The 144179-nt window shown below is 39.8% G+C and overlaps 2 protein-coding genes, 1 long non-coding RNA gene and 1 pseudogene across 5 annotated transcripts; 3 read left to right on the top strand and 1 right to left on the bottom strand.

Moving 5' to 3' along the window:
• The first annotated feature begins 12490 nt into the window (after positions 1–12490).
• Positions 12491–17839, top strand: LOC128629543 (uncharacterized). The gene is made up of 3 exons (XR_008393890.1): positions 12491–13081; positions 14274–14459; positions 15473–17839. It is a non-coding gene; the product is annotated as an uncharacterized LOC128629543 (long non-coding RNA).
• A 29253-nt stretch (positions 17840–47092) lies between these two features.
• znf710a (zinc finger protein 710a) lies at positions 47093–56169 on the top strand. Of its 3 annotated transcripts, none has more exons than XM_047154999.2 (5): positions 47093–47172; positions 48922–50442; positions 52679–52870; positions 53042–53216; positions 53434–56169. In XM_047154999.2, exons 1-5 carry the CDS (start codon positions 47128–47130, stop codon positions 53595–53597), a joined length of 2097 nt encoding a protein of 698 aa, XP_047010955.1. In that variant the 5' UTR covers positions 47093–47127; the 3' UTR covers positions 53598–56169. The 3 variants fall into 3 exon arrangements, with proteins under 3 accessions (XP_047010955.1, XP_047010952.1, XP_047010956.1); XM_047154996.2 differs by having other exon boundaries at positions 48922–50472; XM_047155000.2 differs by lacking the exon at positions 52679–52870 and having other exon boundaries at positions 48922–50472.
• Positions 56170–56192: 23 nt separating this feature from the next.
• Positions 56193–120785, bottom strand: idh2 (isocitrate dehydrogenase (NADP(+)) 2). The gene is made up of 11 exons (XM_017465598.2): positions 120585–120785; positions 81005–81096; positions 80122–80287; positions 79859–80019; positions 79620–79763; positions 78419–78555; positions 69976–70127; positions 67641–67753; positions 65228–65325; positions 59323–59415; positions 56193–56581 (listed from the first exon to the last, which is right to left on the bottom strand). The coding sequence occupies exons 1-11, from the start codon at positions 120694–120696 to the stop codon at positions 56497–56499; spliced, it is 1353 nt and encodes a 450-aa protein (XP_017321087.1). The 5' UTR covers positions 120697–120785; the 3' UTR covers positions 56193–56496.
• Positions 120786–128480: 7695 nt separating this feature from the next.
• LOC108264068 (serine/threonine-protein kinase A-Raf-like) lies at positions 128481–135830 on the top strand (annotated as a pseudogene).
• Positions 135831–144179: the final 8349 nt, after the last annotated feature.

Genomic DNA, 144179 nt, shown 5'->3' with positions numbered 1-144179 from the left:
ATAAAGGTTTGTTGTAATCTGTTGCGTTCCCACACACACACACAGAAGATACCCCTGACCAATCAGAACAAAAGAAATTAAAATGCTACATCCAGTAGGTGGCAGTATATACACCATAAGTTTATAGAAGAAGAAGAAGAAGACCACACCCACCCTCTTGATTTAATATACTTTGTACTTACAACACAACGTGTATGAGATTTCTGCATGGCTTGCCCTAATGCACCGAAAAAAGTTCACTCTTTTTTGGGAAGATTGGAAAAAAATTTAGAGCATGGAAAGATTCAATATTGGGTAATGTCAAACGGTTGTACAGCCAGATTTTTTTTCGATGCAGAAAAATGAGACGTCATGCTTTTCAAGTTCTCGGTCCGGGTCACATCCACTGGAGCCGTGCTACAGCGATCGTAACTTTTGGTGAGGGTGACTGGAAAAAGTTCAGAAAATGGTGTAAAGATTTTGACTACATTGTTAGAATGGATTTCTTTTCCCCGTATGCGTACAGACGTAAATTGAGCAGTACATTTCTGCAATGCAAATACCACATCAGAGCAACAAATTTCTCCAAGAACCAGGTTTCACTGCACTGTGTTGCTGTATTATCAGGTGACGACGCACCTGATAACAAAGAGAACTGTGAAGTGAGGTATGAACAAACCAGCTGGCACGATCTACAATGCCACGTACAACAAATCGATGAACTATTCCAAAAATTTGGAAGAAACAAAGGACCAGTGAAAATAAAAGTAAGGCTAGAAGATCTCTTCTGAGATCGTCAATATACTACTCTTGAGCTGAAACTCCACCTTCCCCAAGACTCCTCCTGCATGATATATAAAAATCAGTCTGACTACATATCAAGTCTAAGCCTTCTGAGCATCAACAAGCAACATGGCTCGTGAACTCATCCCCGTTTTCTACAATTCTGTTTCTACCCAGGATGATGATGATGTGAGCAGTTTGGGTTTTGAAGACGGCAAAAACCTAGGAAAAAGAAATCTGACCTTTCTGACAACGAACGATGAAACCAATGGGTGTATAACCAAGACCGTGCTAGCCATCATACGTGCGGTTACGGGAGAACTGCTGGACAGAATTATCCTACAAGGTCTGAAGGACAACTGCCACAGCTGCGCGATCAATCATCTGAGTCAACTCCAACACTCGTGTTTGTTCAATCCTGACGAGTACTATCTGCACCTAAACACCTACAGATTGCTGAAAAAACTTTTTAAACCGTGGTTCAAATACACGTTGGCAAGAGGTCTGAAACTGTGTGGTATCAATCACACTCCATCCCTGGAAAAAATTCAAGGTATCGCCGAAGCCGTCGTGTGTGAATGGCGAGATGAGCCTCACATCAAAACCGTGCTGAACGAGGTCAAAGAGAAAACCAAAGACATTTTCAGTGAGCAGGTGTACGAAGACCTTGTGTGACTACTGGACCTTTCACTCATCTCTGGAACTCGCTGATCCCCCACATACATGGGAAACTTCAAAACACGCCACGTCTATTCTGACTGCGAGAAAAGCCTGAAGCCAAACAAAAACAAAATGCTGAAGACATTCGTAAATAACGTCTCCATTACACACTTGTGTGTATCAAGTTTTACATGTTTTGCTCAAACGTTTGAATATAACTTGAGTATAACTTATCGTATGTCTAAACCTGTGTGTGATGTAAAATTGTTTAGAAAGGAAAACGTTGCTTTGATTGAATTTGTATTACCATGCTCACGTGTTCTGAGATAAAATGCTTAATCTACACTTGTGTTTGATCATTCATGTCTTAACACTCGAAAATGACTGAACGATTAATGAAGAATATATATTATACGCCGTCAGAACCTGGTTTGTACGGTGGCGTTGAGAGTTTGCAAAGAGCTATTGTTGAGAAAATAGGTAAAAGAGCTAATGATACTGCAATAAAAAACTGGTTAGCAGAGCAGGATGCGTACAGTCTACATAAACCAGTATCTACAAAGTTTAAAAGAAAAAAGGTTTTTGTAAAGAACATCGATGAACAATGGTAAGCTGATTTAGTCGATATGAGCAACCCGTCAGAGAGTAATGACAACGTGAAATTTATGAACACGTGCATAGATATTTTATCCAAACTTGCCTGGGTACGTGTGTTACGAAACAAGACCGGTCTCGAGGTAACTAAAGCCTTTGATTCCATTCTGAAGGAAGGTAGAGTCCCCAAAAAACTACAAACTGACCAAAGGAAGGAGTTTTTTAACAAAAATTTTCAAACATTAATGAAAAAACATGACATTGTTCACTTTGCTACAGGTATGGGGCTAAAAGCATCGGTGTGTGAAAGGTTCAACAGAACGCTAAAGACCAGGATGTGGAGATATTTTACCACTTTTAACACGAGAAAATACACCGACATAGTCCAGGATTTGGTTTAAGCGTACAATCACAATTACCATTCCAGCATCAAAATGAAACCCGCCGAGGTCAACGAAGCCAATTCCTTCAGAGTATTTAAAACCCTCTACGGACTGTTCTCACCTACATTAAAGAAACTAAAATTTAAGTTTAAAGTCGGTGATATCGTTAGAATTTCCCGTGTAAAAAGAAAGCAAAACTTTACGGATGAATATTTTACAATCTCCGAGCAGATACCGAGAGATCCCCCGGTATATAAATTACAGGACTATGATGGTGAAAAAATCGAGGGAATATTTTATGTACCCGAGTTACAAAAGATCCTTATTGGGAAGGACAAGGCATTTAAAATTGAGAAAATCTTGTCCGTAAAGACCCGAAACCGGAAAAAGTTTGCCTGGTGAAATGGGTGGGGTGGCCCGATAAATTTAATTTCGAAGACGTAATTCGTAATTTAATTACGAAGACGTAGTTAACATAACAAAAGGATCGTCGTGAACAAAACTGAAATCTATATTCATTAAACCATGGAAGACTGTGGATTCTTTGTGACCCTTCCAAGCAACGCGTCGTTGGATATTTACCCTAATAATAAGATCGCGCACTACACTACTAAATTCACCAAACCAATTGATTTGAACGGAATATAGGAAGTCTTGTTTGCGGAGGTTCAATATATCCAGAGTTGGTACTCGTTAACAGAGGAAGACTGTCTATGTCATATTATCCAGAAGGATGGAAAGAAAACACAAATCAGTAACTTTAATATCATTCAAGGATATTATAAAAGTATCGAAGAACTGATTAGTGAAATCAACAAAAACATGAAGAAATTGGATCTTGGAATAGAGATAACCTATAACCTATAACTATAATATGCATCGTGTCCCAAAAACATTTTGTGTTCAAAGCTAATGGAAAATTAGCATATATGCTCGGTATGAACCCCGGTGTTCCGATAACGGCTCGAGAACCAGATATACCTAATCCCGCTGATATTCACGCAGGGTTTTACACGATGTATGTATATACAAACGTTATCGAGTATCAACGAGTCGGTGACAGTTTTGTCCCGTTACTGCGACGCGTACATATATCGGGTGAAAACAGCAAAGTCGTCACAATTAGTTAGTGACACATTAGTAAGCTGCATTACGTACCTCTCACCCAGAACCACATTACCGATATAGTAATCGAAGTCAAATCGGATCAGAACAAGCCTATACCTTTTAGTTACGGGAAATTTATAGCTAAACTACACTTTAGACCTTTACACTAAACATTCATTCCATATGTTAAATGATGGACAGGGGCTACGTTCATCCGCAGTCCTATGTGGATTATTATGTCCATCAGGCTGGAAATGGTCTTCCGGGTTTTCAAAGCGCCCCCACCATGTATGGGTCGGGTTTGGAAGGGCTGTTCAAGGGTCTTTTTGGAATGGTGGTTCCGTTCCTCAAAAGGGGGTTTGCTATTGCAAAACCTCATTTAAAAACAGCGGCTAAAGGTTTAGTATGCAACGTAGTGAGCAACATTATGAGCAAGACACAAACTCAGAATCAAGACGGATCGGGGATTGCGTTGATTACGCGTAAAAAATCTAAAAGGCTCCCAGGGCGTCGACACGTGATTCCGAATAGAAGGCTTAAGGTTACTAAAATCAAGACCAGTGTGAAAAAGACCAGGCAGAGAGGCAACAGGCATCCTTCCATCTCTTACAAGAGAAAGCGACTGAAGATTTTCTAACATCATGGCTTTCTTACACAGTCTATCCTCAGAGTGTACCAAGACAGAATTGTACATTTTCACATTACCTTATACCCAAACGAGTATTGAAAAGTACACTTATGTCGAAATACTTCCACTTTCTGCTCTTACGGACAACGGGCCCCTAGAGTTCTACGCGGCTGGAAACGGGGAGGATTACCTCGACATGAACAACACTTTTTTACAACTGATCTGTAAAATCGTGAACCCCGACGGTTCCAATATAGGTAACAATGCAAAGGTTGGGTCGTTAACTATCCCGCAGATTCACTTTTTTCACAAGTGGATGTCATGCTCGGGGATCGTCTTATTTCTCAATCTAGCAGTACATACCCATACCAAAGCTGAATTCTGTTTGATGAAGGAAAGAAATACAACTTCTTTCTGAAAATACTCAACGCTTCTCTTTTTGTGAAGAAACTAACCGTCTCACCGTCTGTAAAAATCGGTCACGGGCAAGCACTTGTCAGTGCCACAGCCAAGTACCCGATCGAAAGCGTCTGTTTGACCTTCAGTCTAGCTGCAGGGAGCCGCATTTTTTCACAACAGCCCTTTACCTAAAACCATTATCTTTGGGATGGTAGACAACGAAGCCTTTAGCGGGTCTTACAATAAAAACCCTTTTAATTTTAAACATTACGTTACAGAGTGTATCGCTCTCTATGTAGACGGTCCTCAATATCCTGCAAAACCATTTCAGCCTGTTTTTCAGTCCGATAACGTGGTCTGGGAATTCCATTCTTTAATTTTAGCATCAGGAAAGCAGCTGAAAGATCAGGCTTTGTCAATAAACAGAGAAGAGTACCTGAACGGATATACTTTATTCGCATTCAACCTGAATCCTGATGACGATTCAGGTTGACAACATTTGTCATTAATAAAGTCGGGAAATATGAGATTGGAACTCAGATTTCGACAACCGCTTCCGAGCATGGTGAATCTAATCGTGTACGCCAGTTTTGACAGTATTTTAGAAAAAAACAATTGAAGAAACGTGTTCATCGATTACCAGTAATGCATGGATACCAGAGAATAAACGGAGGTTATGAGAAGTTGTCCTGAAATAAATAAAATATTTCACGGCGTGATGGCCTGTGACGAGCTACCTACGAGTACACTAAGAAAGTTTCTTGCTTTGTTCATCGTAAACACATGCCGGGTGAGCACTGACTAGCTTTATGCCTTAATGACGAAACCACCGGAGAATTTTTTGACTCGTACAGAAACCCTTCAGACAACGAACTCTTTCCTCGATCGATTCATTTTTTTTTGACAAGAACTGTTGCAAAATAAAATATAACCCTGTACAAGTTCAAAACTTTACTTCAGTTTGCTGCGGGCAAACTCTAGATATGTTTCATTTGCATGTGTAGCGGAATGTTAAATAACGACGCTTCACAAGAAAATTGTTAAACAAAAGTTCATTTATTGAAATAAAGGGTAACACGTTATAACATTTGTTGTCCCTCGTCATTTCAAAACCCAAACCAGTCAGAACTGTTAAAAACGGGGGATTTGAAAACTGGCTCAGAATCATAGTCTTTGCTTTTAGGTGGGGAAACAAGGTGAGTGGTATCTTTAGATCTTTTTATGAGATATTTTGCATCAAACACCTCCATTAGGTACTGATGAAAAGGGTATATTTAGGTTGACTACTGTCTGTAAGAACTCTTTCCGGCCTAAAGGCCTCCGTCCGTTAGGTACTCGTCGAGGAGCCGTGAGATTTTTAAGCAAATCCACCATGTGTGATCCTTTGATAGTGTTTCCTTTAAAAATAAATTCACCATTATCGTTCCATGAAGCACCGGCTTTTAAAAGTTTTCCCATAATGTTCGAAGCGTTTCTTTTGTTTCTCGCAGAAATGTTAGCGAGCACCTCTTGTACGATCTCATCTTTGGCCGGTTCGGTCACCGCTGCTTCCGTTTTGCTTTCTGGTATTTTAGGTAGGGTCAGGTCCAGTTGAGCGGTTTCCTGCTCTCCTAGTTTAAGCAAGTTTAAAATTTTTTGCAGTGCTGACGTGTAGAGTGTCACCTTATCATAATCGTTCAGATAACTCCTTGACAAAATACCTCGTATTGCATCGTCCAAGTTGTTTTCGACACGCTTTCCTTCTCTGCGGTGATGTTTCTAAGTTTATCGAGCTGATGTTGAGGTACTAAATACATTTTCTCCGTGGTCTCCATGTTAATTGTGGGATGCAATTATGCTGCTTATAAAAGGAATGGCTACACTGAGCAAAGGCAGAAAAAATCCTCCAGATTGATTAATAACTTTCCCTTTTCAAGAAATAAATACCCGTAAGGTCTAGAAAACATTCTAAAAAATACTTGCTGTTACCCGGATACATTTGACGAGCCAGTATGCTGATCTGTAATTTGTCCCTAGGGTTTTTAAAAAGAACCTTGTAGCTGGTGTTCAGGTTGATTGTTCTGCTAGTCTTGAGTTGAAAAAACAAGTTTTGAACGAGGTACATGACACTCAGATTTCTGTGATGTGTGTATTTTGTAAAAGCCTTTTCTACTTCATCGTTTTTACTGGCGGATTAAATCAAGTCATCAATTACCAACAAGTTTTATTTATTGGGAGGAAATAGTTCATCATTGCACAAAGAATCAGGGATTCCTTGAAGAAATTTTATATTTATTCTGGTCATCATTTCATCGTACAGAGGTTGCCAACACGTATAACACCAGACAATGCTTTCGGGAACTACCGACATTGCCTCTTTACAGTTTTCCATTAACATTTTGATAAAATTAGATTTTCTGCTATTACTCGGTCCACATACGATACATGAAAAGGGAAGTTGCCTCCTAGCGTCAAAAACAGTCACGTTCATATTTTCCATTACAAAACACATCAACAGAAACTATATACACATATATGCATGAACAGTCTTAATAGCCGTAAGGGAGAGTTGTAAAATCGGGTAATAACACATGCTTATCGTACACAACCCTGAACCTTTTCAACTGTGTTTTGTTTGTCAAATGAAACCCCTTTTTATCTCTCACGATTTGGTTATGCGTGGTTACGAGTTGACCGGTTTGATCCGGATTTTTTACTTGCTTGTCCAGCAGATCTGTCAGTGACTTCAAATTGACAATTTCAGAATTGATACAATTTAAAGTAATGCCTTTAGCTTTCATGGTTGTTTTTCCTTTTCCGATTTTGTAACCGTAGGTTTTAGGACCCGCGCTAACAAATTCTACGATTTGATCATCATCATCTAGTTCGCTGGTAAGACCACCCAAGTAATCGCTTAAGGGCGGCATCCAGTCACCTTCCTTACTTTTAAAAATGACACTGTCGGTGTCTGAATACAAACAACGCTGATCCAATCGATCCATCAAATTACAGCTCAAGTCTAGCGTACGCTGTAGAGAAAATGCCGATGAATACATCGGCATTCAGCGGTTTAATCAGTCTCTTGTCTGCGTACCAATCAGTCTCTTGTCTGGTTCTTGTCTGAACCATCGCAACCTCCTCATTCAAAAAAGAGAACTGGCTCACATTATAAATATCAGAGAACATGAACTGTAAAAACTCGGCAGTATCGCAAATTAAGGTCGTGTTTGATCTGTCTGGTCTTTGACACATCTTACCCCACAACGAATTTAGCGCTAGTTTAGCCACGGATCTTTTGGGAGGATTAACGGTGATACATTTCGGATCAAACGTGATCCCTTCGTTCTGCTTATATTTGCAAATGTACTCACGTTTAGAGGATTCATCAATGACCCAGGATGGATAACCTGAACTTTCCTGTTTGGTCTTGAGGAACATTTTAATATATCTCGTAAAAAGTTTATCAGACCTTTTAGGAAAGTGCCACACTTCAAACACTTTTAGAATTTTGTAACCTTTATCAACAGCTTTCTCAATTTCGACAGAAGCCCATGTTGCTGTAAGAGTGCTCTCCTGATCCGTATGATCAGATTGTTTTAGCTGATGCTCAGCGCACATTCTACATAAAGGAAAGAGGAGTTAGCTTTTTACACGAAACAGGAGAACAGGTGCCCACAGACCCCTAGGCGGTAATACATTTGCTCTGACGATACCAAAGTAATATTTCAGTGGTTTGAAGTCGCGAAAAATTATGATAGGGAGATCGATCGGGTACGTGTTTGTCTTATTTACAAATGGGTAAAGAGAGGTAAAATCGAAATAATCGATTCTCTCACCGGACTGAGCTACATAATGCAAATGTAACGCATTTGTTCAACCGCCGTAAAAAGCATCTCGCGGGTTTAAACGCTCAGGAAAGTCAAAGTCTTTTAGAAAGTTTAGCATGCGGTTGTCGTTTTTCTTCATTTCATTCCACTCGTGTTCCCACAACAGAGTAACTTGCAAATTGAGAGAGTCTTGCAAATTCTTAATTTTCTCCATCAATTTTTGATGGACATCTCCGAAGGTAGCATTGGATGAACTAAGAGGATGCGGGGTCATTGAGGGAAAACACTTTTCACAGCCATGATAAAAACATCCAAGAAACCCAAAAACCTTACGTTTTCTCCCATCTTCACAGTAACCATCTACGTAATAGTTACCAAACCTCACTTCACCTTTGTTCAACACGTGCCGAATGGGTAGGTTTTGCGTTTTAGAGACGTATTTGAGCCATTGTATGGAAGGTGTTGAAAAAGATTTCTGTCCGGTGATGTAATCATCAAGTGGCAGAATAGCTAAAGTGTCTTTATATAGGAACTTGGTTCTAAAGATTTTCATGCACACAGAAGCGATCCTTGTGCATTTAAAAGGATCGACCTTGGTACTTTTCAGAATTTCTTCTCAGAAAGCTAAACAGCCCTTTCTCAAAATGTCTACGTCGTTCGCACAGTATCCGGCCATCTCTTTCTTGAAAGCAAAGACTTTGTCAGAAACCATTCTGTATCACTTAAAGAATTCTTCTCTATCCTTAGGCATCATGCCATCTACACCGTAAAACTTAGGGTCAGGATATGGTCCTACGTAATCCTGATGTTCTACGGTGTTCCAGAAATGGGGAAAATAGCCTTTCTTGCTTTCCGAAAACCCCATGGCTTTCGGGATGCTGCAAAACTTCATGGGTAAGAACGATAGACTATCAATGTAGGACTGGAGAAACGCTGTATCGATGAAACACGAAATTTTACCGCCTTGCGCTATGATTTCGGGCATGATTCTTTCCTTCACTAAATGGTTTAACAAAAGGTATGAATCGAACCCTCTAGCGTTATGCGAGATAAACATATAACCGTTGTAGGTATTACAACGAAACTTCTTAAAGAAGGCATTGACGCAATCATCCCCTTTAGCCACCCACTCCCTTAAAATTAATACAGCATATGAAATTAGCTACATGAGTTCCTGTTTCCTGTCTAGTCTCGAAATCGGAAAACACATAATCCTTATTTCACATTCTTTCCTAGCCCGCTGTATAAAACATCTATGCTCGATATCCTCGTCGAATTTTTGGCCACAGAGTATGCATTTCGAGTGCGCACACTCATGTTTCTCACGATTAGAAGGTTTATCCCGTATCACACGATTACATTTACCGCAGTAGAATCCTGTTTCACACATAGAATATCCGCCTTTGCTCGACTGAATCGTTGCTTTATGCCTGTTGAAACAGTATTGCGATCTATGTAGTCTATGACACTCTGGGCATTTAGTTACATTCTTAGGGTGCTTGTGACAATCAGGATCGTGACAAACGTTGCAGCTATAATCTCATTTATGTTTTCATAAAACGTCAAACCCCGAGTGACAGAAATGACAAACATGAGTCCTTCCTAAAAGTCGGGTGATACTTTTAACCCCATAATAGTGGTTGTCATGCAAAAACAAGTAAATTGTTTTTTCATGGGGAGTGTTGCTACTTTGAAAGAAAGAGTAACCGGCTTTGCTGACAGAACAGTGTAGGATTACGGTTTTACAATTCAAATGTCTCTCAAATCTCGATATATCAGCGAAGCTGACCGCGGTGTTTACGGATAAACCCACATCATGTTATAATTTTCTAGCGATTTGTTCGGTTTCAAAATCGTATTTTTCATGATTCAAAAGTTAGGTAATGCACAATGTGAAACACATGTTGTCTCTGTTGTGAAAAACGTATAGATGCTTCATTTTTTTCTGCATGGTTTCTGAATTGAATATATGGCCTATTTTTCTTCTAATTCCACCACCCCGAGGTGGTAGGATGATCTGGACGACTATTTCAAGGGTATTATCAGTAAAAAATTTTGCATTTACTCTGAATTACAAGCATGGTCAGAAAATAATGTAAATCGATGACACCGTTGTCTAATTGAACGCGTGATGAAACATTGATCGTATCACATCTGATTTCAACGGTGGCAGCATCCTCAGCAGAAATTAAATTGTTAGCGATTTCAATCACACTGTTTAAAATGTCTAAAACATAACTATAAAAATCTGCAAAGCTGTCGACATTAGCGATCAAAGAAAAATTCAATCTTCTCCTAATCTCAGTGTTGTTGAATCTTTCACGATTAATTATTCTAATATTAGGATCTAATCCATCACCATCTTGATCATCTTGGATATTAAGATCTAATCCATCACCATCTTGCTCAACTTGGATATCGGGCGATTGATTGGTTTCCATTTGAGAATCTTGGATATCGGGCAATTGAATGTTTTCCATTTGAGAATCTTGGATATCGGGCGATTGAATGTTTTCCATCGGATGGTTGTACTAATGTGTTAATCAGACTATCATTTATCCTTATAAAACTTTGATTTAGCTCATATATCATATCATGAGAAGATAATGGTCTAGGTTCCTGAGCGTGGAGTTGAGACGATATTGTGTTCGGGAGATAATGCCATATTTTCATTGAGTTGATTCACCGCATCTATTAAACAAGGATTTATCTGCATAGATTGTCTTTGTTTGTTTAGGTTATTTTATAACTCTAACAGACATTGATTTAATTTGAAAAATATGTTGTGCGACCTCACCGGCGTGCTTGATACAGTTTGACCTGAATTTCGGCTGGGATTTTCATTTTGAGTATTGCTCTGGCCTCACGATCTTAAATGTTCATTTAACTGGTTGACTGCATCGATTAGATTAGGGTTTATTTGTACTGAATGACCGTGTTCATTTAGGTTATTTTGTAACTCTAGCAGACATTGATTTAATTCAGAAAATATATCGTATGGTGTCATCGGTGTGTTTATACATTGTAATTTGTACTCTGATTAGGTCTCTCACAAACAACCTGTTGTAACGGAATTAAAGTTTCATTCAAATGGTTGATCGTTTCAGTTAAACACAGGTTCAGGGTTGTATACGGATCATGATGTAACGGACCATTTGACGAACTCTGGTTTCCATCATAACAGAAATCATGGGGTAATGGAGAATTTTTGGTTCTCATTTTTTTAGTCACTGTATCCGAACTGCATTTCGGTCGTTTCTGCACCATATCTATCATACAATTTTCTAATCAACTTTATGTTCACTGTGAGGCAACTATTCAAATTTTCAAATGTGTTGTACAGTAAAGGGACAAATTCCGTACCTCGACAAGATTCAAATGTATTATCAAGCTGAACAAAGTTTTCCAATAAAGCAGTCTTTGCTTCAAAGAATTCACGACGCTGTACAGATCTCCTGTAATTCAAGGTCGGGTTGAATGTCGGCTTCCGAGTTAAATTCCTCTCGCTCTTCTATTGCATCAAAATTTCCGACAACACTCGTATCTATAAGTCACAGAACACATGAAAGAATTTTATTTATTTATTTTTGTGATGGACAAATAGAGGGTAAAATATATGTCGACTCACCTGAAATATCTCCGTCATAATCACTGATAGCCACGATGCCCTCAACTTCTGAATATGACATAAACTAAAATATAAATACGTATGAAAGACTTTACAGCATGAAACATTCATAATTTTAGGTTATGACTTACGAGCTCAGACTCGATCAGATGTCTCGAGATTCTCATCGTCAGAAATAATCACAACGCAGTTATCTTAAATCAGTAAAGCAAATAAAACATACTTTTAGTAACTTAACAGTTCCCTTTTCAGCTCACTACACAGATCTAAGAGACAATTTTTAATTACCTATTAGAATCGCATTCGTTTGATACGATATCCTATACCAGGCATGTCCAAAGTCCGGCCCCGGGGCCAAATGCGAAATGTTCAAATTTCCACCGGCCCGCAGCCTCTGTCATAAAATCAATAATTTGCAGCCCGCCAGCACTGTTGACCACAGTATAAAATACAAAAAAACTATTTAATATTTCACCAGAAGATGGCAGTAGCCCTTTGGCTGCACTCTCGCTGCGTGACCCATGTGTGACCCTTTCCAGCACATTACTAAAATGGCGACTGTAACTAAAAAAAGGGAAGTTGGCAGCGAGGGTTGGCGTTTTCATGACAAGTGGAAATTGGAGTATTTTTTCAGGTAAATACGAAACAACTGTGTCTGCCTAATTTGCCAATAGACTGTGGCTGTTTTCGGGATTTTGCAGCTATTGAAAAGGAGATCACGCTTTTTTCCTCTTCTTTCTCCGTGGACTCTGATGACGCTCCAGAACACCTGCAGCTGCAGCTGGAGCTCATTGAGCTGCAGTGTGACGCCGAGTGTCACAGTCGGCACCAACAGCTCCCTCTTGTCAACTTTTACGACCAGCTGGATAAAGGCAGGTTCCAAGAGATTCGAACCTTTTGCTAAGAAAATGCTGAGCTTATTTGGCTCAACATACTTGTGCGAGAAGACATCCTCGGTTATGAACACTAACAAGAACCGCGTGAGGACGAGACTAAGTGACTCTCACCTGCGTGACATCTTGCGCATCAAAACCACAGTTTTTGAGCCAGACCTGGCCATCTCAGTATCACCCTTCACATTAGTGCAGGGAAGTTATTTGTTTAGTCTTCTGAGGTGAATAAATTCTAAAATCTCAGTGTGTTGTGGTGTGTGTGTGTGTGTGTGTGTGTGTGTGTGTGTGTGTGTGTGTGTGTGTGTGTGTGTTTTGTTTTTTTTTGTGGGTGTGTGATGATCAAAACCACAGTTTTGAATATGCGCTGAGTCTTTTTAATCGGGTGTATCATTTGTTCTTTTGTTTTTGAGTTGAAAATCAAACTGGGTCTTGTAAACCTGACAAATTAAATATTAAAATCAAATTCTGTCCAGCAGCCCATTTTTCCATTTTGTATTTTCGATCCGAGTCTAAAATTTAAATAATGAGAACTTTTGTTTTTGATATCCGATTCAAAATCAAATAGCATATTTTTGTTTTTTGATGGTCAATTGAAAATGAAAGAACGAGTGATACAAGGAGTCATATAGCCCTCAATGTTTCTTATTTCTGAATAAGATAACTGTTGTTTATTTTCCTGTTCACATGTTTTGAATTTAGAAGTTTACAGTAAGCATTTAATAGTGAATATGTAATGTTTCAAATGAATATAAATGTTTAATCTTCCCAAAAGTTTTTTTTTTTTTCCTGACAGACATTTTCTTCATTTTATGTGGTCTTCAAATATGAAAGGCAGAGTGATTTTGTGTGAAGAAATGAAATGCATGCCATTTGCAATAAAAAAAAAAAATCATGAAATAATTAATTTGCATTTAATGTTAATGGTTCAAAGAATGTCAGGCTGAATGGTCATTTTCACCTCACCAAATCTGGCCCTCTTTGCAAAAAGTTTGGACACCCCTGTCCTAGACACTACAATCAGATGAACTTAGTTCAGTCTTGCTCTGAAATATGTGTATTGAACATTACATTTTAGATATAGTATGGTACCAGATTACATAATGGGTGGATAAGGATAATGATTGTTGTACTCAGAAAGGTTAGGGTTATATCAATATCAAATGGATAATTACATAAACATTCTATTTTATTTGTTTAACATACATCTTACACCTGCTGCCCTGGCCTCCAACTTCAACTTCTCCCATACCTCACACCCCAACAGGCGAGGGGGTGGTACAGGTTTGCTTCTCTCCAAAACATGGAAATTTACCTGCCTTTCTCCCTCTTGCTCATACACGTCCTTTGAATTTCATGCTGTTACAGTCACTGACCCTGCCAAAATGCACTTTCTTGTTGTTTACCGTCTTCCAGGTCAACTGGGGAAGTTCATCGATGAATTTGACACGCTACTGTCCACCATCCCAGATGATGGAACTCCTCTTCTGGTCCTTGGTGATTTCAACATTCATCTAGACAAGCCACATGCAGGTGACTTTCTTGCTCTCCTTCCCGCATTCGACCTCAAGCAGTTCATCACACCAGCAATCCACAAAGCCGGTAAACAGCTTGACATCATCCTCACACGTAATTGCACCACACATAATCTTCTCATTACTCCTCTCCACACCTCTGACCATTTCTTTATCCAGTTCTCTATTTCTCTCCCCTCACCACCATCAATGTCTCCTCCCTCTATCTCTTTTCGTCGCAATCTTCGCTCCCTTTCCCCCTCACATTTCTCCTCTGTTGTCACAACCTTACTTCCCTCCGAAAGCCACCTTTCCTCACTTGACCTAAACACCGCAACCGACATGCTATGTTCCACTCTAACATCTTCTCTTGACAGCATATGCCCCTAACCTCCAGACCTGCTCGCACATCACCCTCTAGTCCTTGGCTCTCAGAAGCTCTGCGTGACAACCGGGCCAAACTGAGAGCATCTGAAAGGAATCAACCCAATTGACCTAACCAATTACCAGACACTTCCCTCTTCTTTTTCAAATAGCATCTCCATTGCTAAAGCCACATTCTACCAAGACAAGATTCTTAGTTCTCCCAACACCCACACTCTTTTCAAAACCTTTTCCTCTCTACTCTGTCCCCCTCCTCCCCCTTCCCCTACTTCTCTCACTGCAGATGACTTTGCGACTTTCTTTACCAACAAGGTTACATCAATCAGAAACCTGTTCTCAGCCCCAGACATGCATAGACTGACTCCTCCTCTGGGTAACTCCCAACTGACTTCCTTCTCTCTCCTCTCAGAGACTGATGTCTCTAAACTCCTCCTCTCTAGCCATCCCACAACCTGTCCTCTTGACCCTATCCGTTCTCAGCTTCTTCAGTCCATCTCTCCCACACTATTACCTGCACTCACACACATCTTTAACACATCGCTCTCTACTGGCACATACCCTACCTCATTTAAGCAAGCCTGGGTTACCCCACTGCTTAAAAAACCATCACTCAACCCTGCTATAGTTGACAACTACAGACCTGTTTCCCTACTCCCTTTTCTTTCCAAAACTCTTGAAAGAGCCGTTTTTAATCAACTCTCAAATTTTCTCACACAGAACAACCTCCTGGACACCAAGCAGTCTGGCTTCAAGAGCAACCACTCCATGGAGACTGCTCTGCTTTCCGTCAATGAAGCCTTACGACTAGCAAGAGCAACCTCTAGATCATCTGTCCTCATCCTACTTGATCTTTCTGCTGCTTTCGACACTGTGAACCACCAGATCCTCCTGTCAACTCTCTCCAGCCTGGGCATCACTGGACCGGTTCTGCGCTGGGTGGAATCCCACTCTTTGACAGATCCTTCAAGGTATCATGGAGGGGAGGTATTTCTGAAACTCAGCAACTCACAACTGGCGTTCCACAGGGGTCAGTTCTGGGTCCACTCCTCTTTTCTATCTACACCACATCTCAAGGGCAGGTGATTGAGTCTCATGGCTTCTCATATCATTGCTATGCTGATGACACCCAGCTGATGCACGCATCTCTGCTTGCCTTTCGGACATCTCGGTCTGGATGAAGGAAAACCATCTTAAACTTAACCTGGCAAAATCTGAGCTTCTCGTCATCCCAGCCTGTCCCTCAATCAACCACAACCTCACTGTACAGCTCGGCTCACTCACACTCATGCCAACCAGGACGGCCAGGAACCTTGGGGTGATTCTTGATGACGGATTGACCTTTTACAGACCATATCTTAGCAACTGCAAGGTCCTGTAGGTTCATCCTTTACAACATCAAGAAAATCCGACCCTACATCACCAAACAGGCTACACAGATTCTAGTCCAGGCTCTTGTTATCTCTAAACTGGACTACTGCAACTCACTGCTTTCAGGCCTCCCAGCCAGGTCCATCAAACCCCTTGAGATGATTCAGAATGCTGCAGCACGCCTCGTCTTCAACCAGTCCAAGAGAACCTATGTCACACCCCTCTTCATCTCCCTCCACTGGCTTCCTGTAGCTGCCCGCATCAAGTTCAAGGCCTTGATGCTCACCTACAAGACCTTGTCAGGAACAGCACCCCCCCACCTCAACTCTCACCTGAAGGCCTACGTTCCCTCTCGCAATCTGCGATCGATTAGCGACCGACGTTTAGCAGTTCCAACTCAGCGTGGCGCAAGGTCCCTTTCCAAAACCTTCACACTAACTGTTCCTCAGTGGTGGAATGCACTTCCAATCTCAATCCGGACCGCAGAATCTCTCACCATCTTCAAAAAACAACTAAAGACCCACCTCTTCTATGAACACCTAACAAACTCTTTAAAAAAAAAAAAATAAAAAATAAAAAATGCATTTACACCTCTACTCTGCACTTTGCTTCTTCTGGAATTCAATTAATAGATCTTGTATGGTAGCACTTCTTGTATTGTTCTCTGCTTGATATCGCTTTGCTTGTATCCTTCTCATTTGTAAGTCGCTTTGGATAAAAGCGTCTGCTAAGTGAATAAATGTAAATGTAATGTACCTGCTGAGAAATCCATGGTGTCTGGAAGTTTTGAAGTGTAGAGTCTGGAACTTCTTTCGATGCTTTTCTGATTTTCCAAACTGAGTGTCTGACTTTTTTATAGACAAGGGCATATATGTTTATGTAAGGCTCAAAGTGCTGACCATATGTGTACATGTCTCAACATAATATGATTACCTGATCTAAGTGCAGTCCTTATGTATAGAACAATGTATGGATCTAAGTGCATATGTGTACATATCTCTACATAATATGATTACTTGATCTAAGTGCAGTCCACACGTATAGAATAATGTATGGATCTAAGTGCTGTTCATATGTGTACATATCTCTACATAATATGATTACTTGATCTAAGTGCAGTTATCTTTGGTGTACATATCTCAACATAATATGATTACTTGATATAACTGCAAAATGTATGTAACATTATCTTTGAAATACAACTCTAACATAATTAGGATTGAAGATGACCATTAATGACAGCTGTTAAGAACATCAGTTGGTGATGACCATTAACAGCAGCTAATTAGAAAATGACGGTTGGTGATGGCCATTAACGACAGCTAATTAGATAAGGTTGCTAATGACATTTGACCGGTCAACATAATTAGATTTGATGATGACCTAGTGGGTTACATAATAAAACAAACTATTCTCTCTCTCTTGCACTTATACACATTTTTAATTTCCAATTTTTACATATTTTTTGTTATGATATATGCATTGCTATTATTAGTTTTGATTGCTTAGTTTTGATATAATTATTTTTGATGTAGTTGTATTATTTTTTACATGTTAATTTAGTCATCTTTATAATATTTAGAAAATTTAACATTGTTTAGGTGGAGGCTTTAAATAAACCCTCATGGGTTTTCTGCCTCTCCCTGCACTGTTTATTTGTATTTTAGCTATTTCTTTGTAACAATAAAAGAAGAAAAAACATGTTAACAACATAAACTTGTCAGCATCTGCATTTAAACAAGACAACAGAGAACAAAAGAACAAACTATGGAACAGAACAAAAGAGAAAATTTGTGTGTGTAGACAGAGTGAGTGTGTTTTTCTTTTTGTTTTGTTTTGTTTGTTTGTGTGTGTGTGTGCGCCCTGCATCCTTCGACAGGTTTGCTTCTTCCCCGTCTCCAGGACTGAGCCACTAAAAAGTGAGCGGTTGTTGCGTTCGCATTCAGACCACTGCAGCATAACCTTATTATATGTGATATAAACAAATTATTAAAATTACATATATTTATTAACATTTAACAGTAACGAAGGAACAGCACAAAATGTAGCAAAGTAAAAGTACATTTCTGTGATTAAAAATTAACTTGTGTACGAGTATGGCCAGTAAAACCTAGTCTTACCATAAGGCCTAGAGACTCTGAGGGATGGTAGTACTCCTCCAGTCAACACCAATCTCATCCGGATCGGCCACACAGTGGCACTACAGTGATCAAAACCAAAAGAAAATTACAAAAATGGCCATAACTTTTGATCTGTTTGTCAGAGATTTATACAGACATGCCTTATATCATATAGTCCTTGGGTCAAGCCGAACAAAACTTATATCTATGATTTCATTTCTGCCATGAATTATTTTCTGCCATATTGTATTTTTATTTAAATTTTTCTGTAAAACGTACTTTTGCGAACTAGTCCTAGGCTGTACATTGAGCCAAAACAGTGCAGAAAGATTCTATGGAGTCCCATTCTCAATAATTATTGAAAAATGTTTAACTTTTGATTTAACCTCACAATGGCATGTCAAAATGTTCGAATTGGGCGTGGCCACTTTTATTTAAATACCTATAACTCTTGACCGGTATGAAATATTTTTACCAAAACTGACTCACATATATTGGCCCAATCTGAGGACACATAAAAAAAAATTACTGCGTGTGACCAGTTGGTGGCACAATAACAAGAAGAAAAAAAAAAATGAAATTGGCTCTAACTAAGGAACCATTGGTCCAAGTGACTTGAAAATTTGAATGCAGTGTCTTTGTCCCATATAATATATTTGAGGACATTCATATATCTTGCAAAACATGGCTGCCATCAGCCAATTAAATATCAGTAGCTATTAGACAAGGTTAGTAAAGACAGATCGGAACGAAACTTGGTGGATCTGTTTGATTCTTGTCCCAAGAAGTCAGTGTGAAATTTTAAATCAATCAGCCATTGGATGGTTTTATATACTGTAGTGTTTCACACAAAGACAAGTAATTCATAGGATATTATATAACTGCAGATTCTGAAATAGTATGCCTCAAGAACTACTGGTGTCACTCAAATTGTTTGTTAAATATTTGTGATTAATTTAATAACATTCTTTCACAAACTAGTCCTAGGTTTTTCGCTCAACCGAAATATAACCAGTGCAGTACAATTGTCTGGACTCCTTCGATCAATAATTATTAAAAAAGTTGAATATTTGATTCATCGCCATGACAGCAGGCAAAAACATATGGGCTCAATCAACTGCACTGCATATCCGAGCTTGGCCACGTGGTGGTGCTATAACAGGACAAAACATGAAATTGGCACTAAATATGGAACCTGGTCCAAATGACTTGAAATTTTGTGAGAAGTGTGTTTGACCAAGATCCCATCAGTGTCTATGAGGACAATATGGATCTGGGAAAACATGGCCACCATTGGCCAATCAATGTTCAGCAGCTATTAAACAAGTTTAACGAAGGCCGATATTCTTAAAATGATCTTGCCTTTTCTCTGATATAGGTGCTTATAGGTTTGCACAATATAAAGTAATATCTTTTCACACATGTTCTTAAAGGGCCTAAGGTGTTAAACCCCAATAATTGCTGCATGCAGCTATATTTAATATTAGAATCAGAATCCAAATCAGAATGAGCTTTATTTAAATAAATAAAATAAGACATGATAAACTTAAGGCAGAACAGACATGGTATAGATCCTATGTACAGTGATGCAAGGGATAAAGCAGTGTACAGAAGGTGGGGGTATACACTGCTGTGAAAAAGTATTTGCATCTTATACTAAATAGTTTTAGATCTTCAAACGAAATACAACATAAAACAAAGGCAACCTGAGAAACACAACACTTTTTATTTATTTATTTTATTGAAGCAAAAAGTTTTCCAATGTCTTTCAGCAATGTGAAAAACGAATTGCTCCCTTAAACTTAAAATCTGGTTGTTCCACCTTTAGCAGCAATAACTGCAACCAAATGCTTCCGATAAGTGGAGATCAGTCTTTCACTTACTGCTAGAACTAGGACTGCTGTGGATCATTGTCTTGCTGCATCATCCAGTTGTATTTGAGTTTTAACTTACAGACTGAACATTCTCCACAGAACATTCTACCAAAAGGTTTGAGGATCATCAAGGTGTGTTTTAGCAAAATTCAGACGAGCCTTAATGTTCTTCTAGGTTATAAGTGGTTTTCACCTCACCACACATAGATGACATGTTTTCCCCAGTGTCTTTCCGATAGTGACCTTTATTGATGCAACAGAGGCCTGTTGTCCTTGGCTCTTTTGTGACTTGCTGGATGAGTAGTTGCTGTGCTCTTGGAGGAATTTTGGAAGGCCTGCCACTTCTGGGAAGGTTCACTACTGTGCTGAAGTTTTTCCATTTGGAGATAAAGGATCTCACTGTGGTACTTTGGAGTCCCAGAGCCTTTCAAATAGCATTGTAACCCTTTCCAGACTAATGTATTTCAATCACCTTCTTCCTCATCATTTTTGGAATTTCTTTCAATTTTGGCATAGTGCGTTACTGAGTAAGACATTTTAACCAACTTCCTGCTGTTGAAAAGTTCTATTTAAGTGTTGATTTGTGTTACAAAACAGGACTCGAGACAGGAAGTAAGCGCAGGAGTGCAGTCTTTATTTGCCACTTAACTAAACACATGAGGAGGCGGGAAACCAGGTCTAAACATAAAACTCAAACTTAAGCAAAGAGCATGAAACCTAACAGGGTGTGGAAACTCTACCACATTTAACTGACTTAAACAGTTCTCCTTTAACTAGAAAGGAGGCAGGAAACACTCCTCTAATTATGGCCTGAACACATCTAACTGTGGCCTGAACGCTTCATTGAACTAGAGCAGGACATCGACACTCAACTCTGGCATGGCATAAACACTCTTAAAAAGGCATAGCACAAACACTCAACTATGGCGTGGCATAAACACATTCTTAACTATGACAGCATATAAACACTCTCAACTATGACAGGGCATAAACTAAGGAACAGGAAAACAGACAGAGCATGGCGACATCACAATCTGGCAGCATTATTCATTCTGTCTTCTCCGCTCCACTTTGCTTTAACCACTTTAACGCCGCATGATGTGCGCAGTAACGCGAGGGGTTTAAGTAACCAGTCTCCTAATTGCCAACAGCTGGCAACACCTGACACAGCTTCAGCGTCCATGCCCACTTCAAACACGTGCACGCTCTCAAGCCACTCGTGCACGTTGTCGCCACAGCGCCATCTGCCAGAGGGATCGCAACAATTTGATTGAACAGGGCTGGTAGTAATCAGGCCTAGATTCATATAGTCCAGCTGAACCTCATTATGAATGCAGTTTAATAGATTTGCTTCAACAAATACAGTGGGGGAAATAAGTATTGAACGCTTCAACATTTTTTCAGTAGGTAAATATATTTCCATTGAGGTTATTCAGATGAAGTTTTCACCAGACATAAGTATTAACTCAAGAAATCTGCAAATATAAAGAATTCACAACATTAAAGTCCATAAATAAAGTTATGTGTAATAAAGTAGAATGACAGGAAAAAAGTATTGAACATGCGAAGAAAAAGCAGTTTTCCAAGACAAGGTTAGGCATGGAACCAGCTGAAATCCCTAAGTAGCTAGAAAGTAATTGCACGTCCTATCTGTGCAAATTAATATCAGTTGGGTTAGTAAATTGATGGTCTATAAAAGGCTTTTAGTTACCAAGGTGTAACACAAGAAACATCTCATGAAGGGTAAAAGCAAAGAGCTCTCCCAAGACCATCACAACCTTATTGATGCAAAACATATTGATGTAATCAGATACAGACATATTTCAAAACTTCTGAATCTTCCAGTAAACACCATTGGGGCCATTATCCGCAAGTGGAAACAACATCACTCTGTCATCAACCAGCCACACACAGGAGCTCCTCGCAAGATTTCTGACCAGGGAGCCCAGAGAATAGTCAGGAGAGTAGCCCAAGAGCCAAGGACCACTCGGAAAGAGCTCCAGAGACACTTGGAGGCAACAGGTACCATCGTCACAGAGAAATCAATAGGCAAAGTATTCCACCGCCATGGCCTCTATGCATGCTCACCCTGCTACATTACTCCATTACTAAAGAAAAGGCATGTCGTAGCTCATTTAAAATTTGCTACAACTCAGTTAGACAAGTCTAGGAAATACTGGGAGAGTGTAGTCTGGTCAGATGAGAGCAAAATTTTACTTTTTGGCTGCCATACTACACGCCATATTTGGAGAAGAAATAGAACTGCACACCAACCTAAAAACACTATACCAACAGTGAAGTTTGGAGGTGGAAGCATCATGGTGTGGGGCTGTTTTTCATCGCATGGTACTGGCAGACTTCATATTATTGAAGGAACAATGAATGGAGCCCTTTACCGGGAGATTCTTGAGAAGAATCTGCTGCCATCCACCAGGAAGATGAAGATGAGAAGTGGATGGACCTTCCAGCAGGACAACGATCCAAAGCAAACAGCAAAGAAAAGTCTCAATAGGTTTCACAGAAAAAAAATCAAGGTGTTAGAATGGCCCAGTCAATCACCTGACTTGAATCCAACTGAACAAGATTTAAAGACAATATGCTTAGAAGAATGGGCCACAATCACACATGAATACTGCGGCCAGATCATTTCTTCATACGGTAAGCATCTTGAAGCTGTCATTACAAACAAAGGCTTCTCCATTAAGTATTAAATAAATTTCAATTAGCGTGTTCAATACTTTTTTAGTATCATTCCACTTTATTACACATAACTTAATTTATGGACTTTAATATTTGGATTTCTTTACATATGTGGATTTCCTGAGTTAATACCAAAACCTGGTCATAATTTCTTGTAGCCTCATTGGAAATATATTTACTGAAAAAAATGTTGACAAGTACAATACTTATTTCCCCCACTGAAGCATTATCATTTAACAGTTGTATTTTGGGTTTACTCAGGTTGCCTTTGTTTCTATCTGAGATTAATTTCTGAAACAATTTAGTATGAGATATACAGAAAAACAGAAGAAATCAGGCAAATACTTTTTCACAGGACTGTATACAGTTAGTAGAATAAATAGGAGTGAATTTAAAATTGCACATAAGAGTCTATTCACTGTGGGGAAAAAAGCAGTAGGAGGGTCCTTGGAGGTAGTTAAGTTCAGGAGGGAGCTGTCCTGTGGTTAAAAGCTGCTCTTGTGTCTGGATGTTCTGGTGATCAGTGCTCTTTAGTGCTGGCCAGAGGGCAGCCATTCAAAGAGGTTGTGGCCAGGGTGAGTTAGGTCTGAGATGATTTTTCCTGTCTGTTTCCTCATTCTGGAGGAGTGCAGTTCCTGGAGGGAGAGCAGAGGAGCACCAATAATCCTCTCAACAGTCTGGACTGTCCATTGTAGTCTTCTTATGTCTGATTTGGTAGCTGAACTAAACCAGATGGTTATTGAAGTGCACAGAACACACTCAAAGACAGGTGTCATCTGCAATATTCACGAGCTTCACAGAGGTGTCTGTGGAGTTGCAGTCATTTTTGTCGAGGGAGAAAAGCAGTGGGGAGAGCACACAACCTTGGGAGTGCTAGTGCTGATAGTGCAGGTGCTAGATATGAATTTTGCCAGCTTCACTACCTTCTGCCTGTCTGTCAGGAAGCTGGTGATCCACTGACAGATGGTGGTTGGCACACAAGCCTGCCTTAATTTACACAGGAGGAGATCTGGGATGATGGTTTTGAAAGTCAAACTGAACTCCACAAATAGGATCCTTGTATAAGTCCCTGGTCTGTCACGGTGTTGCAGGATATAATGCAGACCCATGTTGACTGTGTCATCTACTGACCTGTTTTCTCAATAAGCAAACTAAAGGGGGACCAGCAAGGGCCCAGTGATGCCCTTCAGGTGGGCCAACACCAGTCTCTCAAATGATTTCATGACCACAGACATCAAAGTAACAGGTCGGTAGTCATTCAATCCTGCAATCTTGGGTTTCTTTGGAAGGGGGATAATGGTGGAGCATTTGAAGCAGGAAGGGACTTTACACTGCTCCAGTGATCTGTTGAAGATCTGGGTGAACAGCTGTTCTGTGCAGACTTTCAAACAGCTGTGTGTGACATTGACTGGGCCTGGAGCTTTCCTGATCTTCTGTTTCTGGAAGAGCTGGCACACATCCGCTACTATATTTTTGGCCTGATTGTACAAGACTTTGTCCCCACTTCTGTAAACATCTTCTTTGGCCTGACAGAGCTGTCTGAGTTTTGGTGTAAACCATGGTTTGTCTTTAAATTAAATAAGTCCTGGTGGGAACACACAAGTCCTCGCAGAAACTGATATAGGATATTACAGTATCAGTGAGCTCATTCAGATCAGTGGCTGCAGCTTCAAAAACACTCCAATCAGTGCAGTCAAAACAGACTTTTAGTTCTAGTTCTGCTTCACTGGTACATCTCATTAAAGTCCTTAATACATACTTGGCAGATTTAAGTTTCTGCCTGTAGGTCTGGAGAAGATGAACCAGACAGTGATCAGAGTGCCAGGTTTCCACGAAGCACAAAACAGCTTCCTTACCTAAAAGAAAAGCAACAAAAATACAGTTTGCTTCCCTAAATCTCTAACACAAAAAACAGAGACCAAAAGGAACCAACTCTCAAAAGAAATGGCAGCCACACACCTACTGCCGGTGAACTAAGTGATACCATATATACAGTGATAAATATACACACTATCTCTTAACACATGCCCATGTGAAAACCATTTCCACCATCCTCCTCCTCTCTTCTCCTCTTCATCTTTAAATATGGTCGCCTATGATTGACATCATCGTGGGAGGCAGGAGCAAGGCAGGCTAGGATAGATCGGAAACTCTGGATGGGAGTTGGACCTGCACATAAAACATGACACAAACACACACAAAACAGGACTTCCAACAGCAAGATATCAAGGAAGATATCAAAGGCTGTAACAATTGTCTAATGTTTAGCAGTTCGTCCCTGGTAAATGTTACTTGAGAAAAGTGACTAAAGACAGCACAAACAAACAACAAACACACTGGGGAGCTCCAAAGCAAGGAAACCATCTGCAGCACCATCTTGGAAGGATCTTTTATTATTATTATTTTATTCACTAAAATGTGATGGGCAGCCCAAACCGTAAGTTATAATGTAAGACACACCATGGTGCAGAATTCCATGCCCTGCTCAGCAAAGATAAAGGACCAGCATTGGCCTGATGGTGGTGCTATAGTGCTAGCATTTACGGTTTTGTCATGTATCTCAAGTCCCAGACTCAGAATTAATTTTTCTCTCATTCCTTCAATTCTGACAAATTCAGCTAGACTCCACCAACTAATTTCCACTATGAAATTATTATTATTATTATTTTTGCTAATTTCCAAAACCTACTTTTGCGAGCTGGTCCTAGAAATTTTGATTGATTTTAACAAACCTGGTGTCAGTCTATTCAGCAGAGTACCTCAATAATTATTAAAAATAAAGTGACATTTGTATGACTGCCACATCAAGTAATTCTAATGAAGCAGATAATGAAGTAGAATGTCCTACAGACATTTTACATATTGGCTCATATCACCAATACCTTAAGTCTTACTGTAAAAAATATTTTTAATAATTAACAAATATATGTTGACATTTGTAAACAATATGGCCACCACATCAATCAATTCTGATGTGGCAGAGTGCAATTTACTTAAAAAGCTATAAGACAAGGTTATCATTGACATATTGTCACCAAATTTGTTAGTTTTGTTCAACACCACCTACTCAGCCAACTGAAATGTATGCACCTGAAGGGGGTGCTATAATAAATTAATTTACCTTTTGATGTATATCTTTTCAATTGCATGGACTACGGTAAAACGTTTTATATCAGCAGAATTCCTGAGTCCTCCTGCATCTGGTTGACTTATGTCTTAATTACTTTTGGCTGGTATACTTTCTGCCATCTTTAATTTTCTAAAACTTATCTATTTCAAACTGTCATCTGATCAACATACAATATAAAGTCTAGGAAGAAATGAAGTTATTTTTCTAATTAATATATTTGGAGCAGAAATTTAGCTTGCCAAAAACTGCGTACTCAGAAAAATTGCAGAGAAAATTTATCAGTAACTGAAATTGTGATCAGGCTGAAATTTGCTGCATTAATGTCCTAATCTATAACTGGATTTTTAATATTCCCACCATATTCCCACTAAATTGCTTCAAAAACATGGCCACCTTCAGTCAATAAGCTTTCAGCAGGTCACAAAACATCATGAAGTATGTTCATGTATGGCCTCTATATCATTCTTGTACATTGGCATCATATACACTGTCATGTGAAAAAATAAATATGGAAATTAATTAAGATTTTTAAAAGCATTTATTTAACAGATATATCAATAGATATGATTCTTCTCTGGAAAAGGTAAATACTGCCTTGGCCTCAGAATCTAGTATTGCCTCCTTTAGCAGAAATAACTTCTTGTAGGTGTTTTGTATAATTGTCCATCAGGCTTGCTAGAATTTTTTGACCACTCTTTCATGCAATATTCTTTCAGTTGCAAGATGTTTGAGGGTTTTCTTGCATGTACTGCTTCAAATCCGTCCACAAAATTTGTATCGGATTCAAATGCAGCCCTTGACTAGGCCATTCCATAACCCTCAGTTTCTTCTTTTTGAGCCATTCCTTTGTGCATTTGCTAGTGTGCTTAGGTTCAGTATCCTGTTGAAAGGTCCACTTTCAGTTCAACTTCAACTTTTGGACAGATGACCTCATTATCATTAAGCACTTTTTGATATGATTCAGAATTCATAGGTGAATCAATGAATGCAAGGTGTCCAGTCCTTGAGGTAGTGAAGCAACCCCACACCATAACATTTTCACCAACGTGCTTCACAGCTGGTATGAGATGCTTCTCCTGAAAAGCTGTCTTTGGTCTACGCCAAACATGTCTGCTGTTACTGTAGCCAAACAACTCTATCTTTGATTTTTCTGTCCAGAGTACATTATTCCAAAAGGCCTGGTCTTTGCCTATATGCTTATTGGCAAACTGTAGTCTTGCAAAAGCTTTTTCCAGGCACTCCTCCAATGCATGTCAAATTTGTGCAGTCTCTTTCCCTTTCTTTTCTTTATGCATTTCTTTTTTCATTAGATGGTCTGCTCTTGGGCTGAGTTTGCTGGGATGGCCAGTCCTGGACAGTCATTTGAAATCTGCACCATTTGTAGAATATTTTCCTTACAGTGAAATGATGCATTTCAAATAATTATAAATCTTTTTAAATCCCTTACCAGACTCATAGGCATCCACAACCTTTTTTTCTGAAAGCCTTATAGAACTCTTTAGCTCTTGGCATGATGACACCACACACCTCAATAACAAAGGGAACATCAGACACTAGATATGAGAGGGGTATAAATAAGACAGGTTCGACATACACTACTTAAGCAGGTTCTAATCACTGGCACCCAATCTTGAACACCTTATTCTAATTTTATGGATTTGAAGGTGTGATAAATGTAGGAGTGTACTTACTCTTTCCATGTAATTGATCTGTTTTTTCATGTCACTTTTGAGTGTCATTTGATAGAGTGTATCAACTTTATTAATAGGCACTGTTTGCTTGTCCAAATATTTTTTTAAAAAGTCAACAATTTCCACGGAGTGTACTTATTTTTTCATATGACTGTATATGTATCATATGTATATTATATATGTGTGGAAAGCATATTACCAAGTATATTGGCAAGGACTGGTCACTGGAGGTCACTGGACTGAAGATATGGTGAGGTAGGCTTCAGGGAATATTTTCAGCATTGTAACACCCAGGCTTTAGCGTTGGGGTGAGACACTGAAGTATGTCTGGATGGCAGGGTAATTCTCCTTAGGCAAAACAGGAATAAATGTGAATAAATATTTGCGAAGGATGTTCAAATTTGCCTATTCTCCCGAATATAGCATATGTTGAATGGTTTCAAATCTTTTGATCTCCAGTAGCCATCCACAATGAGCTCTTATAATCATTCATTAACCATACAATTTTAGCAGTTTACTAAACTGTTCCTTAATCTCCGTGAAGTGCAAACAGTTCATTAGCATTTACTTACGTTAATCCTCAGAAATTATTTTTCTTGCAATTATAACTTTGTCCAAAATTGGCTAACGTGTGTCATCTAATGGCAGAACACACAGGCTGCAAATCCAGTCTTTAGACAGTCTTCAGTTCTTCAGACTGTGCCCATGAGAGTTAAACATCCAGAATCTTAAAACAATGTACTTTTCCAATTCACATCTTCATTATCGGTTGCCTTTCACATTGACCTTACAACACTGACAAACTGCAAAGCCACAGCCATTCAATTCAGCCATTTGCAGAGTGCAATTAGAATCTCTCTCAGAGATGTTTTCTTCAAGCACCAAAGTTATGTGTCACTGGAAATAACAAACTTACAGACTAAAAATTAAAAAGCACACTAAAAAACTAAAAAGCACACTCAATTTCTATCCTCTAATTCAAGGATTTCAGCAGACAAAATCCAGCAAGATGACAACAATGCAGGTGGACATTACTTTTGAATACTGTGCTGTCTTTTTTATACCAGCACTTGCTCACATACCAGTTAAGGCACACCCATGACAAATTTGATAGGCTGTATGTTCATAAGTAGATCATGAGATGCAAAATTAATTTCAAAATACAACCCCAATTCCAAAAGGTTAGGATGCTGTGTAAAATGTAAATAAATGTAAATTAAAACAGAATTGCAGATTCGCAAGTCGCATAAACATATACAGTATCTCACAAAAGTGAGTACACCCCTCACATTTTTTGTAAATATTTGATTATATCTTTTCATGTGACAACACTGAAGAAATGACACTTTGCTACAATGTAAAGTAGTGAGTGTACAGCTTGTATAACAGTGTAAATGTGTTGTCCCCTCAAAATAACTCAACACACAGCCATTAATGTCTAAACCGCTGGCAACAAAAGTGAAAATGTCCAAATTGGGCCCAAAGTGTCAATATTTTGTGTTGCCACCATTATTTTCCAGCACTGCCTTAACCCTCTTGGGCATGGAGTTCACCAGAGCTTCACAGGTTGCCACTGGAGTCCTCTTCCACTCCTCCATGATGACATCACGGAGCTGGTGGATGGTAGAGACCTTGTGCTCCTCCACCTTCCTTTTGAGGATGCCCCACAGATGCTCAATATGGTTTAGGTCTGGAGACATGCTTGGCCAGTCTATCACCTTCACCCTCAAATTCTTTAGAAAGGCAGTGGTTGTCTTGGAGGTGTGTTTGGGGTCGTTATCATGCTGGAATACTGCATACTGATCATGCTCTGCTTCAGTATGTCACAGTACATGTTGGCATTCATGGTTCCCTCAATAAAATGTAGCTCACCAGTACCGGCAGCACTCATGCAGCCCCAGATCATGACACTCCCACCACCATGCTTGACTGTAGGCAAGACACACTTGTCTTTGTACTCCTCACCTGATTGCCGCCAAACACGCTTGACACCATCTGAACCAAATAAATTTATCTTGGTCTCATAATCCATGTCCTTAGTCTACTTGTCTTCAGCAAACTGTTTGCGGGCTTTCTTGTGCATCATCTTTAGAAGAGGCTTCCTTCTGGGACGACAGCCATGCAGAGCAATTTGATGCAGTGTGCAGCGTATGGTCTGAGCACTGACAGGCTGACCCCCAACCCCTTAAACCTCTGCAGCAATGCTGGCAGCACTAATGCGTCTATTCATTGAGGGAACCATGAATGCCAACATGTACTGTGACATACTGAAGCAGAGCATGATCAGTATGCAGTATTCCAGCATGATAACACCTCCAAGACGACCACGGCCTTGCCAAAGAAGTTGAGGGTGAAGGTGATGGACTGGCCAAGCATGTCTCCAGACCTAAACCCTATTGAGCATCTTTGGGGTATCCTCAAATGGAAGGTGCAGGAGCACAAGGTCTCTAACATGCACCAGCTCTGTGATGTTGTCATGGAGGAGTGGAAGAGGACTCCAGTGGCAACCTGTGAAGCTCTGGTGACCTCCATGCCCAAGAGGGTTAAGGCAGAGCTGGAAAATAATGGTGGCCTTTCACTTAGTGGGGTACTCACTTTTGTTGCCAGCGGTTTAGACATTAATGGCTGTGTGTTGAGTTATTTTGAGGGGACAACAAATTTACACTGTTATACAAGCTGTACACTCACTACTTTACATTGTAGCAAAGTGTCATTTCTTCAGTGTTGTCACATGAAAAGATATAATCAAATATTTACAAAAATGTGAGGGGTGTACTCACTTTTGTGAGATACTGTATGTTATTCACAATAGAACATAGAAAACATATCAAACGTTTAAAGTGAGTGAATATACCATTTTAAGAAAAAAAATAAGGTCAATTTGATTTTGATGACCTCAAAACGTCTCAAAAAATTTCGATGGGGCAACAAAAGGCTGGAAAAGTAAGTGTTGCTAAAAAGAAACAGCTGGAACAACATTTTGTAACTCATTAGGTTAATTGGCAACAGGTCAGTAACATGATTGGGTATAAAAAAAGAGTATCTTAGAGAGGCAGAGTCTCTCAGAAGTAAAGATGGGATGGAATCTGGATGGAAGCATATGTAGATATAAAACCTGTATATACCTTTCACCTTTGATGGTGCTTTTCCAGATGTGCAAGCTGCCAATTCCATAAGCACTAATGCACCCCCACACCATCAGAGATGCAGGCTTTTGAACTGAGAGCTGATAAAAACCGGATGGTCCCTCTCCTCTTTAATCCTCTTTAGTTTAGAGGAGGCTGCATCCATGGTTTTCAAAAATAATTTCAAATTTCGATTCGTCTACTTTCCACTTTGCCTCAGTCCATTTTAAATGAGCTTTGTCACAGAGAAGACTGTGGCTTTTCTGAATCATGTTCATGTATGGCTTCTTCTTTGCATGATAGAGCTTTAACCAGCATTTGTGGATGGAACAGCAAACTGGGTTCACAGAGAATAAGTTCTGGAGGTGTTACTGAGCCCATGCAGTGATTTCTATAACAGAATCATACCTGTTTTTAATGCAGTGCCGCTTGAGGACCTAAAGATCATGAGCATGCAATATTGATTTTCACCCTTGTCCCTTGCACACATAGATTTCTCCAGATTCTCTGAATCTTTTGATAATATTATGTATTGTAGATAATGAGATATTCATAGTCTTCGCAATTTTACGTTGAGGATCATTATTCTGAAATTGTTCCACAAATTGTAGATGCATTTTTACCCATCTTTAATTACATTACATTTATTCATTTAGCAGACGCTTTTTTGCAAAGTGACTTACATATGAAAAAATCCAAGAAAAGCAATACAAGCAAAGTTTGTATATCAAGCAGAGAACAATACAAGTAGTGCTACCATGCAAGATTTATACAAGTTTTCTATGTTTTCTATGTTCTACTGTGAATAACATATGGCTTTATGAGATTTGCAAATCATTGCATTCTGTTTTTCTTAAAAAAAAAAAAAAAAATGTAAAAACTTTTTTGGAATTGGGGTTGTAAACTCAGCATCATTGTTAAAATCATCCTGATTTTAAATTGTGTCTAGTCTTCAGCCTGTACTCTTGTTAATTACCAGACTGAGAGTTCAATTGGAATAAACCATGTTCATGTATGCACCTCATTTTGAGGTATTCCCAATGAAAGGCAATCCCAATGAAATTTATATCCGATCAAACAAGGTAACCTTTTCACTTCCTGGTTAAATAATAGCCAGTATCAGCCAGAATCCGTGGGTCCGTTTGGGTTATGATGTGATTCTTTAAAGTAGTCCAGTAAGGAATCATGGTTCATGATACAGATTTGAATCTATTTAACAGTATTATGAGATTGAATGTGCAAATGTGAAATTTCGAGTAACTCCATTTGGTCTTAAACTCTACTTTCTCTGTCAGTTTGATAATCACACTTTGCTGACTTTTTACTGATAAAGAAATTATTTAAAACTCATCAAGAACAAGCTCACATGCTCCATGTCGTAGGCCCTAAACTTGGCTCCTCAGATGCACATAACTTTGGATACGATTATATAATGTGCAAATAAATGGAGAATGTCCACAGACTGGTCAGTTAATAGGATTAATAGAATTATTAATGCATGTTTTGAGAGGTGGGAGAGTCACTAGATAGTAGCTTATAGCCCAAGTCAAGTGTGATAGCCTCTCCACCAACATCTATGGTCACAAGTCAGTGGTGCCTGCAGGGCTGAAGAACATTGTGTCACAACAGTAGGTTGACCACCACTATTATATATGGTTATTGTAAACTCATTAATATTAATGATTATAATACACTATGACCAATTGCACCCATTTGTGCTTGTTGAACATCCCATTATAGATTTAGTCCACCTTACAGTTATAATAACCTCCACTCTTCTGAGAAGGCTTTCCACTAGATTTTGGAATGTGGCTGTGAGAAATCCTGCCATTCAGCAAGAAGAACTTTAGTGAGGTCATGCACTGTCGTCAGACAAGTAGGCCTGGCACGCAGTCAGAGTTCCAAATCATCCCAAATGTGTTCAGTGGGGTTGAGGTCAGGGCTCTGTGCAGGCCATTTGAGCTTTTCCACACCAACCTTGGCAAACCATGTCTTTATGGACCTAGGTGCACTTGGGCATTGTCATACTGGAAAAGGTTTGGCCCCTTAGTCCTAGTAAAGGGGTATTCTTAATGCTACAGCATACAAAAAAGCATTTTAGGACATTGTGTGCTTCAAATTTTGTGGCAACAGTTTGGGGAATGCCAATATATGGGTGTGATAGTCAGTTGTCCAGGTACTTTTGCCTATATATTGTAGTATAAATCCAGGATTATTGCATTCAGTATGGTATCACATTATCTGCTTACAACTTTTCATTTCTAAAAAGAATAATATTAAAGGACATATAATATAGCTGTAAGGCAAGTAGTAAATTACGGGATTAGGGAACTCATATAATTGTTTTTAAAAAGTACTGCTATATCATTTTTAGCATGATTTTAGATATGATTTCCATATCATAGTACACCCTAATATCTGTACATTCTCACACTCTAAGGGGAAGCCATACCTTTTTGTCGGAAGAGATCTGATTAAAATTATTTAAATATTATTATTCAACGTTTGAGCAAAAAAAATGGCTTTAATTGTTTTTGTTTTTTTTTTTTAAAAAAAGGAAATGCTGTTTCTTATTCATTAAAAAAGTTGTTTCATTAGCTCCTAAAGCTATGGTCAACACCAAATTTGTCTACTAAGAAAGAGGAGCTCTTCCAGCTGAATTTAAGACAAAGATTCTGTCTACAAAAATGATACACCATCATCACCATTGGCAGAGAAAAATATCTTTTTAAATGGATAATCACATCCCTAAAATTTTGTCCCCCATCTTTTTCCCCTCTCTTTTTTGTACTTTGCTTTGCCTCTTTTTTCTGCATCTCCCCTCCCTCTCGCTGTCCTTCTTCCCTTCTCTTACTTTCTGTCTTTCCTGCTGCTTTTCATTCCTATTTTCCTTTTCATTGTATTTTCACCCACCCCTCTTCTCACTGGGACCTCAGTTTCTTCTCTTCCTCTATTCAGTTTTCTTTATTCTCTTTTCTCAATAGTTGCAGTACTTAAAAGGAAAGGGGAAGGAGAAGGGGAGAGAAAGAGAGGTTGGTTTCAGTCAGAGTACAAAACCTCTTCCTACTTGCAGCTAGACTCGTCTAAAGGGACTTTCTCCACTCTGTACAAGCTTGCCTACATCAACAAGTAACACATTTTAGGCACTCTAAGCACCCTTTGGGGAGAGGCTATGGATAGTGGCACCACCATTGCTTGTGTTAAACTGTCTAAGTCATGCACTGCGCACATTGTTTATGAAATTTAGCTGATTGTGACAGAAATGTGTTTTCTACAGAGTGCCTTGTTGCAGTTTTGGTATGACTCATAATTGTGTATTGCCAAAACATGTGTTATAACAGTGTTATAACTTACAGAATTTATGACTAACGGGAATGTCTAAATGTGTTTGTGTGTACACTGAGGGGAAAAAAAGACCTTTAAGGTGCAATAAGACAACTCAAGAATCCTAAAAGGTTAAAAAATTTCTAAGATTGTATGTTCCATTCCATGGCACTGGTCAGGGCCATTTATCAGATTAAGAGCAGCAAGAGCATTTTCAGCCAGACACTCAGCATAATAACTCCAATATTGGTATTGTTTTGTAGGTCCTATACTATAGGCTTGGAGATTCAAATACACTGACTTAGCATGTAAGCTTGAGAACCAACAGCCATGAAATCAGTGTGCAAGGCCACTCTGTTTATTGCACATATAGTGAGCAGTAAAAGTAGTAAAAAGTGGCCAAGACAGAAAATTATTAAAAATGCAGAATTGATAAAGCAACAGATGAAACTTCTCTCTCTCTCTCTCTCTCTCGCTCTCTCTCTCTCTCTCTCTCTCTCTCTCTCTCTCTCTCTCTCTCTCTCTCTCTCTCTCTCTCACTACTCCATAAGTAAGAAACAGAAAAAAGCCCAGCATGATGGAATGGCAGGCTTGAAGGGGAGAGAAAGGTGAAAGACAGATGAAAGTGAAAAGAGATAAAAGCCAGAGTGAGGAGGGTGCAGGATAAAGCAGGAGGAAGGGAGGCCGAGATGAAAGCAAAATGAGAAAAGATAAGAACAGAGTGAGGGAGACAGAAAGGGAAACGGACGGAGAGATAGTGTATGGTGCAGCAAAAGGGGTAACCATGGAAACAAGAAGGTATAAAAGGAGAGAGAGAGAGAGAGAGAGAGAGAGAGAGAGAGAGAGAGAGAGAGAGAGAGAGAGACAAAGGGATTTTGATTTAAAAGAATGAAACTCAGAAGAAAACGAAAAAGTAATTCTGGCTGAAATTTGTAAGCGTGAGGGATAAATACAAAGAACAGGAAAGTCACATGGAAGGGGACCGTGGCTCCCTGTAACCTATATGGAGACCTACAAATGACGATTTAAGCACATTCAGACATGATAGAGACACCTCGTGTTAACAGGCCTCGCAGCTTCAACAGAGGCCCTCAGCATGCAATTTGAACACCACTCATTCTACCAATGTAGACTTGTAGCCTCACACTGAAAATCTTACATGTTAAGTTCTGGACAAGTGAACCAATATTAGGAATCTAATATTATATGGCCATGATGAAAGCCAACCTTCACTCTGATACAGGACACTGCACAACACATTACCATTTATCAAACATTATTTGGAATAACGAAGCAGGAACAGTGTGCTTTGCTTTCTCATATGACAGCTAGGGGTGTGACCCCATGACACTGGTGGGGAAAATAAGTGGTTGTGCCTATTTCAATGAACTTGGGATTATGGTAGTGTGTGTATGGCTGTTTTATTCACACACAATGAATGTGGCTGAAAATGTGCCTTCATGTTTGCCTATCCATAGAGAAAGTAGGTTCTTATTCTATGGTTTTGAATCTCTGAAGGCTCTCTCGTCTTTATCTCTTTCTCCTGTCTCCCTCCCCCTTCTATTTTACGCCTGTGCTCTTTCCCTCTCTTTCCTTTTGCTTTATGTTCTCACCCTTCCTCTTGATCTCGCTTTTCTCACTCTCTCACTCCCTATTTCCACTCTCATCTACACCACCTTTCTTGTACACGTTGTTGTTCTTCTTCTCTTCCTTTTTGCTCCATCTACCTCTTTCTATAGCTCTGTCTTGTGCTGCCTAGCCTCTAACTCTTCTTTTTATATATTCCTTGGTGAATGCTCTTCTCCTTTCCTCCCTCGACTCCTTTTTATATTCTGTCTTTTTCCTTTGCTCTTTCCATTCGTCTACCCTTTCTCAGCACAATCTTATCTTTTCAACTGCATTTTCCGTTTCTCCATTTTGTTCCGCAATGCCAAATCTCTTATTTTTGCATGTGTGCAAATTTGCATATTTTGCACTGCAGTTTGTTGATTTCTGAGGGGTTGTGCTGAAAATATATAGGTATTGAAATGATCACACTTTCTGATTCCAATTCTGATTAAGACATCCAGAAAACCTCTTCAAATATCAGACATGAAGGCGTTCCAAGAGGGGAACAGCTCCTCCTCAGTTCACCCCAGTGAAGATGGGTAGGTCAGCCCATGTCCTTTATAGCTGTGTAAGTAAAGGTAGGTAAGTAGGTAAGTTCAGCACAAATGTACTTTCATCCAGAAGTGTTTGGGTTATGCAGTCTGGGCTTGCATTTCTTCCTCAGTGCTATATTTCTCTCTCAGTGATATTAGCAACATCTAGCCTGTCTGCCTACCTCCATTCCTCCATTACTGTAGCCTTCCTCTCAGCTGGAACCAGTCTGGCCATTCTCCTCAGACATCTCTCATCAACAAGCTGTTTCATTTGTAGAACTGCTGTTTACTGGATGTTTCTTGTTTTTCACACCATTCTGTGTAAACTCTAGAGACAATAGTGTATGAAAATACAAGGAGATTAGCAATTTCTAAAATACTTAAACCAGTGATGTTTGATATGAACATTAACTGAAACTCTTCACCTGTATCCACATGATTTTATGCAGACAATACTCTTTATTTGCTCCTAATAAAGTGGACAAATAATTTTAAACTAATTTGCAATTAAAAACATTCAATATCTAGACTTCTTGAATGTATATAGATATCTGTCCTACTTTTAATAAATGATATCACTTTTATGCTAGCCTAGCCTTGCGCACACAGTGTGTTGGTTAACAAACAAGTTTCAGAACATGTGCAATCTAATTTTATTGCTCCTGAAATAAGTACAAAATTTAAATTACTTTACAGGATTTATCACTGTGAACATGACCTAACAAATGGCATTATAATGATAATGAGTCTTTATTGGTCATATATATATATATATATATATATATATATATGCACAGTGAAATTATTTTCTTCGCATACCCCAGCATGTCAGGAAGCTTGGGTCAGAGCATGATACCCATGATTATCTGATGTAAGCAGTGTTTCTCTCACCCAAAATATACATACAAATAAATTTCTGTTACCTGAAAATAAACCAATATGAATTGTGCACAATTTCATATCTAACGATACAGAAAGTTCTATGTATTCTCCTGTTTTCCTGTGGAAATCATATAAACATAAAAAGATATGTGACTATAATGATTGTTAGAAAGATCAAAGCTCCAGCCTGAATCATATTGATGTCAATATATTTGTATATGCCACAATAGAAAAAAAACCTTGTTTAAAAATCTTTGTGAAACTAAAAATGTATCATTAAATAAGCATTTACCAATGGCCGATTAAAATATATCCCTATGATTTAATCATAAGTAAAACCTTATTTTCTCTGTGTTCAGAATTGTGTAGGTGTTTCTGATCACATACTAATTGACACCTGCCCTGGGCACTCTCTAATTGTGGATTGTATGCACTCTACTAGTTCCTCCTTCCAGCTAATTTAAAAAGGTGCACTGATCAGCAGGTCATGGCACTGCAACATGTAGAAGCAGCACACATCACATCTGGTTTAACAAAATGGATTAAAATTACAACCCCAATTCCGAAAAAGTTGGGACAGTATGGAAAATGCTAATAAAAACAAAGAGGGGTGATTTGTAAATGTAGTTTGACTTGTATTTAAACAAAAAATGTATAAAGACAAGGCATTTAATGTTTTAAATACTCAACTGCTTAATGTTTTGAAAATAAATGTTTATTTTGAAATTGATGCATGCAACACATTCCAAAAAAAGTTGGAACAGGGGCAAGATAGTACTAATAGCGATGTGGCAAGTTGAAATAAGAAGGTTCTGTGAAACAGGTGAGGTAATCATTTAATCATAGTATATAAGGAGCCTCCAAAAAAGGCCTAGTCCTTCAAGACCAAGGATGGGTCGAGGCTCGCTAATCTGCCAACAGATCCATCAGCAAATAATCCAACCCTTTTGAGAACAACATTCCCCAAAGACAATTTGGTAGGATTTTGGGCATTTCACAATCTACAGTGCACAATATAATTAAAAGATTCAAGGAATCCTGTCAAATCTTGATGCATACAGGGCAAGGCCGAAAACCACTTCTGAATGCTTGAGATCTCCAATCCCTCAAATGTCACGGTCTTAAAAACCGTCATGAGTCTGTTATGGATATCCTGAGATGGGTTCGGGAATACCTTGGCAAACCTTTGTCAGTCAACGCCATTCGCCACTGCATCCACAGATGCAAGTTAAGACTTTACTATGCAAGTCAGAAGCTTTACATCAACACTGTCCAGAAGCGCCACCGACTTCTCTTGGCTCAGTCTCATCCGAGATGGACAATACCACAGTGGAATTGTGTTTTGTGGTCTGACTAGTCAACATTTCAAATAGTTTTTGGACACAACAGCCGCCATGTTCTCCGGGCCAAAGAGGAAAAGGACCATCCAAGGTGTTATCAGCGTCAGGTCCAAAAGCCAGCATCTGTCATGGTATGGGGGTGTGTCAGTGTCCATGGCATGAGTAACTTGCACATCTGTGAGGGCACCATTAATGCAGAAAGGTATGTACACATTTTGGAGCAACATATGCTGCCATGCAGAGCAGGAAAACGCCAAACCACATTCTTCCCGGATTACAAGCACATGGTTGCGTAAGCAGAGGGTGTGGTTGCTAGCATGGCCTGCTTGCAGTCCTGACCTGTCTCTGATTGAGAATGTGTGGTGCATTATGAAGCACAAAATAATGTAACAAATGCCACGTACAGTTGCACAGGTGAAAAAGGCATAATGGATGAATGGGGGAAACTTCGGCTTGCTAAACTTATTCAACTGGTGTCTTCAGTACACAAACACTTAATAAGTGTTATGAAAAGAAAAGGTGATGTTACACACCAGTAAACAGTTGACTGTGCCAACTTTTTTGTCGTGTGTTGCAGTCAGAAGATTTGAAATGAGTGTATATTTTCAAAAATAAATTAAATTCATAATGTAAAACATAAAATAATGTGTTAATATGTCTTCAATATACAGTTGCAATCAGAATTATTCAACCCCCATTGCAAATCAGGTTTATTGTCAATTTACAGACTTTCAGCTGTTTGTAATGAACAAATCAAATTAAATAAATTGAAATAGTTCAACACAATGAATGTTTCAAGTGGTTTCCCCAAATTCAACTGAAAATGCAACTTATAATGATTTCTCCAGTTTCAAAATTATTCACCCCCGTCATGGCAAGCATCTTTAGTACTTAATAGAGCACCCTTTTGCTGTTATGACCTGCTGCAAACAAGATGCATAGCCAGACACCAGCTTCTGGCAATGTTCCTGAGGAATCTTAGCCCATTCCTCATGAGCAATGGCCTCCAGTTCAGTAATATTCTTGGGTTTGCGTGCTGCAACCGCCTTCTTCAAATTCCACCAGAGATTTTCTGTGGGGTCAGGTGACTGTGGTGGCCCTGTAGAATCTTCCAGGACTTCTTCTTCAACCAAGCCTTGGTGGAATTTGAGGTATGCTTGGGATCATTGTCCTGTTGGAAGGTCCAATGACACCCAAGTTTCAGCTTCCTCACAGACGGCATGACATTTTCTCCTAGTATTTCCTGATACTTTCCAGTGCCAGAGGACGAAAAGCAGTCCCAGAGCATCACCGAGCCACCATCATGCTTGACTGTAGACATAGTGTTCTTTCTTCAATTCTTCTTCCTCCAGACATACCCCTGATCCATCATGCCGAAAAGTTCCAGTTTTGTTCCATCGCTCCACAGAACAGAATCCCCAAACTTCTGTGGCTTATTTATATGATTTTGAGCTGACTTTTCTTGTGCTTTTGGGTCAGTAGTGGTGTAGGTCTTGCAGTTCTTGCATGGAAACCTTCTATGTTTAGTATATGCCTTACTACGCTCACTGAAACCTCAGTGCTTGTTGCCACCGAGTTTTGTTGCAGGTCTTTGGTAGTCATTCAAGGGTTTTTCACAACCTGCCTTCTCAGAAATCTGGTTGTAGCTGTTGATAGCTTCCTTTTGAAGCTGCTAAAGGGCTTCATTAGTTGCACCAGGTGTGCTTGAGCTGGAAAACATGAAATACCTGGATGGGGCAGAAAAAGGAAGCTATCAACAGCTACAACCAGATTTCTGAGAAGGCAGGTTGTGAAAAACCCTCGAGTGACTGCAAAAGGCCTGCAGCAAAACTTGGTGGCAACAAGCACTTAGGTTTCAGTGAGCATGGTTATTATTATTATTATTAGTTGCATTAGGTGTGCTTGAGACAACACCTGTTTTGCATATTTGTGCTGTTGTGAGGGATACTATTCAGGGGGTTGAATAATTTTGAAACTGGAGAAATCATTATAAGTTGCATGTTCAGTTGAATTTGGGAAAACCACTTGAAGCATTCATTGTGTTTAACTATTTCAATTGCTTTTGTTTACTTTGTTCATTGCAAACAGCTGAAAATCTGTAAATTCTGACAATAAACCTGATTTGCAATGGGGGTTAAATAATTTTGACTGCAACTGCAGTACAGGGTGAATTGAATTTTCAAATGACTCTTTTTTCCCATATTGTCCCAACTTTTTCAGAATTGGGGTTGAAGATTTAATGAACTTTTGTTTAACTTATGTTATGTGGTGGCAAGCAGCTTATTAAGCATTTTGAATCATGAGTCTTACTGGCTTAGATTAGGTCATTTTTCAGTTTATAATATAGTGAGATAATACAAAGACAAAAAAAAAAACAATCAGAAACTTGTAAAAAAGAATGGGCCAACGTTGATGTGAGACACAGATAAACTCCTACACGAAATGTTTACTTCAAGTTATGGTTGGTAAAGTTGGTTCTCCATGTTACTGAATTATAGGGTGCACATATTTTTCCCATCTGGTTTCTGAATGCTGGTTTACGTTTTGCAAAAATACAAAAATAAAAAATACTATATACTTTGTCACTTTTTTGTTTGTTTGTTTATAGAATTTGGTGACTACCACACAATTGTTATTTAGGCCCTGATAAATAAAAACATATAATTGAAGGAGAGTCTATTTCTTTTCCCATGACTGTATATCTAGGTGTGCCCTGTTAGATTGATTGTTTAAACAATTAATAGCTCTAAAAGTCCAGTCTTGGTTTGAGACCCAGGTTTCACTTGTGAAGACTGCATTTGTTGTTACAGAGGATAAACCAACATAAAGACCAGCGAGCTGTCTATGGCAAGCCATTCTGAAGCTGAGAAAAGAGGGGAAATCGATCAGAACACTGCACAAGCATTTCCATAGCCAATACAACAGTTTGGAATGTCCTGAAAAAGAAAGAAACTACATGTGTACTAACAACCAGATGTCAAACAGGTTGGCCAAGAAAAACAACAGCAATTGATAACAGAAACATTGTGAGAGCTGTGAAGAAAACCCCAAAAAACAACAGTTGGTGATATCACCAACAACCTCCAAACGGAAAGGTTAAAGGTATCACAATCCACCTTTTTAAGAAGACTTCAAGAGCAAAATATACAGGCCATTCCACAAGATGCAAAGCACTTACCAGTAAAAATTGGGAGGCCACGTTGGAATTTGCAAAAAAAAAAAAAAAAAAAAAAAAAACTTTAAAAAATACATAGATGAGCCACAAAAAGTTCTGGAACCAAAATTAACCTTTACCAAAATGATGGAAAGGCCAAAGTGTGGAGAAAGAAAGGAAACATACAAGCTTATCAATCAAGCATGGTGGAGTTAGTGCCTTGGCTTTGGCTTGCATAAATGCAGCAGAATTAATTCAGAAGTGTAGAAAAACATTCTGTCTGCCAATTTATAGAGAATACATCTAACCTAATTGGGAGGAACTTCAATATGTAGCAAGACAGTTACCAAAAATAGAGATTTTTTCCTTGTTTTGACTGCTCTATTTGGTGTCACCATAGTGGATCACCCATCTGCATATTTTGATTCTGATTGTTTGTTTTACACCTGATGCCCTTCCTGGTGCAAAGCTCCCACATTTCCCAGGATTGGAACCGGCACAGAGACTGCACTGGCTTGTGTAACCCTCCATTGGCTAGAGTTGATTCCCTGACCAGGAATCCAACTAAGGGTTTTGAAACCAGATATTAAGTTTTACTGACCAGTTCCAATACTTTTGGTCATCCTAAAAATTGGGTGGTGTGCCATGAAAGGTGCCATGTTCCAACATCAAGATATAAATAACAGGAAATGACAGCTGAAATTCTGATTTATTGTCTCATATTCATATTTTGATCTCAAATCCAAATGTCTTCAGTGTATAGCAAAATAAAAAAGATTTGAATTTGCTGTTCCAATACTTTCAGAGGGGACAGTATGTCCATGTAGGCACCCTCTTGTGCAACCTCACCCTACCTGTCCATAAGTACAGTGCCTTGAATGAGTATTCATTCCCTTGAACCTTTCCACATTTTGTAGTGACACTGAAGTGGACTTAATTGGGATTACAAAATACTGATGTGGAGGGGAAAAAAATAGTTTGCAATGTTTTTGTTACCAATTAAAATGTAAGTTATTGCATGAATATTCACTCCCTTGGTCTGAAACCCCTAAATTAGTGCTATTGCAACCACGGGCGTAACCTGAACTGGGCATTCGGGGCTGTAGCCCTGAAGATTTTTTTCTTTAGCCCCGAATAATTTTCCACTTGGAGTGGTTTGTCACTACGTAACTGAACGTCAATAAAAGAAGACAGCCTGTAATTTTATATCTTCAGTGAACAGAGAGGAGACCAATCAGACCGGGTTTACAGGAAAATACATGGAAATGTGTTTTACTGGCTGACAGCTCTCAATTCTGGCAAACGCTAGCTCACACAATCAGTGTGAGGATAAATGGATATACGGCGATTATTAAAAAAATTTAAACCAGTAAATGGGTTGAAACTGAAACACTAACATCCTCTCATGCTGAGCAGGAAGGTGTGTAAATGTCTAAATGATTTCGTGAATATGTATAAGTTATGTGAACATGATCTGAACAGAGCATAAGGACAGATAATGAACTCTGCATGGCACTGTATCAGTTAAAACGCATACAATGATGAATTAGTTGTGCCTCCCCTTGACTAGCAACAACAAACTTGCCATGTCTTATGTTAGATAGCCAAAAAGTTTTATATTTTATCAGTCTTGTAGTTCTGCAAACAGTGAGAACACCTGAGGCAAGTTTTATGATAAATCCAACTTTTTGTCCAATTTTAAATTTTTTAAGCAATTAGCCTTCACAAACAAGAAAAAAAATGCATGCAAATAGTCTATTTAGAAGTATGTTTTAAAAAGGTTGTTGTTTTTTTCGATGGAGAAGAATCTGGGCTCAGCCCCAGATGATTAACAGTTAAACTAATGCCCTTGGTTGCAAACAGTTGCCACCACATAGTCACGTAATTAGTTGAATGGAGTCTACCTGTTTGCAATTAAAGTGTCACATAATCTCAATAATAATTACACCTGTTCCTAGAAAACCCCAGAGTTTGTAAGATAACATATCCATACAAACACCAATGAGCTATCAAAACAAGTGAGGGACTTTTAGAGCTCATTGGTTGAAATAGTGTAAGTTTGGGATACAAAAATGTGTTCCATGTGGCTAATGCCACAAAAACATAAAAAATAAATATTTTGCTTACTTAGCAAGTATAAATACTTTGCTATACTTTGTATTTTAAGAGGTAAGAGTGTCAAAAAATAGAGACGATTTCAGTGTGTATGTGTTTGTCCCTGGTTTCATCCGCTTTGCATGTGTATGAATGTGGAAATCCCAGTGTTGATTCTCAGTAGCTCAACTTAGTCCAGTTAAAGGCCAACTTCCCTTTTTCCTGTCTCAATCCCTCCTGCTGTCTTTCCTTCTTCCTTTTTCCCCAGTACCCCTACACTGTTTCTCTGCTTCTTCTTTAAGAAGAAGAGTGGGGCTACAGAAAAATGACAAAAGAAGTCTTTCTCACTGCTGTAGAAATCAGGGTACATGTCTACCAGATAATGCAACATGTCTTGGCTTGGCAAATTACTCACAATCCTTTACCAGCGAACCGAGCCATACTTAAGTACCTGTGCTAAATTTGGTTACCCTTCTTGTCCAGGTACCAATATGGTGGTGCCAAAAATAGTATAGATGATTTATCAAACAGTTGCACCAATGTCATGTTTATCTCTGATTGAAATTGTTTCTTTACCATTTATATTTACATTTATAGCGTTTGGCTAACACCCTTATCCAAAGCGACTTACAGAAGTGCTTTTTACTGGTACAAAAATATTCAGAAGTTAGATAGTGTAGTGTCAAAGTTTCTCACTCTTTTCAAAAGTTCATTTTCTGGTGGATTTAAGCAGGATTCAAACAGCATTTTAAGGTTTCAGAATATTAACTAATTTTTATTTACCCATGGAAACGTAAGTTGATCTGCAGTTGGGTGCATGGCCAGCCATTAAATGAAAGTTTTCACTAAACTAGAAGTACTGGCATGAAAACAACTCGCTGTGTCTTGTGCTTTCTTTCACAGCAGCGTTGCACACATTTTAACAATCAAATGACATATGCCAGGTTTCATTTAAAAATAGTTATTTTAAATAGTCATTTAAAAATGACATTTTCAGTAGTATTTCACTGCTTGTGTCTATCAAGTCACAACCCAATAACCTGTAGAGAAACTACTAATTTCAATGGTAGACGTATGCAATGGAAAAGCAACACACACACTTGGCCGGGATATAGATAGTCCCGGGTTTGCATTTGTTGCCGAGCCATGGTAAGCCGCACACTTTGGTGGAGAAGTGCTAAAGTATGACTAAAGTAGAACTTGCAGTCTCCCTCACTTGAACTCTTTGTAGAGAACAGAGATTCAGAAACTGAATAAACACAGTATATAGAGTAATCTTTTGCCCAGGAAAATTTCCTCTGCAATAACCGGTAGAAACACACAGACAGACAGACAGATACACACACACACACACAAGTGAACAGAACACAAAAAGTCTACTTAGTGTGCACTATTCTTTGTGCATTATTCAGTGTGCAAGTGTGATTTTAGAGTTTTTCTGCAGACATCTGATACTTCTGGGCAAGTAGACTTGAGATGTAGGACTGGATTTGAGCCAGCATATTGCTTCTTTTCCTCAACTTTTACTGTTGATTCCATTCTCCCTTTTCCCCTATAGGCATGGCCATGTATTGTTTCATGTACACGTCCCCAGCCATTACTTCTTTCATAAGGTTTCTTTGCCTTTCTGTTATTTATCTTTTTGTTTTTTTTCCCCTTGCACTCTTTCTATTTTCTCATTCTGTCTCTCAACTTCTGGCTGTGTCCACCCTCCTCCCAGCCTCCCTCAATCTCTCTTTATCTCTGTCTCTCTACCCTCCCTTTCCCGATATCTTTCCCTCTATCCTCTTGCTCTCTTCATTTCGCTCGCTCACACACATTCATCTCATCTCTTTCACAGCCAAACATACACACACACAAACACACACACACACTCCTTTTCTCTTCCTTGCTCCCTCTCACACATTCTCTCAGTACTTTCCTACAATGTCATATTTTTTCTTTGTTTCTTTTTACTTTGTTTATTTAATGGATTACGTTTCCTGTTCAGCAATTTTAAAATTCTCCCCTCCCCTCATACAGTACATGTCATTAAAGCCACCCAGGTGTGTTCCATTTTAGAATACACAGATCGCACAAGGTGAGCGCTTTTGTGAGATGACAGGTTCGGGCCCCTGTGTTAACCAGCCTACAGGAAGTTTTATTCTAATACTCTGAATTTTTTCTATAATCGAGAAACAACTGAGGTTCAAATCACCTTTGGTACACACCCTGCAAACAGCCACCAGGTGCATTCACACACTAACCAAAACTAGAACTACAACAGTTAAAAATTATATATTTTTTGTTGTTCTTATCTTTCCATTTTTTCTTTCTTTTCTCTCTCTTATCCTGCTCCCTCCATCCCTCATCCTCCTCTCTATTCTGCATTTGCAGTATATCTTTTTCATGATTATTCTTTTATTTTCACCCTCCACCATTTCCCTTTTTGCCTGTTTCTCTTACCTTCACTGCATTCTCTTTCACCCTTCCGTTCCCTCTCTCCTGCAATCCCCACCCTCCCTAGTGCACCCCTCCCTACTCTCTCTTTCTGTCTTATTTCTTTGACCTCATCTTTTCTTATGTTCTCGCTATCCCTCCCCCAGTTTCTTTTCCTCCTTTTTTGCTGCATTCTCTTTCTCTCACCCTCCCCCACACCTCTCTTTCTATTTCTCTGTCATCCCCCATACCTCTCTCACCCCCTCCCTCTTCCTCTCATTCTCTCTCCCCTGTCTGTCTCCCTCCCTAGCTCTTTTTCCAAAATGCTTTTCTCTCTGCTTTTCTTAAGGCACTTTTTTCACACTAGCTTTCAGATATTGTATAACGTGCTGCAGCTTAATTGTTTGAAATTTGGAAATAAACAAGAGTAACTACCCACAGCTGCTCTAGGAAGTACATTACACATCACTTATTACAAATCTGTGTATGTGTATATTTTGATTGCTTGAAATGTGTTTTTAAAGAATATGTGGCTAAGGGGGAAACGGTGTGTGCATGTGTGTTTCTAAAGAATAAAAGCAAGAGCTTTTGTTTGTATAGGCTATTTAGAGGTATATGTTTGTTGAAGGGCCATAGGGCCATGTAGTGTGTGTTTGTGTGTGTGTCAGGGAGAAAGAGGAGTAATACAAAAGTGTGTGTGTGTGTGTGTGCGTGCGCGAGCACACTGGCATGTGTGAATGAGAGAGAAAAAAGAAAGAAGGGCAAAGAGGGAAAGAGAAAGAAAGAAAAAAGAATGTGTGTGTGTGTGTGTGTGTGTGTGTGTGTGTGTGTGTGTGTGTGTGTGTGTGTGTGTGTGTGTGTGTGCGTGAGAGAGAAAGAAAGAGAGGCCGGCACAGTCAGTTCTGATAACAGCAACAGTGGGAGGAGGAGGATGAGCAGAGGCACCACCCCTTTCTCTCCCTCAGCTATAAATAAGAGGTGGGTTTTTTTGCTCCACACTTCACTTGAAGGATGAGAGCTTTGAAACACCTTAAACATCACTCCCGGAGCAATGTGGTAAGTACAGTTTTAACACACAAGATTTAACACTATCGGTAATTGCATTACAGCTTCACTTTAAAGTTTGTTAATTGCTGTCCAAAAAGTTTCACTTTTTAAAATGTTTTTCTTTCCTGAAAATGGGAAACTTCAGAGTGACAGGAGTAAATCCTTTACTAATAAAGGATATACTCTATCTCTCCAACATACTCTTGTCAATTTTAACTATAGTATACCATCTCTCAGTCACACTCATACACATTTATATATGCACCATGGGTTAATATCATGGTTTTGTTTATATTAACATTCAGTTCAGCTCTGCTCTTAGTGACAGTGCACCTATCCAGCCTGACTGGCTCTCTTTCATTTGTCTTTCTGTCTTTCATTTTGCCAGTTATTTTCTCTGCTCTTTCTCTTTCCTACTCCCTCCCTTCCTGCTCTTGCTTTTTTTCTCACCCTCTATCTCTCTTTCTTTCTGTTTCAGTCTCTCACTCCCCACAACCCCTCCCACTCTGTCTCTCTCTTTATCTTTCCCTTGTACTCTCTGTTTCTGTCTCTCTTCCCCCGCCATCCCCTTGCTTTTTCCTCTCACTCTCTCTATTTGTGTCTCTCTTTATCTCTCTCCCCTTCATTCTCTCTCTCCCTCACTCTCACCCCTTCATTTTCCTCTTTCACATGTTTCCTCCATCAACCCTCACTTTCCTTCTGTTTCAATTTCATTCTCTCTACGGCAATCACCCAATCATCCCCCCACCCCACCCCCATCTGCTTTACATAAATAATTATAAATGACGTGGTTATCAGGCCATCCAGTTTTCCTTCTTGCTGTTTCTCTCACTTCTCTCTGTTCCCTTTTCCTCCATTTGTCATTCATCGGTCAGTATAACTGTCTTTCACTTATGTGTTCTTATGCAGACAAATTATTAGCATTTGCACATATCATATTTCATATTTATCTTTCATATTATACCGGTCAAGGTAACACATTGTTAAAAATCATAATCAGTCTGGTGTTAATGATATTTTACTCTGCACACAGAGGGTGAATATTATTCTACTGCTGTGTGTCCTGTTTACAGGTGTTTTTATGTTATATTCCAGTAACCTCAGAGCTAATATATTACATTACATCACCATTGACATTGCTCTGTAGGAGAACATTAGAGTGCCACATCATTAGTCTAGTTGCAAGAATGCCTTTATCCTTAGTCCTGGGACAGGCTGTATTGTAATTACTGATGTTTGCTGAAGTTGAACTTTATATCTAAGTTCTTTGTAACCAAAGTTGCACTAGCTTTAGTGTTAGCATGTCCTCCAACCCAACAATAGCACTGCTGGACTATAGGAAATGCTGTGGAGAGTCTACGGATGTTGGCTTCCGGGTTGGCCCTATGCTCCAGTGCCATGTGTTCTTTTAAAAGCCATTGAGGAAGGAACGATGGCATTTTGCATAAATCTTCACCTCCTATATTTAACATACTCTCAGGCCTTATTGAGCCGCGTTGCTTTTTTGTTGTGTAGCCATGGTAAATAACATGCAAGGATTTTTTTTTTAAGTGTATAGGGAAGGTTGGCATTGGTATTGGTTAAAGTAAAATATGTAAACTTAGCTTGTTCTCTCTCTCATTTTCCTTCATGTCACATTTATTCAGATGATGTGAATGCTACAATTCTACTGTAGTGACTGTTGCCATGACTGTAGTTCACAGCCATAGGATTTACTATTATATGTTTTCTGATGGTGTGTCATTCGCTGTCTTGAAGGAGGAGCATGCAGTTCCTCTGGTGTGCTGCTACAATGAAGTGATGGGGAATGTGGTGGATGCTGGCACACAAACTGATCCAGTGGTGGTCCTGTCCCTGGCTCAAGCCGCTGTGCTAGGTCTCATATCTCAGAATGAAATCTTTGGCACCACCATCGCCCCTAATGGCTTTTACACTGGAGAGGCTCGTGAATGCCCACCTCCACCTCCAGATGCAATGGAGTATGAGTATTCAGACCAGTTGATTGGCGCAAATGGAGACTACCTACCTGAGCCCAATGGAGAAAATAGGAGGCCACATGGACTTTTGGGGGTGGAAAAGAGGCGTTCAGGACCTCAGGGAAAGGCCAAGAGGCACCAACGTGAAAACAAAGAGGCAGTAGAACTGGCTAAGAAATCCATAAATGTACAGACTTGGGTGAAAGGAGAGCAGCCTGAGTATTCAATCCCCTGTTATTACTCAAATGTTCATTGCAATGACAGCGAGTCTGAAGTGTTGGACCTTGCCCCCCACAGACTGACATTAAAGGAGGAGCAAAATAAAGGCAGCCCTGAGGATGCAAAGGAGTCAAACACCCAGCAGAGCGATCCAGATTCAGACACAACTTCACAGGATGCTGATCACACACAGGAAATAGAAGCAGGCAGCCAGCCTGAAGGAGGACACACCAAAGAGGAGGGGCCAGACAAGCAAAGAGCACCGAATCTTAAGACTCCTGAGGAAGAAGTGAGCCCTGTGATAAGACGCTACTATGAATCTAGTATTTTGACCTATGAAGCTGCTGAGTCAGACCTGACACCAGCAGACTATGATGATGGTGTGCAGGTGGCGACATGGGCAGATGGTGAGAATCCTGCAGCCCGCCGTGTGCAGATTGACCGTCTGGACGTCAATGTGCAGATCGACGAGTCATACTGTGTGGATGTGGGTGAAGGCCTGAAGCGCTGGAAGTGCCGGATGTGTGAGAAGTCTTACACATCAAAGTACAATCTGGTTACACACATCCTGGGTCACAGTGGGGTCAAGCCACATGAGTGCCTGCACTGTGGAAAACTGTTCAAGCAACCAAGCCACCTGCAGACACATCTGCTTACGCACCAAGGCACAAGGCCACATAAGTGTACTGTGTGCAAGAAGGCCTTCACACAGACCAGCCACCTCAAGCGCCATATGCTGCAGCATAGTGACATCAAGCCATACAGCTGCCGCTTCTGTGGACGTGGGTTTGCCTACCCCAGCGAGTTGCGCACACACGAGGCCAAGCACGAGAATGGGCGGTGTCATATTTGCACACAGTGCACCATGGAATTCCCCACCTATGCCCACCTCAGGCGGCACCAGGTCAGTCACCAGGGGCCTGCCGCCTTTCAGTGTAGTGAGTGCCATAAGAGCTTTGCCTACCGGAGCCAGCTGCAGAACCACCTAATGAAGCACCAGAACATGCGGCCCCACATTTGTTCTGAGTGTGGCTTAGAGTTTGCACAGGTTCACCACCTCAAACAGCACCTGCTCACACACAAGGTACTAGCACAGCAGGCCCTCGAACACAAGGTACTTTTAAGCTCAGTTTCTTCCTGCAATTCTTTTGTAATCCTACTTGTCTGCAGGGTTTTTGGCCTATGCTCTTTATCCTTCATTTCTTTAGTAATACAGCTATAACAAAGCATGCAAAGTGAAATGTGTTCCTGGAAGAAAAAGTGAGATGATAGTGGGCGATAGTATGATAGGATTTATCACAAGATGTCTGTGAGACTCAGACTGCCACAGCTTTTTTCAGTTTAATCTGAGCCCTCTGAGTCAGTCCCTACCCTTTCATTTAGTCAGTCAAATTCACTTTTCTAGCTGTTGTAGAACCATCCTTCAATTTACTCATAGCACCAATAGGTAATTGACATTATTCCTGTATATACTTTGTGCTGTGAATATTTCTCATTGTAAGAGTAATTCCCCTTTTTAATACTTCACTTCACAGTAATTACTATATAACTTTATAACTACAGACACTGTAAATAAACTGGCTCAAATGCATATAAGCCAAAACACTCAACTTGCACTAGCTGTATAATTATTTAACTAGTCATTCCACTTATCTAAAATGTATAATGCCACAGTGTATATAGGTTATGTGACTGTCCTAAAATACTTACAGTTAGAGGATTATATCATTCACAACATGTTATTGGACATTAATTAAGCCTTCATACAAGCTCACAAGAAATACATTTGATTAAAACACATATTACAGTAGAATTTCCTGTAAGATTAGCCAGCCCACACCTAATTCAAGCAGAAAAAAACATTCCACATGTTACAAATATATTAGTAGCCCAAAAAGAAACCATCCCCTAGGACCAATTTAATACAGAGAGATCATTGAGCACTAATGCTATTAACATTTATAAAGACATTCAAATAAGTAGAGTGCAGATACATAATTCCTCTAAACATTTTCTTATAACATTATTGAGATGAGATTGTTGAACCACACCTTCCATTGCCTGGGTACCACAAGTTCTATAACATTTGATGGACGTTAGCAGCATCTAAGGAAACTGTATCCACTTCCACTAGAATGTCCTTTTCCCACCTCAGTTAACCTATACATTAAATAAGAGTTGATAGTAAGTGTAGGAAGTTAATTCTTCTAAACAGGAAACGAATCCAAATTGTTTTACTGACTTGGTTGTGCGGGGACACGGTGACTTAGTAGTTAGCATGTTTGCTTCACATCTCGAGGGTTGGGAGTTCAAATCCTGGCTCCGCCCTGCATGCATGGAGCTTGCATGTTCTCCCCATGCTTCATGGGCTTCCTTCGGGTACTCTGGTTTTCCTCCCCAAGTCCAAAGAGCTGTGTAGGCTGATTAGCATTTCCAAATTGTGTGATGTGTGTGCAATTGTGTCCTGCGATGGACTGGTCTCCCATCTAGTGTTTTCCCCGCCTCATGCCCCAAGTTCCCTGGGATAGGCTCCCATTCTACCCTGTCTAGGATAAGCAGTAGAGAAAATGGATGGATGGTAGGGTCTCTTTTAAAGGGGATGAAAAAATGTAACGTGTGTTCTTGTGAGTTTTGCATTATATACCAAAACACTCAACTTGCACTAGCTGTAAATTTATTTAACTAGTCAATTGGCTGATCTCAAATTTATAATGCGACAGTGTAATTAGGTTATGTGACTGTCCTATAATAATTACAGTTAGGGGATTATATCGTTCACATGTTAATGGACATTAATTAAGTCTTCTCAGAAGAAATCCATTTGATTAAAACATATAGTAGAATTTCCTGTAAAATTAGCCACATGATCCAAGATATTCCACCTAAACCACCTAATCCAAGCAGCAATAAATAAATAAATAAATACATAAATAAATTCCACGTTACAAATATATTAGTAGCCCAAAAGGAAATAATCCCCATGACCAATTTTATATAGAGATCATGAACAGCTATTAACATTTATAAAGTCATTCAAATACATAGAGAGCAGATTTCTAATAACTTTACTGAGATGAGAATGTTAAACCACACCTTCAGTTGAAGATAGAAGAATAGAAGATCTATAGCACTTGGTGGACATAAGCAACAACTATGGAAACTGTATCAATTTCCACTATGATTCCATTACTATGTCCCTTTCCCACCTCAGTTAATCTACACATTAAATAAGAGTTGATAGTAAGTGTAGGAAGCTAATTCTTCTAAACAAGAAACCAAACCAAATTGTTTTTACTTACTTGGTTGTGTCTCTTTTAAAGGGGATGAAAGAGTACAAATGTGACGTGTGTTCACGTGAGTTCACCCTGTCAGCCAATCTGAAGCGCCACATGCTGATCCACACCAGTATGCGACCTTTCCAGTGCCACATCTGCTTTAAGACCTTCGTCCAGAAACAGACCCTCAAAACCCACATGATTGTCCACCTTCCAGTCAAACCCTTCAAATGCAAGGTTAGATAGGAACAACTTTGCAGGGTCTGAGTGTATACAATTTTTTTTCCATTTTTTTTTAACTTTAGGCCTAAACTGGAATATAGACATGATATCTTCACTGAGACACAGCTGATTTGGGTGTCCTAAACTAGAATCATAAATGTGCTGTTCACCAATTTTGCTTTGTAGGTGTGTGGGAAATCATTTAATAGAATGTATAACCTACTTGGCCACATGCACCTTCATGCTGGTAGCAAGCCCTTCAAGTGCCCCTACTGCAGCAGCAAGTTCAACCTAAAGGGAAATCTTAGCAGGCATATGAAGGTGAAGCATGGAATTCTAGATGTCTTGCCTGATGGCCAAGGTAAGAATGTACTTGTTTATGGCTTGCTTTGACCTGCGATTTAGGGCTGCCTTTGAAATGTTATTCTGCTCTCTTGACTGATCATTACAAAAGGTTTAACATAACATTTTAATGTTAAACTTTAAATTTAGCACAAAATTGTCCATTGGACACTTAATACAGCTGATTGACTTGTGTAAATAGAATTGATGTCTCAATAATTGTTTTGTATATTCAGACAGCCACCCTGATATGGAAGGTCAGGAGGACTATGAAGAAGACAGCTTTGACTACAGTGAAAGAGAAAATCTGGCTAACAACAACACACAAGACTTGGCCAAACTGGCTGAGATGGGCTTTTACAACTATACAAAGGCTGCTGCATACTACACCACAGCATAATGCACTGTGAGACACTCAAACTCACCAATGGCCTGTTTTTTTAAACCTCAAAGTTTTAACATAGACTAATGATGAAATGGCTGCTGGTGGTCATGCACTGGTATGTTGATTACTCTGTAAGAGGAAATCATTTATATGCCTCCAGACCATTAGAGCTTCTTAGGTTCTATTTAAACGCAAATGTAATACTATATTTAGGTGTCACACAGTGGGTAATAATTTGAGGACATCAGCTGAAAATTCCTTGTCTATAATGATCTAATGCCATACTCCACTTCAGAAAGCTTTCAAAAATAACATTTTTGTGATAAATTCAAAATTGCCATGCAGCAGTCTATACAGGGGCACTTAACAGACAACCCTCAGCCCTTCGGAAAATATCCCTGATGTAATTGTAAACCATCAAAGCTTATACAAAAACATAATGTAGAATAATAAATTGTACTTAACATAAAAAAAGTGATGAACAAAATAGATTAGGAACATCATCATAAAAATGCTATGATCCGGTTAACTAGCTTATTCACTTCTAGTAAATCACCTTACATTTGTCACATGCAAACCCAAGTGGGATTTTAGTAGGAGCCTTGATTTGCATGGTCATATTCAGCTAATTATTTAACAATAGCCAAATCTGTCAACATAAACTAGATCCATCAATACTATTTTGTTCATTATTAGCATTAGCTAAATCAGCTAGCCATCTTAGCATGCAAGTTACGTGTCTTAAAGTTTCTAGGTACCAGTACCACATCATTCTTAAATTTTGGATGTGGGGAGTCCAAAGAAGTGGAGTGTATTTTGTGGCATTGATAACTGATTCGCATACACTCCCTGAATCAGATTTTTAAGGAATTTTGTGGTTTTATGTGTGATATTGAAAAAATTCTCAATTTATATAAACAGAATCAGGTGAAAGAGGAGTTAACTATTTAAAATGTTTTCAGGGTAGGGGTGTGCCATTTGACAAAAATATATCACATCACGATTATTTCTATGATGTATCACGATATAGGTTTTCTCTCAAACAAGCAATACAGTAGTGTTGCATTAACAAATGGTTAAATCAAAGCAAATTTATTATTAATAAAAAAATTGAATACATTTTTATTTTTACATTTATTTTATCAGTTTTTGTATTATTTCGTTTTTTTTGCTTTATTTTAAAAAATATTTAACACTGAAAGAGAAACCAATTTTTAAAAAATCTGTAGCGCTCCCAAGTGGCGCAAGCCAGAGACTGCGATTTTGAATCACAAAGATGCCACAGCCATCCTTTGCCAGGAGACAAATAGAGCAAAATTGGCCATGTTCAGAGATGTGGTCAGCTGGTTTCATGTGCCCTGTTGGAAGCACATGATAGCCTTTGTTTTTTTGTTTATGTTTTAATAAAACTTAATATTTTACAATTTTAAAGACCAAGTACAAAATTTGTACACATCAGCTTGTAATTATTTAAAAAATTATATCTTTTCTAAAATGTATAAAGAGATTCACAGAAAAGTGAATTGTAGCATAATATAATATCCATAATGTGATAAATTGTCATTTCATCCAGGGGACTTACTGCCATTGTAACTTATTTACACCACATGCACACAGATAATCTGGAATTGAGTAGAAACTTGTCTTTCATGTTAGCAGCTACTACAAAAGCAGACAATGTGCAAAATCTTGTTTGTTTGGCTTCTAACCATGTGGTACAACTTAATTTCTGATATCTTAAATTAAAAAAACAAAAGTTTTGACAAATTGCTTGAGGAACACTTAAGTGACTGCAAACTGCATCTACTGTCCAGGTCCCATTGCAGAAACAGTTCAGTGTCATACCTTTCTGGTATATTTGTGCCATTTTTATTTTGCACAATTTTATTTTCTTGGGATGCTCAAGGGTAACATACTTTTGATGTTTCATATCTGTAAAGCACTCTACAATTTTTAGTCTGGGATTATATATGGGGTTTAAAAAACAGTAACTAAAGCTTTAGAGATAAAGCTAAAGAAAGATTACATATTCTTACCACATTTGTTTACCTGACAATACAAGGAACACTTAAAATGCCCAGGAAAAACATCACACCATTACACCTAAGGCTATTTTTGGTCTCTAAGGCAGAATGTGAAGATCATGCCCCAAACAACTTTATTACAACTATATTAACTATCCATGTGTAACACTGTGTACCATCCATCTTTTCCATATGGTGCTCTAAAGTGATGAATTACAGTCTGCAAATGTGTGGCAGGACCATAGATGCAAGACAGAATGATTGTAAAGTTAAGTAGAAACAATAATTTTACAGAAAATTTCTCATTCACACCCTCTGAACAGCCACCTGGACAATGCTACATGTTAATAAAGCACATCCTAGTCAAGAATGGACATTTCTACTGTTTTAAATGCTGTCCTGAATTCTTCAGGTATCCTGCCATGCTAAGCAAGGCAAGTCTTGTTTTGTATAAGCTTTGATTTTGTTTGCACATCATTGTGAATATGCTGTTGATAAAGTTCTATGTTAATTGTGGTGCTCTGGACAACACTGTATATTAATAAATTTACCTTTAAAACTGGTATGTTATAAATAGTACAAAAAATAAGACGAAACAAGTTTATTAGAAGGTTTCCAAAATGGCCTTTCATGTTTCCAGGTTTAATACAGTATTACATACAGTACTTCATATTACAAAACTTAAACCTTGTAGTTATAAGGACAGTTAGGAAATGGAGTGGACTGATGACACCTACAGTTGAGCTAACACTAACCAACAACGCCGCTGCAGAGAAACAAGTTTCTTTTCAACTTTTCCCTTCCCAATAATGGTTATGGTAACAATGACATTTAAGTTGAATGAGGTAAAAAAGGAAAAAGGAAAAGATGTGCTTCAGTATCCTCCTCCTTCATTTACCCAGGGCTTTGTCCAAGTTGGTCTTGATTGCATCTAGGAAGTCCGTGGTGTTGACATAGTGCTCATTAAGCTTGACACTGTAGTCAAAAAAGTAAGGCAAGTTACAAATAAGTATAAAGAAAATACTGAGAAATAAGTAATTCATTTGACTGATTTCAAGGATTACTGATTGAGAAAACCTACAGTATTTACTACAATTCACGGTTCATACAGATGCTTTATAATAAAATTCCAGGACTTTTCAAACACTATTTTGACAATGTCATTCAAACATTTCTTTTCTTCTTTTACCTTTTTTTTTTTTTTTTTACTACTACTACTAATATTAATAATAATACACAACCAATTTTATATGGCAACTTTTCCAGCCATGCTAGGCTAAATTTGCATTTCCTAGGCATTGCTTCTTCACAATAAATGTTAATATACTCCAGGTGAGTGACAGGAGCGCTGTTCCCAACAACTTTCAATGAAAAAGAAAATCGGATTTATAACTGCAACAAAATCATCATACACAAGTTAAAGATGACAGGTGTATTGTGATTTCAGCTATATTCACATGTAAAATGATCACTCATAGATAAAGTTAGAAGCAATAAAATGTCTCTTTTTTTCCCCCTCTCACACTGAATTTGCAGCTCCTCTCTGCTACTCACTGAAGAGGAGTAACCACAGAGAGCAGTGTACCTGCCGCAGAAAAGCAGGACCATGCGCTCGCGGGGGAGTACGGGTGAAAATAATTGCGTGAACAGCAGGAGAAGGGAGAGGGACAGCAGCAGGGTGTCATATTTTGAATGCATTAGTGTTCTATTGAAAATAAACACTTTAAAGTCATTAAGCAACTTCATATTTATTGACTTTTTATAATTCAAGCACTTTTTAAGCACCACTAGATAAACAAAATGCCTATTTCTTAGGGTTCTAATACTTAAATTTCAAAAAGCCAAAGTACTTCAAACGGTTACAGTGAGGGGAAATAAGGATTGAAAGTCAACATTTTTTTAGTAAATATATTTCCAATGAGGCTATTTACATGAAATTTTCACCAGACATTGGTATCAATGCAAGAAATATAGAATTCACAACATTAAAGTCCTTAAATAAAGTTATGTGTAATAAAGTGGAATGACAGGAAAAAAGTATTGAACACACAAGAAAAAGCAGTTCTCCAAGGCAAGGTAAGGAACCAGCTGAATTCCATAAGTAATTATACCTCCTATCTGTGCAAATTAATATCAGCCGGGTTAGTAAATTGATTGTCTATAAAAAGGTTTTTTGTTTCCAAGATGTCACACAAGAAACATCTAATGATGGGTAAAAGCAAAGAGCTCTCCCAAGAACTTCGGAACCTTATTGTTGCAAAACATATTGATGGAATCAGATACAGACACATTTCAAAACTTCTGAATCATTGGGGCCATTGGGACCATTATCTGCAAGTGGAAGCAACATCTCTCAGTCATCAACCGGCCAGGCAGAGGAGCTCCTCGCAAGATTTCTGACCAGGGAGTCAGAAGAGTAGTCCAAGAGTAGCCCAAAAGCCAAGTTAGAAAGAGCTCCAGAAACACTCGGAGGCAGCAGATGCCACTGTCACAGAGAAAACAATATTCAATGCACTCCACTGCTCGCGCTCAACCCACAAGACTCCATTACTAAAGAAAAGGCATGTCCAAGCTCATTTAAAGTTTGCTACAACTCATTTGTAGAAGTCTGTCTGGGAGAGTGTAGTCTGGTCAGACAAGAGCAAAATTGAACTTTTTGGCTGCCATACTACACACCATCTTTGGAGAAGATTTGGCACTGCACATCACCCTTAAAAAACTATACCAACAGTGAAATTTGGAGGTGGAAGCAACATTGTGTGGGGATATTTTTCATCACATGGTACTGGCAGACTTCATATACTTGAAGAAACGATGAATGGAGCCCTCTACCAGGATATTCTTGAGAAGAATCTATGGCATCCTCCAGGAAGATGAGACGTGGGTGGACCTTCCAGCAGGACAATGATCCAAAGCATAGAGCAAAGGAAACTCAATTGGTTTCAGAGGAAAAACAACAATCAAGGTGTTAGAATGGCCCAGTCAATCACCTGACTTGACTCGAATTGAACAAGATTTAAAGACAATATATTTAGAAGAATGAGCCAAAATCACACCTGAATACTGTGGCCGATTAATTCCTTTATACATGAAACATCTTGAAGCTGTCTTTACAGACAAAGGCTTCTCCACTAAGTACTAAATAAATTTCAGTTAGCGTACTCAATACTTTTTTCCTGTGTCATTCCAGTTTATTAAACATAACTTTATTTATGGACTTAAATTTTTGGATTTCTTTATAGGTATGGATTACTTGATGTCTGGTGAAAATTTCATGTGAATAGCCTCACTGGAAATATATTTACTGAAAAAAAATGTTGACGCTTTCAATACTTATTTCTCCCACTGTATAACACAAACACAAGAAAAAAATTAAATCAACATAAATAGCACTTTTTTTTGTTGCTAAATGTGTTTTATGTTTAGCTTGTATTCTCTCATTTGTATGTCGCTTTGGATAAAAGCGTCTGCTAAATGAATAAATGTAAATGTAATAGTAATCCGATCTGTATTTTAAACTGAGAACTGCCAAGTAGACATCTAGTAAATCTGCTACAGGAATTAGTTCCCAAATTGCATAAATGTGGGTACCACATGAAGTCTTATCATAAACATATACTACAAAATGCCTTGGTAAAAATAGTTGGTGTATGACTTTGCAGAAGAAAACAGTTTGACAAATTTTTATGGACTATATATGGAAATAGATTAGTTACTTTGAGAGCCCATGAATGCATCCAGCCAGATCCTTCGTCATGACCCCATTCTCCACAGTGTCTACACACACTCGTTCCAGAGTCTGAGAAAACCTGGGGATAGCAAGGCATTTTGAGAATTCACATTCACATGTCAAAACTGCTTAAAGAAGCTACCTGTGCAGTAGGTGATACTGGATCATGCTCAAAGTATGCATTGTGATTGCAATCCCAAAAGACACTACAGAAAAAGTCATGGGAGCAGGCAGCCAGATATGAAGCTCAAGGGACAAAGAAAGGCATGTTTGTTCAGGGCCACTAGAGTAATGGAAGCTGGCATTTGACCCTGCACTTTTCAAACTACTGGGGCGGTGATCCAGCACTCTGGCAATTACAGACAGGTCTGATTCAGTTGAAATGCCAATCAAAACTTCCAGTTCAGCTGGGGGGTGGGACATTTCTCTTAAAGGGGATCTCCTATGAGTGATAAAGGGTTAAATGCGCTTTGACGCTCACGGGTACTTAATCATGTGTTGAATCAGTTTCAATATTTTAAGTGACATATGCACATTCTGTATTCTTAGTCAATTATAGGAACATTCCTCAAAGAATATTCTTCAAATAAAGTAAGTAAGGCTTGCTGGAAAAATGTTTAGGAAAACAGACAGTTACTACAGTGTCTATTATGGGAACGTGAACATGTCTTTTAGAATTAGTGCTATCTAACTTTGAACCATTTTTCTTTGCTGTTATTAGCTGCCTAAGGTGTTAAATGAAAAATGAAGCATGTGAAGTCGATACAAACTACTCTGATGTTCATTAAAAGGTCTGTGCATCATTAATAGCTTAAACTTTATCCTTAAAACCATCAAATTATGAGCAGTGGTGCCACCCCTGTGTTCATTAACACACTGGGTAAAAGCATACTGGGTGCTCGTGGGTGGTTTAAATTAAATTTTAAATTAAAAGTAAGTTCATTAGCAAATTTCACAGGCAGGTGCAAACAAAGCAGCAGGTTTTAAGGTTTCCTTTTGAAGTGAAATAAAATGAAACTAAATATTTTAGTTGTCTGTGGAATTGGATGGGGCACACAGCCAAGATAACAAAGGAGTGCCTACAGGACAACTCCGTGAATGTCCCTGAGTGGCCCAGCCACAGCACAGACTTGAACCTGATTGAACATCTCTGGAGAGATCTGAAAATGGCTGTGCACTGACGCTCCCCATCCAACCTGATGGAGAGCTCCTGCAAAGAAGAATGGGAGAAACTGTCCAAAAATAGGTGTGCCAAGCTTGTAGCATTATACTCAAAAAGACTTGAGGCTGTAATTGGTGCCAAAGGTGCTTCAACAAAGTACTGAACAAAGGCTGTGAATACTTACGTACATGTGCTTTTTTTGTTTTTTATTTTTAATAAATCTGCAAAGATTTCAAACAAACTTCTGTCACGCTGTCATTATGGGGTATTGTTTGTAGAATTTTGAGTAAAATAATGAATTTAATCCATTTTGGAATAAGGCTGTAACATAACAAAATGTAAAAAAAGTGAAGCGCTGTGAATACTTTCCGGTTGCACAGTATATGTAGAGTTCGTAGGCGCGTTCACTCAGGTTTGTTGAAGGTGGAGTGACTGGGCACTCCCAGGGCACCCTTATGTCAGTTACATATTGGCCCTCACGTTTAGTTATGCGGTCATTACTTGTCTTGCCAGTCCCTGCTTGCACTCTGCACGCAATGTACATTTTCTGAAACAATTACAGGACAAGAGCATACCTAATAAACTGTGTTCTCATTCTCTCTCTCTTCCCCATCCCTCTTACTTTCCCCTCTCTCTAGCTACACATGCTACTCCCAAGTTACCAGAGATTGCACCATCCAGTGTCACCCAGATGAGAAAAGTTTTCCTTTTATGTCTGGTTCCATTCATGGATTCTTCCTCATGTCATCTCAGGGAGTTTTTCCTTGTCACTGCAGCCCCTGGCTTGCTCATTATGAATAAATTTATAATTTTAATTTCTATATTATTGTAAAGCTGCTTTATAACAATGTCCATTGTTAAAAGTGCTACACAAATAAAACTGAATTGAATATAGCTTTCATTCAGGAGTCTCATTTGAGGGTTGTAGATGTGCGAAGGTTTTCCAACAAACATTACTACGTGGCTGCATCGACCTCTAAATGATATAGATCATGTGTTTTATTGAAATATAAATTTTCAATTACTATTTAGGAAAGGGTTGGCAGCAATAATAGTAGAATTTCTTAAATTAAGACAAATATCTATGGACGCAAGTTCTCGGTCATATCGGTATATGCTCGCTCTAAATACAAGTCTGATTTTACGAATTTGACTACAATTTTGCTATGCATTCAAGACTATTTCTGTGTTAGGTGCAAATATTATTACAGATGCAGTACTTGAACCTGCTTTATGAATCTTTAGTGCTTTGTGATTTCACATCAGATCTCAGCTTAAATTTATATTGCGTCATGAACCCATTAACAGTTCACTTTTTTACTTTGCCAGACAAGTTATTCCAGAACAGACTACATATGAGCATCCACTGCACAATTTTACATACATTTTAATACATAAATGTGGAAATTCAGCCTTGTCCACTATCAGACAATAGTACTGTTTAAGCCCATTTTACAGTCATATGAACACCAGCTAGAAAATCATTCATGTAAGTTAATGCTGCCTTTGTGGCTGAACCTAGGATTTTGTTGGATGCCATAAAAGGATGCATTAGAGACAATCCTGTTTGCATCACACCTTAACAAACATAGTTAAGCAAAAGCAATATGATGGAAATGCCTTGAGAATTCCATACAGAGGACACACAGAAGAGGGAAAATGTGACAAAAACAGTTCTGTATCTTAACATACATTAAGATACAGAACTGAGTTTCTAAAGCATAAAACTAAAAGTACTATAATGGGGCAACAAAGGCAACACTAGATAAAAAGCAATGAAAAATATTCATCATGGCCATTAATACACCTCTTGGTGTCATGACTGATCCCTGGGATACTAATGCTGAATTTAAGTCCTTTTATTCCACCCTCTATAAAATCAGATCTCTATTTTTTTTATGTAATTTTTTTTTCCAGACCTCAATTTACTATGAAGAATGAGAGCCCCTATTCCATTAGAAAAGTTGAGAGAAATGCTAGTCAATATATATAATTAAAAAAAAAAATTAAAAAAAAATAAATAAAAAAAAAAGGCCCCTGAATGGGATGGGATAGGAATGGCAATACAAAAGATTTGGTGTAGGGATTTTTCTGGCGTGGATCATGAGGGGAGGGAGAATTGTTGGGATCAGGGATGCAAACTCATCAACAGTGAAAAAGGTGACAAAGATTGTAACTAGTAAAAATGAATGTTTTTTGCGCTTTTCAGCTATTGCAACTGATTTTTGGTCAATTAAACACAGGGCCTACATATGAAGTTTATAAATTGATTTCACAACCACTACAACTAAAAGTGTCACAAGTGTCAAGGTGATTTAAATTTAGCTTCTGTTGTTTTCAGTGAGCTTAGCATTTGGCCCCATCTCAATTGACATAATTAGGCTACTGTAACAAGCGTTCTGTTTAACTACATCATAAATAACGTAGGTCCATTTTAGCTAAATGCTTACACATTGTCTCATTAATTAGTCTCATGTTCCAAAACAAATCCAAAAGCAAATTGTTTAATTACATCATGGTTATGACTGTATTAGCCTTGCTAATATTATCTTAGCATAAAAAAATGGAATCATCAGGGGTAAACCTTCGGTGTTAGCTCAACTTGTGCTGTAATTTGAATTTTATTTTTCATCTCTTTTTTCAATTAAGTGGTCATTCATGGTTCTTTGGACCGGCCCGTCAGTGGGTGCAGCTCCTACTGGATAGGAAATGTGGGAACCTTGATAGTGTAGAACAATTTGTGGGGGAGTACATGATGCGGTCCGGGAGTCCGGAAGCGAGGGCCAAGCTAGAACAACTTTTGGGGGGGGTAAGTCTCGCAAACAAACCTGCCCTGCCATTTACCTACTACTACAGTCAAGCCCGTGCCGAGCTCCAGCCCAAGACCTACAGGGAGGTCTCAGCTCCAGAGCTCCAGCCTGAGGTTAACCTGATGATCTCTGGGCCCCAGTCTGAGGTCAACTTGGCGGCCTCAGAGCTCCAGCCCAAGACCTATGGGGAGGTCTCAGCTCCGGAGCTCCAGGCTGAGGTTAACCTGGTGACCTCTGGGCCCCCGTCTGAGGTCAACTTGGCGGCCTCAGAGCTCCAGCCCGAGACCTATGAGGTGGTCTCAGTTTCGGAGCTCCAGCCCAAGGTTAACCTGGCGACCTCTGGGCCCCCGTCTGAGGTAAACTTGGCGGCCTCGGAGCTCCAGCCCGAGACCTATGAGGAGGTCTCAGCTCCGGAGTTCCAGGCTGAGGTTAACCTGGCGACCTCTGGGCCCCCGTCTGAGGTCAACTTGGCGGCCTCAGAGCTCCAGCCCGAGACCTACGGGGAGGTCTCAGCTCCGGAGCCTCAGCCCAAGCTTAACCTGGCGACCTCGGAGTTCCAGCCAGAGAACCGCGGGGAGGTCTCTGCCACTGAGGGGGCTGTCCCGCTGCCCTGTTCAGTCGAGGAAGATGTTCCACTGCCCTGTTCTGCTGAGGAAGCCATCCCACTGCCCGAGGAAGCTGTCCCACTGTCCTGTTCTGCCAAGGAAGCTGTCCCATTGTCCTGCCCCACAGAGGAAGTCCCTCCGAGCTCCAGCCCCGCAGAGGACGTCTCTCTGCTTTCCTGCACCTCTGAGTATGCCACTCTGTTTGACTGCTCCTCCAAGTATGGCATTCCGTTTGCCTGCCCCACTGAGTACAGTGTTCTGTTTGCCTGCGCCGATGAGGACGTCACTCTGTTTTCTTGCTCCGCAGAGGAAGTCAAGCAGCCTTCCAGCCCCGCTGGGGACATCGCCCAGCATTTCAGTCCCACTGAGAATGTCGCCCCGAGCTTCAGTCCCACTGGGTGTGGTGCTCCGCCTGTCTGCTGCCCAGCGGAGGCCGCCTTGTTTTTCAGTGCATCAAGAGACAGATTACACAGGGGCCCAGGACAGGGGGTTCTGTTACGGTATCGCCAGCAGATGGCGCTGTGGCGACAACATGCACGAGCAGCTTGAGAACGCGCACATGCACGTGAGTGAAGTGCGCATGGATGCTAAAGCTGGGTTAAGTGTTGCCAGCTGTCGGCAATCAAGGGACTGTCTACTTAAACCCCTCGCATTGCTGCACACATCGCGTGGCATTAAACTAAGCTAACCTAAAGGGTTGTAGTAAAGCAACATAAGGTCAAGCCAAGTAAAGTAAAGAGGAGAAAGGACTAACAGAGAAGACAACAGAATGTATAATGGTGCCAGGTTGTGATATTGCCATGCTCTGTCTGTTTTCCTGTTCTTTAGTTGATACCCTGTCATAGTTGAGTGATGAGACGTTCCTGTTCTAGTCTGATGAGACGTTCCTGTTCTAGTCTGATGAGATGTTCCTGCTCTAGTTAAATGGAAGATTCCTGCTTTAGGTAAATGGGAAGTTCCTGCTTTAGTTAAATGAAGTGTTCCTACTCTAGGTATATGAAGTGTCCATGCTCTAGGTTAGAGTTTTATGTTTAGATCTGGTTTCCTGCCTCCTCGTATGTTTATTTAAGTGGCACAATACAGACTGCTCTCCTACGCTTACTTCCGTTCTCCGGGTCCCTGTTTCATAACAACTGCAAGGTAAATACATTTCAATTGTTATATTTACCATTTTACTACTCTTTTCCTGTTTTTAATTTTGTTAATTAAAAAAATAAAATCAAGTATTTTTAAGTCTTTAACCTAAACCATTTACAATGTACCAATTCATATAGCCAAGATGAATGAGATGACAAAATGACAAAATAATCTTACTTGATCAAATCTGGGTTTCCATCAAGCTTGCCTCTATGCTCCAGTCCCCTGGTCCAGGCAAAGATGCTCGCAATAGGATTGGTGCTGGTTGGTCTTCCCTGAGGATAAATTAATACCAAAAAAAAAGAAAAAAAAAAAAAAAAAGTGTGAACCTCCAAATTAAGGTTTGAGTATCTGTATAAATACATACAGTACATTAAAATAAGAAAACCATTCCAGTCATTGCTGCTGCCACTACTCGATGCAATTATCTAAAACCCATTCAAGACTCCAAGGCCAGTGAATGAAATCTTACTGTAGAAGCTTACATTTAACTCTTGTTCTTTTATGACTTACATTAAATCTCAACAAGCTTAATTTTTTGTGTATATAAAAAAAATATTTGTACTTATTAACCAAAAACAAGCACAAAAGTCAATAAATATTTACTTTGATAATAAACCATTCACGTTAATAGTGTAATAATTAAATGTAATATTCAATAGTAAATAAGTATTCTAAATAAGTATTCTAAACAAATATTGTAAATGTCTTGCAACACAAAGTGAAATAACTTATACATTCAAAAGCAACTGCCCAGGCTGATGATACCCAGGAGAGGGAAAACACAATACTGTTAGACAATTAGTGTACAGTAGGGTTGAACGGTATACCAGTACTACGGTAGTATCGCGATACTAAAGCTTCAAAATACCATCAGTGCCACTGTTTTTTAAAAGGTGGTATCGTCAATATGGTAAGAAATGTATGTGCAATATGGTAAGAAATGTATGTTAATAATCTTTTTGCTAAAACGAGACATCTCACTGCTTTTGTAGAATACACAAGGGTTAGTGACAGTTAAATTAATCTAAATTCTTTACATTAATCTGTAAAGCGAGCTAACATTACTCTAACCTCTTTGTGTAAATAGTAAAATTAGCCGTGTTTGCTAGTAAGCAAGCTAACGTTAGGCTAAACGCTGTCTAAATATGAAAAAGAGGGCCCATTTATTTTAACAGACAGCTCCGGTCCACTTCTCAGACTCCTTTTCCCTTAAAAATAGCACCTAGTGACAAATCTAGCGACTTTTTGGGCAAACCTTGGCTACTTTCCATAGAAGAGAGTTGCCAATACTGCCACGCAAGCACGAGGTCCTGCTTTCCTGTTGCAGACACACCTCTCTGTGTCTTCTCTGTTCAGTAAGTGGCAGAGAGAGAGAGAGAGAGAGAGAGAGGGAGAGAGAGAGAGAGAGAGAGAGAGAGAGAGAGAGCGAGAGAGCACGCACGAGAGCATGCAGCACATTCATTCGCTTCTCACTTTCTCTGAGTGATCATTTTACATATAGCCAAAATCACAGCACAGCCGTCTTTAACCTGTATGGTGATTTTGTTACAGGACGTCGGTTAAATCAGGATTTTAGCAGTGCAGAGCAGCAGCATGGAAATGGCTTGGAAGTGATTGCTGGTTAACAAGTAGTTTTAATGGGCTACATTTCAATCGCTATTTCATACTCGTTCCATTGTTTGACAACAGAATCAGAAAAATATGTAAATAAGAACAACTTAATTAGGAATTTGGCTGTAGTAAAATACAGTATGTGAGCACAGAGTAGGAGAGATGTAAAGGGTTTACACTAGGCAGAATGCAAATACGACACGATGATAATGAATATGCTAATTGGCATATGACATCATCTAGCTAACTTTTAGCAACTTTCCAATGAATGTTGTCAGCAACAGTGCTCCTGCCACTCACCTTGACGTTATGGTGAAGGCACTGCAATGCCTGGAACTGGAAATTTATTCCAGTATGGCTTGAAAAGGCACCATATATAAATTGGTTGTGTTTTATTATTATTATTATAATTTTTCTTTTTTTGGAATTTAAAAAGAAGAAATGAATAATTTAGAATGACAGATCTTGTATAGTCCTTGAATTTCATTATGAATCATCTGTATGAACCCTGTAATATTATCCATGTTATTTTATTGTAAGAATGCTAACGTTCCCAATTTTATGATTTTTTTTTGAAGTTCATTTCCAAATTCAGTTATTTATTCCTAATGTGTTCATTCTTGGTGAGGACAATTTCCATTTGCACGATTACATTGCTCTATGGAACAATAGATCAAATATGTGGCAGACTGAATTAGTTGTTTGCCAACTCTATGATTGTTCTTGAGTTTTTCCAGTTATTCATTCTCATTAATAAAGTATTGAGAGGAAAATCTGGTTTGTCTGCTTTCATTTATATTTACGTATTTCTGTAAATTTGGTTCATTTTGTAGATTTGAATGATGAATTATTACGTAGTATATCTTAATACTTCGGCTGGTATAGTATCATAAGATATGTTTATGGTTTCATGACAACCATAGTAGTCAGTAAAAAGAGTTAAATCAGTGATTAAGAGGAAGTAGGCTGGACTAACCTTCTGATGCTCACGGTAATGCCTAGTGACTGTGCCATGGGCAGCTTCAGCCTCAATGGTCTTTCCATCAGGACACACAAGAACAGAGGTCATCAACCCCAGGGAGCCAAAACCTGGGGACAACACTCTACTTTAAACAAACACTGGTGAGTACAGCAATATGCTAAATTTACCATTAAGCCCATGAAAATGGCATTTAAAAGCAGATTTTGAAACTAAACCACAACAGTAAACTAAAATGCAAAATTCTAAAATAGATCAGTAGACTCGGTTTTGCTCCTCATTCACCATCCTCATAAGCGTGGGGGTACAGTGTGCTCCTGGTTTCCATTCCTGTCAAATTTCCAGCCATTTCAGGCATGAAAATTTGGTTATGGATTCAACTGTGCTTAATGTTATTTTTATTGCTTATATACAAACACACACACACACACACACACACACACACACACACACACACACAGAGTGCCCTCCACTAACACTGGCACACTTGGTAAATATGAGCAAAGAAGGCTGTCAAAAAAATGTCTATTTAACCTTTTGTTTAAAAAAATAAATAAATAAATCACAAAAATACTCTGCTCTCATGGACATCAAATTGCAAACAACATAGGTTCATATTAAAATAAATAAATAAAAATAAGTTATTGGCACCCTCTCAGTCAATACCTTGTGCTACCTCGCTTTACCAATATAACAGCTCTGAGTCTTCTCCTATAATGCTTGATGAGGTTGCCAAATACATTGCAAGGGATCTGAGACCATTCCTCCATAAAGAATCTTCCCAGATCCTTCAAATTTTGAGGTCCATGCTGGTGGACTCTTCAGTTCACCCCACAGGTTTTCTATGGGTTTCAAGTCAGGGGACCTGACAGGACATTGATTTTGTGGTCAGTAAACCATTTTGTGTTGATTTTGATGCAAGTTTTGGATAATTGTCCTGTTGGGAGCTCTAACCATGGCCCTTTTAAGTTTTCTGGCAGAGGCAGTCAAGTTTTCATTTAATATCTGTTGATATTTGAGTACATGATGCCATGTATCCTAACAAAATGTCTAGGTCCTCTGGCAGAAAAAACAGCTCCAAAACGTTAAAAGAGCCACCGCCATATATAACCTTAGGCATGAGGTACTTTTCAATATAGCTACCTCTCTGTGTTTATAATCATTCTGTTAGTGTCTGGCAAACTGAAGACACCCAAGTTTGTTTTTGGATGAGATCAGAGGCTTTTTTCTTGAAACCCTTCCAAACAACCTGAGGTGATGTAGGTGACTTTGGATTATAGTTTTGGAGACTTTCTGATCCTAAGACACAACTAACTTCTGCAATTCTCCAGCTGTGATCCTTGGAGATTTTTTGGCCACTCGAACCATCCTCTTCATAGTTTGTTATGGCAATATAGACACATCCTCTTCCAGGTTGATTCATAACATTTATTGTTGACTGGAATTTCTTAATTATTGCCCTGATGGTCGAAATGGGTATTTTTAATGCTTGTCCTATTTTCTGATAAGATTCACAAAATGGGAAGTGGCTAACGATCGTGACATCACCACAGCTACATTTCTTGGTCTAACCCATTGTTATGAATGACTAAGGTATTTTGGCTAAGGGAATGTGTTGTTTCTGATTTATACCCCTGTGAAAATATGAAGCCATGGTTCAACAATTTCCTGTTCCTTGTCACCCAGGTGTACTAAAAAAAATGAAATATCAATGGGAATATATTTCAAATATAGTTTCTCAAATGAATTTATAGGGGTGGCAATAATTGTTGCACACCTATATTGATTTATCTTTTTCTAAACCTGTGTTGTATTTGCAATTGTTTGATATGCATGGTAGCAGATTTTTTTTTTTTTTAAACAAAAAGACCAAAAGGTTGAACAATAAATATTTTTTACACAGCCTTCTTCACTCGTATTTACCAAGGGTGACAATATTAGTGGAGGGCACTGTGTGTATGCATTACCCGATATGTGAAGATCAATGACCAATGAATATTTTGTGTTGATCTATGGTTTATCCTACTGTTAATGGATCTCAAATGGATTTTACACTTGTGGGAAATTCACATTTGAAAACTAGGAATAAAGGACATGGTTAAAGACAACAACAGAGTTCCTGGGGACTAATAATGAAAAGACTTCTAAAGAATTAAAATTTGTTAACATTTATTTTAAAAAAATACTCCTTAGGAGAGTCTTGACAGTTTTGAAAGAATATACTATTATTTAAAAAGTAGTTCTGATGAAAATGGCTTTATCTTTAGAACAAAGAAATAGTTTTAAAGGATGAAAGAGTTTCTCTGTAAACTTTGTGTATTATAAAACTTACCTTGAGCCAAAATATCTGACTGGACATCTCCATCATAGTTCTTGCAAGCCCAAACAAAAGCACCAGAGGACTTCAACACTTGTGCCACCATGTCATCAATAAGTCTGTGCTCATACCAGATCTTCAGCTTGTCAAACTCAGGCTTATATTTCCTGTTGACATGTTAATAAATAGCTGAGTACACTGCTTCTTGCAAATGACTGATGCTTCTACTTTTAAAGGAACCCCAACTATGAAGATTTGTGGGCCTTATCATGTAATTGCCCTTTCCTACTAAAATACATGGTTAGAAACACATGAAATGTTAATTACTTTAAAAATCCTTAATATCTAATACATATTTAACCTATGCAATGCACTCTGAGTTGATGACCTAAAATGGTTGCACTTGAGCACTCAAAAGAATTAGCTACTAGCCACTTCAGCAGGAAAAGAATGCCACACTGTGCTGCTTTTGGCTTTAATTTTCTAGTTCTTGTGTGTTGTGATACAGGGGATATCTGTAAAAATAATCAAACCTGTAAGCATCTTGTTAGTGTGTTTTTTATATGTATATTCTCATTACATAAAGCTCCTGTAAAATTAGCCTAAAATGCCTAGCCAAGGAATACCCAAAATAAACTTAAAGATGTTCTTGAACCATTTGGAGTACATGCATGGCTTTTGTCTCTTTTGAAAGGTGGACTAAATATTTTTACATAACTGGACCTTTGCCAGTGTAACAAGACTGTTTTTGTCAGGATATTATGGATCAGTAGATTACTATGAGGCTTCATATGAGGCAAGTTGCCTCCGTTTCATAAGTGCTTGTATATCGGTGGTCTGACAGAGACATTGATTGTAGGTCAAAACAGTTTATATCAATCAAATCACAAGAATCTTAGCTTAGCTTAATCTTAGATATGTGTACCTTCGTACAAACAGAAGCTGTGTAGATTTGCTCATAACATGGCGACAGCGCACTGGCAGCCGTTGGAATTTTAACAGGATAAAGTATCCGACGGCAAGATGGCTGATAATCTCCAAAATTACTGATATTCTAATATGTTTCATCATAAAACGATAGTTTAATCCATATGCTTACATTGAACAACAAATGCTCTCAGGTGGCATAGACAAGCAGTTGCTGCAGAGACACCATCGACTTTGCCCCACTCTCACCTCCTCACTTCTCTGATCATCTTCATTTTGAGTAATGTCTTCTATATTAGCCTCCTCGCATGTTACACTCCGGTTCAAATTGAAAAGGCTGAAGACATATTTATATCGCTGGAGAATCAAGACCGTTGCAACCATTTGACATCACCCAGAATGCATTGCGACGTAAACAGCAGTGGCGGCCTACGAGTGCAAGGATTTATTTAATTTTTTTTAAAAACTGAGCGTTTTAGTGTAGCGGATTTATATAGCGGATGTCAGCATAAATCTAATAAGCCATACAAGTCTTGCTAGATGGGTTTCCCTTTAACAATTTGTTATATTCCTTCTAACCGATAGCAGTGGTAAATATCACCTGGACATTGGTGTTTATACAAGATCTATACAAGTACACTAGTTGATTCCTACACTCAAAGACACAGAGACAGTGAAGTATTTGGATGTCTGACATCTATGTGCTCAAACCAATGATCAGGCTACCTGGGACACGGCCATCCTCCTTGCACACATTAAGGCACTCTCGCCCAAACACTAACACAAGTGACCCAATTTATTGGTAACAAGCTAAATTTGCTAAGCATGCTAGCTATCACAACATGTGGCAGACATAATTGAGAAAAAAAAAAAATTTGAAACATGTGACTGACAGATGTTTGTTACCCAGGTGTGTCCCATTAGATGGATTGTTTAAACAAGAAATAGCTCTGAACATCTACTCTTGGTTTTAGACTTCAGTTTCATCTCTGAAGACTGCATTTGTTAAAAAGGATAAGCCTTTTTACATGTAGCTGTATGGGAGACAAGCAAACCATTTTGAAGCTGAGAAGAGAGGGAAAATCAATCAGAGCGAATGCATAAACATTGGGCATAGCCGAGAAAACAATTTGGAATGTCCTGAAAAAGAAGAAGCCACTTATGTACTGAACAACAGACAACGAATGAGTTGGCCAAGGAAAACAGCTGATGAACATTGTGAGAGCTGTGAAGAAAAACCCAAAAATAGGACAGTGACATCAGGACAGTAGGATGTGTCACAATAGGACAGTGACATCAGCAACCTAGACATGGCAGGTGTGAAGGTATCACAATCCAAGAAGACTTTGAGAGCAGAAATAGAGAGGCCATGCCACAAGATACAAACCACTCACCAACAGTAAGAATCAGAAAGCCAGATTGGAATTCAAAAAGAAATACAGAGATAAGCCCCAAAAGTTCTAGAACCAAGATTAACCTCAAAGTAATGGAAAGGCCAAAGAGTAGCGAAAGAAAGGATCCCAAACATGGTGATGGTAATGTCATGGCTTGGGCTTGCATGGCTGCTTCTGGAACAGGCTCACTAAGCTTCATTGATACAACTTTTGATGGCAGCAGCAGAATGAAGTAAGTTTCAGGAACATTTTGCCTGCCAATTTACAGAGAAATGCATCCAAATTAATCAGGAGGAACTTTATCATGCAGCAAGACAATGATCCAAATCACACTGTCAACTGAAAAAAGGACTTTATCAGGGGAAAACTGGAAGGTTTTAGACCAGCCAAGACAGTCTCTAAGCCTTAACCCAACTGAGCATGCTTTTCACTTCCTGAAGAGGAGACTGAAGGGAGAACCCCAAAACAAACAACAATGAAAGAGGCTGCAATAAAAGCCTGGAAAAGCATCACAAAAGAATAATCCAACAATTTGTCGATGTCAGTGAGCCACAACCTTGATGCAAGGGATATGCAACCAAATATTAACTGTTATTTACTTCAAAACTTGTTCTTATACTTTTGCTAGCCTAAAAATTGGGTGGTCTGAAACAAAATGTTCTATGTTTGTTTTTTGTTTAACACAACTAGATGTAAATAACAGGAAATAAGACATATTTTGATCTCAAACCCAAATGTCTGGTGTACAGCACAAACAAATGAATTGGCCTTGCTATACCAATAGTTTCAGAGGGGACTGTATGTTATATGCTTACTGTCCACTTTATTAGGAACACCTGTACATTCAGGCAGTTATTTAATCAGACAATCATGTGGAAACAGTGCAATGCAAAAAATCATGCAGGTAAAAATCAAGAGCTTCACTTAATGTTCACATCACATATCAGAATTAAGAAAAAATATTGATCTCTGACTCTGATTGCGGCATGGATGTTGGAACCAGAAGGGTTTGAGTATTTCATAAACTCAAACTGATCTCCTGGGAATTTCACACACAGTCTCTAGAGTTTACACAGAATTAGATAACAGCGTGAATGTGCAAGTGTTCCTAATAAAATGGATGCTTCGTGTATATTTGTTTTAATTTAGTAGTGCATTTTGAAGTATGACACATTTACATGCAGAATTCCAAACTGGGTAGCCAGCAAATTAGCTATAGCTAACTAATGTTACTGGTGTACTGAGCTATAGACAATCAACTACCAACATCGACTTGATTGAGCTTTGAAGAGATAAATTAAAATGTATTGCAATTCCATTTTTGTAGCTAAATGTGGAATTGCTCTAAAACACAAACATGATCATATATATTAATTGTACAATGAGTCATTTAATTTTGGAGTATGATTATACATAATTATTCTTGTATACATGATTTGGTTATTTTTGGAGTGTTATAACTAAACAGATACACATGCAAGTAAATATTCATATATCTTTTCATAAATCTTTTGTAATTTTTTAAATCCAATTAAGACATTTGTGTTTGAACTCAAAAGATAAATATGAGACAACAGATCACAATTTCAGTATTCATTTCCTGATATGTACATTTAGATGTGTTGAATAACTTTGGTGGCAAACCACCCAGTTCTTAGGTGAGCAAAAGTATAGGAACAGATAGTCTTAAGTAAATAACACTATTTGGTTGCATATACCTTGCTTGCAATAACTGCATCAAGCTGGCGAACTAATGGCCACCAAACTGTTGTATTATTTATTTTATTTAATTTTTTAAAATGCTTTTACAGGATTATACTAGGAGCATCGCTATACCCTTTTTACTGGGGCAGGAGCTGCAGCCGAAGAGACAAACTTACTTTGCAACACAGTTGCAATCAAACTTATTCAACCCCCATTGCACATCACGTTTGACAATTTACAGACTTTCAGCTGTTTACAATGAAAAAAAAAATCAAACAAAAGCAACTGAAAGTTCAACACAATGAATGCTTCAAGTGGTTCCCCAAATTCAACTGAAAATGCAACTTAATGATTTCTCCAGTTTCAAAGTTATTCAACCCCCTGAATAGAATCCCTCACAACAGCACAAATGTGCAAAACAGGTGTTGTCTCAAGCACACCTGATGCAAATAATAAAGCGCTTCATTAGTTGCATCAGGTGTGTTTGAGCTGGAACACATGAAATACCTGAACTGGCTAGGAGCAGAAAATTAATGAAATACCTGGACGGGGCAGAAAAAGGAAGCCATCAAACAGCTTCAACCAGATTTTTAAGAAGATGGGTTGTGAAAAACCCTCGAATGACTGCAAAAGACCTGCAGCAAGTCTTGGTGGCAACAGGCACCGAGTGAGCACAGTATGGCACGTACTAAACGCAGGTTCACATGCCAGAACTCCAAGACATACACCATTACTGACCCAAAAGCACAGGTTGGCTCAAAATCATATTTATATTTTAGTTTGCAGCATGCAAACCCAAGAATATTACTGAACTGGAGGCCATTGCTCATAAGGAATGGGCTAAGATTCCTCAGAAACGTTGCCAGAAGCTGGTGTCTGTTTATGCATCTCGTTTGCAGCAGGTCATAACAGCAAAAGGGTGCTCTACTAAATACTAAAGATGCAGAGAAGGGGTTGAATAATTTTGAAACACGAGAAAAGTTGCATTTTCAGTTGCATTTGGAGAAACCACTCAAAGCATTCATTGTGTTGAACTATTTCAATTGCTTTTGTTTGGTTTGTTCATTGCAAACAACTGAAAGGCTAAATTGACAAACCTGATTTGCAAGGTGGGTTGAATAATTTTGATTGTAATTGTACATACACATACGTGAATTTTGATTGATTCATACAGTACGGTACAATATAACTCAATTCAATGACATGAAACCGAAGTAGGAAGTAAGTAAATTCAATGAGGTTTTTTTTCCCTGCCAGTGTGTGGACTTCTGTGTTCACTTTTAACCAGTTCTTAAATAACTTTTAATCTAAGAAAAGAACAAAAGTTTCCATTGGCTATAAAGGAGGACATGGAATTCATTCAACATTAGCTTGAGGAACTTTCTACAGTGGAAAAAATAACCCACTTATTTAAAAACATTGAACTAAGCTGAGACTCAAACCCCAGCCACACTAAACCTGCATGATACCACTGCACTACCCAAATACACATGCACCATGCATATTGTTTACCTATACCATGTGACTCGACCATGCTCACTCTTGTAACAGAAACTTGTTGATGAGAAACGTAATATTTTTATGTAAACCATATTACATTTTTTTCTTATACTCTAACAGACCACATATTTAATAGTTTTCAGGATTGACAACATTTAATGTGCACTTCTACTTGTTGCCAAATGTTTCCGAGAGAGGTTCATAGATCCACTGGCCAGGCGCAAGCAGATCATGGGTTTCAGTACAAGAAAAAGCACCATTTGGTTGGTAAAAGAATATATGTGTATACAGTATATGTCCAGGCAGAAGTACTGTATCTATTAGCAAGCTGTGTTTAGTCAAATGAAACATGACTGCCCCCTACTGGTCCTGTATTTCCTGGTCCCACAGCAAGTGCGTGATTCTGCATGAAATCGTAGGATCCCTTTTTTAATGGCCACATCTGTACAGTGGGGGAAATAAATATTGAACTTGTCAACATTTTTTTCAGTTAATACATTTCCCATGAGGTTATTCACATGAACTTTTCACCAGACTTTTGTATTAACTCAAGAAATTCACACATATAAAGAAATCCAAACATTAATGTCCATAAATTAAGTCATGTGTAATAAAGTGGAATGACAGGAAAAAATTATTGAACAGGCTAAATGAAATACAATAAACATTGTCAATAAATCTTGGAAACTGTGAATTTCCTTTGCTCTATGCTTTGGATTACTGTCCTGCTGGAAGGTCCAGCCATGTATCGTCGTCATCATCCTGGTGGAAGGTAGCAGATTCTTCTCAAGAATCTCCTGGTAAAGGGCTCCATTCATCGTTTCTACAATTATATGAAGTTTGCCAGTACCATGTGATGAAACAGTCCCACACCATGATGCTTACACCTCAAAACTTCACTGTTGGTATAGTGTTTTAGAGTGATGTGCAGTGCCATTTCTTCTCCAAACAAGGTGTGTAGTATGACAGCCAAAAAGTTAAATTTTGCTCTCGTCTAACCAGACTACACTCTCCAAGTATTTCATAGGCTTGTCCAAATGAGTTGTAGCAAACTTTAAACGAGCTTGACATGCCTTTTCTTTAGTAATGGAGTCTTGTGGGGTGAGCATGAGCAGTGGAGTGCATTGCCTATTGTTTTGTCTGTGACGATGGTACCTGCTGCCTCCAAGTGTTTTTGGAGCCCTTTCCGAGTGGTTTTTGGCTCTTGAGCTACTCTTCTGACTCCCTGGTCAGAAATCATGTGAGGAGCTCCTGTATGTGGCCGGTTGATGACTGAGTGATGGTGCTTCCATTTGCGGATAATGGCCCCAATGGTGCTTACTGGAGGATTCAGAAGTTTGGAAATACATCTGTAACTGATTCCATCAATATGTTTTGCAACAATAATGTTACAATAAGGTAACAAAAATCCTTTTTATAGACCATCAGTTTATTAACCGAGCTGATAATTTGCACAAAGAGGAAATATAATTACTTAGTCATTTCAGCTGGTTCCTTGCCTAACCTTGCCTTGGAGAACTGCTTTTTCTTATGTTCAATACTTTTTCCTGTGTCATTCCACTTTATTATACATAACTTTATTTATGGGTTTTAATGCTTGGAATTCTTTATATTTCCGGCTTTCTTATGTCATTACTAATGCCTGGTGAAAATTTCATGTGAATAGTCTCATTGGAAATATATTTACTGAAAAAATGTTGAGGCATTCAATACTTATTTCCCCCACTGTGCATGTAACACACACACACACTAGAAGGTCCATTATAAAAGGGTGCACCCACTTACACAACCGGGTTTTTTTAAAGTTTCTTTTTCCTATAACATTTTTTACACTTGACAATTGTTGGTTGCTATATCACAATAAAGGTGGGAAAAGATCTAATACGACTGATCTTAGTTAAAAAATATTTTTTTTACATCAATAACTCCTGTCATTTTAATAGTGGTGTCAACTTTTTATACACAATACATGTTAATTTTGTAATAATTGTATAACAAGCTTAGCTGGTTGCCAAATCAATTTCTTCCGATTGCAGTTAAAGATCACTTTAACCAAGATGGTTTATAATTATACTATTAGCAAGGCTGGAGGACATCTTACTCTGTTTTATTTAATACATTATAATATATACAGTTGTGGCCGGAGGTTTACATACACTCATCATGGACATGAATGTCATGGCAATATTGGGCTTTCAATAATTTATTTGAACTGTTCTTTTTCTGGGGCAGAATGATTGTACAACATCTTTTAATTAAAAAAAAAAAAGATATTTGTGATTCAATTTTCCATGACTTTTCGAAAGGTTTCTGGTTTTTATTTATTTTTCTAAAACTTCTCCAGGCCTGGAAATTGCTATTTTAAAATTCCATGATTTTTCCAGGTTTTTCATGACTGTTCGAACCCTGCTTATGACATCGTGGAATATGTTGTCCAGGTGATAGTCACCACCCTTGGCGGTTAGGAAGGGTGAAAGTGCAGTAGAGCCAGATGTACACTACATGGCCAAAAGTTTGAGAAGACCTGTCAATCACACCCTTCCCCAAACTACTGCCACAAAGATGGAAACACACAATTCTATAGGATGTCCTTGTATGCTATAGGATTAAGATTTCCCTTCACCTGAACCAAGAGGCCTAGCCCAAACCTGCTCCAGCATGACAATGCTCATGTGCACAAAGTGAGGGCACCCAACCTTGCTAATGCTCTTGTGGCTGAATAAACAAATCCCCACAGCCATGCTTCAAAGCCTAGTGGAATGCCTTCCCTGAAAAGTGGAGACTTTCAGCAAATTCTACATCAATTAGTTTTGGAAAGGGATGTTCAAGAAGCACATACAAGTATGATGAGTGGCCACATATTTTTGGCCATCTAGGGTAGTTCTTTCACTTTCTAAACTGTGCACTATTCATCTATGTTCAACAAAGCTCACTTCTCGAAGATGTCCTGGAAGATGTCCTTGAAACGCCCATCATACGCTTTCAAGATGGTATTCTTAGTGCTCATGTAAAGAGGCCATTTTTTCTGGATAGCATACTGGAAGCAGCTGTGAGCAAAGCCAGTGATGGACTTGTGGGGGGAGAGAGAGAGATAGAGAGAGAGAGAGAGAGAGAGAGAGAGATCATAATCATTTGAAATATGAGCCCTTCAGCAAGTAGGAAAATGCAGGCAAAATGCAAATGTTAGGTTTTTAAAATAACTTGATTCATATTCTTGACCTACAGCTTCTTTTTAGTTGGTTTAAAAAAAAAAAAAACAAACAAAACCTTCATTCTAGCTTTCAGTGTGTGGGTACTGCTGTACACAACAAATTTGTGTTTAATACTTCCACATATCACCACAATAAATAAAATGTGTTTCCTGGTTCTCTTAATTGACTAGTGCCTCTATGACTTAGGCATCGAATTGTTTGCTTTTTGATAGTTTGTCAGAGTTTTAACTCATGGCTGTATTTGACTTAACAGAGCTCCACTGATCAATCTTCTTTGGTGTAGTACAATGTGTGCTGGTTATAATTTCTGTTTGCAACATGAGCTAGACTGAAATGTTTAGAACCATGAACTACAGTAACTGCACAGACACTTAATTTGGGGTTTAGACAGTTAGTGGAAAACATTCATGTGTTTCTTTAATATATTTCAAGACCTTCAATTCAGTCATCTCTAAGTCCTGTAGCTTTTCTTCAGTGTGTGTTGGTAATATTTTACAGTCTATATAATACCATCATAGCCTTATCACATCAATATAATAGCCTTCACTATTAATGTTAATTACATTTATGCTGCTTTTTATCCAGATAAATGGAAAAATACTCATAGGTACTGAGAATAAAAGAATGGGAATTTCTTCACACAGTAGACACAGCACCTACCATATTAAGGAGTGCTGTGCTTAAACATTAAGAAGGGCCTAGTCAAGGTCAATTGAGAGATTATCAGAAATATAATTTAAAGAATGAAAAAATTTTAAACTGTGCATCCCTTTTGCTCTTTCAGAAACCAATGGCCTAGCATTTCTCTAGGATTCTGATCTAAAAGAATATTAATCATTTGCTTTTCAATGCACAATCACTAAATAATTAATTAACAAAATAAAAAGGAACAATTTTAAAAATATATATACATTTCCCTGACCTCATCAGTATTGTACATGCCCATGCCACAGCCACCCCCAAGGAAATTGAACACTTCCCACTCCTGGCCTTTGCTTCCATCAGCGGGAATAAAGCTGATCATAAATTTGCCTGGTGTATTCACAACAAAGTCTGTGGCTCTGTACTGTAAACAGGAAATAATTACATAATTACACACAAGGTTAAAGAAAGACATCTGTTGTAATTTACTAAGAATAAAATAATCCAAGAATAGAAGACCTGGTCACCAAAGGCATGTCTGCCAATTGTGATGGGCTGTGTCCAACCAGGAACAAGTCTGGGAATGTTCATGCAGATAATGGGTTCACGAAAAACTGTGCCACCCAAGATGTTTCTGATGGTTCCATTAGGACTTTTCCACATTTTCTTCAACTTGAATTCTGAGTGAGAGTATGGCATCTTCAGTCTGGCTAGTTGATTAATTGTGGTAATTAAAGTTATAACGGGAAAGCTAAAATACTAAACAAAAAGAATAACTTTACCTTCGACCCTGGCCTCGTCAGGAGTGATGGTCGCACACTTGACAGCAACATTGTACTTCTTGGTTGCTAAGGCAGAGTCAATGGTGACCTGGTCATTAGTCTGGTCACGGTAGGGGAGGCCCAGGTCATAGTATTTCAGCTCCACATCAACATTGGACAGGATGAGCTTAGGAGATCAGATGCATGTATACAGGAGAGACAAGAACACCATACACACACACACACACACACACACACACACCACTGTGTAGATATGAGGCCAAATGTCAACCCTCTACAATTATTTCAATTACTCACATCAAGCATTACCAGTAAACATAAGCAATGCCAATAGAATTGCACTACATTTATCTTAACATTTGATCTTAATTGCACATTTATTATTCAACATGACTATAGAATATAGCATTGTCTGAAAGCTTCACTTTATACACTGGAACCAATGAAAATGCAAATAACTACAGGCAATGTATTTTGCATTCACTGACAATCTTTACTGTCTTGTAATTAAAAATTACTACAACTATATGCATTTTATCTCTGCAATAACATAACTGTTCTACTTTACTGTCATGGGACCAATAGCTATTATGCATCCTCTGAGTCAGCTATATTCTAGAAGTTAACAAAACCTGTTCACCATCAGTCAGTTTCCAAGAATGGTCAGCAGTTGGTGTCATCCCAGCCCCAACCCCAAGTTTTAGCTTAAAACTTCTCGTTTAGTTTCACTTCTTTCATTACCCCAATTTTACCTCTGTGTTGCTCTTTTCCTCCCTCATTATGTTTTCTTTTGCACACACTCATGTCACAAATATAAAAATAGAACAGTCACTCCCTGCAGTCAGTTTCCCCTACTCCCTTCACAGGCTCCCACTTTTTTCACCTTTTCTTTGATGAATTCCCAGATTATCCTAGTCATCTCATCTCCGTCCATCTCTACCACTGGCTGGGCCACCTTGATGCGCTTGTCAGCATCTGTTATTAAGAAAAAAAAATCTGTATTTATACAAACAGAAAGCAAATATTGTCTTCACTATGTTTGGGCCATCCAAACATCAAGCCAGTAAAGGAATTATACATATGGTGGCTCATCTAATCATTCCAACCTACCATAGCAGCAACTGGCAGATAAAGTTTATTCATAGCCCTTATCGTAGGTAGGCCAAATACAAAATGCCTTATTAATCTTTACCAAGCTGTTCTTAGTCCAAGTAATGTCTAAAGTCAATTTGTTTAGTCTTGGTTTATCGTTTGTCAAATGTCAGAGTTCAATATCTACCATCCTGTTTGTCATACAGAAATGTTATTTACACTACATGGCCAAAAGTATGTGGACACCTGACCACCACACGTGCGCTTGTTAAACATCCCATTCCAAAGCCATGGGCATGAATATGAAGTTACTCCACCCATTGCAGCTATAACAGTCTCAATGCTTTTGGGAAGGTTTTGCAATAGATTTGAGTGTGGCTGAAGTTGGGCAACAGCAATATTGGGCAAGAAGAAGCAGCATACAGTCTGCATTCCAGTTCAACCGAAAGATGTTCAGTGGGGTTAAGGTCAGGGCTTTGTGCGCTCAAGTTCTTCCACACCAACCTTGGTGAACCATGTGCCAAGGACCTCATTTTGTGCACAGGGGCATTGTCATGCTGGGATAAATTTGGGTCCCTTAGTGCCAGTGATCATAAATCAATTCTACAGCATAGAGACATATAGACAATTGTGTTCCTTCAATTTTGTGGCAGTTTGGGGAAGTCCCACATATGGGTATAAAAGTCAGGTGTTCACATACTTTTGGCCATATAAATGTACCTGGTCATATTTAAGAACTCAAGGCCCATTTTAAATTTTGCCACAGGTCTGTCTATGTGTGAGGCCCTACTGTATCTGCACCGTTTATTATTAGGGCCCAAGGACCAACGTCATGATGCCCTTTTAGATCTACTCCATTTATTATTATTAGGGCCCAAGCACCGATGGTGTGAGGTCCGATTAGATCTGTTCCATTTATTATTATTAGGGCACGAACACTGGAGGTGCAAAAAAAACAATAGTTTTTGGAATGTTTTTTCACAATTATGATTCATTTTTATTTTTTTTTAACACATTCACTCATTTTTTAGTCATCTGTCATATGTGAAAACTCAAAACGTGGCATACACATCAGACCTGCGTAAAATCAAAACGTTATGTAGTGTTTAGGCTTGGGTGTGGTCTCGGAGTGCTACAGCACCACCAAACACAGTCAATGGTTGGGATGGAGTTGCTCAGAGGTGCACGAGATATGGTTATTGATCTCATCATGTAAGAAAGTTCACTTGGTTTTATCTGACTCCACCCAACAGGAAGTCAGCCATGTTGGATGCAAGGATTTTGAAATTTTCCTGCTGTCTTTTGAGGGGCTTACGATGGCTGAAAACTTAAAAGTTTACAAGTTTACACATTCATTTATCTTAGGATATCTTTTGATTTGTTATTGTAATTCGGTAGAAAGTAGTTTGCAAATGCAGATTTCATGCCTTTGGAATACTAGAAAACTTGAAACATGGGACACCTATCAAAGATTAGCAATATTCAATAATTCTTGTCATTTGTCCTGGGTGTGGCCAATGGACTCCATAGCGCCCCCAAACTTTTCCGAATGAGTTTATCCTTGTGGTTGCCACACAGTTTGTCCGATTACCACAAGGTTTGGTGGGGACATTCTCACCATGACATACATTTTTCCCTTTGGCTTATATTAGCTCTGCCCAACAGGAAGTCTGCCATTTTGGTTTGTTTGAAAAAACGCATTCTCTGGATTTTTAAATACTCCTCCTAGGGGATTTATGTGGCCAGTAGCAAACAAGGCCAACATCATGCCAAGACACTGAAGATGATAAATTACAAAACAGATATATCCAACGGTGTTGCCCTGGCATGGTGATAAAATTAAGAGCATAAAAATGAAATATAGGAAGAGCTCATATCTTTGGTTTGCATTGTGTGATTCAGGTCAAAATTGAGATTTATATTTGGTATTGGGGGCTGAACACATGGATGTGACTAATGTTGGGCATTGTCATAGCACCACCAGCTGGCAGCAGGAAGTGTGGACAGGTGTGGGGGGAGGGCTCTGTATTGCACCCTTCGAATTATATGCATTATTGGGATTCTATGTTGCACATCATTTTTCAGCTAGTCACCTCGGTGATGTATAGATTTCATCAAGCCAGACAACATCGGGCTGACAGTCTTAAGCTTTGGCCAACGGGAAGTCGGCTAGGAAGTGGGTATAATTTGGTCATGCTTTGTTTCATCAGCTTAAAATTGTGCATAGTTAAAAATGGGCCATTCCTGATTGCACCAACATGCCAATTATAAGTCATTGCTCCACCTATACTGAAATAGTTATGCTGCACTTTGAAGTAGAGTTTAAGGTTATCTGGGGTACCAGAGAGTTTGTGATTTGCCTGAAAAGTAGTCAAACACTACAAATTAATGTGCAATATTAATCCGAATACGGTCTGTTCTATGGCAGTGAATGATGGCATGCCAAATGGAAAGTGGTAATTTTGTGACACAATAAGGGGGCTTTATTTTGTCCCCTTTAAAATATGCATTTTTGGTATGCCCCTTTTTCAGCTACAGTCAACAAACTCTGTACATATATAGTGAGTATAACTTGTTTTATCTGTTTAGTTTCAAATTGTGCATTGTTACCAATGGGCCATCCCTGATTACACCAACATGTCAACTACAAGTCAGTTATATTATATCTAATGTACTGTAAAACATTATACTGGCAGAGCTAAATTACTGTTGTAAGTTTTACATAAATTTTATTGTCATTTGAAATACACAACCCTACCATAATAATCACTCACTCATCTGTCTACACAAATCAATATTAGCACCATGCTTTAAAACTAAAACATATGTTTGCCAGTTTGCTCTAGCTATGACATTCGAGGGCCCTTGCGTCTTTGCCATTTCCAGGCCTCGTACTTTAACAAACTCCTCCTAGAGATTTAATCAGATCGACATCATATTCGGTTGGTCTCATCTAAAAGGCCTTGTTGATGGTAAATTGAGAAGCTTTTGAGTTTTCACTGCACGGCATGGTGGTCTGACAAAGTTAGATTTTTCACCATGAAACATGAAGTTATAACTCATGCATACAATGTCCAAATCATCCCAAACTTCACACTTGATAACAGTCCTGGCCTGAATACATCTACGTGCCAATATTTAGTTATAGTCATAGTGCCACCTAAGGTAACAGTAACGCAGGTGTTTTACACAGTGATGCACTCCTATCAATGTACTAAGACATGTTAAAATAATCGCTGTGATCAGCCTAGAGCTAAATAGTCATAGGGCCTCCTACTGCCAACAGGAAATTACATGTTTTACATCGTGATACACACCTAACATAAGTGCTAAAAAGTACTTTAAAAAATGGAATGGCATTCCCCTGGCAGAGAAGCCCCAACGTGCACCCGGTGTGAGGGCCCGTTCATCGCTTCTTGCAGATTTAATTAGATTTTGGAATTGATCCAAACAAGATGAAGGTCACATTAAATGTCTGAAAAAAATTTTCTTTAAATTAAAAAAGGTCCATATGTTGCACAATAAGTCGATAAAGTAACTATTCGTGACAGGAGTGCACGTGGGTGCTTGAAAGTTCTGTCCTAAAAGTAGACAAAGAGAACCCATTCAAACAAACAAGACAAAAATATTGTAATGGGTCGTTTATTTATTGAGGAAAATGATCAAACATAACTGAGTGGAAAAAAAAAGGTATGTGAAGCTCTAGGATTAGCAGTAAATTTGAAGGTGAAATTAGAGTCAGGTGTTTTCAATTAATGAGATGACAAGCAGGTGTGATTGAGTGCCCTGTTTTATTAAAGGCCCCTAATGCTATTCATATGCCTTAATGATGTACTGTGTCCAAGATTCAGATATACGATTTCCCGGCTGAGCCATACACTATACATTCATAATCCAGTTGTGATCGAATTAATGTTCTGTAGAGATTTAGATAAAATGAACTTTCTGCACCCCATTTTCTTTTAGCTAAAACCTTTAAAATGTTCATGGCATTAAGACATTTATCTTTTAAAATCTTTATGTGAGGGATAAAATTCAGTTTACTGTCGAGTTATTCAGGGGAATTTGGTTTCCTTAACCACTCTGATGTGTTCATCATCCATGAATATCTCTGGATCAAGATGAAGAGAGCATAGCTGGCAAAAATGCATACAAACAGTTTTTGGTCTTTGAAAATTTAGAAGCATTCAATACTGACCAGTAGGGCTGCACAATTATTGCCAAAATGATCATCCCGATTATTTTGATCAATATTGAGATCCTGATTATTTATCACGATTATTAATTGATTTTAGGGACAACATATTTTTATTGCACTTTCACATTTAAATAAACAGACCGCTGCTTTCACCTCCATGTTGTGCTACATTCCTGCTAATGTACAAATCTTTGCATCAAATTAGACTGATCCTTAAAGTGCACCATCTCGTAGAAGCAAATTATAAATAAAATAGTACCCAATTTATAGGATAAGTAAAAATAAAAATGCCATCAACCAAATGAAAATATGCAACCAAATGAAAACAATTCAGGCCTATGCAGAAAAGGCAATGATAGTGTTTAAAGGAGGAGAGACGCAGCCTAATCACCCAAGAGAGCGTTGCAGAGACGACATCATTTAGTACGGGAACCCGGAAGTTAGCATCACACCGGTTCCCTCGACAAAAACCCAATAGGATTTTCACATAGACTTTTGAATTATTTCAAAAAATGGCATGACAACTTGAGCTTGTCAATTATGACAGAATTTAGGAACATAGTGTGAGCCATGAGACATTTATTTAACCTTCTGACAAACAATGTAATATTTTCAGTTAAATTTCAGGCTTTATGCAAAAAACAACCATTAACCTGTTCCACCTTGTAAACAAAAACAATAAACATCAATGTTCAGTCTTTGAAGTCTGCTCCTCTTAAATATATTTAAGGCTACACTATTTCCACTGTCATGGTTTTGGGTTGGAGCCAATTCTCGAACTGCTCTGCGTAAATTGTGTATATATCTGAATAATCTCATATAGGATGTGATTGGGTGATTTAATTTACCCGTCAGATGCAAAGCGCTTTTGGGGGATTAAATCAAAACATGGAAAATGGAGTTGACTTTTCTAGTGATATCTGGCAACCATGAGTTTAAATTAAGTAAATGCACTGTGAGTTGGTGTAGGAGAGCAGCAGTGTACTGTATGTTGACAGACTGAACAGTTGCTACTCTTTATGATTGGTGAATTATTTAATAAAGAATTTTGAATTAAACCCACCTTGTAGCATTAGCATTATTATTAATTTACTCCGCCCGACGCCACTGTGGCTACACGAGCAGGTCACAGTAGCAGGTTTCGGTCATTTTGCAGGATCAATAAAAGATAGCGGTTGTGACATCGGGAAGATGAGAGAAGCAGATGATGTTCAGTGTTACTCTTCATCATAATGGCTTCTCTGCAGTATTTACACACTTATTCGGTTGACTGAGGTGATGAAAAGCAGTGTGAAAGTAACTGTTGCTCGGTTCAAATGCATTGTGGACTTCCTGTAGCTATAGTTGCACAAAGTATTTTCAGTCGCAAATGCGACTGAAATTGTCGCACTGTACAGCCCCGAGTTTATCTGCAAAGTGTTTTCCTGTTCGGCGTGATGACTTTTAATGTAGTGCCATTTAGCAACATGTTAGCGTCATGATTTCCCCTCGCACAAAGTGCTGGAGATCACAGCAAAACTGGCAGATCGAGCGCTAAAATCCTAACCCCGTTTACAGGTTTTGGCATACAAAATTATGTCATCCCTGCGCCGCTCTATGGTGACTGGCTGTAAGTATAGGAAGCGCTTGTTTTGATCTGCAGCGGTGTTTTCAATTAGCGGAGGACGAACTTTAAACATCAATATCGCAGTCGATCATGTTCATGTAATCGTGGGCAGTCTAAATCGTAATCGCGATCAATATTCGATTAATTGTGCAGCCCTACTGACCAGGACTGCATACTGTTAATTGTCAGCTGAATTTTCTGTTCAATGTTTTTTATTGATATTTGCCTCTGTAGCAAATGCCAAGGTCATCCACATAAAGACTGCAATGGATATCAGCCCAATGGCTTTTCCAATTTCCAATGATTTTGATATTAAAAGTGTAACTGATAAAATGCTTCCTTGTGGTTCTCCTAGTTCTTGTTTATGTGAGTCAGATGGGGTATTACCTACTCGGACTTTAAAATGTCTCTTTGAAAGAAAGAAAAAAAACTGCAATAAAAATGGGTGTGTCATCTAAAACCAAGTTGATATAAATCCTTTAAAATACCAAACTTCCAAGAGGTGTCATAAGTTTCACAAAGTCAAAAAAGAAGGCCACTGCATGAAAGCATGTTATACATGGCGTTAAAGGCTGATTAGGTGATCAACAGTACTTCTTCCTTTTCTGAAGCCACACTGAACCTTACTTAAGTGATGTGATTCCAGAATCCATACTAGACGTTCATTAACCATTCTCTCCATGGTTTTGCATAAGCAACTTGTCAGGGCTGTTTGGTGGTAGTTGTTGGGGTCATTATGACCTTTTCCTGCTTTTGGGATGGGAATGATTATTGCTTCTTTCCAAGAGAGTGTAATATTCCCTGATATCCAAATAGAGTTAAAAAGTTTGAACAGTAAAGACTGGATAATGTGAGGCAAAATTTTTAAAAACCGGTAGTGGATATTGGGTCCTAATGCTGTATCATGTGCATCGTTTAGGGCTCGTGTCAACTGTGAACAGCTGATAAGTTTCCGTATTAGATGAAAAATTTGTACCTTTTTTCCATCCTGTGCTAAGAAAACTTGAAAGTTATTAAGGCAATTTCCAATGTAGGAGATGTTTTCAAAAGTTTCTGCTAGCATATTTGCAATCTCTTGTTTTGAAGTTAGAAATGTGTCTTGATATTTGATGTGCTGAATTTGAGCTCCATCATTCCTGCCCTTCATCCTGCAAATCAGATTCCAGACCTTTATTGTTGAGGTACTTTATGCGAGACCAGATACAAATTGTCTCTAATTTTTCCTTTTAGCTTCATTTATTATTCTTTGAGCTTGTGCCCTACTTATTTAACCATAAGATTTTCACTTGTTGGCCTTCTGAAGAATAATCTTTCTGCCTTCTTCCGTTCTTTTATAGCCATCTTGCATTCATCAAACCATGGCATCCATTTGCCTATGTTTTTGCGAAATGAGTTTACTGGTGAAACTTTTGGATCTGGATCATCTTCAGAGGCTTCATTAAACCTTTCATAAAGTGTTTGAAAATGATACCAGTTAACTTTTTTTTTTTAACTGCCATCTTGGTATTTTTAGAGCTTTTCTTCCTTTTAGAGTCAATATTAATGGAAAGTGGTCACTATCACAAAGGCGCCATACTTTCTATGAAGGGTCTAAAAATATTTCAGGCTCACAAATTGTTAGGTCAATTGCAGAGTATGTTCCATGTCCTGGGTGTAGGTAAGTGCTGGAGCCATCATTTAGAATTAAGGCGTGTCTAGGAATTGCTCCATTCTCTTTCCTTTGATGTCACAATGGGCATTTCCCCATAGAGTGTTGTGACTATTAAAGTCTCCCATAAATATATACGGAGAAGGGCTACTAGGCCATCCATGTCCTTGTGTGTAACAGTAAGATTCAGTAGTATGTATATGGAACATACTTTAACATTTCTCTGCAGGGTTAAACACACTGCTGTTCAGGGCTCTACGGTAACAATTCCTTTTAGGAGCACATGTGCTCCTAATTACAAAAATTTGGGAGCACAGTCAAAAATTGGCACACAGTTGAAGTTTAGGTGTTTTTTTGTTTTGTTTTTTAAAGAGATGGTAACGTTAATGCGCCACAATATAACACACAAGTAAGCATGAGAAAACTTGAGCTTCTGAGGATCTATTTTACTCTGAATCCTTACAGAGAGATGAATAATTGTATTAGCACATCTTGATGGAAAAAGCATGTACAAAAGATAATCGAGAAAATTGTAACCATCATAAGGTAGGCCCAAAGGTTATTCTCTCTTGCTCAAGGAGAAGACCGTAGCACTATGGAGAGAAGGAGTATCCGACCAAGAAGATTGGTCTCGTGCTGTTCCTGGTTGGTGTCGAGGAAAGCCCAGCTTGCCACCCAGCCGCTGCTGTCACAGACACATCTGGAGTATCAGAGCATCCTGCAGCAAGACAACCAGACACCAGAGGAGCATTGCTGAAGTTTCCAGTCTCTGCAGCTCACAGAGGTCAGCCATATTAAAGTCCATGGTTTTCAGACAGAATGTCCAACAGGCTTTTAAAACCACAGATCATAGTACCTCCCTTGATAGACTAAAAAAAATTTGCTAGCGTTAAGGGCACAACCCTCTCCTAGCCCCGGTCTTATTTGACTGATTTATCAGCTTGTAGGTGTAAATGTGGACCTTTCAGTGGATATTATGGTAAAGTTTGGTGTTCCACAAGGTTCTGTTTTAGGCCCTCTGCTGTGTTCTCCATTTGCTGCCTCTGGGTAAAGTTAATTGTAAGCATGGTATTAGTTTCCAATGATATGCTGATGACACACAGTTGTATATTTCACCTAAGCCAGCAGAGAAACACTAGCTTAATTAAGTTGAGGAATATGTAAACGACAATAGACCCTGGATGTTTATTAACATCTCAAAGTATAGTGTGTGTTTATGCAAGTCACATGTTTATGTTCCGGGGTTCTGCCCATAGCCTATTCCATCAATGATGGCAAGTCATCCTGGTGCAGATGCAACAAAATAAGCCCAAACCATGATACTGCCATCATCATGTTTCACAGATGGGATAAAGTTCTTATGTGAGAATGCAGTATTTTCCTTTCTCCAATCAGAATGCTTTTCATTTAAACCAAAAAGTTCTATTTTGCAATGTACTTTTTGGAGGCCAGCGGCCTTCTCCTTGCAACCCTTCCATGGACATAATTGTCCAGTGTTCTGATGGTGGACTCATGACCATTAACCTTAGCCAATGTGAATGAAGCCTTTATATGCTTAGCTGTTACCCAAGGTTCCTTTATGACCTTGTGGACTATTACACATCTTGCTCTTGGAGAGATCTTTGTTGGTCAACCACTCCTGGGGACGGTAACAATGGTTTTGAATTTCCATTTGCATTTGTACACAATCTGTCTGAATGGATTGGTGGAGTCAAAACTCTTTAGAGGCAGTTCTGTAACCTTTTCCAGCCTGATGAACATCAGTAACTTGCTGAGGTCCTCAGAAATCTCCTTTGTTCATGCCATGATACAGTTCCACAAACATGTGCAGAGATCGAAATTAACTTTTTGACTTGGTAGCACTGGTGCTCGCAACTTTTTAAAATATATATAATAATTATATTACATTACATTACATTATAATATATACACGTGAAGTGGTAGCTCAGCGTTTAGACGTTGGACTTCTGATCGGAACATTGAGAGTTCAAATCCCAGCACTGCCAAGCAGCCACTGTTGGGCACTTGAGCAAGGCTCTTAACTCTCAACTACATAAATGAGATTGTAAGTGGCCTTGGATAAGGGTGTCTGCCAAATGCTCTAAAACATTTTTTTATATATATTAATAAAAATAGATTTATTTAATTTAAAAACACGACCACTCACGCACAGTGGCTTAGTGGTTAGCATGTTCGACTCACACCTCCAGGGTGTGCAGAGTTTGCATGTTCTCCCCGTGCTGCAGGGGTTTCCTCCTGGTACTCCAGTTTCCTCCCCTAGTCCAAAGACATGCTTGGTAGGCTGACTGGCATGTCCAAAGTGTCCACAGTGAATGAATGTGTGCGCGAATGTGTACGTGATTGCGCCCTGCAATGGATTGGCACCCTGTCCAGGGTGTACCCTGCCTTGTGTCCCATGCTCCCTGGGATTGGCTCCAGGTTTCCCGCAAGCGTGTAGGATAAGCAGTAGAGAAAATGGATGGATGGATGGACCATCGCTCATTTTAAGCATGAGTGGATTCAGTGGCAAACGCAGTGTTACCTGCAACCTCTGTCCCACAGGCTTTACAATGATCGCAGTGCATTGAGCCATTTTCATAGCGGAGCCACTCGAACTCTTTCAGACACCCGCTCTGAAAACTGTAACGCCGGTTCACATCACAGGAGCATAGCAGAGCGCAATTTGAGGTGCGAGTGCCATGTGCTTTCACGCCAGCAGCGTTTCACATGAAGAATCTGCAGTGCATTTTGCAAAAAGGTTCTTGGGTTCCATAGTCAGTTTCCTTGAAAAGCAAACCAAAAAAATATACAACAGTTATTGTGAGTGCGCTGTTGAGCTTTGTTAACTTGATCGTTACGTAATATAACATTTACTTAATGGGAGCAGCACATTTAAAATTCACATGTGACAAAAACTTCAAGAATCTGAGCGTGCATTTTGGATTTTAACTTTATACTGAGCCTGATCAACACATCTTGAAATTGGTAGCAGTATTATAATAGAAAACAACTTTGACAGGTGTTTCTGTTTTAGCAACCCATCTCATTCACGAGAAGTGTATATTACATGCAAAAAAAAAAAAAAATTAAAAAAAAATAAAAAAATAAAAAAATACTACTCTACAAATGTATGCTTTTTCTGTGCAATATATAGTTCTTTTGTGCCAACTCTTCATTAAAATCTTTCAACAGTGTACTGCCGCTTTAATTCAGGACAAGCAGCTTGAGCAGCGCAGAAAAAAATAGACTCGAAACCGAAACTCCCGCTTCTTGTGCTGCATCGTCTAGTGGACAAGCACTCATTCGTAAACATACACGCCGAAAAAATATGCACAGCTTCTGCCCTGTTGCAACGTGCAGTGTGAAATAGGCTTTAAGCCTTCTTTTCTGCTGGTGGCTCCACATTCACCAAATTATAGCCATCACCAACTCGAGAAACATTATCTGTAACTTTAGGCAGCTTACAAAAGAAATCCATGTTGTTTTCATCTTCTCTCTTCAGCATGCGGCTATTTTTTCTCTTTGTCTACTTTTAGGGCTTCTAGCAGAAAGTCTGATGTTTTAGGTCAATTATGCAAATGTTAGGAAAATTCTAACTCATACAAGCACCACTATAATTTGTTCCACAGAGGAACTAAAGTCACTCTCATTGAGATGCTCACTAAACACTTTGTAAACCTCAGTGCGTTTGTGTTTTTGAAAGTTGTTCAGAGATATGCTCATCAGACCAAATTTCAGCCAGGCATTTTACCTCAACTTTGGTCAAAGTTAAACCGTGATTCATGTTGCGAGCCATTAGTAAAATAAACGTTTAAGTAATGCAGTTCTCATTAAAGGATCATGAAACGGCCGTCTTTCAGCTCAAGTCTACCTCTCAATGTTTTTGAAAAATGCAGCTTAAATGGGCGTGGAAGGCTGTGCAAAGAAAGGAGTGGGCGTGGCAGGGAAAGGCAGGAGAGGAAGGCGAGCCTTCAGAACACTCAAAAAAAAAAAAAATAATAATAATAATAAAAAAAATGTTATAGTGACAAAAGGTTTGACTTCTCCTGAATCCCCAGGACTAAAGGGAGACGCAATAGATAGCGGTCCTCTGCCCTATCCATTTGAACCATTAGCCGCTGGAGTGATTATGGAGGAAAAGGTCAAATAAAGCCAGAGGCAGCACAGATGGGAGGAGGTTTGGAATGGTAGCTAGCTAATAGTCTCAAGCTTTTCATGAATAAAAGGGGTAAGGCTCTTCCTTTCTACGCAGACTCTCGTTGCATAGTTTAGCACGCGACGGCCTTTAAGCAGTTTAATTAACTCAAAAAGGCACGTAAAACTGTCATGGTTAAAAATTAGACACCTCATTTGAAGGGATGGAAGAGACATCGGGACTGAATACCGCATCATTGTGTAGACGCAAACTGCTTTCATGAGCAAGTCCGAAGTCCACTTTTCACCAATTCTCATAGCTCTCCTGAGAACACACACTCAAACGCTTACACCAAACAAACTCTTGCAACCCATTTGAACACCTCTCTTATCTACTACATCTGTAGGAAAGCACCACATGCTGTCATAAATAATTAAGAGACAGCATCTTCTCATAGGACAAGAATACGTTGGCTCATGAATGATTATGACACCCCGACACATCATCGAAGTACTATAGTACATTGCCGTGTCACTGCCTGTGATGAGTGACAGGACCAGATTTTAAACGAAAATAGCGGGAAAAAGCTCAAATTAATGGGTGCTAAGATTGTCTTTTATGTTGTGCAATACGAATGATCTGAGCACGATTGCTGTATTCATATATGTCTAAACAAATCGCACCAGGTTCCAAAACAAACGCTCCAAACGAGCCAGGTGTGAAAACGCCCTTAAAAAGAAGGACCACACTGGTGAGGGTCAGGAACACCAAAAGGCCCAGAAGCCGACAAAAAACAACTGTCATGTATTACCAAAGAATTCTTTCCCTGGTGAAGAAAACCCCATCACAACAGCTGGCTATATCAAGGACACACTCCAGGAGGTGGGTGTATACTTTTCACCAGAGTTAATACAGAGCCATTGGTAAGCTTCAAAAACCAGGAAGACCAGATTAGAGCTTGACAAAATCATCTTTAAAAGCCTGTACAGTTCTGGAACACCACCCTAGAGACAGATGAGACAAAGCTCAACTTGTATCAGAATGATGGGAGAAGGGGCTATAGCTACTCAGATTCAGCCAAATGCTTCAAAACCCAGTGGACAGAGCTTAACAAAGCAGATGGACAAAGACCTGACGCATACTTTGAATAGCAACCCAAGACTTTAAGGCAAAGAAGCGGTATGTTGTGCAATGGCCAATTCAATCACCTGACCTGAATCCAACTGAGGAGGCGTTTTACTTGCTGAAGACAAAAATGCCCCAATAACAGGAACTAAAAACAACTGTAGTGAAGGCTTAGCAGAGTGTCACCAGGTATATTTATACGTGTGTGTGTATATATGTGTGTGTGTGTGTATATATATATATATATATATATATATATATATATATATATATATATATATATATATATATATATATATATATATATATATATATATATATAAATAAAAGCATCTGGCGATATCTATGGATCCGGGACCTTAAGCAGTCAATAACTACAAAATAATTGAATCCAAATTTGAGTCGATAATTTACACTATTTAATTTCTCTAAACGCCTATATACTGTGGTAGACAGCTCAAATAACATTGTTAATGTCCAAATATTTATGTAACTGCACGTACAGCCCCCTCCAAAAGTATCGGTACGGTAAGGCCAATGCTTTTGCTATTTACTGAAGACATTTGGGTTTGAGTTTGAGCCTTCATTTCCTGAAATTTACATATAGATGTGTTAAACAACTTAGAGCATGGCACCTTTGCTGGCAGACCACCCAATGCTTAGGTGAGCAAAAGTATAGGAACAGATCATCTTAAAGGAAATAATATTTGGTTGCATATCGCTCACTTGCAATAGCTGCATCAAGCTGGTGAGCTACTGACACCAAACTACGGCATTCTTCTTTTGTGATGCTTTTCCAAGCCTGTACTGCAGCTTCTTTCAGTTGTTTGTTTTAGGGGGGGTTTCTCCCTTCAGCCTCCTCATCAGGAGGTGAACTGCATGGTCAATTGGCGTAAGGACTGGTGATTGATTTGATCAGTCTTAAACCTTCCACTTTTTTCCCCCTTAATAAAGTCCTTTGATGGGCTTGCACTGTGTTTTGGGTCATTGTATTGCTGCATCGTGAAGTTCCTCTCAATTAATTTGGATGCATTTCTCTAAAGTGGCAGGCAAAATGTTCCTGTAAACTGCTGAACTCATTCTACTGTTACCATCACCATCATCAACAATAAAGATTAGTGAGCATGTTCCAGAAGAAACAAGTCAAGCCATGATAGTACCCCCATCAGGCTTGACTGATGAGATTCTATGTTCTGGATCACGAGCAGATCCATTCTTTCTCCACACTTTGGCCTTTCAATGATTTTGGTATAGGTTAATCTTGGTTCCAGAACTTTTGTGACTCATCTCTGTATTGCTTTGCAAACTCCAATCTGGCTTTCTGATTCTTACTGCTGATGAGTGGTTTGCATCCTGTGGTATGGCCTCTTTTTCTGCACACGAATTCTTCTTCGAATGGTGGATTGTGTTACATTCACCCCTGCCCTGTGCAGCAAGAAACACCCATCAGTCACATGTTTCTAAATTTATTGATCACTTAAAAAAAATGGGTGGGCTCAAACAAAAGGTGCAATGTTCTAAGTTGTTGAACACATCTAGACGTAAATATCAGGAGATGAATGCTCAAATTCTGATCTGTCGCATTCTTTTAATCTTAAACCCAAATGCCTTCAATGCATAGCGAAAACAATAGAATTGGCCTTGCTGTTCCAATAACTCCAGGTGGGACTGTAGTACTCCACCCTGCTACTCAGGCAAGCAAGAGGGGCCAGATTGGCCAAAAGGTGGCACTATAGCACAACAGTTTTGGCTCGTATAACAATCAGTATGTCTGGACATGGACAACAATAATCCGATATAAAACCAATTAAGTCAATACTCTGATGAAGAAACTATCATATAAACAGCTATGATTGACTACCTAAAAGCGGCTAAAGTCATACTCTAAGTAAACACAAATTGAATTAAGACATGGAGTATTCCTATTTTAGTCGTATTGTCCATGTGCATTACAGACATGTACACACCATAATCACACTAACATGGTGGAGTTTTCACCACATTTTGGGACAGGACACACACACACGGCAGTACTCAACCATTTGACAGCAAACATGAGAGCATTGCCTAATCTGAAACCGCATACCAACCTGCTATATTTTAGGTGAAATACACATATTTTGGCTACTATATGGTAGGCAAGTATGCAGTTTCGGACGCAGCCCATGGTATCAAGCAGTCATCTATATGCGTCTATAGCATGACAAACATTGACTACATTTACATGGACAGCAATAATCTAATTATTGACCTTATTCTGAATAAGACAATATTGTGATTAAGGTGTTCATAGAACAGAGGTTTTCAACTTTTCGCAACTAAAGCCCCCAAGCCCCCCTGATCATGTAGCAAGTCCCTCCAAAGCCTCCCCTATCATGTGGCAAGGCCCTCCCATGCCCATTCTCGAGGAAACCAGGTATAATGATTATCTATTGTATATTAAATCTATCTATATAACCTAATCTATAATCTGTTTTTATGGATAGAGAGATTGATGTAGTTTTTTCAAATTACTTTTCATAACTTATGATTTTTTTTTTTACCTTTTATAAAATTATATAATGGACAGATATGGAACATGAATTATCAGAAATGTTTCTCAACACTAACTATATTGAACAAGAGAACTAGGCTGTAAAAATGGGTACTATTTTACATGTAAAACATGTTGCATTCCATTCTAAAAACACACGCATACGAATTATGTAAATTGGGATGAAGGGTGCGTCTCGTAAGTCATGACATTGTTAAATCAATCAGTGGGACACCTGCATTTGCTTTTTACATTCATGTCTGAGGGGGTCCATGTTTGAAATATGCTAGGGGTCCAGAGCTCACAAGGTTGAGGAACCACTGGTCTAGTGTATGAATTTTAAAAAGATATCTTTTCTTTTTAAAAAAAAAAAAAAAAAAAAAGAAACAGATGATTATGTGAATGTTTTTAATGTGTGCTTCTGTTGTATGTGTGTATGAATTATGAAAGGCTTCAGTTGTAATGAATAAGTGAATAAGAAATTCCTGTAATACCGCTGTTGAGACAAGGGTTTGGAACCCCCTCAACAGAGCTGCTTGGAAACAGGAAGCGTGAGGCCTCACTCCCTTGAATACTACTGCCAAGGTAAGGCAGGGCTGCTTGGTCAGAGACAATATCCTGGGCCTAGGTCTGCGTATCTGCTGAAAGAGGTAAGAGCAATAAGAACCAACCCTTTTTGTGAAAGCAGACCCAGTGGGTGTATGAGTGTGATGTGTGTGCATAGGAGATGAATGCATGAGTAAATGAATGAATGAATAAATACCTAACAGAGTGGATACAATATTGGGTTATTGGGCAAATGGTGAAGATATGAAAATATAGGGCTGCACGATTATGGCCAAAATGATAATCCCAATTATTTTGATCAATATTGAGATCTTGATTATTTAATCACAATTATTAATTGATTTTAGTGACAACATATTTTTTATTGCACTTTCACATTTAAGTTTTCTCATGCCACAATATAACACACAAGTAGGCATGAGAAAACTTGAGCTGGTCAATTATGACAGAATTTAGGAACATAGTGTGAGCCATGACATTAATTTGCCTTCTGATAAACTAAATGTAATATTTTCAGTTCATTTTACAGACTGTGTGCAAAAAAACAACCGTTAACCTGTTCCACCTTTTAAACAAATACAATAAACATCAATGTTTGAAGTCTTAAATATATTTAAAGCTACACTATTAGTCATTTTCCATTGTCATGGTTCTGGGCTGGTGTCAGTTCTCGAACCGCTCTGTGTATATTGTGTATATATATCTGAATAATCTCATATAGGATATGATTGGGTGAGTTCATTTACCCGTCAGATGCAAAGCGCTTTAGTTTAATGGTGTTCATTACTGATGCTCCGATCAGGATTTTTACAAACGATACCAATCCATATACCTATCTTTTTTTATTTAAGCTTTAATCAGGGAGTCTATCATAAACAGTTAAATGTAAGCTCTTTGCTCATGGTCACTGTTAATTGAATTAAAATAATAGCAATGAGAAATACTGTTGGTTAATTGATAAATAAACATCATAAAATATTTATTTTAAAATATCTTAAACAATAGACAATCCTAATTAAGAGTAGACTAACACAAAAATGATCCATATTAGGAAAAAGGCTAATAGCTTTCTAAGGAAATAGCGATCTAAGCTTAAGGTCAAATTGATATTAAATGCAACCCATAGTAATTAAACATTATTTCATTTTTCATTTTATTTATATTTTATGAAGTTATTATATCTATTTTTTATAATAAATGATTTATAACTAAGCACATTTTCTGTCTTTACATTTTAGTAGTTTTATTTTTGTTTATCAGTTTTAGATCAGTTCCCCAGTACAGTGTCACCATGTCTGCTGATAATATTGTGTTTTGTGGGGGATAAAAATCAAAACATGGAAACTGATGTTGACTTTTCTATGGATATCTGGCAACCGTGAGATTAAATGAAGTGAACTAGAGTTAGTGAAGGAGAGCGGCAGTGTACTGTATGTTTACAGACTGAACAGTTGCTACTCTTGAATATGATTGGTGAGGAATTATTTAATAAAGAAGTTTGAATTAAACCCACCTTGTAGCGTTAGTATTATTATTAATTTACTCTGCCCGAAGCCGCTGTGTCTGCACGAGCAGGTCAAAGTTCCGGTCATTTTGCGGGATCAATAAAAGATGGCGGTTTGTGAGATCAGGAAGTTGAAGCAGATGTTACTCGTCATCATAATGACTTCTGTGCAGTATTTCCACACTTGTACGGTTGACTGGGGAGATGAAGAGCAGTGTGAAAGTAACTGTTGCGCGGTGTAGATGCATTTTGGACTTCCTGTAGTTTTTATTCCGATTGTATTATACAACTCCGAACAGGTCACTCGCACCGGTGCGAATAAATATTTATTCACAGTCGCACAAAGTACTTTTCAATCACAAATGCAAGTGAAATGGTTGCACTGTAGAGCCCCGAGTTTATCTGCAAAGTTTTTTCCCGTTCGGCGTGATGAGGATTAATGTCCCCGACAACCTCTGAAGTGCTATATAGCATTGTGCTAATTTCATGATTTCCCGTCGCACAAGTACTGGAGCTTGAAGCGAAGCTAACAGCTCGAGGGCTAAAATGCTAATTCCATTTCGGGGTTTTGGAACTACAAAATGACGTCATCCCTGCGCTGCTCTATGGTGATTGGCTGTAGTGTAGGAAGCACTTGATTTGATCTGTAGTGGAGTTTTCTATGAGCGGCGGATGAAATTTACGTCAATATCGCAGTTGATCATGTTCATTTAATCGTGGGCAGTCAAAATCGCAATCGTGATCAATATTCGATTAATTGTGCAGCCCTATGAAAATATATTAGATGGTAGTAAGAACATGAGGTGTAACTGGAAAATAATGTGTAAAAAGGTTTGTTCATTATTTTGGAAGGTTGTGTGGATAATTAGCAAATATTGTTGGGCCCCTAAGAAAAAAGGCTGAGCTGAGAGGCAGAAGTGAGTAGAGACCTACCATACCTCTACCCACCGGAAAAAAGCAAACAGATAAATGCACAAGAATCATAAAAACAGACAAAAATTGGAAGGGGAGTAAATATTTATAATCACAAACACCAGTCATACGAGCATTGAAGAAAGCTTCGAGGGAATTCACAGTATAGTCAGTCCAGACAACTCCGTAGTGTAATTATTGCTTTTGCTAGGAGTTGATTGGTTAGCAATCAGGCTATAGGCAAACTGGGTGTGTGTCATGAGTTACTGCCTCAGGAAAATACCCAATCGATATATTTTGGTGATAACCACATCATAAGTAACCTAGGAGTAACTAGGGAATAGACGTAATTCACAGAGTATGGAGTCTCCAATAGAGATAATAAGGAAACATAAAAAACGATTAAAATTATATAAGGCATTATATAATAAAAAAAAATGGCATGACAGGAAAGCTGGAGAGTTGCAATGGCCAACAGAGGGAAAATTTGATGAACAGATATGCCAAAAAATGAAGCATAGGTTAGCTTGCTGGAATGAGAAGAAAAAGGGAGAAAAAGCCAAGGCCAGGTTAGAGAAAAAAGAGGAAATAGTGGGGTGGTTTGAGCTAGAACGAAAGAAGGATAGGAAAAGGAAAGAACAACCAAGGAAAGAGCTGGAGAAGAAACAACTGGAGGATTTCGGAGGAAAGAAATTAAGGAACACAAAGAGAAACTGAAGGAAAGTAAGGGGGAGAGTGAAAAGTCTAAAAAAGGCTAGGGAGAAAGGGACGGCACCACAATACAGCATGCAGCAGGGACCCAGCATCCCACCACCGCACAACCTGCAGTACACCCCCAACCACCTCTATACACGGAGGGAAAACACCCACAACTGACACAAGGGGACATGCCAAACATCAATAGATGGGAACCTGCTAGGATGAAATTGCTTGGAACGTTTGATGGGATGTGCAGGCCACTGGACAAAGAGGAAGCTAGGGGAGACAATGTCTACGTCTCCCAGAAACACAAAAGCACGCTGTCTGTACCCCCATATGAACACAAGTGCACAGGACAAAGAGGTGCAAGCATACTGGGAAGAGGCACCTCGGTTACAACATACTAGCAGCTGCATATGGGAAACAACCAGCAGGGTGGCTCTCCCGGAGTGCATACTCCAAGAAGAGGATGGGGGGGGCTACGAAGACAGGAAGAAAACAGAAAAAGACACAAAGGAGACGCGACCTTAGATCCCCCTCCCAAAGCAAGTGAAAGGTTGAACGATGCGGCAAATGGACAACAAGGATCACAAAGGCAGATTGTATTTGTAAGAACTAATAACACACGCCAGATCGTTCACAAGGAAGGAGACATGACAATAACTGCACTGAGAAACAAGGAAGGAGAGACTAGGGAATCTGTAGGGTTTGGTACAGGAAAAAGGAAGAGAATTCCACCAAGTGAGAGAATTGGCCATGAGGGCATACTAGGCGGCTGAGGAAATCCGCAATGCAGGACACACACAATTAGAAAGTATGAGATTAATAGAGGAAATCAAACAGATGAACCACTCCATAGAAGATCAGAAAGAATTACTGGAGCTAACTAAACGAAGATTGCAAGAACTAGAAGAGACAGAGACCTCAGTGGAGGAGCAAGATGAAGTGGAGGAAGAAGGGGATGCTGAGATGAACTTTACTAACGTAAATGCCCAACACAATGAGAAAGGTGGCTCTGGCCATATGAGAAGATCGAATTATGTGACCGAAATTCACTCCAAGCTCCAAATCAATTTACAAATGAGGGCACTAGCAAGAGATCTGCTACAAAAACGGACTAAAACGGGAACACACTGCCACCTTTTACACATTGAAGACGAAGGGCAAGACAGTGCAATATGTACCATGGACCTTTATGGACTTAACAGGATTGGTACAGAAGCTTCCAAATCTGTACAATGGAGGTCAAAGGTGGATAACCAACTTTGAGGAGAAAACAGGACAACTGTTGGCTATTGGGGACATAAAAGCCATATTGTGACAGACTGATGGCAAAATGTTGAACCGAAGAAATAATGGAGATGGCTGACTTGAAGAAAGAGATGGGATGACCCCAGGTGTGATCCAATGCCTTTTGGCTTGAGGCGGAATGTTGTGTGGGGAGCAATATGAAAAATGTACCCCACAAAGTTAGATGCAGGCAGATACAAACTATCGAACTGAAAGAGGAAGAAAATATAAAGAAAATTCGTGCACGAGTTTCAGGATAAATGGAGCGATGAGACAGGAGGCAAATGGGATAAGTCCTCAGCCAGTGCAGGACTCTTCAGGATGATGCTAAAGGTGGTCCTACCTGAGGAAGTGCAAGAAAAATTAGAAGGCATAGTGGGACTGAATACAATGGAATGGAACTCATTCTTGGCATACAACACGTCATGTAGATCAGTACAGGAAAAAGAAAAAGGAAACTAAAGAAACAGCCAAGGCATTGATGATGCAACTGTACAAGGCACAGCTGGGAGAGATAGCAAGACCAAAGCAAGAAGAGAAGGAAAAGAAGAAAGAGTGCCAAACAAGCTGTGCTGATGGTGACACCACAAGCCACTGCACATCAGGTACAGCCAATTGTGGCCCCCATCCCAGTGGTGGCACCGACACAAGCACAAGTGACAGACTCCTGTACAGATACCTGCAATACAGCTGGCACCTGTTGAATACATGTATACAGGAAGGCCCCAAGCATCCAAGAATTACAGATTTCAAGGGCAGATGCCTCAGAACAGGGGCCGAGGCAGAGGGTTCTTACGTGGAGGCCCAATGCAAGGACCCACCAGACAGAGCAAGTCTGTTGAAGGATGTTGGACATGTGGAGACCCAAGTCACCTCAGGAGAAATTGTCCACAGGCAATGGCCAGGTACACATGGGGAGATCATGTGGATAGGGCTGAGAAGTCAGACCCTAGGGCCACAGGCCATGGGACAGGGACAATGGCAGCCCCCAGTGCCTCCTGGAGGGTCAATGTTTGGCCCTAATGGAGGACCAAACCCACACCAGAGTTCCAGAGTTGAAGAGGCCCAGAGAAGTCAGAGGAAGCTGATGTAGTATGTCACCACACTGCACCCGGAACAAGAACCAACGGACCCGGTGTCAGTCGGGAAGGGATTAAAGGTACCCTTCATGATTGATACAGGGGCTACTTATTCAAGCATTGGGAAAGAAGGCTCTCGGCTCCTCCTCGCCCGTAATGCGATTCAAACTATGGGCTTCTCAGGAAAAAAACAGACTTTACGCTTTACAGAGCCCCAGGAACTTACACTCAATGGTGTTACTATACAGACGCCCCTGCCCAGGGGCACCAGTGAACTTACTATGCCGAGATGCCCTGTGTAAACTAGGGGCAAAGATACAATGTGACCCGACTGGGCTGTGGGTTATCTTTCCGATGCCCATAGCTACACAGTACTTGCTCCTCCAAGAACAAGACACGTCTCCCCCAGTTATTGACAGTGTACTGGTTGGAAGTGGAGTACATGGAGAAATTATGGGAAAAGTTTGAAGAATGGAAACTCTGGCTGAAGTATATGTGCCCGGACTGCCATGAAATCCAAACTCCGTTACACAGTACGATCAACTATGAAAGGGAGGACCGGATGAGGAGTTTGCCCAGTTGTGGGAAAAACTCAAAGGATGTAAAGTGGCAGTAAAGACTTTGGATGCAATAAGTGGGCCCCAAGAGATAGCAGCCATGGTACAACTGCCAGAAAGACTGAAAAATTGGTACCATGTGGAGGATTCAGTAACTCTGAACCTAAAGATTTAGGAGCAATGGTTAAGCAGGCTAGGGAAGTGAGGGAATGGAACCCAACTGAGAACTATACCTACACAGGTCACCTGATGGGCAGTTCATACAAATCTCTGTAACAGCAGTAGACCCAATGGTAGCAACATGCATCGTGATTCATAAGGTAGCTGCAGGGGAAAAGCGGATGGTAATGGTAGAGGAAGGAAAAGATCCAGATGAGGAAGAACTGCTAAGAAAAGTGCCAGATAAGATATGGACAAAGCACCCAACAGACGTAGCATTAGTTGAATCAGCAGGGCTAGCAAAGATAAAAGTCAAAAAGAACATTCGCCTGCCGTATGAAAGGCAATATCCTTTTGTCCTCACAAGCCAGGGAAGGTATAACGCCAACCATACAAGGGCTAATCGAAGTAGGTGCATCGATTCCCACCAGGAGCCCTTGCAACACTCCAATGTTTCCTGTCAAGAAGCCCGATTCAGATAAATGGAGATTGGTACATGATTTGAGAGCTATAAACAAAACCATATTTAGTTAGTTTATATTATATACACACAAGCACTTATGCATTTTTTAATGGATTCACAAAAAGCACAGAATTAAACTACAGTCCCAAATTAATAATATATATTCTTGTGTGTGTTGGGTTTTTTTCTGTTTTGGACAAACTGTTGTGTAAAGTTTTAGTCTGAATTTATAATTGTAACACTCAGTTGGTGGATTTTATTTTAAATAAACAAAAAAAGGCACTGAAGGGTTACCCCGCCCCCATCCGTTTAATGAAAATAATAATTAGCCAACTAATCAATTATGAAAACAATTGTTAGTTGCAGCCCTATTCTCCACCCAGCTTCACAGCATCTATTTGCATTCACTTATACTTGACAAGAATACACATACACGAGACTTCCCCAGGGATATTGTGAAAGCCCCTCTATATTTAACCAAGTTCTAGCTCGTGACCTTGATATTCTGAATTGTCGTAGTACACTGTCTCAGTACATGGACGACCTTTTGCTTTGTAGCCTGACCAAAGAACAGCGTCAGGAAGACTCGGTGAAGGTGTTAACTATGCTAGCCGAAAAGTGCCACAAAGTGAGTAGAGAAAAACCAACCCATACAACAAATGTTAGCATTCTTAGAAATGGCAGGTTTTAGCTGACCATGGGTCTGTGACTTTGCGTTAATAGTTCAACCTCTCCGTGATTTAATCAAAACCGCAGACCAAACGCAGCCAAATGCTACTCTCACCTGGACCCCAGGGGCATTAGCTGCATTTGCATCACTCAAAGCCACATTGACGTCAGCACCTGCATTAGCAAACCCTTTTTATGGTAAACTCCTTCACTTGTATATTTAAAACAGGGCTTTGCATCTGCTGTATTGACAACAGCAACAAGGTGTAGGTTAACAACCTATAGCGTACTACAGTACTGCATTGGATAAAGTTGAGAAGGGAATGCCACCGTGTTACTGTGCAGGGTACGATGTCATTCTGTCGGCCCGAGTTAACTACTGAAAGGTGTAACAGTCAATCCCACTGACAAAATGTTCACGCCACAAGACGGATTGCCCCATGAATGTGTCAGAATCAGAAAATTTCCTTAAAGCACGTGCCGACTTAGAGAATCAGCTCTTGTCAAACGTACAACATGTGTTCTTTGTAGATGGGTCGTATTTTCGAGCTGATACACGGAATAAAGCTGGATTTGCTGTCGTAGAGGTTAGGATGGACCCTCTTTTGTTTAAAACAGTAATAGATGTCTCTTTACCCCAACCCTGCTCAGCACAATTGGTAGAAATTAGGACACTGACTGCTGCATGTGAACTAATAAGTGGTAAATGCTGTACAATTTATACTGATTCAGCATACACATATGGAGTATGTAACATATTTGGGCCTATATGGGCACAGAGAGGATTTCAGAGGGCAGATGGGTCCACAATTACGCATGGACCAGCTACATCAGACTTGCTTGCTATGACCTTGCAAGCTGAACTAGTGATTGTGAAATATCAGGCTCAAGACTGATGGCACTTTTGTTACTAGGGGTAACACGGCAGCAGACAAGGCAAAAAAGAAAGATGCTTTAGGAACATCACCAAGGATGGCCTTGATAAACCTGGGAGAGGAAGAAGTCCGACACCCGCAAGAGGATAATGTGGAACAAATCATGGAAATACAGAAAGGGGTCAGTGAGGCAGAAGATAGCTAAATAGATAGCTATAGGAGCAAAGAACAGGGCACAGGGTTGTGGCGAACTGTAGATGGCTTGTGTGTGGCCCCACTGAGTCTCTTACCGCTGCTCATAAAAGATGCACATGGTTTAGACCATGCTAATAGAGGAGATACCTTGAAAATCAGGTTTGGTGGTCCACCTATTTATCTAGCATGATTAATAAGGCACTAAATCAAAGCATGACATGCATACGACACAATGTCCGCAAGAGCATCACAACCCCTATAGGGCACATTCCAGAACCAAGGGGCCCCATTCAGGCACATGATAATGGACTTTGTGTATATGGGCAGTGACAACCGGAAGGAGAGTAAGAGATACATATTGGTGGTGGAAGACTGCTTCAGTCGCTGGGTGGAGGTTGTTGCAGGAGGCATTTACAGTGGCCAAGTTTCTCTGTAGGGGAGTATTCCACAATTTGGGAGTCCCGCATTTCATTAGCTCAGACAATGCTCCGCATTTTGATAATCAGGTTATAAAGGCTGTAGCTAAGGCTTTGTGTATGGAGCATAAGCTGGGGTGTGTGTACCATCCACAGTCACAGGGAATGGTGGAAAGGGCTAATGGAATAATGAAAAAACAAGGTTACAATGATCTGTGAAAGCTCATAGCTTAAATGGGTTCAAGCATTGCCACTAGCTATAATGAAAATGTGGTCTCAGACTAAACGTACTACTCATTTAACCCCACATGAGATGTTGACAGGCTGCCCTATGCCTATGGTGTTTACTCAGGGTCCCTACTAGGACCCACCTCTTGAACAAATAGAGGGCAAAATGCAGGAATGTGTGCGCCACCTAACCCAAATCCACAGGCACTTGTATTCGCAGGTTCACGAGGCAATCCATGCTGGAGACATCACCACACCAGAAAGACTGGTGGAAACAGGGGACTACGTGTACATATGCACGTTCAAAAGGAAGAACTTCAACAACCCTCAAAGAGAAGGACCATTCGAGGTGGCTGCAGCAACTCCAACTGCAGTAAAAGTTGATGGTAAGGAGCATGGGTATCACCTAAACCACTGCAGCCATTGGGGGGGGGGGGGGGGGGGGGGGGGGGGGGGGGCAGACATTGTGCCCCACTCAGGACGGGGAAGATAGGCTTCAGCATCATAATCAAGGAGGAAAAGGTAGACTCCTGCGTCCCGCCGGAGAAGCAGACGGCACATACTGTGTAGATAATCAAGAAGACCTAGGCTTCGCAAGCAACAGCGACCCCCAGCCAGGTCCATCCCACAGAACACGTGGACAAGTTAGGAGGAGGGGAGAGTGCAGAGCACACTGACAGGCAGCAAGTGACAGCGACAACCCTAAGAGTAAACCAGGTGGTAGCACTGCAGAGCACAAACTATTTATGATTCGAGGCTACAGCTCACGGGTAGTACCAGACATGGCTGACATACCACCTGAGGAAGTCCCTGCACCTCCTGTTCCAGACCCAGACCAGATTCCTGAGGCCCCTTTCATACTTGACAACGAGACTGGGGAGGGAGTGGTGCAGTTGTTAGAGGACGACCGCCACAAATACGAGCAGCCATTTGGGACTATAGATCTACAGGATCTGAGAGATCTCGATATCCTTGCTTATCCCCATCAACCCCAACAGCACCTGAACACTGTCCCTGTCATAAATATAAAGCAGCAAATTCTAGAGCTCCTTTCACCTGAATTCGCAGTTCCGTTGCCGAAGGTAGCTCATGCAGTTGGACCAGATGTAATTCCCCAAGCTGGCCCCAAGGCCATACCCCTGGATGCGGCTGAACCGCTCCAGCCATCACATTAAAATCCAGGCGCTTCTTGCAGCCATCGTTGTAGACAATATTGCACCTCCACTTTTACTTTCATTGTAACCAGACGGCCTGCAGTGATCACCCCCAAACCGTTGTAGACGAGAGGACCGCCGCTGCCCAAATGGTAAAGCTGCAGAGATGTAGCTTTTATATGGAGGTTACCCACCCTCGCAGTAATATGTATTTAGATTGGAGGTTTCATATGGCTCGCACAGTTACCAATCACACCTGTCTCATATATCATGAGCGCAGTGCTCGACCCCCACTTATGCGACCTTTGGGAAATTTGGATGAATGTTTAGTAGAACCTTACAACGAACATTACTTGTGTCCGACTGTCTGCCTGTTGGGGGCAGCTTCCTTCAGCAATGGCCCAGTTTGGATGCGCAATGTCAGCCAGAGCTGTCACTTCAACCCTGTGAGTACCCCACTTGATGCTTGTATTCCAGTATATGTTGGCTTCCCCTCCAACGTTCCTCTCGGTGTTTGTTCTGAGGAAGGCCTTGATTTTGTAGGCAACATATTTAGCGACTGTATTCACATTAAGCCAGCCCTCGTGCCTATGGTGTCCACCCACACCCAGTGTTACAACAATACAGATTACATGTGTACAGACTCATTGATGGTTCGTATACAGTTGCCGGATTTAGTAGATGGCACTTTGCCTTTGATGGACATTTTTTGGTATTGTGGCGGAGACCAGGTCCGCCAGATCATCCCTGTGGATTGGCTGGGGTGCTGCAGCCCAGTATGCCTGGAAGTTAAGACTCGTGTGCGCCAGTTGACTAACAACACATAACATTACTGTGCTTTCAAGCCCAAGAAGGGACGTTGCACACGTATCCTCATGGACAGATTATGTGCGAGATGTTGATATACAGTACTCCGACTGGACTCCGGACCCAAGTGTATCTCTTGAATTTGGTGGAGCACCTGTGGGTATGCCGAATCAATATAAGGCCATTGAATCTGTGGGTGGTGGATTTGCCGCCGTACTACCCAGCGTCCAAGTAATCCATAACACAGCATGGATTAACTACTGGTACAATCAACAGCAGTTCATTAACTATTCGCTTGACGCTTTGGGTCTGGTCCGTGGGCAACTGCAGGCTACCTCTATTATGGCTGCTCGGAACCGCTTTGCTATTGATCAAATGCGTGCCCCAGATGAAGGAGTGTGCACCATGGTTGGGGCTGAACGTTGTGCCATTACACTCTTGCATACAGGAACACGTGGTGCCCTCACCAAGGTCTTGACCCGGCTTAAACAACTGCAGGAGGAACATATCCATAACACAGGTTTTACCCCCCCCATTGGCCTTCGTGCTCATCTTGGTTTTTCTCAGCTGATTGGGCATCCACGTTGACCCGCCTCAGCATTGCCACGGCTTTGTGTATGATAGGATTCATCACATGCTGTGTTATCCCCCTTGGCAAGCACCTTATCCTAGTTGCTGTTAATGTTGCTGGCCAGTATGTGGTCGTCCAGACTTGTGCTGGTCCGCCCTTTCCTCATCTCCCATAATTGAGACGTGTCCACCTCAGAAGGGAGTAGGGGTTATATTACAATGCGTGTTAAATGCCCTGGAATACTCTAGATTACAGGTATATTATGCAGTGATAAAAGAGTAGAGTTGAGTGTACTATGTAAGTACAGGGATGCTAGAAATGTACTCATATGATACACACTAATGTACTATTACCGATGTTTGCATAACCCCATTTTGCATGAAGACATTGGCTCACTTACGCACCTACTAGTTGCTACTGCATGGCAATTATAACATGGAAAGAATGCTGAAGCAACACTCTGTAATGCATGACCAAGGCTTGCAGTAATTATTAAGGAACGTACAAGTATGCTAAGTGTCTAGGTGCAGGGAACGGACTTCACACCACAAGTCATCACTTGCAAGACTTCTTGCGCAGGAGAAACAGCAGGTCCCAGAACTGTATAGAAAGAGGATTGATTAGCTATGCTCTGGGTGCAAGTGCTAGCCTAACCTCTCCCCAAGGGCGGCTGATACGCAAAGTATCTGGGTCGAAGATATCGTTTCAGTAGAGGTGAACAAGAACATAACGAGTTCCCCATGTGGACCACGTTATGGACATAAGGCATGATGGCGTGGACCCCATGAATAATGAAATACGGATCAGAATGGACTTTTAGAAGATTTATACTTGTATCATGATGTGTACTGTGGTTACAGTGACACTGTCAAAAGCTGAGCCAGGTCTAGCCACTGTCAACCACACAGTGCTGGTAGGGTGGGAATTTTTCCTTGCAACTGGGCTAAGAGGGTTTTTTTTTTTTTTTTTCCACCCATCCCTGGGTCAGACTTCTTTTGGGAAACGCAAATGAACACTTGAGTCCTGAAAATACAAGGTAGTGGTCAATAAGGCCTATCCGAGAAAATAGGGATGCTATAGAGATATCGTCATTAGACGTAGTCAAAAATAGGAGCATTATTAGTGATTATATTCTGATGAATACGTCAGTCAACTGTATCACTTATACTCAGAACTCAACAAGATAGTATCAATTCACATCAGCCAAATATCTGAGCACCTTGGTTTAGATACTTATACAAGTAGAAGCCATGGCAGTGTATTGGTATGTGGGTCCTGCTCAGCCTGGTGATAGGTCATTATGTCCAGTTTTACAGCTGCCATTCCATTCAAAACAACAGCAGTACAAGAGTGGATTTTTTTTTTTTTTTTTTTTTTTAAACCGCCGATAGCTCAAAATTTGTTCGAGACACACCCAGGTCAGGCAACTGTAGAGGTCTCAGCTGCAGTGGACGATATAGGGCTGGAGAGATTGGACAGACAGCATGCAGAGTATATAATAGTAACTGTAACACTAACAATAAGACAGTTGACTCATGGTGGCCAAAGGGTAAAAAAGGCAGTATTTATATATAGTATACCTTAAATTAAGAGAAGTGTGAGGCTTAGAGATCCTCAAAGGGGGGAATGTGGGAATAAATTTAAGACACAGGAAAACACAAGGGTAACAGAGTATGTAGTTTATTAAGAATCACTATCATACACATCATACAGGTGAAGAGCAGAGACATTCCAGCAGAGCCATAACATCGACAGCCAAATAAGCCAGTTGATGACGTATATATTCACCCAGGCCCGTGAGATTGAGCAGCCGAGCGAGTGAGACGAGTGTTGATCAGCTGGACAGAGATCAGAGAGAGGACAAAAATTAGATAAAACAAAACAATAGTGGTGACACTTAAAATACATTCACATAAATACATGTACAAGCACATGCAAAGAATGTAGGAAACAGTGATCAATACAGGACATGGAAAAAGCATAAAGTTGAGGGGGAAAAAAAAAAAAAAAAAAACAAAGAAAAATACACTCATACGATGTTTGAGGAACACACACACACACCCCTACTCACAGAATGTCTAAGAAGCACTAAAAACAAACAAATTTAGAATTAGAGAAGAAAACAGGTGTAACATTAAGCAATAATAAAAATATATATCTCACCCATAATGAAGTGATGAAAATATCCAAATTGTTCAGGACAACGGGTTGATGAGATGCGCACAGCTTGGCTACCGGAAGGGGGAATGGCAGTAAGGGCCTTGGAGAAAATTTTTAAATACCCGAAAGAAAAAAATGAAGATGAGGGGATATCCAATGGCTGAAAATGGGTTTTAAGGGGATTTCAGAGCAACAAAATTTGGTTCTAATGGCATTTCAAAGTGAGGAAAGTAGGATTTAAGGGAATATCAAGAAAGACATTAATAAAGCATATTGGGATTTCAAAAGAATGAGATAATTGGGCGCAACCTGAAGAGAAGACTGTATAAATAGGGCATTGAGTGTGTTTAGATTCAGAATACTTTGGGACTCCTCACTGAGTGGATCTAACGTTTTTTTGAACAATAAACTGGATTTTTTTCTTCTCTCAGGTATCTTGTTCGTGATTTTTTATTTTTATTTATTTTATATATTATTTTATATATGATATATATGATATATATGAATATATATATATATATATATATATATATATATGAATATATATATATATATATGAATATATATATATGAATATATATATATATATATATATATATGAATATATATATATATATATGAATATATATATATATATATGAATATATATATATATGAATATATATATATATATATGAATATATATATATATATATATATATATGAATATATATATATATATATGAATATGAATATATATATATATATATATATATATATATATATATATATATATATATATATATATATATATATATATATATATATATATATATATATATATATATATATATATAAAAAATGTAGAAAAGATGCTAAATTTACGATACTAAATTTTTCAGCCGATCCTGATAACCGATTATCCAGAGTGATCTCAGCTGATACAGACAGTTCTGCCTTTTATACGTCCGGTGGTCAACCCTTGGTTGACATACCCTTGGTACGTCGTCCGAGGAGCTAGAAAGATTATCAGAATTTTTTGGTTTTCTTTTCTGTTCATTTCTTCCACTGTAGGGTAACAAGGTTTTAAATTGCACACAAACATTCCGAACATCTTCCCTAGTTCCCCCCCCCCCCCCAAGACAAATTGATAGTTCACAGGTCCCAGTTTTCTTACTATTCTCTAAGGACCCTTACATTTTTTAGCCAGCTTGGCAGTAAAGTGATGTAACTGGGGAAAACTTCTTACCCAGACTCTGTCTTGAAATTTGAAAGAAACTTCCCTTCAGTCCTTGTAATTCCTAAGTTGCCGAAGACGTGCTTCCTTAGAACTGACTTCCGCATTGGCGTGAAACCGTTTCAGTCGGTGGACAGTCTCGTAGGGGAGAGTGTCTGGAGACACCGGGATATCCGCCTGAAGGAGTTTGTCCATAGGACTTTGAAGTTTCCTTCCCAAATGTAGTTCCGCAAGGGTCACTCCGGTAGTTTCCTGTACTGCAGAATTTAACACAAACCTGAAATCTGGAAGATACATATCCCATTTTCTGTAATTATCATCCACATAAGACACGATCATACATTTTAAGGTATGATTAACACGTTCTGTCATGTTGGTCTGAGGGTGGTATGCGGTGGTAAGCTTTGGTGAAACTGTCCACTGATCACAGAATTCCTGAAACACTGGAAATGAACTGAACCTCCATCTGAAAGGATGCATGTTGGAACTCCCCATCTTGTAAAGATTTCTGATCATAGTAGACGTGCAACAGCCAGAGCAGTTGCGTTTCGCATGGGGAAACTCTCTACCCATCTGGTATGGTAGTCTACAATCATGTACTCGTGTTGTTGAGAGCTACGAGGAAAGGGGCCCATAATGTCAACTCCTAACATCTCATTAGGACTGCAATGGTCTGCTGCATTTTCCCTGCTGGTTTCTTGTTGTCGGCCTTCAATACTTGGCATTTCTCACAACCTTTGATGAGCTTTTTGACATCTGACCACATCCCGGGGGCAACATCATGCAACATCATGAAGCCTTTTAAAAGGTCTTGAAAAATCCTAGATGGCCATTGAGGGGCCTGGAACATCTGCAAAGTAAGTGAAGCTGGAATGTAAATATGGTAGTGAGTTTGTTGATCAGTTACCTGGGGTTTTAGGTATAACTTATCTTCCAGAACCATGTATTTCTCCATAGCCTCCATCTCTTTCTGCAATTATAATTTTTTTCAATCTCAGGGTCTAGGTGTTGTTCTTCCCAAATGAGATCGGCAGTGAACGCGAGGTCAACAATCTCCTTTTGTGAAGAAACTAGAGCATACCCAGCAGTGGTAGGAAGGCAAGAAAGAGCGTCCGGGACTACGTTAAGCTTATCCTTAAAAATCTCATTTCTGTAGGCTTAGGGCCCATCTTAAAAGGCGACTAGTGATTTTGGGGGAAGTCAGGACCCACTATAATGATCAGTGACCACAGTGAACGTGTTGGTTCGATAATACCAGAGGATAACATCTCCTCGAGGCTTTCCTTGACAATGGTCTGCTTCTCTGAAGACATTCAATAGGGTTTTTATTTAATGGGAATGGTAGCTGTGGAAGATATGTGATGCTGTAGTAAATTGGTTCGACCCGGTTTGTGTGTACACACCTGAGGATTTGATTGAAGAATGTTCTTCAGTTGCTGCTTTTCAGCCTCATTCAGCTGAGCAGATGATACCGTCTGATCAATTTAATCTTCCACATTCAGTTAAATCACTTCCGAAGAACATACAGGTGGGGGAGTGGAGCTGAAGAGCCCAAGCTGATGTTTCTGTTCATACCTTCCTATGCTTTTCTTGGTTTCTGGACCTTTCCATCCAGACACACAAGCATTGCCATTTTGGAAGGAATAGACAACAGACGGTGTAAGTTTAAACCCATATATCTGATCTTCTACATTTACTCATAGTTGGCTGTGGGAAATGAAGTCAAGGCCAAGGACAATTCCATATGCAAGGGCTTTGGCTGGAAGCACCACTGCAGGGGTGTTGACCTTTCCATGAAACTCAATGTCCAAAACAACCCAACCCAGAGATGACTGCTTCCCCATTGGCTAAATACAAATGACCATGGGTCCAGGGTCTTAGATTTCCATTTGAACTATTCAGTTCAACCCAGAAATGTTCATGTAGAAGAGTATAGCTGGCCCCTGTGACAACAATAGCTTTTCATACCACAACTTAATCTGTATGGGTACCACCAATTGTGATAGAATAACCATTGAATCAAAAGGAGAAGTCATTGAAGAAATCAAAGTATTTTGTCTGAGTTTGCTTGGAGGTTACTGTTGATGCAGAGGAGTTGCAGGAGGGTCCACTGTTTGAGTTGTAAGGTTTTTGCTTATTTTGGGGAGGAAAATGAGAAGAGGATGTCGATGTATACTAGGGCAACATCCAGGGAAATGGGCACCTTTGCATCGCCAACACATAGGCAGTTGTTCCTCCTTGTTGATCACCCAGATGCAATCCTTTCTGCATTTGGTTCACTTTCCGTCCCTGAAGGTTACGTTCAAATGCCAGCTGTTGGTCACGGTCTCTCAAATTGATGACCGAGCCGTACAAGATCGTCCACATTGAGAACTCTTCCACTGAGCTGACTGGCGAGGTAAGGTTTTATGTGTTTCAGAATGAGCTTTACGAAGTCTAATTCAGTCAGTTTAGGATTCCATCGTGTGCATAGAGCTCTATACAAATAAGCAAATTCTCAAAATCTCTCACAGAAAGTAAACTGAAGAAAGTCATTGTCGGTGACTCCGGGTGTCTGCTAATGCTAGCGTGCGTATGACCTGCGCCACCGCCTAGGAAGCGGCTTACACTTCTGGTTAGTAAAAAAATAACCGCTAGTGTTATATTAGAGATGATATTACCTTTCTAAAATTCACACACTAGACGGTAGTGCAGAGTGCAGTGCGAGTGTACAGTACTTCATTTGGGACACAGCTTTAGTATTTACCCTCCAAAGCGTGTTTTCAGAACAGAAGTGACGTAATGAGTAAATCTACCCCGTGCCACGCACAGACCAACTAATTGATAGAGATTCGTTGACAACGATTTTCATAATCAATTTTATCGCCGAGTTGTTGCAGCTCTAATTTTAACATACCAGTTCAATAAATTAGTCCATGTTACTGTTTTATAAGAAACAATATTGTAGTAGACCCGCTCTGTCTGATCTTTGATCAGGGGCATATGCTAATGTAAATCAAAGATTCATACGTTTCTTTTTGGTTCACTTCTCAACTTAAACTTGGAATTTTATTGTACATAATTTTCATTATTTGATATTAAAAATGCATTATGGTAACCATACCATTTAAGCCCATTTAAATTTGACATCAAATTTAAGAAACAAAAAAGAAAAAAAAAAAATGTGCACTGTTGGTTGTTTTACCCAGTTCTGCTATTTGTTACTAGAACAATATTTACTGTTGCACGTCAATCAGATATGCATGTCAATAATGAATGAGGACCTGCAATGCACATGCAGTCCTGGTTGAGCTTGAAGATAAACTTTGCTGTTCAACAGGCTCCCAGAAATATATATAATTCTGTTTTCAGCCATTACTGTTAAAACTATTGTAATGTTACATAAGGCAAAACATTACTCCCTCAATTTGGTGAGAGATAAAATGCTCCTTTAACAGAACTATTTATTGTCAAACAGAAAACCGAATTCTCCAAGTTAGCAAAGACACTGCAACGTATGGTCAAAACATTAGTGCGATAATGAGGTACATAGTCAAAGGATCAGGCATGTTAAACATGCAAATTGCACATTCTCTGATGTTTTCCATCTCACTATATCATATGTTTGATTTAACCAAATTTCAGTAAATCAGCATTTATTTTTTTCCCCCAGGTGGGCTTAGATAATACAACATGACATACTGTATAAATATTAAACGAATTATTGTTTTTATAGACTAAAGTAGTAATATGTTTTATGCTACAGTGAGGGGAAAAAAGTATTTGATCCCCTGCTGATTTTGTACGTTTGCCCACTAACAAAGAAATGGTCAGTCTATAATTTTAATGGTAGATTTATTTAAACAGTGAGAGACAGAACAAAAAAACAGAAAAACATGTCAAAAATTTTATAAATTGATTTGCATTTTAATGAGGGAAATAAGTATTTGACCCCTCTGCAAAACATGCCTTAGTACTTGGTGGCAAAACCCTTGTTGGCAATCACAGAGGTCAGACGTTTCTTGTAGTTGGCCACCAGGTTTGCACACATCTCAGGAGGAATTTTGTCCCACTCCTCTTTGCAGATCTTCTCAAAGTCATTAAGGTTTCGAGGCTGGCGTTTGGCAACTTGAACCTTCAGCTCCCTCCACAGATTTTCTATGGGATTAAGTTCTGGAGACTGGCAAGGCCACTACAGGACCTTAATGTGCTTCTTCTTGAGCCACTCCTTTGTTGCCTTGGCCGTGTGTTTTGGGTCATTGTCATGCTGGAATACCCATCCACGACCCATTTTCAATGCCCTGGCTGAGGGAAGGAGGTTCTCACCCAAGATTTGACGGTACATGGCCCCGTCCATCGTCCCTTTGATGCGGTGAAGTTGTCCTGTCCCCTTAGCAGAAAAACACCCCCAAAGCATAATGTTTCCACCTCCATGTTTGACGGTGGGAATGGTGTTCTTGGGGTCATAGGAAGCATTCCTCCTCCTCCAAACACGGCGAGTTCAGTTGATGCCAAAGAGCTCCATTTTGGTCTCATCTAACCACAACACTTTCACCCAGTTGTCCTCTGAATCATTCAGATGTTCATTGGCAAACTTCAGACGGGCATGTATATGTGCTTTCCTGAGCAGGGGGACCTTGTGGGCGCTGCAGGATTTCAGTCCTTCACGGCGTAGTGTGTTACCAATTGTTTTCTTGGTGACTATGGTCCCAGCTACCTTGAGATCATTGACAAGATCCTCCCGTGTAGTTCTGGGCTGATTCCTCACTGTTCTCATGATCATTGCAACTCCACGAGGTGAGATCTTGCATGGAGCCCCAGGCCGAGGGAGATTGACAGTTCTTTTGTGTTTCTTCCATTTGCGAATAATCGCACCAACTGTTGTCACCTTCTCACCAAGCTGCTTGGCAATGGTCTTGTAGCACATTCCAGACTTGTGTAGGTCTACAATCTTGTCCCTGACATCCTTGGAGAGCTCTTTGGTCTTGGCCATGGTGGAGAGTTTGGAATCTGATTGATTGATTGCTTCTGTGGACAGGTGTCTTTTATACAGGTAACAAACTGAGATTAGGAGCACTCCCTTTAAGAGCGTGCTCCTAATCTCAGCTCGTTACCTGTATAAAAGACACCTGGGAGCCAGAAATCTTTCTGATTGAGAGGGGGTCAAATACTTATTTCCCCTCATTAAAATGCAAATCAATTTATAACATTTTTGACATGCGTTTTTCTGGATTTTCTTGTTGTTATTCTGTCTCTCACTGTTCAAATAAACCTACCATTAAAATTATAGACTGATCATTTCTTTGTCAGTGGGCAAACGTACAAAATCAGCAGGGGATCAAATACTTTTCCCCCCCATTTCACTGTATGTGGGTGGAAACAGTTAATAAAATAGTTAATATATATTTTAGGAATCATAGTAAACATGTGAAGTGTGCCCATCCCCCATCAAATCAACTTTCGCAGAGAAATTATAGCCGTCCAAATAAGGGTACAAGCATTTTTTCAATCCGTAAAAAAAAAAAAGTTCTGTACATTTTTTATAATCTTTCTGCCCTTGCTAGAAAATATGACTGTCAGACTATATGCAGGTAGTCAGTAAAAAAACAAGACTTCTTCCTTTTCATAATGCGATGACTATTATGCTAAAAACTGCAGCATTGCATGAGCCCTGAATGAATTCACACTACCTAATGATGGAAGTCATGTGTCATGAAGTTTCTTGATAAAAGGTCCAAACAGCACCTTTTCTTTTTACCTTTGTGAGAAAAGGTAGATGAGAAAATAAGGTTTACTAGTAGAGTAAACCTTATTTTCTCATCTTCTACATTTATCCAAGTGACGGGCAGTATTAAGTGAAAAAACTAACTGAAAAATGTTAAATCAGCTAACAGAATAAAGTTATAAAAAAACAATTCCTTGTTGATTTGGTACAAGATAATGTTTTACTGTTGGGTTGATTGGGGTTGGGATTGAGGATTTTAATTCAAATAAATTACACACAGTGTTACAAATAAAATTTAGTCAATATTTACATTAACAACTGTTTGACACTTTGTATGCATGTTTTGAACGACTAAGGGAATTCAAATGGGAATATACTTCAAATATATTTCTCTCATGTGCATTCATAGAGGTGCCAATAATTGTGGCACACCTATATTTAAAGATTTTTTTTTTTTTTTATATAAACCTGTGTTTTGTTTGCAATTGTTTGATATCCATGAGAGTATTTTTGTGAACATTTAACAAAAGATCAAAAGGTTAAACAAAGAATTCAGCCACCTTTGTCCATATTTGTCCCATAAGGGTGCCAATATTAGTGAAGAGCACTATAATTTTTTTATATAATATATTTATATTATGGGTGCTTTAATTTGACATTACAGATCTTACATGCGTGACCAATTTATCACCGTGTCTACACTGCAAGTGAGGAGCACTCTAAAAGGACTCTAAATGACTTGTCCATGAGAGATTAAAGACACTGGCATTACAAGCATTCTCTAATCTCCCTTCTACCTTTGTTGATTGGTTGAACAGATCCTCTGTAGCAACACTGGCTACAACTCAATTCCAATTCCTTGAACCCTAGCTAGTGATTTACCCACCCCCTGGGTCAATAGCTGTATGAGACTATGATGACTAATGCGGCACAATATGTTATCTCCTTTACAATGGCTAGCAATTATACATGTAGGGTAATTAACATTTAAGCATTAAATGGAAAGGATATTTGACCATCTTTTTTTCCCCCCGCTTAGTACTTTGTTACTGCCCCAACCCACTACCCCTAGCTCCATTCATGTTAATTTCCCAAAACCAATTAAAAGAATTAAAATGAGATTTGTTATACACAACATAGTTGGCATTTACTAATATACTTGGGCACAGCACAAAAATGACATGTGGTGGAAACACAACTGACCTTGCTATCTAAATAAGAGAGAGGTTGTTAACAATAACTATGATTGTTCCCAAACCTGATTACAATGCTAGGCAAATTCCATCCATGGTAACTGATTTCCCAATACAGACCGTTAAAGTCAAAATGATAACTCCATTGTACTGCCTAATTCTCCCTGCCCTACTGTGTGGTGACTGCCCTTCACATGCCCTAGTCAGCCATGTGCAGCTCCAAAGTCAAAGAGGGCTTTGAGAGAAAAAAAACGTTCAAAACTAAGTGCTCAATAACTCACCACACACTAACCTCCACCAGCTGACCTTGACAGAGTATTACAACAGTGCAGAACTGAGCATAATAGCTCTTTCAATCATTCTGACAACACAGTCAAAATAATGATATTATTGCTTAATATTACCAGTTTGTGTGTAAAACTTTAATGACTAGCTAGCAGCTGTTTTCAACTCCATCCCTATATGCCATTTCCCTTAAGTTAGCCAGCCTCCACCAGCTGCCAGTTTCAAGCTAGTTGGGTTGAGCCTGTGAAGTCTCAGCCAGCTCTGTCTAATCATTTTGTAGGACTAAACCCACCAGGAGGTGGTCTGGAATCTTGGGTAATTTATATGAAACACAGTATGGTAATTGATTTCCCAGCACAAGGCACTGAAGTCAACCAGACAGCTCTTCTTGTACTGCCCAATTCTCACTGCCCTTCATGTGCCTTAGTCAGCCATGCACAGCTCCAAAGTCAGAGAGCTTTGGGGCAAAACGGTTTCTCACCACTACACTTCCTACAGCTGCTAAATAACCCATTATACGCAGTCCTTCAAAGCAGCCTTACATGAAGTTTAACACAACCTCATCATATACAAAACAACAGAAATTCCATAGAACAGTAGTAATGTGGTAAACCTAAATCACTTGTGTAAACTAAATTGAGGGTAGATTAGAATTAAGAAAAAGCTTTAAACCAACAGGCTCATGAGGCCGTAAACCACACACTTCTCCACCGGCTTGACCTTGACATCGTAAGGTGTTGCAACATGCGCAGAACTGAATGTTAATCCTCGTTTCACTCATTCTGACAACACACTACAAGCGAATAATGATCATATTGTTTAGAATGGTCAATTTGTGGGTGGAACTCTAGTGACTAGCTAGCCGCTGTAGTCAGTTCAATCCCTATACTCCATCTGTTCAAATTCAGGCGGGGGGGGGGGGGGGGGGGGGGGGGGGGTTTCGTCCGAAGGTTTAAATATGCACATCTCTTCATAAAGACATACGTGACTCAAGGTTTCCAGTAGGTTGGGCTACTTAATTAAAGTCGAAGAAAATGCATTTTATTAACACGTTTGAAACACACAAAGACGCGCTAGCGAGTTAGCCGGCCTCCCTCGGCTGCCGGTTTCAAAATAGTTAGCTCGAGCCGTTGAGGTCTCCAACAGTTCAGCAGAATTGTATTGTAGGAGATAGTCAGGAGATAGTCTGGAAAGTTTAAGGTAATTTATATGATAGACAGTGATAAGTAACATCTAACGTAAACGATACTACGGAACAGGAAAACCACTTATGCGAGCTCTTCATTCAAACAACAGAGAAATAGCGCCGCATTTAGCAAGGCTTTAAGTGCGACAATAACGCCAAATTAATTTGCCACGTCAAAAAGAAACCATCAACTACTTAATTCTAACTAGATTTAAAGACCATTACTTTAAAACTCACAGTTCCTCTGCTGTAAAGTCTGGCAAGCTTGAGCAGCAAGGACCACGGGGCTTCTGGATAAAACAGTAGCAGACCTGGTGAGAGAGCTGAGGATCTTTAGATAACCTGCCATGTTTAGCTAATAAGCTGCTTTTGTTCGACTACTCTGAACGAAGTGAAGAGTAAAATGAATGACCGTGCACTGCAATATGCCTGTGTGCGCCCCCTGCGTCACATTAAGGGAAGAGGAGGGGCTACGAGCTAGTGCCGTCTGTGCAACGTCATCGCTCATGCAGCGAGACAGTTTTTCAAGGACTGCGGCAGCAACACTCTAATTAATTGATCTCCGATTTTATTAATTTTCATTTGCCGATTTTATTATTTTTGTTATTTTTTCATTCTGAGATGTATAACCAGAATTCAATTCAGTTTGGACATTACAACCACATAAAAAAAACTCTAGAAGGATTTATGTAGGCTAGATTGATCATATTGAAATTAAATCAATCTATCAATATAAATAATAAATTATAGTATTCGCTAAAGAGTAAATAATTATTCTAGCAAAATGTCATATTCGCAAATGCAATCATTCCAAACCATATGTGTGTATGTGGATGGTGCCCTGTGATGGATTGGAGTATTCCTGGGATAAGCTCCGGATCAGAGGCATACTGGGGCTGACTGAGGTGACAGCCAATGAAGCACTGGTGGTCAACTGCGGGAGGAAAAAAGAATATATCCCCATTATATGCCAATGTTATTAATATGGCAAGATTAACTGATGGTAGATTGTGCATTAAATTATTAATTAATTTAATAATTTAACAAATTAATGGCTAATCACCTCTCCTACTGCTGTCTGACATCCCCCTGAAATGTATGAGCATAACACTTTTCAGTATAATTGTACAAATCACTTGGTGATTTTATTTAATTTAATTTTTGGACAATATTTAAAATGTTATGATAATCCGCATTAGAATATGCAATGTGTCAAAGATTATAATGTACAATGGATAGGAATAAACCCTCATTCCTTCCTCGTACTGCTAAGGACCATGCTAAATTTAGCTGTGGCTGAGTTACCATACTGGGAGAAGGAATGAGAAGGGTGCAATCATATGACAACAGAACTACAGTCAGCCAGAGTTTAGTGCAGAGACTGCAAAGTTAACCTTAAGTAAGTTTTGAGTAAAAGCCTTTACTCAAGATTTATTGTACTTGAAGTATGGAAGTTAAATAATGGTGCAATGAAATGTCAAAAAGTATGTATTGTGTTTGTATTTCCAAATGTAAATTCACCTCCTTATAACCGATAAGTGAATGCTGGAGTTGCCAAAACAGATTACAAGTGAAGTGTACTGAGCACTTTCTCTTGCCAGTAGCTCATATGGAAATGCAGCTGAGATGCATTCAGTATTGGTATTGATCAGATCAGTATTGAGTACCAAAAATCATGTACTTGTGCTCAGTCTTTAAGTTGTTTAAGCCACAAAGACGTATGAAAAATATGTCACTCTTAATGCCTGAACTTTTTAGGGTAGTTTCAGGTGTTTTTGTGATGTTGGGGTGAAATTTTTTGCTGAGACCTGGCAAGGCTGCACACCAGATAGCTAATGTTTAATTTTGTTGCATTCTAATGCACAGCTTCTGTTTCATTATGTGCTGTGAAATTCTTATTCTACAAATCCTCCCAGCAAGCTCTGACATGCAGGACATAAGGAAAACACAAAAACATACATTACAAATAGTGCAAAAACATGTGCAAGAGAACGTGTATATGTGCAATGTAAACATGTGAAAAGGCCTGTAGTGATAGGCTCAGTAGTGGTCCATGATGTTGTTCTCGTGTAAATGAGTATGTGGGATAGGCAGGGTGGGTTAATGCTGGGCACTTTTCAAGATCAGAGGGCAAATTGAGTCTGCACTGTTGGGGGGAGGGGTAGTGGATAAGAGTCATTCACAAGCCTGATGACCTGTTGGTAAAAACTGTTTTTCAGCCTTGTAGTTCTTGCTTTTGCACTCCCGTATCATCTGCCTGATAGTAGGAGTATGAATAGCCTGTTTGGGGGGTGGCTATTGTCCTTAATTATGTTGTGGGCCCTCCTGATGACCCTGACCTGGTAGAGGCTCTCCAGTGTTGGTACAGTAAGGCTGTTCCAGAGATGGTTTGGGTGGCTTTCACCACTCTCTGTATCGCCTTATGGTTCAGAGATGTGCAGCTTCCAAACCAGACTGTGATGGAGTTCATGAGGATGCTCTGGATTGTACACCTGTAGAAGCTGCTGAGAGTTCTGCTTGGCCGCCAAATTTCCTCAGCGTTCTCAAGAAGTACATGCATTGCCAAGATTTCTTCACCGGGTGTGTAGTATTGTGAGTCCATTGCGAGTATTTGAAAGTGCTCACTCTCTCCACCTTTGTCTCGCCAATGTGCAGTGCTGCTCCCACCTCCTCCATGGATCAACAATCATCTCCTTTGTTTTATTAACATTTAGGGAGAGATTGTTGTCTTGACACCACTTCACTAGGTCAGCCACTTCCATCCTGTACTCATCACCCCCAGTTATCAGTCCAATGACTGTAGTATCATCAATAAATTTGATGATGCTGGTGTTTTTCTGGGACGACACACAGTTGTGGGTGAAAAGCAAGGGTGCCAATTCCTATGTTTATACTTATTGTCCTGGATGTGTGATTCCTTATTCTAACAGACTAGCGTCTGCCTGTTAGAAAGTCCGGAACCCAGTTGCAGAGGGTAGGTGGCACACCAAGTGTGTTAAGCTTGTTGGTCAGCTTAGATGGTATCACCACGTTGAATACTGAACTATAGTTGATAAACTTTTTGATCATAGAATTTTTATTGGAAATTTGCATTTTACACATTATAACACCACACCCAACAACCCCAACAAAACAACCACAGCCAAAACCAAAAGAAAAGGGGAAACAAAAGACAATAACAAACAATCAAAGAAAAACACACACACATAAAAAAAAAGGTAAGATGATAAGTGTTTACCGTCTACCTTTCCTCAATCCACCTCCAGGGTGCGTACATCATTGAAGTAGGTAATAAATTGTTGCCATTTTCCCAAAAATGAGTCACCCCTGCCTCTGATGTTGTACTTGATTTTTTCAAGTTTTAAAAGGAACATTAAGTCTTTAAGCCAGACTGATATAGAGGGGGGGGTTGTGGAGAAGTCCAAGACAACAATATTCTGCGCCGAGCAAGTAACAATGCAAAGGCCACAACACTAGCTTGTTTATGGTTCAGAGGCTGACGCTGAGATGAAACACCAAACATGGCAATTAAAGGACAGACATCCAATTTGATTTTAAGAACATCGGACATAGTTTCAAAGAAAGAGTTCCAAAAGGTCTGCAGTTTGGGACAGCGTGCAAACATATGACTCAGGTTACAGGGCGAAAGTTTGCATTTTTCACACATGTCAGGAACATTGGGATATATTTTAGACAATTTACTCCTAGAGAGGTGAGCTCTGTGGGCTACTTTAAATTGTATGAAACTAAGTCTAGCACAGGACGTGGTGGTACGTATATTATCTAACGCTCTGCCCCAGTAATCATCCTCAAGCTCCAGGCCCAATTCCTCTTCCCAAGCACTAATGGTTTTGATATTGTAAAAATCGTCCTGTGACAAGATCGTTGCATATATCCGTGAGATAATGCCACCCTTATGAGGATCCAGCTTGAACACTTCTTCCCATGCAGACTTTGTAGGTAAGGAGGATAAACCAGTGAATAGGGAAGAGACACAATGCCTAATTTGAAAGAAACAGAATAGGTGAGACAGAGGCAGACTGAATGACGAGGACAACTCAGAAAAGTTTGCAAACACATTATTAATGAAAAGATCCTCAAAGCATTTCAGACCCTTCTTTTCCCACCAAGAGAATGTGGAATCTATAAAGGAGGGGGGAAAGAGGTGGTTATTACATATTAGTGCCATGGTTGAGGCTGAGATAGATTTAAAATGATGGCGAAACTGATAGAAAATTTTTATAGAGGTACATACTATTGGATTATCCTTGTGTTGTGAAAGGGTTGTAGGAAGGGAGGAGAACACCGTAGCAGGGAGGGAGGTTGAAATACAAGACATTGCTTCTAAGTGGCACCATGGAAGAGAGGGAGGCTGCACCCAGAGCACCAGTTTCTGAATATTAGCCGCCCAATAATAATACATGAAATTGGGCAATGAGAGGCCACCACTTAGTCGACTTTTTTGAAGTGAACATTTGGAGACCCTGGGAGTTTTTCCCTACCCATATGAAAGAGGAGATTAATTAGTCTATATTCTTGAAGAAAGATTTGGGTAAAAACAAAGGGATGGATTGAAAAAGGTAGAGGAATTTTGGAAGAATGTTCATTTTTACCGTGTTTATTCTACCAAGAGGGGATAATGGTAGAGCTGCCCATCTTTGAAAGGCTGACTGCATGTATGAAATTAAGGGTGTAAAATTCGCAGCCATTAATGCAGAATAGGAATGGGTGACATTAGCTCAGAGATATTTGAATTTTGAATCCTCCAAATGAAAAGGTATTAGAGTTTGTTTTATCTTTTGGCCAGATTTGTTTATGGGTAAGCATTCACGCTTTTGTAGGTACAGTTTATTCCCTGAAAAATTCCCAAAGTCATTTAATACACGTATTATCTCTGAAATATATGCAATTGGATCTGTAACATAAAGTAGTAAGTTGTCGCTATGGCAAAAAGTAAGGGAGACAGAGGACATCCCTGGCACATACCCCGTTCACAGAGTAAAATAGTCAGATTTAGCATCGTTGGTATATATGGAAGCTTGTGGTTCCACATATAATAAATGGATCCATGATATCAGTCCATCCCCAAAGCCGAACCTCTTTAGCACTATAAAAAGATATTCCCATTCTATCCTATCAAACGCCTTTTCTGCATCCAAAGAGTTGACCACTTCAGAGGAGTCGCTGTTTATTGTTTTGAATACAAAATACTAAGCAGAGTACGACTATTAGAAAAGGAATGCCGTCCTTTTATAAATCCGGTTTGCTCCTCTGAAATAATGCTAGGAAGAATCCCCTCTAAACGAGAGGCCAAAAGTTTGGCTAAAATCTTGACATCAACATTGAGGAGGCTAATAGGTCTATACGAATTACATAATGTTGGGTCCTTCCTAATTTGAGCAATAGATTTATAGATGCTTGTCTCAATGTTTGTGGCAAGTTCTGTACCTAGTTACCTAGTTCTAAGGATTCCTTGAATACAGCCAGAAGTAATGGGGCCAATGCAACATGAAATTTCTTATAAAATTCGGAAGGAAACCCATCCAGGCCAGGTGATTTCTTAGATTGCAATGAATTGACTGAGTTAATGATCTCATCTAAGGTGATGGGGCTGTCAAGTTCAGATGCCAATAAAGGGTCAACTCTGGGAAAATCAATATTTCTAAGAAAATGGTCCATGTTACCTGAATTGTCAGGAGCCCCAGCTGTGTATGAAGATGAGTAAAAACTTTTAAAAGTTGAATTAATTTCTACAGGATCTGAGGTTAATGCACCACTGGACTGCATAATCTAAGTAATAGAGCGCGAAGCCGCTCAGCTACGCAATTGGTGAGCCAACAACCGACCGACCTTATCTCCATATTCATAATAATTGCCACGCGTATGTAAAAACAGCCTCTCCGCCTCACCTGTCGATAACAAATCAAACTCTGCCTGCAAATTAACCTTTGTTTATGCAGCTCAGGGGTCGGGTTGAGAGCATATTGGTCGTCAATAGCTCGAATATTATCAGATAACTCTTTTTTCTTATGCTTGCATTGCTTATTGGCATGAGCAGAATAAGAGATTATCTGTCCCCTTAAGAAGGCCTTTAGAGTTTACCAAAGTAAAGCGTAAGAGGCTGAATCAGTTTGATTAATAAGAAGAAAATCATCTATCGAAGTAGAAATATACTTGCAAAATGCTGAATCGGATAAAAGTAGAGAATTAAGCCTCCATGGTGGGCGAAAGGAGTCAATGTCAAGAATGTCAAGACTTAGAGGAGCGTGGTCTGAAATAAAAATTGGTAGATATTCAAAGTTTACAACCAGAGAAATTAGAGAAAAAAGTAATCATTGCGAGAAAAAGATTTATGTACGTGAGAAAAAAAAAGAATATTTTCTCACTGTGGGGTTAAAATACCTCCACAGATCTATGTAACCATTCTGAACTATAAACTCAGAAAATACCTTTGCCATTGCAGAGGGAGCCTTTGCAACAGCGCTAGATTTGTCCAAAACTGGGTCAATGACACAGTTTAAATCTCCCCCAAATATCAAGAGATGTGTGTTCAAAGCAGGAATCTTTGACAACAAATTCTGAGCAAAAGGAGCATTATCAAAATTCAGGGGATATACATTCACCAAAACTATTGGCGTTTCTGAAATTTTCCCTTACACAATCACATATCTACCATTTTCATCAGAAACAACATTATCAAAGGAAAAGGGCACAGTCTTACTTATCAGGATAGAAACTCCCCTGGACCTGGAATCAAAATTGGAGTTGAACATATGCGATGTCCAGCGAGCTTGGAGTCTGCGTTGATCCCTGAGACGGAGATGAGTTTCCTGAAGAAATGCAACGTCAGGTTTTTGTAGTTTTAAATGTGTCAAAATCTTGGATCTTGTAATGGGACCGTTCAGACCATTCACATTCCAACTTAGGAATCTGAACAAGCTTCGGGTATTTTCCATCAATTTAGATTAGTACATAATGGAGAACAGAGAGGTTGATATCAATAGGGGGGAAAAAACCCAACAAAGGAAAAAAATTAATAAATAAAAATAAATTTAAAAAAATAAATAATATTTAAAAAGTTTAAAAAAAAGAGGCAAAAGCCAAAAAAAAAAAAACCCCTACACAACAACACAGCATCCCCCCCCCTCCCCCCCACCCTCCTGCCCACCCTCCTGCCCACCCTATAGTTGATAAACAGCATTCGACATAGCTGTCCTTGTTCTCTAGGTGTGTGAGGGCAGTATGTATTGCTGTGTTGATGGCGTCCTTTGTGGACCTATTTGTTCTGTATGCGAACTGGAGAGGGTCCAGAGTGCCCAGTGTGATGGTCTGGATGTGATTCATGACGATTCTCTCAAAGCACTTCAGCACTATTGGAGTCAGTGCTGTAGTAGATTGGTAAATGATGGCAGTAAGTTGATTAAGGTTAAAATGATCAGGAATGTGTTTCAGAGGTACCAGATATACTAAAACTGGTCATCTAAGCTGTGTTTAATTACAATATTCCTCGGGACATGTTTGGTATCATTATATCCCTATTTCATAGTGAATGATGTGGTGATATCATAAATATCATGTGGATTTAGGAGACAACATTTACAATATATGTTGCAATATGTGCCTCTTTCTCCACCCACCCACACACACACACACACACACACACACACACCCTGGTTTGCACGGGAGACATTCTTGCTTTGTTCCCGCGGACTCATGCTACAGTCACACATACAACGATTTTATCGCTGCAAGTCGCAAGTCACTGTACTATGAAGTCGCAGGTAGGTGTTCCTACTACTGGTTGTCATAGTAACATGGGTGGCGCAACTAACTTCCACTTTTGACAACAAAATAGTTTTCCTACTGCTAAAATGAAACCTTCTGGAGGGAGAGGATCTTATATAAAATTCACCAGTGTACTGTATATATGCATCATATCCTACGAAATGAAGGAGAAGCGGTGTGTGCTCGGCCATCAAAAGCCAAACACCAATTAGCTTAGCTTATGGCCTTAGCACGTTTAAAGCAAAATAATAATAATGAAACACACTCACTTTTTCTTGCAATTGAGCAAAATCCCGGTGTAGCTCCTGTCTCAGCATCTCCATCAGGGTGTCATTTACTATATGTTCGATGGTGACCGGGAGCCAGACCGCAGCTCTTCGGCCGTGGCCTCCGTGCTTCCTGGGTGAAGTGTCCAGCTTGGTGCTGCTCATTCTCGGGCTCCGAAGCAGCGAACACTTCACCCACAATAGGAGCTACACTGGGATTTTGCTCGATTGCCACAAAAAGTGAGTGTTTCATTATAATTAATTAATAATTAAATTAATTAATTTATTTATTGCTTAAACCTGCTAAGATTCTAATATAAGCTAAGCTAATTGGCTACTGCCACAATGGAACTGCTTCTGCTAGTGAGCACGGGTGGCCACAGATGACGTGTGCTCTAATGTCTTCAATCCCATTGGTAGTCGCTGCACCAAGTCACTCCAAATTTGCCTAAAGATAAACTTTTCTCAACTTTCCAAGTCGCTGAACATGCCAATATCCGGTCACCAATGGTTGCCGGAAGTCGCCAGCTCTCATTGAAAATGAACAGTTTCTGATCACATTGTTGCTGCGAGTCGCTCTATGTGTGAATGTACCTTCATTCTCAGCAACTTAATTAGGGGTCAAGCCCTGAAGGGAATATTGTATTCATTAGTTTTCTTCTTCTTCCTCTTCTTAATCTTCTTCTTATTTTTATTGTTCTGCTTCCGCTCTTGAGTCTATGGCAGCCCATAGAACCGCTTACGGGAAAGTTATGAATTTTAGCACATATATAGAGAATAGGCTAATATGTTAAGACAGCAAATTTGGAGTCTCTAACTCAATGCCTCTAGTGCCACCAACTGTCCAAAGTCATGAAAATTTTTCCACCACTTTGAATTTTCTGAAAAACCTACTTTTTCGAACCTGTCCTAGGTCGTTTACCCGATTTGCATGAAGATTGGTGTGCATCATCTAGAGACACTTGTGACAAAAAGATATACACAAAGATAATTTTGATAAACCACTGAATGGTGCTTGAATGAATTTGACGGCGAGCACGCCAAAATGGAAGTGAGGGTATATCTCCGTAATGCTTTCAAGGATTGTTGAAACTTGGAATGTGTCATCAGCATTAGCATCAGAACAGCACCACCTAGTGATCACGAGATATGAAAAAAGCAAATTTTTGCTTATTACATCTGAACAGTTTGTCATAAAATCCTCAAATTGGTCTCATTAGATTCAGGGGGGCATACCAAGTCCAACGATATGAAAAATTTGGCCATGTCAGCCATTTTCCATGTCAGCCATTTTGAATTTAGACATAAAATGCTGTATTTTACGAATGACTTGGCATATCATTACAAAACTTGGTATGTGTCTTTGAGACAATGCTCTGAAGGGACTCAAAAAGTTTTGGTACAGCTCCACCTTGTGGTCAAAAATTATAATGCCCTTTCTAAAAATGCTAATAGGTATTAGACTCCTTTTGCCTACTGTCATGAAACTGGTCTTGATAGATTCCATGTTTATGCTGAGAATAATGATAATTATGTCATGGTCGAGCAAACGTCCACTATTTTCTAAATGTTTGAAAATCTACTTTTTCGAACTTCTCCTAGACGTTTTGGCCGAAAATTGGCCTGCATCATCTAGATGTGCTCATGACAAAAACTTATTCACAGAATTTTGATAAACCGGTTTCGAATTTTGAATGGTGTTTCAATGAATTTGAAGAACATGCTAAGTTTAATTTGAGGTTGTATGTACACTACGCTTTGAGGGATTGTGACGAAATCACCATTACATCTTGAGGTGACCTGCAGAGTTTTGGCCCACTGCCCCCTACTGGTAAGGAGATAGCAAAAACAGCATTTTTTTTCAGTTTCGGAACAGCACCACACTGGATAAAATTTCTAAGAAGTAGCTATTTTTAGTTATTTTTAAAATAAATGTTTTTTTTTATGATTGAAAGTTCACTTTTTCTAACTCCTCATATACTGTTCATCAGACTCTAACGAAAAACATGTCACAAAGCTTATTTTGCTTCTCATGGTGCTGATAACTGGCTTGACCCAGGTATTGCTGCTTGCAGCTATATTTAACATATAGTTCCTAATCAGCTGGGGGTCCATCTTGCCATAAAACACATTGTTTCATTTCCCATTTGGTATCTTGGTCACATACATTTCAAAGAGGCTCAGGGGTATAAGAAGATATGTTTGGTATAACCCAAGGTTGGCTTTGTAACATCAGTTGGCTTTGTAACATCAGTGGGCTGGTAACATAGGAGAAAGTCTTTTTACCATCAGAGATGCTTTAACATCAAGCATCTTATGTCCTTGATACAGATCAACATTTTGTAAGTTCTCCTTGTTTCTGTTTTCTGTATATCATTAATTTGTGTTTGTACAATAAACCCATTCATTATTTTATCTGTAAATACTCAGTGGTTCTTCTGAAAAAGTATGATGCACTAAGAGTGCATGACCCATATGTCTTGTATAGTTACTAGAAATAGTTACTTAAGCTAGAGAGAATTCAGCCCGGAGGACATTCCCCGAAGCAGAGGAACCATCAGCGCACAGTGGTGAACGTGCGTCCAGGTCAGACGGTGTACGACAGTCTGGACAAAGCACTCAAGGTGCGAGGCCTCACTCAGGACTGTTGCGCCCTTTTCCTCCTCGAAGGTCGTAAAAGGCTGACAGAATGGAACACTGACATCACGCCGCTCGTCAGCGAGGAGCTTCTCGTCGAGGTTTTGGATCGTAAAACCTTCTTTAAGTTAGCGTACTGTGACTTCTGCCACAAGTTCCTGTTCAACGGCATCCAGTGCCAGACGTGCATCTACAAGTTCCACCAGCACTGCAGCAGCAAAGTTCCCACGGTCTGCCTGGACATGGACACCATAAAACGGAGTGCACGAGACTGCGCGGCGGTCACTGATATAGTCGTGTCCGATCCTATCCCCAGTGACATCCCCTTAACGCCCGAGCCTGCTTGTTCAGCGCTGCTGTCGCCAGCCTCGGTGTTCCACTTCCCCATGCCAGGAGGGGACGGCCTGGCCCTGCAGAGGCTCTGCTCCACATACCCCCAACGTCCACATGGTCAGCACGCTGCGGCCTGGAGCGGCCAGCATCATCAAGGAGGCATTAAAATCCAACAGCCCAATGGGACCAGAACCCTCTCCCAAACCCTCGACCAGTCCGCCTCACCTAGGCTCTCCGGGCCGAAAACCGCCCAAATCGCCTCCGGAGCGCAAACCGGCCCCCATCCTTGACGGAAAAATCTAAAGGAATCAGCGTTACAGAGACTCGAGCTACTACTGAGAAGTGCCCTCGCACCAAGTGACTACGCAGAAGCGCATCGGCGCCGGCTCCTTCGGCACCGTCTTCAAGGGCAAGAGGCACGGCAACATAGCCATCAAGATTCTGAAAGTGTCCGAGCCGACACCAGAGCAGCTGCAGGCCTTCAGGAACGAAATGCAGGTCCTATGGAAGACGCACCATGTCAATATCTTGCTGTTCATGGGCTTCATGACAAAGCCGCACTTCTCCATCATCACGCAGTGGTGTGAAGACAGCGGCCTCCACCGCCACCTGCATGTCACCGAGACCAAATTCGAAACCATCAGGCGCATCGATGTGGCACGCCAGACGGCACAAGGCATGGACTACCTACATGCCAAGAATATCATTCATCATGACCTGAAATCTAATAATATCTTCCTGCACGAAGGTTGGACGGTGAAGATCCGCGACTTCGGCCTGGCCACGGTCAAGTCCCGCTGGAGTGGCTCGCAGCTGGAGTAGCCCAGCGGATCCATTCTCTGGATGGCTCCGGAGGTGATCCGCATGCAAGACCCGAACCCTTACACCTTTCAGTCAGACGTGTACGGCTACGGCGTGGTGCTGTTCGAGCTCATGTCCGGCACGCTGCCATACTCCAATGTCAACAACCGTGACCAAATCATTTTCATGGCTACCTGTCACAAGACCTCAGCAAGCTGTACACTAACTGCCCCAAGTCCATGAAACGTCTCATCGTCGACTGTCTGAAATTCAAACAGGACGAAAGGCCCCTCTTTCCTCAGATCCTGGTGGCCATCGAGCAGATGCAGGATCTCTTGCCCTAGATCGAGCGCGGCGCCTCGGAGCCGTTTCTGCACCGCGCTGTTCACGCTGAGGACCTGAACCCGATGCTGCTGCACCCCACCTGCACCAGTTGGTTTGCACTTTTAACATTTGAAAATACGTACATGACGAGCGAACACTACGCGTTTTCTAAAGCACCCGTACCTTCCTGTCATTTTTAAAAATTTATTTATTCTTTTTTAAAAAAAAAAACATAAAAATTGCACTCTCATGTGGCTTCGTTAGTTGATCGGTTGTGCAGATTATCCCAGTAATCAGCGTGTTACCGTTTTGTTACCGTGGTAACGGAGCACGTTTATCCTTGCGCAGAGCGAGGTTCCTGTCAGATATCCGTTCCTCTTATCCTCAGCCCTTAGTAAACAGGAAGTAGTTACAGTTCCCTCTGAAAGTATTGGAAAGGCAAGGCCAATTCGTTTGTCACTATACACCAACGAGATGAAAAGATGGGTATGAGACGAGAGGTTGGGATTTCGGCTTTTCGACATCTAGAAATGTTGAACGATATAAAGCGCAGAACCTTTTGAACCACAGAATCAAGCCTGTGGCTCGCTGACCTCGCTGGACTGTTGGTCTCTTCTTTTGTGATGCTTTTCCGGACTTTTGCCGCAGCCTCTTTCAGTTTGTTGTTTGTTTCGGGGGGGGGGGAGTGATGCGTCTCCTCTTCAGTTGGTGAAGCGATGTGCACGCTCAGTTGGGTTAAGGTCCGGTTTCTCAGCTTCGAAACTTGCTTGCTTTTCTCATGTAGACAGCTCCCTGATCTTCATGTTGGCTTATCCTGTTTAACAACAAACGCAGCCTTCACGGGTGAAAGCGACGGTGGACAAAATCAAGAGCGGATGTTCAGAGCTATTTATTGTTTAATCAATCGAACAGGACACACCTTGGTTAACGAGAAACACCTGTCAGCTAACATGTTCCAATATTTTTGCTTGCCTACAGATTGGGTGGTCTGATACAAAAATGCGCTGTATTCTACATCATTTAACACATCTCTATATGTACGTATAAATAGCAGGAAATAAAAGCTGAAAACTCTAAAAAAAATAAATAAATAAATAAATAAATAATAGTTACTTAAGCTAAAGTTATAGTAGACACATTTAAAGTCAACCCCTGACAAACTAAAAGAAAAGGCTAATACTTGCAAGTTTAAACAGAAACTCTTACAAGAAAAATAGGACAGGACTAGGCTTGCACGTTGATAGAAACCTCTGAGCTAACAACGTAATGGTTTAATAAAGAAGCTATATAAAACCCTCTGACGTAGAAACATCATTTTAATGAAAGCTTTGCTTGAAGCTACTTTAGAGTAAATACTGTTAGAACGCTGAGATTTTAAACTTCCAGCACTAACTAGATTATTCTTTGGAGTCATATAAAAAAAGTTAACAGTTATTATTAATTGGAGTCAGGTAATCAATTTAATGGAGTCAGATATTTAAGTCATAAACTGAAACACACATCGAACCTTTGTTTGTACCTATTTCTGTATTTGGTTATAGGAGAGCAGTGGGCTAAATAATAAACCCTTTATATTTTAGCCCTACAGTGCAATGGGCCGGTAGTCATCGAGACAGTTTGCTTTATTGTTTTTTTGCAGTGGTAGGATGGTGGTCTTCCTCAGACAGGTGGGAATTGAGGCTTGTGTGAGGGAAAAGTTGAATATATATGTGAAGACAGCAGCTAGCATCAATGAGCACATTCTGAGTGCTCATCAGGGCCACTGAAACCTCACAGTTTATCCAAGTCTTTTGGTTAGGGTATGTCCGGATCTGATAAGTGGGCACAATGTTGTCACTGCAGATGCTTATGTAGCTGGTTACTTCTGAATTGTAGTCTAGTATGTTTTTCTCCCTTGTAGGGAAATTAACATGCTGCTGGTATGTTGGAAGCACATTCCGTAAATCACAGTGATTGAAGTCACCTGCAACAATAAACACAGCATCTGGATGTGTGGTTTCTTTTGTGTTTAGTGTCGTACAGAACCCTAAGTGCTGTCTATTGAGTTTGCATATGGCGAAATGTAAACAGCCAGGGGAAATACAGAGGTGAACTCTCTCTGCAGACAAAAGGGCCTGCATTTCACTAAAGAAAAGTTCTGCATCACTCAAGCAGTGCTTACTGACAATCTGCATATCCGGCATCACCAGTTGTTAATGTAGATGCAAGTTCCCCCACCTTTGTGTTTTCCAGATGCCGCTGTATGATCCCTGCAGTGGATGGAGTGCATCTGCAGCTGAACCGCTGAGTCCGGTGTGTTATCAAATAGCCAGGTTTCTGTGAAAATGAGTGCTCAGCAATGTCTAATTTCTTGCTGCGATATGATCCTGGTTCTAAATTCTTCCAGCTTGTTTTTGAGTGATCGGACATTTGCTAGCAGTAGGCTAGGGAGAGGCAGTCAGTTTTCCCTAGCCATTAGCCTAGCATGTAGCCTATCTCTCTTGCCTCATCGCCACTTGGATTGCTCTTACCCCTGGCTGTGCTGATCACTTGATTCTGGTGTTGATAAACCTTGCTGGCATGAGCTCGGATGCAGGAGGTAATCCAGATCTGAAAGACTGAAAGTAAGCTTGTATGTTTGTTTTCCAATTTCCAGTAGTGTTTCTCTGTCATATGTAATCATTGCAGATAATATATGTACATTTCAGGAGTTAAGAACAACTAAATAAACAAAAATAAATTACAGATAACAATGGCTACAGGAGGAGTACACAGAAACATCTGCCATGGTGAGTGCCACCTTGGTAACTCCATCTAACTTAAGAATTAACTTTATAATTTATATATGTTAATAACGTGACAGAATACTTTGCCTGATCATAGATGCAGCAGGAAGACGGAGGAGACATCGCGCTAAGGAAAACAAGCAAACTGTCCCAGCTTTGGATTCAATCCAGTTTCCTTAGTGGACTATCATAGATCTCAGAGATCCGTATGATGGGTTTTTTGGCTACCCTGAATATTTTCTTGTTGACTGCCACCTCTATTTTGCAAGCCTAGCGGACCCCAAGCCTGGCGAGAAGCAATGGCTAAGGTTCATTTTGTCCCATTTTTTTGGCCCAGCCCAACAGTGGCACAGTGTCTAGTGAACATAGGATCCAGAGGACTAGAGAATGTAACACAGTTTGTAGGACTATTTGTGATGGTGTTCGTCAGTCGAGAATCCAGGGCCGTCCTGGAGGATCTTTTAGGGGAGGCCAGCCTCACAGATAATCCTGCCTTGCCATTCACCATCTATTATGAGCAGGCAAACTGGATGACGTCCCCCCCAAAGCTCTTGCCTAAGACCCACTGCTGAGCTCCAGACAGAGGTCAACATGGCGACCTCATCTCCAGAGCTCCAGCCAGGGACCCACAAAGCAGTCTCCCCTGTGGAGCTCCAGCCAGAGGTCAACATGTTGACCTCAACTCCAGCGCTCCAGCCAGTGACCCACGAGGCAGACTCTCCTGTACAGCTCCAGCGAGAGGTCAACGTGGCGACCTCATCTCCAGAGCTCCAACATGAGACCCATGAGGTGGTCTCAGCTGCCGAGCTCCAGCTCCAAGTTTCGCTCAAATGGCACCCTGTAGACCTGTTTCATTGGACTTGGTTGTACTGTAATACATGGCCCAATGTAGACAAACCCAACTGATAAATGTTATTCAATATTGTGTTGTCTGCAATCATGTGGTTCTGGATTTCTCATAGTCTAATAGTATAGACTAATTCCTTGAGACAGGGCACGAGTCATTGCTTGTTACTTGTATGTGTTCTCAAGGCTAATACAAGAAAATCTATATGTGTATGTGTGCACGAGAAGAGGCCCCCTAAGGGCTGCTTAATTGTGAATTTTCTCCTTTCTCGGGTGAGCTTGTTCTAGTCGGGCACCGTTTGAGTCTACTGGTGTGAATCCACGGGGGGTTCAGAGTCAGTGAGTACATCCATGCGAATGACAGCTATCACTGTTGTGGAAGGTCCAAAGGTGGTTTCTCCAACCTTGCTGGGGTTGAGGCTTTTCACCAGTACTGCATCACCTGGGAGAAATGGTTTCCCTGCACGTAAAGGGAGAAAAGCAGAGACATTACCATGTACACTGTTAAATTTTTCCATTAAGGCTTGAGTGTAATAGCTGACAATCATGTCAAGGTCTGCTCTAAAAGAAATGCCAGGGTTCATTTTAGTCCATGGAGTTAGAAATTGTCTGCCCATTATGATTTCAAAAGGAGATAATTGAAACTTTGGTTGTAGTGTCATTGACTCTCACAGAGAACAGCAAGTCTACCCAATTTCTACCTGTTTCCATCATTGCTTTAGTAGGACTGTCCTTAATTGTGTGCCTTTTCTGTTCCTGAGCTTTGAGGATGGTGAAAGTTGCAATTGATGCTAAGGTATTTGCAAAGACTTTGCGTCACTTTTGCCATGAATGGAGTGCTATCACTGTCAATTGATTGTGGGATGCTATATCTTCGTATTATTTCTTTGTAAAGGATCTTAACTACTGTGCTTGCATTTCCTTTAGAGTATGGAAAGTTTCAACCCACTTAGAGAATTTGTCAACAATAAATAGTAGGTACTTTATGTTTTGTACTGATGGCATGTGTGTGAAGTCAATCTGCAGGCTCTGAAAGTATGTGTCAGGTGGAGGTAGGGTGTCATGTTTAACAGTTTTGCCTTGAACATTGGCTCTGGCACAAATCACACAGGTGTCCAGGAAAAGTTTCACAGTTTTTACATCATATGGGATATAAAATTGTTCAGTAATACTTCTGATCACTCTGCAACATGAGAAATACTGTGAAAATGGCACACAAGGACAGAGCGTGGAAGGGCCACATGACCCCACGGGCAGCAAATAATGTCATCTGGTCCGGGTATTAGTCTGTGTACCACAGGTCTGCAAAAACATGATATCTATATCACAGGAGGTGTATGCATATGAGAAAAATGAAAACACAGTGGCATCATGAACATGAGGAGAGGGTGAACCCTCTTTGGCAGCCCACTTAGCCACTTCTTGTATGGTTACCGCCATACAATTACACCTAACAGAGTCCGAATCACCATGACCACGAACTTTAACAACAGCGATTTGCTTGGGAAGTAGAGACGATTCCAAGAGGTCAGAGACCAGTGTAGCATGTGAAATAGGTTTACCGTCAGCAGTTTTAAAGCCATGTGTATGCCATATTTTAGCAAAATCATGAGCAACCCCAAATGCAAATCTACGATCAGTATAAATAGTCACCACTTGATTATAAAAGAGACAACATGCTCTCACAAGAGTGACCAGCTCTGTGGCCTGGGCAGATTTCAGAGTAATTGAGTGAGCCTCATGAACAATATTGGGTAACGAACAAACCATGTAACGACATAAGGTGATGTTCTAACTGAGGGACACGCCAATATAACTTTACTTTTAGAATGTTCCACCTTGGGTTGTGTGGAGTTTTTAACTTTCAATTTGCCTTTGTTCTTACAATCATGCTGCTTGTCCCAATTAGGTTTCTGGTCCAGTCATATATTTAGAGCGCGCATCATGTAATCATAATCCGACTGCAAGTCCCCATACTGTTCAATTTCTAAGAATTTAGCTGTATTTGAATCATCGTCATTAAAGGATCCCTCTCTAGGATTAGGATGCCATCGAACAGAACTTGTAGTCCATCCTGCCAAATTGACAATAAAAGGTTGTAGAAAGATTCAACCAGTCAACCAGTCATTAGGAGTAATCTCTGATTTAGACTGACCACTTCTACCAATGTCTAATGATTTACACACAGCAGCGTTGCAATAAAATATGCTCAAATAGAAAGAGGATCAGAGACAAAGAAAGTAATAGTGCGCATGACCGAGATGGACTCGGTTTGTCCTCCAATTTCAAAATTCTTTGAAAACAGTTACTTCCAACTGCTTCCATAGAACACCAATATTTATGCAACACATGCAGTAGAATTGGGATAATACAGCCAGAGAAAACACCAGCACGGCGGCCGGAGCCTTTTTCACAATATACCTTGGGGAAAAGCTACCATGGTGGCCAGATCCTTTTCATGTTTAAATTCAACTAAGAGCTCATTTCAATTGCTTTTATAGAACACCATGGAATATTTATGCAAAACATGTAGTACAACTGGTAAATGTGAGATATCTACTTCAAAGCAGAACAAATAAATTCAAATTATTCTTACCTCTCAGTAGATATACCGGAGGAGCCCCCAGAAACAGTTAGAAATGTGGCCTTCAGTTTGAGATTTTTAAGAAAAAAGAAAGTGTAAGTAGAGCAGAAGGGGCCCTTGCTCTGCAACACACTTCCTGTATCAAGCACTTGGGAGAGTTACCAAATGACACACAGACACATAAAATTCAGAGGCCAAGATTTCTCTTTATTCAAAGAAAAAGAGAGTATATATCATGCTTGACACACAAGAGAGACAATGTGTTAATTAAAGCTGCAAGGAGCAATAAATGGGCCCTCGCGCTCAGGTGCATGTTGTGGCTGCTCTGCCAAGGGAAAGCCATTCCATTTTTTAAAGTTTATATTAGAGATGCACGGATGTATCAACCAATAATCAGTATCGGCCGATAAAGGCGATTTTTCATGCTATCGGCCATTGGCCGATAGTTTAGAAACATCTGTTGATCAGGCCCGATATATTATATCCTGTCAATAAAAAGAGGGCGGGAATACACATTCATGCTGTGTGTAATTATGATGTCTCTTCTATGGAATGACAATAAAACTGCAGTTTGTAAGCTCTGCACTGCTAAAATTTTACACTGGATGCTGCAGCAGTGTAACAGGAGTTTCGGTGTTGAGTTGATTTTTTTTTTTTTGCTCCGCTGCTTGCGCTGCTTGCACTGAATTAAAGCGCCAGTACACTGTTGAAAGATTTAAATGAAGATGAGTTGACAAAAAAGTATATATTACACAGAAAAATATATTTGTAGTCTAGTATATTTGATATCCAGTTAATGTTAATATATAAAAATGTTTATATTACCAGTTTGACATTCAGTGATGAAGTAGAAATGCTTTTGTTTGTGGTGAATGAATGTGAGCCTAACAGGAATTTTTTTTAGAATTCAGTCAATGTTAATATGAATTAATAACATTCAATAAGTTAAGAAAAATTTACTTTAATCTTCAGAATTTAGCTAATGTGTTAATGTTTATTTGAGTAATGTGTTTTCTGTTTATGAGACCAGTTACTGTAAAACAACTTGTTGGAACTGAGAGGATAAAGTTTTTATTTGCATTTCTTTCAGAATTGTGGAATTAATTATTATTAATTTAAAAGAAGGCATAAAAGGCAGAATTATCAGTATCGGCCAATATCACCCTGAACAATTGGTTATCAGTATCAGCTGAGAAATTTAGTATCAGATTCGTATCAAATGTGTGAAGTTTGGTGCAGATTGAACATTGTATGTTTGAGTTAGTGTAAAACATGTCAGTTCATGTTGCCAGTAGGTGGTGGTATGACTGTAACTGAATATTGGCATGAAGATGTCTTCAGGCTGGGTCTTTTATCAAACATGTGAAGTTTGGAGCAGATTGGACATTGACTGAGTGCGTGTTGAGTTAACTCATGGCTTCAAGAGACTTTTTAGAAAGTTTTGGCATGTTAAACATCAGATGTCTATCAGATGTCACCCTATCAGATGTCACCAGCACCAGACATGTGTGCAAAGTGTGAGTTTTCGGGTATATTTCGGCCCTCACAAATGCGATTCGTTTGAGAAAAGAAGAAGAAGAAAAAGAAGAAGAAGAAGAAGAAGAAGAAGAAGAAGGAACGGAGCAGATCCAACAGGGCCTCACACCATCGGTGCTCGGGCCCTAACTAATTATTGGCTAGGTGGAAGGGCATATTTGCATAAAACAGGAAGCATATCAGTGTAAGAGGGGAACAGCTACATATGTGGTATTCAAAAGACATAGGAAAGCACAAACGGTATTCAGAGAGATATGTGAATGTGCGCAAATGAGGAAATCAGGAAGACATAGGAATGCAGGAGTTTAACAACAGGAGAATAGTGTAACCTAAAATAAACTTATCAATATGTATCTGCCAGAATGAGGCTACTGAACCAAACACTTGTAATAATCATTAGTAAACTATAGCAGTTTATCTTTAAAAAGAAAACAAAAAGTATTCATTCAATTGTTTAAACTTCCAGAATACCACCTTAAATATATAAAACATTGATTTCATATTCACATGAAGCAAAACAGTACAATAGTGGTTACTACTTGTCATGAAATAAACTTAATGGAGGTTAGGACAGATGAAAGTGCAGTAAAAGACTGTCATGGAAATTAGACAACACTCGCAGACTCGTCCTCTGAAGGTGAAAAGGTTTATTACAGAAAGATGGTTAATATAGTATAGAATAAAGCAGGATAGAATAATGAGAGTGCTCTGAAGCCCTTGTACTAAACCACTACTATATATATATATATATATATATATATATATATATATATATATATATATATATATATATATGAAATGCAGAGCATGACATAATTCTGTGTACTGATAAGAAGTGGCTTGAGGCAGTTCAAACAGGCTTTCTTTTAGGATCTTGGAAGATGTGCAGATGAACCGTGAACAATAGAATATGTTTGTGTCTCTGTAAGCAGATAAACATTCTGTACTGATCTCAGTGATATGACATGGCCTTCTTAGGTGTTATCCTCAGATGAACATGAACAAGAACAAACTTATTACAAAGTAAAAATGAGTAATTTCCCTCACAAGATGTTTATTAGAGAGAGAGGTAGGCAGACAAATCCAAAACGGTAATCCAAAGCGTGGTCTACTAACAGGCAAAAGGTCAGGCGATATACAAACAGGCATAAACTGGGCAAGGCTTGAATCGAAAACGAAAAACAAGAAACAAGGTCAATAAACATGAATCAAGCAATGTGCACAGAGACACAAGTGGTTTATATAATGAACATAATCATGGGTTAAACATGGGACAGATGAAAACGATGATGGCACACATTCGGGAACCAACCAACGACAAAACTTGGGCGAAGACAGAACATAACCATAATGAAGCACGTGTCCAACGTAAACAAAGTCAATGTCATTGAAGACCGAAAAGCATGTGTTCGCTAAGAGCACGAGCTTGCACTTCGGTTTTCCAAGCACGCTGCAATACTGCAGTGCTTACTCAAGGGGAAATCGTGACAGAACCCCACCCCCCCAAGGGTGCTACTCCTGGAGCACCAAAATACACTCCCCTCCCCTGGCGATCCTGGCCCTTTGGGAAGACAGAGTGACATCTTCAGCGGAGCAGGATGGCAGAGTGACATCCTCATAGAGCATTGGCGTAGTGGCATCCACGGCAGAGTAGGGAAGCAAAACGGAGCTCTTGGCTGCAATGGGAGGCAGATAAACTTCCTCAGTAGAACAGGGAGGCTGAGTGGCATCCTCAGTCACACAGAGAGTCTGAGCGTCATTCTCCATTGACTTTGCAGGCTGAACTTGGTTGTCAGTGTCAGCAGACTCAGGTGTACGCAGAGCTTGGTTGGCTGTGTCGTCAGTCTCAGGCATGGGGAGAACTTGGTTGATCGTGTTGTCAGTTTCAGGCATGAGGAGAACTTGGTTGTCCGTGTAAGCAGACTCGGGCGTGAGCAGAACTTGGTCGTCCTTGTCAGCAGACTCAGGCATGAGCAGAACTCGGTCGTCTTTGTCAGCATACTCGGGCATGAGCAGAACTTGGTTGGTTGTGTCAGCAGACTCCGGCGTGAACAGAACTTGGTTGTCTGTGTCAGAAGGCTCAGGTGTGATCAGAACTTGGGTGTCCATGTCAGCAAGCTCGGGTGTGATCAGAACTTGGTTGGTCATGACATCTGCTTCAGGTGTGAGCAGAACCTGGTTGGCCGTGACATTGGTTTCAGGCGTGAGCAGAGCCTGGTTGGCCGTGACATTGGTTTCAGACTGGAACTTGGCGTGGAAGATCACATCGTCGATCTCTAGCTGGAACTTTGCGTGGGAGGTCGCCTCGTCGACCTCAGACAGGAACATGCCTTGGGAGGCCATCTCTTCGACCTCGGACATGAACTTGGCTTGAGAGGCCATCTCTTCAACCTTGGACAGGAACCTGGCTCGAGAGGCCATCTCGTCGACCTCAGACAGGAACCTGGCTTGAGAGGCCATCTCATCGAACTCGGGCAGGAAACCGGCTTGAGAGGCTTGAGATGAGACAACCTCATGGGTCTCGTGCTGGGGCTCTGGAGAGGAGGTCACCTCGTGGACCACCAACTGGTGCTCTGGAGCTGAGATTACTTCGTGGGTCTCAGATTAGAGCTCTGGAGATGAGGTCGCCATGTTGACCTTTGGCTGGAGCTCTACAGGTGAGACCACCTTGTGAGTTTCAAGCTGGAGCTCTGGAGCCAAGGTCACCACATTGACATCCAGCTGGAGCTCCGCAGGTGCTCTCCTGTGGAGCCGTTTGTGAGTACTCCAGCTGCTCTCGAAACATCCCCGAGAACATAAATATGGATACCAATAAACATGGATACCAAGTTTCCTGCACGTGGGATATTGTATCTGGGCCTCTTTACAGCAACCCTCGGTCCTGCAGGTCTGCGTCAACTCCACCACTGCCTTGTCTGCTGGGGGCTGTAGCTGAGCTGTGGAGGCTGCCCTGTCAATCCACTTATAGTAGGTGTGGAATGTCAGGTCAGGCTTGTTTGTCACACTGACTCCCCTCAAAAGTTGATCCAGTATTGATTTTGGCATGCGCCACATAAGAAAACCCTTCTTCCCCAGCATCTACAATAATGGACAAACGACACAAGTAGTTGACAAATATGCAGTAAAACTGCTTTTTGTTTAAAACATTTTGAAAAAAAAAAAAATACATTTAAAGGGTTAAAATCTTGAAAAAGAATGAATATTTGGTACTTATTATCAGTACTGTTATTGGTTAAAAGATACTAACTGATAGTGGAAAATAATATCAGGGAATAGGCTATTATATAATAATAAATCATAATAATTATAATATTAAATAATAGCGGAACTTATAATATTATTATGATCCTTTTTACGCAGTTTTGCCATCTAAGAACCTTTTTAAATTAACCCACAAGGGTTAAAAGTTTCTTCTGTTCGGATCTTTTTTGGCCCCTGTGGCGACAGGCCGGCTCGCAAGGGGAGAGAATGCTCTCAGTGCATGTGTGCAAGTCTCTGTTGTGTGTTTTACAGACGATTTCAGCGAGTGCATGTCTGCAAATCTCTGTTGTGTGTTTGAGAGACGATTCCGACGCGAGCAAAGACTCCACCCCCTGGCTGCACCCGCAGCGTTGCCTGATGGCAGAACGGGGTCCCCGCCAATTGGGAAAACCCCAGCACAACCCAGGCAACCCCATGGACGACTGAGCCCCTCACCTCACGATCGCACTTCTACACACACACACACACACACACACACACCCCCCCACGGATTGTTCTGAATAAAGATTTCTCCACATGTGACACTGACTACGTTTACATGGACAGCATTAATCTAATTATTGACCTTAATCTGAGTAAGATAATAATGTGATTAAGGTGTTTACATGAGTCGCTTTTAGAATACTCCTGTCATGTTCCCGTTTTACATGTTTTAGAACATAATTAGATTAACAGCCCGCGTCATTACGTCACC

Source organism: Ictalurus punctatus, chromosome 4 (assembly GCF_001660625.3).
Source record: "Ictalurus punctatus breed USDA103 chromosome 4, Coco_2.0, whole genome shotgun sequence".
NCBI lineage: Eukaryota > Metazoa > Chordata > Actinopteri > Siluriformes > Ictaluridae > Ictalurus > Ictalurus punctatus.
The sequence above is the reverse complement of the archived record's forward strand: the minus strand, read 5'-3'. Positions and strand labels throughout refer to the sequence as shown.

Coding starts and splice junctions, on each gene's coding strand:
- znf710a (XM_047154996.2), top strand. CDS start 47,128: ATGAGAGCTTTGAAACACCTTAAACATCACTCCCGGAGCAATGTG. Junction 47,173..48,921: donor ATCACTCCCGGAGCAATGTG/GTAAGTACAGTT, acceptor GCTGTCTTGAAG/GAGGAGCATGCAGTTCCTCT. Junction 53,217..53,433: donor TGTCTTGCCTGATGGCCAAG/GTAAGAATGTAC, acceptor TTGTATATTCAG/ACAGCCACCCTGATATGGAA.
- idh2 (XM_017465598.2), bottom strand. CDS start 120,696: ATGGCAGGTTATCTAAAGATCCTCAGCTCTCTCACCAGGTCTGCTACT. Junction 80,288..81,004: donor GGGAATTCATCAAAGAAAAG/GTGAAAAAAGTG, acceptor TGATCTCCTAAG/CTCATCCTGTCCAATGTTGA. Junction 79,764..79,858: donor GACATGCCTTTGGTGACCAG/GTCTTCTATTCT, acceptor TCCTGTTTACAG/TACAGAGCCACAGACTTTGT.